Source organism: Peromyscus maniculatus, chromosome 12, assembly GCF_049852395.1.
Source record: "Peromyscus maniculatus bairdii isolate BWxNUB_F1_BW_parent chromosome 12, HU_Pman_BW_mat_3.1, whole genome shotgun sequence".
NCBI classification, from domain to species: domain Eukaryota; kingdom Metazoa; phylum Chordata; class Mammalia; order Rodentia; family Cricetidae; genus Peromyscus; species Peromyscus maniculatus.
The window spans coordinates 80,604,185-80,748,363 of NC_134863.1; the positions used below are offsets into that span (position 1 = coordinate 80,604,185).

The window sequence follows — 144,179 nt, forward strand, 5'->3', positions numbered from 1 at the left end:
ATCCCTTAAACTAAAATCTGGGGCAACTAAGCAGCTCAAGATTAACAAAGATGGAGCTGGGTGGTGGTGGCGCACACCTTTAATCCCAGCACTTGGGAGGCAGAGCCAGGCGGATCTCTGTGAGTTCAAGGCCAGCCTGGGCTACCAAGTGAGTTCCAGGAAAGGTGCAAAGCTACACAGAGAAACCCTGTCTCAGAAAACCAAAAAATAAAAAATAAAATAAAATAAAAAATAAGATTAACAAAGACGGAATCTGTGGGGAACCCCAAGGATTTAGTCTCCTCCAAAAACCAGTAATAAAGCTCGTTAAATTCTTTACTATGCCATAGTAACATTACCTAAACTATTCCAAGGCTCCTGCCTAGCTGACAAGGAGGCGCCTCAGTCCATCTGGGGTCTTGTGAGACCTTCCCTGACCCATGTGGGAATGTTCACTGGCATGGTCTCCTTCAGGTCTTGTGCAGGTAACCACAGCTGTTGAGAATTCATGGGAGCTGAGCCCCTGTCGTGGCCAGATGGAGATGCACTGTAGCATCATTACTATGATTCCTGTAATCTTTCCAATGTGTCCCTGAGCCTTGGTATAGAGGCTGTGTTCTGTGTGTCCCCTTTGGGGCTAGAAACTCCACAGTCACCTCTTCTGTGGGTTTTGAGATTCTCTACAACAGTCCATTTGCTTCAATGATAAGGGTAAGGGCCACACTTGTCCATAAGTATAAGGTCCATAAGGGTAAGAATTAAGAAGGCAGCTGGATATTATATCAGTTTAGCAAAACAGTAGTAGGAATGTTCTCCTCTAGGATGTATGACCTCTCCGACCATGGGTTTTAGCTAGGTTCAGCACCAGAAATGAATCCCCTCGTATTGAGCAGGCCTTAGGTTCACCCAGACAGCTGCTGGTTACCCACAAGACACTGGCGTCACTACTGCAGCACTGGCCTTATCTGTCCAGCTGGTCATTGTTGTAGTTAGCAGGACTGACAGCTGAGCAGAACTGTTGATAACCTTTCTTCCCCAGAAGTTTTCACAACACCTTCTAACACTATGAAAGCCAGTCATCAGGGAGGAGGCGCCCAAGTCAGCTTGATTTCTCCAAGTCCTGTGACTGAAGTGTGTGGTGTCTTCAGCAACAGCGTCTTACCCTCAAGTTCTAGCAGGCAACCTAGAGCAATAGCAATAGCCTGAATCGTTTTCAGTCCCTTAGATAAACTCTCCGCAGTGCATCTAATAACTGGAAGAGAGGGTCCTGAGCTTCTGTGTGATACTCCCTGGGTAGGAAAGAAAAATAATTTACTCTATAGTAAAATTAAAAAATGAAAGAGTTCAGTATAAAGCAGCATGCTGGTATACACTGGCATCGGTCTCACTGTAAACTGGGTTTACAGTGTCTCTTTGAGTGATCACGCACTATGTCTACACATTCATATATACAGCTATTTTTGGCATTGCCAAGGAAACATAGACTGGAGTCAACATTATTCCCCAAGTGTCTAGCACACAGAAAACCTTGTAAAATGAATGTTGTCAGGGAAAGAAATATTGCCAAGGATATTGTGCTGCTATAACCAAATACCTGAGGCTGAGCAATTTATAAACAACATAAGTTTATTTCTCATAGTTCCAGAGGCTGCACAGTCCATAATCAAGGTGCCCATACACTAGAGCTCGGTCTCTCTGCTTCCAAGATCAACACATGTCATCTGGGCAGTGGTGGTGCACACCTTTTATCCCAATACTCAGGAGGCAGAGGCAGGCGGACCTCCAAGTTTGAGGCCAGCCTTGTCTACACAGTGAGTTCCAGGACAGCCAAGAGTATACAGAGAAACCCTGTCTCAAAAAACAAAAAACAGAAAGAAAATCTCCATGCTGTATTCCATGGAGGGAAGGAAAAGTGTGTCCTTGGGTAGCAAAAGACAGAAAAACAAAGGGGGACATTCCCTGCATTAAGCTTTCAGAGGGGGTGCCTAGTCCTATCCACGAAGCTGTTCATTATTTATGGAGCCACAGCTTCCAATACTGTCACAATGAGGTGACATTTCAGTGACAAGTTCTGAAAAGACACCAACATTTAAACACAGCAGGATAGGAACATGATTTCTCTGTGGCAAGAGGAGGGACATTAAGGGACTCCATAGTGTTGGTAAAGAAGGTGCCTCATGCCAAGTATGATGGCTCACACTTTTGACTCCGGTATGAGGGGTCAGAAGCAAACAGACCTCTGAGTCTGAGGCCAGCAAGTTCCAAGCAAGCCAGGGCTACGTAGCAAGACCCTATCTCAAACGTAAATAGTAATAATGATAATAATAATTGAGTGTGTGTCACGTCCAGGCACAAAGCTAAGTGTTGCTAAAATTACAGCATTCAACTTTCACAGCAACCTGAGGACAACTTGTCTGTTGAGCCAAAATCTGTTAGGCTTGCCTGAGGGATCTGTTTCACGGCTTCATCAAATGTCCTAAGGCTCATTGTCCACTGATGGACCTGGGTCTGAGTTCTGCAGAACTCTGACACTGAATTCAAAGCTAGTACTGTCATCCCCGTTACACTGGCTGTCTCTGTGAGCTTCACATGGCAATTCTTTGTCCATGGCTTTGGATGTCACTCATGGGTTCTCCACTAGGCTCTGGGCCCTCAGATCTAGACTCACATGTCAGTCATGCTGGCCTTCTTTGTACCTTCTGGCATTTATCTGCTCTGTGCCTCCCAGCCACTACTATAGCCCTGGAGAGAAGGAAGGTGACAAGGCCACCTAGAAGGACATGTGCTGGTGAGACTGAGTGTGGTCCTATTGTGCGACCTGCCGACCAGTCTAAGCTTCAACTCCTCCAAAGTGGGACCCACTCACAGGTGATGCCTAATGCATGCCAGGGGAGGCTCTGGTACATGATCGGAGTGGTGGGCACAGAGGACTTGGTATTTCCTGCACTGGCTCTCTCATCACCTACCTGACTCGTGGTAGGATCCTTCACTGCTGATTTATGCCGTGGCTTCTGAATGTGGGTTTATGCATTTGCTCACAGGCTGTCCACCCTCCTTCTGGTTGGGCTGGGAGCTGCATGGAAGCAGGGCATTCAGTGTCACACATGAAGAGGTGTCATACTCTCAGAGCTGAGATAAGACGGTGGCCAGTGAGGCTCACAGAGACATACATGCAGAGCCACAGGGCTTCCCTTCTAGGAAAGGTTTTAGTGAAGGGGGCTGAAGGGGCCAGGCCTCTGAGGGGAAGAGAGTGGAGTCACGCTGGAGGATGTGGCTGAAGGGAGAGAGCATGAACCAAGGCTGGAGTATGCTCAGGAAGTGGCCAGGGTGCGTCTGGGTAGTTCTTCCGAGACTGGATGGGGCTGACGTGACCCGGCCTGACTGAACCATTGATATCATCAGCTGCATGCATTTAATCCCCAAGCCCTGGCAGATCCTAACTCACTAAGGCACCTGGTGGGTCACCAGCAATGACTAGCCATGTGCTTCCCTGTGAGTGGGGTTGGCCCTTGGCATTACCCCAGTGGCTAAAAGATCCTCAAAGCTTTGATTATTTTCCTTTCCTTTAAAAGACTGTGAAGTGTGGAGATTGGATTCACAACTCTGAATTGTAGAGAAGAGACACCCCACCTCCAGAGCCATGGGTCTCCTCATCCCACCTCCAGTGTCCAGGGGAGAAAGACAAACAGCAGGTCTCCAAGAACGCTCCAGAACATTGTTCAGCCAGACAGCACTGAGTTCTCCTGACTCCTTCGATGAGCAGGGGTGGGGAAAGACTGGCCTGTGTGTTTTCTCTCTCCAGAGGGAAGAAAGACATGCATTACCTTCCTCATATATTAACATAAGAAAAGTTCTCGGCACCATGTAGAAGGCGGAAGTGGACCAGCTCCCTCACCCAGGAGCCTAAACCACTGATGCAAAGTCTAGCCTCCCTTCACCAGAGGCAAGCAGCGAAAGTTAAAATAATTACCTGTGAGTGACTGTGTATGTTTCTTTCGTCTAATTAGGTAATCTGCCCAGGTGTTTAGCACCAAGGACTCGGTGCTTTAATTGGAAAAAGTTAAGGACAGAAACTAATTAGCAGCCATAATGCAAACCAGAAGTCTAATGACATTAAGCACAAGTCGTCATGGCTCTTAGGAATCTTTATCTCCACTCACTTCAGAACGGAGGAGGACAAAGTGTGTTTGACATCCAACCACCATCCCCACAGTGCCAAAGAAATGGAAAGAACCGTGATTGCAAGGCAGCGCAGAACTAGAATCGAATGGACGCTTCATCCGTGCCTCCTCCTTTTTATTCATGGCGGGGGACGGGGGGGGGGGGGGGGGGGACGACGACTAGAGGATGACCCTAAGTGTCCTTCCTCAGGAGCCCACCACTTGCTTTTTAAAACAAGGTCTCTCCCTGGCCTGGACATCACCAGGTAAGCTAGCCTGGGTAGGCAGGCAGCCCCCAAGGATTCTCTGGTCTCAGCTTGCAAGGTAAACATTTTACCAAGTGAGCCAGCATCCCCCGGTCTCTCAACAACCCATTTATCTGTCTGTCTATCTATCTATTTATTGTGAGTGCATGTATGTGTACACCCACATGCCACAGCTCCAATGTGGAGGTCAGAGAACAACTTTTAGAAATCCATCCTCTCCTTTTTTAGGCAGGGTCTCTCTTGTTCAATCTCTCCGGGCTCCAGCCTCCGGGCTAGCTGGCCTTCAAGCTTCTACCCAGTTCTCCTGTTTCTGCCTGTATCTCAGGGTAGGAGAGCTGAGGTCACAGATGTACCACTGCTTCTGGCTTTTGACTCTGGGCCCAGGGATCAAACTCCAGCTGTGAGGTGTATACAGCTGCTGACTTTACCTGAAGGGGCTACCTCCCCTACCAGGTCCCCTGATTGAGAGAGAGGATAATACTATGCAGCTCAGTCAGCCTGGTCTTAGACTCCCTACGTATCCCAGGCTGACTTCAAACTCTTGATCCTCCTGCCTCAGCCTCCGGAGAGCTGGGACCAGAGGTATGTGCCACCACACTGGGCTCAAGACATCATTAAAACCATCTTAAAATCAGGTCTCTCTCTTTTCTTAGCCACAGGAACCTGCAGCTATCATAAAAGCAAACTGACTTTTATGACCTGAAATGTTGTCTAGTATTTCCCTCAGTTCATTCCAGTTTTCCTTTCAAAGTGGGAAAAAATAGACAAAGTCCACAAGCAAAATTCCTTAATTCCAAGACGGCTGGTAAACTGTTGGGTAGCAAATCCACGAGGCTAGTGTTTTTATCAGGGGACTTTTCCGCTCGTTCCTTTGTTTCTGTTCTAGAATCTCCCATCTCTGTGGCAATTATTTCAGGAGACTGGCAGCACAAAAGCACAAATGGACACCGAGCACAGTATTGACCTGCTTGATTCTGTTGTTCATGACTATAAAACGGCATTAGCTAATGTTAGCTCCCTGGCAATCTGACATTTTAAATGACTAATTAGCTGGATGTGAAAGTAGATGGAAAGCCAGAATTAGGTTCCCGAGAAAGACAAAAAGACACTCTCCACCGAGGAGCAGAAAACTCAAACACACATCTTGTCTAATTTGTTGTAACAGTTTAACCCTTCTCTCCCCGGATAACTCCAGCTCTGTTAGTGGGGCCAGCAAATCCCTCAAGGTTAGGGCCTTAAACTCACTTAAACCCGGGCCCACTGAATAAAGGAACTTGGTCTGTTAGTGTGAGCTCTGATCCACTTCTGACTTTCTATTCCTAATTCTCCACTTTCACTGTTTCTCACCAAAAATAAAGCAAACGACAACAACAAAATATGTTTAAGCAAAACTCTTCAAAGGGGGGCGGGGAAAGGATCCATTTGCATCAACCAGTACCTTTCCTCAGGAAAAAAAAAATAATAATAACTGGAGAAAAAAATCGTTTTATTCCCTCTCCTTCTAGAATGTAAATGGCCTCGGCCTCATGAGGACATACCTGTGCCCAGCACTGGCCCCCGAGAGGCTGTGACTTAGAAACCGGAGCATGTAAATAAACCCTGTGTGTGTACAATGCTCCCACAGCCACTTCCAGAGAGTCTGGTTTGTTTACGTTTTTTTTTCCCACCGTACTCTCTTTGTTTGGCACTAGGCTTTTCCTAGCCAGCTATCAAACATTGCTCATGTTCAAGGGTTAAAATAATGGGGTCATTATGGGCCTATTCCGGAGACACAGGCCGAAGGGACCCACGGCGGACTCACTGCAGCTGTCGGGAGCCGCGGCCCGCCACTGGGGAATTTGCTTATTTCTCTATCACACTCTCCCACCTTGATACCACGGACAAAAACACACCTCCTGCATTCGGGCCCTGTGCTAAGAATAATTGTCACCAATATTGATTGGCCCTTGGGGACTCGGCTGAATTTAAAAATTGCAGACTGTTAAATCCCAGTTGGGGCAGCCTCCCTGAGACCGAGGCTTATTTGTGACATGTTCCTATGTTTAAACTTATCTGTGAAAACTGTGAAATTAATAACCTCACGTTGGGTGCAATATGGTAACACCGCCCCGCTGCAGCACACAGCTATTTCTGTTCCTATTGCTTTCAGGCTGGCTCCAGTCTCCCCCTGGAAACTCTGAAAATGAAGCCTGCGTGTATTGGTTACCTGGCATCTCACCTTCCCGTGGTTTTCAGAGATTGCCTCTCGCCTCCTTTTGCTGGACATTGGCTTTCAAGCTGGTTTGGGACCTAAGCCAGCTCCTGCGTGGCCTCAGGCTTGGGGGTTCAATGACTTGAGCTGTCAGCAGCTCCGTCTGCCCTCTGAGGAGGGTTCAGGCTTACCAGTTCGCATTTGGACTGGAGTCCCAGGGAGGGAAATGTGCTGATGGGGGCTGCCGAGTTCACATGTGCCGGAGATAAAAATTCCACACGCGTGCTGAGATCAATCACAGCTGACAGAGAGAAGCTAAGGCCACTCAGTCTCAAGTCACTAGGAAGGGTGTTTCTAAGTCACACACACACACACACACACACACACACACACACACACACACGCACATGCATGCATGCACGCATGCACGCACGCACGCACGCACAAATAAATACAAATATGTGTCCCTCTGTTGATGAGGCTTCCAGGGAATCCTGGGCTGTTTCCTGGGCATGATTAAAAGCCACTGAAGACAATTTCCAGTCTGCTTCTTGTGTGCCCAGAAGTTCTTTGTGGGGGGCATTGGTGTCACAGTCCTTGCGAAAGCTCTTCTTCCTTCCTCTCAACTCTGGTCCCCCAGTGATAATTAAGATAAAGGAAACTACGTGATATATTTTTTTTACAGATATATAAGAAAAAAAGCTGGCAAGGTAGAGAGCACACAGCCAACTGTTTGCAGCCTAATTTTTTATTTTCTCTGGCTTATCTCCATGTCATAAGTCTGCGGGGGTGTACACAGTTGAGTTTGGTAACAAGAATTGCAATCAGGTTTTTTTCCCCCTAATACAGCTGCTAAAAATAAATGGCACAACTTCTATCCCTCACATGTAAATTATATACATAATTCCCCTTGTATCTTAAAGTGAAAACTCAATAAGCAAACAAAAATAATGTCACCATTAACATTCACCTTTACATTTTGTGTTTAAAGAATTCACTTTCCTGTCCAGTTTTTGCAAGTTCATCCTAAAGCCTCCCAGAGGTGGGGTGGGGGTGGAGAGATATCCAAATTTGGCTCCTCTAGTTTCTTGCTAGTTTGCACTTTGAAAGGAGGAGTTATTATTATAATCATTATTATTATCATTGTTGAGCATTTAACTGTATTATCATCTGAGGTGTCTAAGACAGAGCGTCAACAACATAAATATGAACCATAGCTAATAAACAAGGGCACATGTCAGATGTAAAAAATGCAAATGCAATGCACACTATAATTTGTCTCATTACCCAAATTTTCAAAATAGTTCTTAAAATTTCAACCCAGCCAGTAGGGCAAACATGCCTCTATTGGACCAGAACAGAGCAGAAAGACCCCCCAAAGTGTCTGCACTGATTCTCAGGGAAGTCTGTGTGTGAGCCACACTTTAATTTTCATAGCAAGTTAATGTGTTTTCTTGCTTTTTACTGAAAATAAGGCCCAAGGAACAAGGATAAAGTGTGTGGTTAATTCCCTGGGAATAAAAGTGTCAGTGGCAGGGACATTTTAGGATCAATGTATTTGGGACTGTTTTGTCTTAGTGCGCAGCATGGCTGGATCAATAACAGTGTGCTCCATCTTGAAGTTTGTTAAGAAAGTGTGTCTGAGGTGACCGCACAAAAAATCTCATACACAGAACAACGATAACACATGAAATGATGTATTTGTTCATTGGACTGATAGTGCACCATTTTACAATGTATATATATATATATATATATATATATATATATATATATATATATGTATCAACACACTTTCAGAGCCTGAAGGGTATGTATTTTTTGTCAATTGTCAAAAATTTGATAGAGAGGAAGATTTTTTTTAATAATGAAAAGTAACGAGTTTCATTAAAACGAGGGTGTGGCTCGGGTTGTGTTGTTGTTGTTCGTTAGTTTTGTTTTGTGTGTTAGACGAGATCTCACACTGTAGATCAGGCTGGCCTGGAGCAGGCTAGTAGCCTCGGTTAGCATGGACGTCACCACACGCCTCCCATTTAGCCCGGCCAGTGCTGGGATCACGGGTATGAGCCACCACCTCAGGCAGAAGGAAAACAATCGGAAGCTATGGCCACTGTGGGATTGGGCTTGCGACTTTTTTTTTTTTTTTTTCTGCAGAAGTTATTTTCTTATTTGGTCCACTCCAGTACTACCCTAAAAAATGGGCCACACTTTTACCGCAGGAACTACAGATATTACAGCAGGCTGGAGGTCTCTGCTGCTGCTGCCACTGCCACATAGAGAGGTCCCCAGACATCCAAGAGGACACTGGATCCCTAAAGCCAGCTGTGACCTCCCACTGTCGTTAGTAAATGCAGTCCCCGATGTTTTATAATGCATCATCACAGAAGGGAAGAGGGCGGACTTACCTCCAAGGCGACCTTGGCTAAGTCCAGGGCTGCGAAGATCATTAGATTAGATCAGAGATCATTTCTCTAATCAAAAAACACTTTGTGTTCTAGAGCATTCTGTTGAGCTCGGGGGTCACAAGAGGCGATTCCCCAAAATGAGCAGGGCCCGTGTTGTCTCTGTCATCCCGACCTCGCCTTTCGGTGTGGTTGAAAAGGGAAAGATAGTAAAGGGGGGCTGTGAACACAGCTCAGAGGGGCAGCTCTGGCCTGGCAGTGTGAGGCCCTGGGTTTGATCTTCACAATCACCAAGTAATACTAAATAATAATCAATCACAGGAGAGGAGCAGGGCCTTCTCTCCTTTGGGAGGGGAAAGGCTTGACCCTGGGCACAGTGTGCAGACATCACTGTAGGTCCCATCGGGAGAGGAGGAAGCCGCTCCACATGGAAACAGACAGGCGGCTTCCAAAATCACTCTGAGGTTCTCTTAAGCACACAGTGCTTGCTACCTTGATCCCCCGCCCCGCTGTGCACCCCTGGGGGCCTCCTCGGTGTGTTTTATTGACTAGAAACAGCTTTCCGTGGTTGTTTGTGTAGATGTCTATCAAGTACAGAGGGGTGGGTACACAGCAGCAGGGTCCAGGCATCTCCAGGCCGCAGGTGGCCCCTGGCTCTGAGCCCCTCCCTCTTGTGGCCAAGAAGGGAAAGAAATGGTTTTCCCTCTGAGAACATTTCCTTTGCAGTGGCCTAGTCTGGAAGCCCTGGTCCCACCGGAGTTCACCAGATAGAGGAGAGGACACCTCTCTAAGTTTAATTCCAGACAAACAGTGGCTCCCTTGGTATAAATATACCCCAAATGCTGCAATGGACGTACTGAAAAACATATTTCAGAAACCATCCGTTCTCACAAATCTCCCTTAGCTCTGAAGGAAAACGACAGAAGAACAGTGGAAGCCACTTCTGTGGGGTGAACAGAGGGCTAGGATGATGTCTGCTGTGTGGCCTGTATCTCCAGAAAGGCTTTCAGAACAGTGCAGGTGCAAACCTGTACTCCGGTGAGTTGAGAGTCTCTAAGACACACTGAGTGCATTCCAACTCCACCAAGAGGAAGTGGGGCCCATTCCTAACTCCACAGCGCCCACCATCTCCTGAAGCAAAGAAAAACCGCTTGTTCTGGAAGTCCTCATGGGCTTTCTGTAGATGTGACGAAACGCCGTGACCAAAAGCAGCTCAGAGAGGAAAGAATACAGTTAACTCACACATCACCTTCGCAGTCCATCACTGAGGCAGGAGCTGATGCAGAGGCCACAGAGGGGTGCTGCTGACTGGCTTGCTCCCCATGGCTTGCTCAGCCTGCTTTCCTATAGATCCCAGGACCACCATGCCAGGGATGGCACCACCCACCATGGCCTGGTCCCTCACATCCAACATTAATCAAGAAAACGCCCCCAGAAGCTTGCCACAGGCCAATGTGGTGGGGGCATTCTCTCAACTGGGGTCCACTCTTCCCAGAGGACTCTGGCTTGTGTCTAGTTGACAAGAAACCATGAGGACACCAGAATAGAAAGCTCCTAAAAGATGAATTCGGATTCTGCTTTCTACAGCTGTCCTGGCTCTGCCCATTCCTAGCCGGCTTCCCTCTGTGAAGAGCAGAGGCAGAAGATGGCTGCCACAGGGCGGGTTCTGTTACCTGTGAGACCCTTCCAAAGTCATCTGTATTACACAGAATTTTAAAGTATTTTAACTTTACTTGCATTTCAAGGAAGACAATACAGTGTTTAATGCCATCCATAATGATTTTTTTCTTCATTTAAATGTGTGAAAATATGAGTAGAGTATTAAATCACCAATATGTTAAAATCACTTGTCATAAATTGCACCTTGAGCTGGGCTTATAATTGAAAATAATAGACATTTGAATAGAAAAGGAATTCAACAACTTAGTTTTTTTGAAATATCACAGGTGTAGGTATCAAATGGATCACTCTGTTTTCAAGTTATTTGGTTGGTGTGGTGGTGGTGATGTATTTGTGTGTTTGTGTGTCTGTCTCTACGTGTGGTGTGTCTCTGTGTATCTGGTGTATGTATCTCTGTGTGTGTGTGTGTGTCTGCCTGCTTGGGTGTGTGTGTGTGTGTGTGTGTGTGTGTGTGTGTGTGTGTGTGTGTGTGTGTGTGTGTGTGTGTGTGTGTGTGTGTGTGTATGAGAGAGAGACAGAGGCAGATACAGAGAAGACCGTTTAGGATCAGAATAAACCCTTACTGTTGGGAAAATTGCTGAAAAAGGAACGGGGACTCCCGTGTCTAGCTTTGCCTCTGTTAGGAATCTGTAGTGTGACTTCGTGCAAGAGAACTTGGTTTGCGCTTGCCTTCTTGATCGCCGGTCTCCGTGTCTTGCCAGTAAAAGAAGGAGTTGATGGGCATCATCACCGTCCGCTGCGGTCATTTACTCACAGCCGCTTTGCGGGCTCCCACCTCTTTCCTTGAGAAACAGCGCCACCTTCTGGTTATAGTGGCCACAACAGCTGTCAGTGGAAAAGTTTGACTAATACACTAGTTAGATTTTGTCAACTTGACACAAGGTAGATTCATTGGGAGGAATTGCTCACATCAGATTAGCCTGTGGGTAAGCCTGTGGGGGCATTTTCTTAACCGATGATTGATGTGGGAGGGTCCAGACCAGCACGAGTGATACCTTCCCTGAGCAGGCGGTCCTGGGCTGTGTAAGAAAGCAAACTGAACCCACCGTGGGGAACAAGCCAAGAAGGCACACCCCTCCACGGCTTCTGCTTCAGTGCCTGCCTCCAGGTTCCTGCCTTGAGTTCCTGCCTCTGGCATGCCCTGATGATGGGATATAATCTATAAGCTAAACAGACCTTTTCCTCACCAAGTTACTTTTGGTGGTGCGATCACGGCAACAGAAAGCGAACTCGGGAGTGGTTTGCTCTGAAGCAGCCATCGCTCCCAGAGTGCCCTTTGGTATATGCTCACACACTGGACTAGGATCAATGGTCACGGACATGGAGCCAGGCTGTCAGCTGGCGCAGGGGGACAGATGAGTCCCCCTGGCCCTGACATCACAGCTAACAAAGGCTTACCTGCAGGACAGTTCTTTAAAGGAAGCAAGGACTGCACCAAATCACTAGAGGCCGATAAACAATAAGAGAAAAACTTTTCTGTGGGCAACTCCATTTATGACAACTCTTACCTGTTCTCATTTTAATGAGATAGCTATACTCAGAGAATATGGACGTATTTTGTTCCTTGAAGCTGCTCTTTTAAAATCATTCTCCTTTTTGAGATTAATATAATTACGTCATTGACACGTCTCTCTGTTTAGCCCACTCTGCCATTAAAATTCTGGTCCTCCTACCTCCACCTCCCATCTACTGGAGCTGCAGTTGCCATGACAACTGGCTATGTATACTTTGTTATCAAGGAAGATGACTTCTGACTCTGATGTAAAGTGTCTATCCAGCCATCCTTGAGCCAGTCCAAAGTTACACAAAGTTGTTTCTATTGAATTTTCACACCACTCCTTGGGAGTGAATTTCCACACTTTTCAATAATAGGAACCTGACGCCCAGGTCCAGAGCCAGCAGAGCTGAGCCACGCTTGCACAGGCCACCTGTAGACAGTCCTCCTCCACAGACAGGACAGTAGCAGCCGGGAAGACAAGGACTTCTCTCTCGGGACAAGACTGCCATCAGCACTTCAGATGCGAAGCGGGGTGGGGAGTCCACTGACTTCTCTGAAATAAGATCTACGCGTAGAAAACAGCCCGTCTTTGCCAGCTACACCCTGAGTCACTGTCCAAAGCTGTGTGATGCAGGAGTTTGTTACTAGGTACCACTGCTTCTGAGGGATGACTCCTCCTACACACCTGACGGAGAACACTTCACATTTCCCCTCAGCAACACCCCAAATTCATAGGCTTGCTTGATTAGGAGAGGGAGAACATGGAGTCCACAGGGGTGTGTCAGATATGAAAATAACATCGTTTCCTGGTCATCCAAGAGGAGAGAAGGCAGCATCTCTTGTCCATGCTGGAGGGGCTGAGGAAATCTGTCTCATGCTTACGACCACACATACTTAGATAATCTGGGAAAGAAATTGGGTCTTCTGTTCTTTGTTTCCTATGTTCCATTTTACATAATTCTGGCACATAAATATGAAGTTAATAAATACTTACATATATAGTAGGAAAAAATATGGTGCTGGACCCTGCATGCTACAATAGAAACCTGCAAAGCCTGAAGTGCTCACTAGTGCAATGATGTCATGACTCGTATGTGGTAACCACTACGTTCTACATGGATTTAAGGCCTGTTCTACAGAAGGAAATTCCATGTCTGGTACTGTAATCCTGGTCAAAGGCCCATGGCTAGAGATGTCAGATCCTGAGGGTATGTAAACAGAGTTTCTCTGTCCTGCTCCCATTCCACAGACGCTTCCAAATAATCACTCTTAATTATATTAATTACAAATGTTTGGACGACGGCTCAGGCTTATTACTAGCTAGCACTTACATTTAAATTAACCCGTATTTCTTATCTACGCTTTGGTACATGGTTTGTGGCTTGTTACCTCATTTTCTACACATCTTGCTTCCTCTGCAGCTGGCTGGCATCTGCCCCGACTCCGCCCTTTCTTTTCCCAGAGTTCTCCTAGTCTGGCTCTCTCGTTCAATCTTTTCCTGCCCAGCTATCGGCCAATCAGCTTTATTATTAACAATAAGCATAATCCACAGCATTTCCCCATTTGTCTAATTAAAAAGTAAAAATAATAAAATTATATACAACAAAAACAGTTATCAAGTGAGAATTACAGTTACAATATCCAGTCTAGGGGCCTGGAGAGATGGCTCAGTGGTTAAGAGCACTGACTGCTCTTCCAGAGGTCCTGAGTTCAATTCCCAGGAACCACATGGTGGCTCACAACCATTTATAGTGGGATCTGATGCCCTCTTCTAGTGTACAGGTATACACGCAGAGCACTCATACATAAAATATAATTTAATTAATTAATTAAATAAATAAAAAAACAATATCTAATCTATTTGTATTTGGCAAAATTAGAGAAAATACTCTATTATCTATCTTAGTGAGTCTAAAGTTTTGTATCTAATTTACCTCTTACTATAACTAAGGAAAGCTATAATTATAACTACCTAGTCTTCAACTCCATCAAAGACCCCACGTTGGGTGCCATATGCAATCAGAAATTTCTGTCCTGCCAGCAACTCCCAAATACCCAGCAGCTGCTTCCCAAATAATTGACTTGGAGGCTTAGTATTACTTATAAACACTCAGTTTGTAGCTCAAGCTTATTACTCACTAGCTCTTACACTTAAATTAACCCATATTTCTTATCTATGATTTGCCACATGGTTTGTGGCTTGTTACCTCATTTTCTACACATCTTGCTTCCTCTGCAGCTGGCTGACATCTGCCCCGACTCCGCCCTTCCTCTTCCCAGAGTTCTCCTAGTCTGGCTCTCGTGCTCAGTCTCTTCCTGCCCAGCTATCAGCTTTATTATTGACAATGAGCCACAGAAAGGGTAGAACCTATTGTTGTTTTACGACATGTTCATGTTGTCAACTTGCCTTCTGAATACTTGTGTTTCTATCCACAGACCAGGGCTGCTCTCAACCTTGGTCAGAGAAGCTTCTTTTTCAGCAGTCAGTGGAGACCTGAATAACGGGTCAGAGTGTAGAGATACAGACTGGGTATCTAGCCCTAAATGAGATACTTAGCCCCACCACACCCTACACACGCCAATGTAACTGTGTGGTCACGACCTGGGTGTGTGGATCCACCCGGATCAGTGGGGGAAAAGACTCAGAGGCATCTTAAGAATGAATCTAGCCTTTCATGGCTGCAGGGAGAGGGGTTCACTCAAGCACTTTCCCTTCACCTAGAGCATTTTTATTTACTCTCTATTTACAGTTTAGCCAGTTAATTTCTGTACCTTCAAAGCCACCTAAAAGGAGCTCCCAGAGACCAACTGCCAAGTGCAAATTACTTGATTTATCAGGTACCACCCGGTCTCCCTTCTGGGTTTCCTGGACCAAGTTTTGCATAGGCCTTTGATCCTTGGGGGACTCTCTGATCCTTGACTCTCAGACAAGATTCTCATAGGGCAATGAGAAAAACAAAAGGTAAGAGAAACCAAAGGTGTGGCTGAACAAAGGAAGGAGTAGGGCCAGGTGCTGCTCTCTGGAGCCAGGCCAGGAGCTCAGCAGGAACGCACTCACTAGAACATCTCAAAAGGGAAGGTAGGAAGAATGTAAGATCTGGAGGGTGCTGAGGAGTGTTGTGAGATGCTGTCATCTAGACATGACTTGGCTATTGTATTCATGAGCTCACAGTAGCTGTAGTTACCTGTACGTCACCTATGTAAGCTCAAGCCAGCCAAAAATCCTGGCATAGGTGGGTGTCATGGTTACAGTTTCTATTGCAGTGATGAAACGCTGTGACCAAAAGCAACCTGGGGAAGAAAGGGTTTATTTGGCTTTCATATCCTGAATCACAGTCCACTGAAAGAAGCTAAGAAAAGAACTCAAAACAGGGTAGAAACTAGGAGGCAGGAGCTGATACAGAGGCCATGGAGGCATGCTACTCACTGGCTTGCTCCCCATAACTTGCTCAGCCTGCTTTCTGATAGAATCCAGGACCACCAGCCCAGGAGTGTTCCCATCCAAAATGGTCTGGGCCTTCCTATATCAATCACTAATTAAGAAAATTCCCCACAGGCTTGTATACAGCCCAATTTTACGGATGTATTTTTTTCAATTGCTCCTCTTGGATAACTTTAGCTCGTGTTTAAACTAGCCAGGACAGTGGGGTAGACAATCTCCAGGCCCCACCTCTTACTGAGGAGCTGATGACAGCTGATAGATGCTGGGGGGTGGGGGAGAATCGTTCTCTTTTGAGGATGTGACCACCGGTAGGTTTGCCCTGCTCTAGTGGATGACCCCACACCCATGCACATGCTAACTAGACTTGATGGGTTATAAAAAAAAAAGACATGAAATTGGGAGTGAGAATTGTTGGGGGAATAAGGTGGGAGCTGGAGATGAGGGAAGCAAATCTAATCATATTTCATTATATATCTGTATGAAATTCTCAAGCACAAAGAAAAATAAATGCATATATATAGTGCTGGATAATCTTATGTCAATTGAATGTAATTTTGGGAAACCTCAACTGAGAAAATGCCCCCACCAGACTGACCTGGAGGCAAGTCTGTGGTACATCTTCTTGACTGGTGATTTGATGTGAAAGGGCCCAACCTACTGTGGGTGGGGCCACCCGGACCAGTGGTCCCTGGGTGTATAAGAAAGACTGAGAAAACTATGAGGAGCAAGCCAGCAAACAGCACCCCTCCATGGCCTCTGCACCACCCTCCAGGTTCCTGCCCTATTTGAGTTCCTGCTCTGACTTCCTCGGTGATGGACTGTGATGCAGAACTGAAAGCTGAAATACACCCTTTCCTCCCCATGTGGCTTTTCTTCATGGTTTTAGTACAGCAATAGAAACCCTGAGGGGGGAATATACGTGTGTGTGTGTGTGTGTGTGTGTGTGTGTGTGTGTGTGTGTGTGTGTGTGTGTGTATTCTACATATATAAAACAAGAACTTCATAAATTGCAGTGTAGATATATCAGAGATGGTAACTAAGTTACTCTGGGACAAAGGCCTCTCAAGAGACTGCTCACAAGGAGGAAGTATGGGGACCTTTTGTGGAGACAGGAAAAGACCAGATTGAACAAGACACCAGAATGACTTGACGCTTTGGGGAAGGAGAAGTGAAGATATTAGATGTGAACCACAAGGCAGATGCCAGGACAAAAATACACTGCATAGGGCTGGAAATGTAGCTCAGTCTGGGTGTTTCCCTGGCACATATGAAGCCTCGCCATCAGTCCCACATAAACCAGGAGTGGTGGCACACTCCTGCAATCCCAGCACTCACTAGGTCGAGGCAGGAGGATCAGGAGTTCAAGGCCATCTTTGGCTACACGGAGACTTCCAGACCATCCCGGGCTACATGGGATCCTGTCTCAAAATGAGGATGATGAGGACAAGGATGAAGATGATGATGGTGATGACAACAATGATGGTGATGATGGTGATAATGATGATGATGATTGTAGATGTAACCAACCATCTTATTAAATAAGAAACACAGAACCAATGCAAAGTAGAAAGCCAAGAGGTCAGAGCTAAGAGCTAAAAACCTTACCCTTCCTCCTGCGGTGGTCCTATCTTTCCGAACCAGAGCTACTTCCTGTGTTAAAGTCTTTATATATAGCGTTTCTGTTCTGCCTTCTCATTGGTTGTAAACCCAACCACATGACCGCCTCGTCACGGCCTGTCTGTATAGACCTCTAGGTTTTCTATGATTGGTATTGAGATTAAAGGCAGGTGTATCCAATACTGGCTGTATCCCTGAACACACAGAGACTTACCTAGCTCTGCCTACCAAGTGCTGGGATTACAAGCATACGCCACCACTGCCCTGCTTTCCTATGGCTTGCTAATAGCTCTGACCCCCGGGCAACTTTATTTATTAACATACAAATAACATTTTAATACAAATAAAATATCACCATATTATGGTGACAATTATGACAACAATGATGATAATGATAATCATATAAAGCAATATGTGCCTTGATTGCAAGCATTTTTACACTCAGAGGAAACGGTTGCTCAAGGCCCAGTTGCTAAATTGCAACCAATACAGATCTCAGGAAGAAATTCTTGGCCATTGTTGGCCAGTTTGCACATAATCAGAGCTGGTGTGTCAGTTGCGTGGTGTCTCCGAGGCTGAGACAGGAACGAGAAGAAGGAAGGGAAAGGAGACACCCTGGTCACGCCACAGAGCAGCCACCGAGGGTGAAGCCGAGTGGGGAAGCAGAACCCATCTACAGGGCGCTGAGAGCTTCGAGCAGCGCGCCCTCCGCGGAGGCGGCAGAGCCGGCGCTGGGCAGCCGGTAGGAGCTTTTCCAAGCCCAGGAACGGTGGTCCTCAACTGGCATTGCCTGTTGTCGAAGTCACCGGTGTCTCTGCCCCACTGGCCACTCCTTTTCCTCCATGAGTCCTCACCTTCAACCACCCGGGCCTCCCCTGGCGCTGTCTAATCGCCAGGCGGCAACAGAGCGTCAGACATAATTGTCGTTGTACATAAAACGAGAGCCACACGCTGGGGCTGCTCGCTGAGTGGTTCTGTGGTGTCAAGAGCAAAGTCCGCCATGCTCTGCTCTCCGAAACTGCTCGGCCTCACTCTTGGTGGGGCGTTCTCAGGAAAGGCTCCCACACTTCAGAACATAGATTCATCCAGCTACACATTTCCGGGGAGGCTGGGGTATTTCGCTGGCTCCAAAGGATTTAAAAAATTCGTGCACGCTTTCAGCCCACCAAGACCTTAGCCATGGCCATCCCTCTGTCCTGGTGGAGCGCATAGTAGGTGCGCAAGGAAGTGCAGAGTTGAGCAGGGTCTGTGACTTCCAGTTCACTGTTGAATCCCTGCATGTGGCATGTCCCCAAGATGGCCTCCTCAAATTTGTCACAGTATCACAGTCTTGGAGCTCATGAGAAGTTCAAGCCAGCAGCCACCCGGAGCTGCCTTATTCTCCTAAAGGGATGGCGAGCACAGTGCCTCCCCTCCGAGCAGCTGGGTGAGCCAAGACATTCCTTGTATAAATGCATAAATGCAGTCCCGGCTCAGACAGACTCCTGGAGACCAAGGCTGGACAGACTAACCTCCTCATTGCTTCAGTCAGATTTCTCTTGAGCATCCAGAAGAGGGCATTCTCGGCTCTCTACAAAAATATGCCACACCTAACCCACACTGAGAGACAAAACCAGGCACTTTGTAAAGGTTGTTGGAACCGTTGAATGACATCCACATCTGGAACCCAGCTGTGAGTGTTTCCCTTTCATTTTGTTTTAGCACTGTTTAACAAACAAACCCAGAAGGCTATGTGGGCCATGCCTAGCACTAAAGAGACTAAGCCCTCCTTTTTCCACCACCAGCCTTGGGAAAATCGATTGCTTTGGTTGCTCCCTCTCACATCAGCGGCATTGAGGCTGAAGCTGGAGGACAGTTTAACACTCTAACCTACATGCACTAGAGCTTGGACTCTGGCTTTGTCAAGCCATGCTTTCAGGGGGGTGCTGGGGCCCTGAACTTGGGTCCTAAGGCTTGCACAGCAGGTGCCTTGCACTTCCCATCTCCCCAGCCCGGATTAATTTCTTTTCCAATATCTTCTGTCTGTGATTTGTTGAATTGGTCAATGCAGAATCCAAAGGAGGAGGAACAATCGTATTTTAACACCTGATTAAAGAGGAACAAACAGCTGAGTCTGGTGGTGTGTGTCTTCGGGGAGATAGCCGAGCTGGAGGCCAGCCTGGTCTATGTAGTAAGCTCCAGGCCAGCCAAGGCTACATAGTGAGACCCTGTCTCCAAAACAGAAATAAATAAAAATAATTCCATAAAATTCTGTATTGTTTATGCGTGTCCCATAAAGAGTTGTAAACAACATCTAAAGACCCTGTTCTTAATTCGCCACAGTTCCCTCATGGAAGTCATTAGTTTTGAGTCAATAACAGAAAGAGCCAGCAGAGGTCACTGCTCCCTAATAGAAAAGGAGCTATGGGACCCAAAAGATGGCCGCTGAATGATTTTCCTGGGACTGCCCTAACAAAGAGCCACAGCCTGGATGGCTCCCACGACGAAAGTATTTTTGCTCACAATCTGGAGACTGAAACTCTAGAATTAATGTGTGCACAGGGTTGTTTTCTTATCCTAGTGGATGGAATCTTCCTGAATCTTCACACGGTCCTTCTCCTGGGCATGCATCCTGATCTGGAAAGATGTCTCAGTGGTTACAAGTCTTGTAAAAGACTCTGGTTCAATTCTCAGCATCCACATAGGGGTTAAACATTCTGTAACTGGTTCTAGAGGACCCAACACCCTCTTCCAGCCTCCTTCCAGGCATGGTCATGGTACACATTAGACAGGCAGGGCACATATGCAAGTACCATTGAAAAAAAACAAATTCTCTCTCTCTCTCTCTCTCTCTCTCTCTCTCTCTCTCTCTCTCTCTCTCTCTTTTAGTCCTGTTAATTAGAGCCAAACTAATAACCTCACTTAACCTCTTTAAAGATTATATGTCCAAATGCAGTCATATTTCTAAGATCACGGTTGCAACATCAGATAACGTTGCGACATCAACATATGAATGAGGCTTGGGGCGTGACTCGACACTTACAAGCTTCTCTGTTTCCAGGGTTGTTAACTTTTTTAAAGACATGGACAGACATCCATCCCTAAGTTGCAGGGGTTTGATTCGGGATGGTCTGGCATTGCAAGAAATCAAGCCTGCGAGACTGTACTGCGGATCTTGAATCTGACTCTTTTCCTAGGCTATCAGTTCTCTCTCTGTGGTCCTGGACAGCATCAGCGACCACAGCTCCCAGTGGACCTGGTGGTCAAGAGGGGAGCCACTGAGTCGGCTGGGGGCAAAGCTGGGGTGTCCGGTGGGTGAGCTGCAGCCCACACATTTCATTGCTGCTTCCTGTATTTTCAACATAGAGTGAAATGTGCAAGAAACATCTGCATGTCAAAGTATTCTTTCGTTTTGTTTCCTTTTTGTATGGTGTGGGTGGGGGAGTGTGTGTGTGTGTGTGTGTGTGTGTGTGTGTGTGTGTGTGTGTGTGTGTGTACATGTGGGTGTGGGTGTATATGCGTGGGTGTGGGTGTGGGTGTGCGTGTGTGATGTGTGTTCGTGTAGATACTGGTTTGTGTGGAGCCCAGAGTTCAATCTTGCTTGTTGCTTTTTGGGGTTTTTTTTGTTAGTTGATTGGTTGGTTTGTTTTGAGACAGCATCTTCTACTGGCCTGAGGTTCTCTAATTAGTTTAGCCTGGTTGGGCAAGCCCAGCTCCATCTGCCCATCTCCATCCCCACAGTGCCAAGGTTATCTGTGCATATGACCACATCCAGCTTTTTCTTTTCTTTTCTTTTTTTTTTTTATGTGGGTTCTGAAGTCTGACATTGAATTCTCATGCTTGCAAAGTAAGAACTTTATAGGCTGAGTTATCACAAGCCCTGTTTTTCTAGAATTATATTATCCACATGGTTTTGAGTCTCGCAGTGATTCAATGGTGCTAAGACTTTTCCTAATGATTTTCATCGGTGTGTGTTCAGAGGGATTGGAAGTGAGATCTACCTGCTCTCCCCACCCCCCACCCCAATTGGGAGACCTTGTGAGGTGGCCTACCTAAAGATACAGAAGGGAGGCTAAACAGGACAGAAACAGGTGGCTGGCAACCCTCTGCAGAGGCCCAAAGGTTCTTGAGACACCAAACGGGGGAGCTGGAAGGTGTTAAGAACCAAATGGCATGTCACAACAGGCTTCAACAGCAGCCTCACAGAATCTCTTCCCAAGGATATCTCACACACACAGGCAGGGCAGTCCTTCAAGGTGGCTTGCATCTGCCCAAGAGATAATCGACTCGGACAGTTAAGCTGATTCCAGGAGGGAAGGGAGGAGCCAAGAATATCCCAGAGCAAATATCCCAGGGCAGAGACTGGGTCTGCAGAGATGCTGTGGGGTGTGTCTAAATAAAGAGGAGTAAGGCAGGAAGCTTGTGCGAGAGCAGGTGGCCCAGTGGTCAGTGGTCTTAGTGGGAATCACATGTTATCCTGAGCACTGTGGAGCCTGGGGAGGTTTGAGCAAGACAATTCACTTGCATAAGGAAGCTGGCCTGCCCGGTGTGTGGAAAATGGGTAAAAACACGGGGTTTCAAGGATCCCCATTCTAAGCAGAAAGAAGCTTACCCCTTGCTGTGGCTTGCATGAGGGTCGGCCCTGGCCAGTTGCCACGGTGAGGGCTCAAGGGCTCAGCCCTTAGGATGGAGCTCTTGGAGGCGGTAGAACTTTAGGGGGTGTGCCCTGTGAGAGGTTCTTTGGCCATTGGGCAAAGGGACTGCGGGATGCTAGTCCCCCCTCCCCCTTGCTTCTGGAGTGGATTTTGCTTGGCCACACACCCTTACTATGACATGCTACCCTCACCAGAGCTCCAAAGCCACTGGGTTCCAGAATCCTGAGCCCCAAAACACCTGCTCTTATGTAAGCTGCTTATCACTGCCATTTCATGCTAGTGTTGGAAAACTAACACTATATCCCTTCTTTAAGAAAAGAATACAATAAGGTAATATTCAAAAACCAAATTAGGAGGCTGGAGAGATGGCTCCACAGTTAAACACACTGGCTGCTCTTGAGGGGACCCAGGCTCCATCCCAGCACCCACATGACAGCTCACAGCCAACTACAACTCTAGCTCCAGGAAATCCAACACTCTCTTCCGGCCTCAGAGGGCACTTATACACATGTACACATATACACAGAGACATATCAATAAAAGTAAAATAAATCTTCAAGAAATATCCCAGATTAGGTACAGAGATTTACAAAGAGCGAGCTAGGATCCTGGAGCTAATGTTCCACTAGCCTCAGAGTAAGAGCCTTCTCATCACCGCACTGGAGGTAGGAACTACCTACCTCCACACACCATATCACACACACACACACACACACACACACACATACACACACACACACATATACACACACACATACACACATACACACACACACACACACATACACACACACACACACACACACACACACACATACACACACACATATACACACACACATATACACACACATACACACACACACACACACACACACACACACACACACACACACACACACACACACACACCTGTCAGCAGCCCCAGAAGACAGAGCTGTCTACTGAAGTCTGAGGTGTATCCCACTTAGGAAACTGAGATATGGCTGAGATCTTTTTTTTTTTTCTGTTTTTTTGTTTTGTTTTATATATATATTTTATTTTACAATACCATTCAGTTCTACATATCAGCCATGGGTTCCCCTATTCTCCCCGCTCCCATCCCCTCCCCTTACCCCCAGCCTACCCCCCATTCCCACCTCCTCCAGGACAAGTCCTCCCCCGAGGACTGCAATCAACCTGGTAGACTCAGTCCAGGGAGGTCCAGTCCCTTCCTCCCAGACTGAGCCAAGTGTCCCTGCATAAGCTCCAGGTTTCAAACAGCCAACTCATGCAATGAGCACAGAACTTGGTCCCACTGCCTAGTTGCCTCCCAAACTGATCAAGCCAATCAACTGTCTCACCTATTCAGAGGGCCTGATCCAGCTGGGGGCCCCTCAGCCTTTGGTTCATAGTTCATATGTTTCCATTCATTTGGCTATTTTTTTTCAATAATTGAGTAAAACTGAAATTTATTATAAGCCACAGTCGTCCTAGGGACCTCCATGCTATATATATAGCTTCTATGGTTCTATGGGTTGTGGTCTGACTGTTCTTTATTTTATATCTAGAATCCACCAATGAGTGAGTACATACCATGACTGTCTTTCTGGGTTTGAGTTACCTCACTCAGGATGATTTTTTCTAGTTCCATCCATTTGCCTGCAAATTTCATGCTTTCATTGTTTTTCTCTGCTGAGTAGTACTCCATTGTGTATATGTACCACATTTTTTTCATCCATTCTTCCGTTGATGGGCATCTAGGTTGTTTCCAGGTTCTGGCTATTACAAATAGTGCTGCTATGAACATAGCTGAGCATGTATCTTTATGGTATGAATCAGCATTCCTTGGGTATATGCCCAAGAGAGGGATGGCTGGGTCTTGAGGTAGTTCGATTCCTAATTTTCTGAGAAACCGCCATACTGATTTCCACAGTGGTTGTACAAGTTTACATTCCCACCAACAATGGAGGAGTATTCCCTTTGCTCCACATCCTCTCCAACATTGGTTGTCATTGATGTTTTTGATCGTAGCCATCCTGACAGGTGTAAGGTGGTATCTCAGAGTCGTTTTGATTTGCATTTCTCTGATGATTAAGAATGTTGAGCATTTCTTTAAATGTCTTTCAGCCATTTGTAGTTCTTGTTTTGTGAATTCTCTGTTTAGCTCTTTAGCCCATTTTTTTAATTGGACTGTTCAGTACTTTGATGTCTAGTTTTTTGAGTTCTTTATATATTGTGGAGATCAATCCTCTGTCAGATGTGGGGTTGGTGAAGATCTTTTCCCATTCTGTTGGCTGTCTTTTTGTCTTATTGACTGTGTCTTTTGCCCTGCAAAAGCTTCTCAGTTTCGAGAGGTCCCATTTATTAATTGTTGTGCTCAGGGTCTGTGCTGTTGGTATTTTATTTAGGAAATGGTCTCCGGTGCCAATGTGTTCAAGAGTGCTTCCTATTTTCTTTTCTATTAATTTTAGTGTAACTGGATTTATGTTTAGGTCTTTGATCCACTTGGACTTGAGTTTTGTGCATGGTGACAGATATGGATCTATTTGTAATCTTTTACATATTGACATCCAGTTATGCCAGCACCATTTGTTGAAGATACTTTCTTTGTTCCATTGTATAGTTTTGGCTCCTTTGTCAAAAACCAGGTGTTCATATGTGCATGGATTAATGTCAGGGTCTTCAATTCGATTCCATTGGTCCGTATGTCAGTTTTTATACCAGTACCAAGCTGTTTTTATTACTATAGCTCTATAGTAGAGTTTGAGGTAGGGATGGTGATGCCTCCAAGGGTTGCTTTATCGTATAGGATTCTTTTAGCTATCCTGGGTCTTTTGTTTTTCCATATAAAGTTGAGTATTTTTCTTTCCAAGTCTGTGAAGAATTGTGTTGGGATTTTGATGGGGATTGCATTGAATCTGTAGATTGCTTTTGGTAAGATTGCCATTTTTACTATGTTAATCCTACCTATCCATGAGCATGGGAGAGCCTTTCATTTTCTGATATCTTCTTCAATTTCTTTCTTTAGAGATTTAAAGTTCTTATCAAAAAGGTCCTTCACTTGTTTAGTTAGTGTTATCCCAAGGTATTTTATATTATTTTTGGCTATTGTAAAGGGTGATGTTTCTCTGACTTTTTTCTCAGCCCTTTTATCATTTGTGTATAGGAGGGCTACTGATTTTTTTTGAGTTGATCTTGTATCCTGCCACTTTACTGAAGGAGTTTATCAGCTGTAGGAGTTCCCTGGTAGAGTTTTTGGGGTCACTTATGTATACTATCATATCATCTGCAAATAGTGAAAGTTTGACTTCTTCCTTGCCAATTTGTATCCCTTTGATCTCCTTTTGTTATCTTATTGCTCTAGTTAGAACTTCTAGTACTATATTGAATAAATATGGGGAGAGTGGACAGCCTTGTCTTGTCCCTGAATTTAGTGGTATCGCTTTGAGTTTCTCTCCATTTAATTTGATGTTTGCTGTTGGCTTGCTATAAATTGCTTTTATTATGTTTAGAAATGTTCCTTGTATTCCTGATCTTTCTAAGACCTTTATCATGAAGGGGTGTTGGATTTTGTCAAAGGCTTTTTCAGCATCTAAGGAGATGATCATGTGGTTTTTTTCTTTCAGTTTGTTTATATGGTGTATTACATTGACTGATTTTCGTATGTTGAACCATCCTTGCATCCCTGAGATGAATCCTACTTGGTCGTGATGGATGATTGTTTTGATGTATTCTTGGATTCAGTTTGCCAATATTTTGTTGAGTATTTTTGCATCAATGTTCATGAGGGAGATTGGTCTGTAGTTCTCTTTCTTTGTTGCATCTTTGTGTGGTTTGGGTATCAGGGTAATTGTAGCCTCATAAAAAGAGTTTGGTAGTGTTCCTTCTGTTTCTATTGTGTGGAACACTTTGAAGAGGATTGGTATTAGTTCTTCTTTGAAAGTCTGGTAGAATTCTTCACTGAAACCATCTGGTCCTGGGCTTTTTTTGGTTGGGAGACTTTTGATGACTGTTTCTATTTCTTTAGGGGTTATTGGTCTATTTAAATGGTTTATCTGGTCTTGATTTAATTTTGGTATGTGGTATTTATCCAGAAAATTGTCCATTTCTTCCTGGTTTTCCATTTTTGTGGAGTACAGGTTTTTGAAGTATGATCTGATGATTCTCTGGATTTCCTCGTTGTCTGTTGTTATGTCTCCCTTTTCATTTCTGATTTTGTGAATTTGGGTGCTCTCTCTTTGCCTTTTGGTTAATTTGGCTAGGGGTTTGTCTATCTTGTTGATTTTTTCAAAGAACCAACTCTTTGTTTCATTGATTTTTTGTATTGTTCTCTTGTTTTCTATTTCGTTGATTTCAGCCCTCAATTTGATTATTTCCTGGTATCTATTTCTCCTGGGTGAGTTTGTTTCTTTTTGTTCTAGAGCTTTCAGTTGTGCTGTTAATTCATTGGTAAGGGATTGTTCCATCTTCTTTATGTGTGCATTTAGAGCTATGAATTTTCCTCTTAGCACTGCTTTCATAGTGTCCCATAAGTTTGGGTATGTTGTACTTTCATTTTCATTGAATTCTAGGAACTCTTTAATTTCTTTCTTTATTTCTTCCTTGACCCATTGATGTTTCAGGTGGGCATTATTCAGTTTCCATGAGTTTGTGGGTTTTCTATAATTTTTGCTGTTGTTGAGGTCTAACTTTAAGGCATGGTGGTCTGATAAGATACAGGAGGTTATTCCAATTTTTTTGTATCTGTTGAGATTTGTTTTGTGTCCAAGCATGTGGTCAGTTTTTGAGAAGGTTCCATGGGGTGCTGAGAAGAAGGTATATTCTTTTGTGTTAGGATGGAATATTCTGTAGATATCTATTAGGTCTATTTGAGTCATAACATCTGTTAGGTCCTTTATTTCTTCGTTAAGTTTCAGTCTGGTAGATCTATATTTTGGTGAGAGTGGTGTGTTAAAATCTCCCACTACTAATGTGTGGGGTTTGATGTGCGTTTTAAACTTTAATAGTGTTTCTTTTATGAATGTGGGTGCTTTTGTATTTGGAGCATAAATGTTTAGAATCGAGACTTCATCTTAGTGGATTTTTCCCATGATAAATATGTAATGTCCATCCTGGTCTCTTTTGATTGATTTTAGTTTGAAGTCTATTTTATTAGATATTAGGATAGCTACACCAGCTTGTTTCTTAGGTCCATTTGCTTGGAAAGCCTTTTCCCAGCCCTTTACTCGGAGGTAGTGTCTGTCTTTGAAGTTAAGGTGTGTTTCTTGTATGCAGCAAATGGATGGATCCTGTTTTCTTATCCATTCTGTTAGCCTGTGTCTTTTTATAGGTGAGTTGAGACCATTGATATTGATGGATATTAATGACCAGTGATTGTTAATTCCTGTTATTTTTTGTGGTTGTGTTGTGTTGTCCTTCTGTGGTGTATGTTGGTGTGGGATTATCTATTGCTTGATTTTTTCATGGATGTGTTTAGCTTCTTTGGGTTGAATTTTCCCTTCTAGTGCTTTCTGTAGGGCTGGGTTTGTGGACAGGTATTGATTAAGTCTGGTTTTATCCTAAAATATTTTGTTTACTCCGCCTATGGTGATTGAGAGTTTTGCTGGGTATAATAGTCTGGGTTGGCATCCGTGGTCTCTTAGTGTCTGCATGAGATTTGTCCATGATCTTCTAGCTTTCATAGTCTCTACTGAGTAGTCTGGTGTTATTCTGATGGGTTTGCCTTTATATGTGACTTGGTCTTTTTCTTTTGCGGCTCTTAATATTTTTTCTTTGTTCTGTGTGTTTAGTGTTTTGATTATTATGTGGTGAGGGGACTTTTTTTTTTTTTGGATCCAGCCTATTCGGTGTTCTGTAAGCTTCTTGTATCTTCATATGTATTTCTTTCTTTAAGTTAGGAAAGTTTTCTTCTATGATTTTGTTGAATATATTTTCTGTGCCTTTGAGTTGGTATTCTTCTCCTTCTTCTATCCCTATTATTCTTAGGTTTGGTCTTTTCATGGTGTCCCAAATTTCCTGGACGTTTTGTGTTACGACTTTTTTGTCTTTAGTGTTTTCTTTAACTGACGAATCTATTTTCTCTATTGTGTCTTCAGTGTCAGAGATTTTCTGTTCCATCTCTTGCAATCGGTTGGTTATGCTTGTTTCTGTAGTTCCTGTTCGCTTAGTCAGGATTTCTATTTCCAGCATTCCCTCAGCATGTGTTTTCTTTATTGTCTCAAATTCATTTTTCAGATCTTGGAATGTTTCTTTCATCTGTTTAATTGCTTTTTCTTGGCTTGATTTGATTTCTTCCCATTTTTTGTTCATTTTTTCTTCCATTTCTTTAAGGGAATTTTTTTATTTCCTCTTTAATGGAGTTTTTCATTTCCTCTTTAAGGGAAGTTTTCACTTGACGTGGCTATTAGGTAGCTTCAGGCTGAGATCTTTTGCCACAGAGATTAATTCCAGCATGAGTCAGTTGAAACAAAGTCAGGTTATCAAGTAGAGAAAGGGAAATAGTCTATGCTTTAGATTTAAGCAAGGATGGTGGTGTCTACATGTCTTAGTGATATTTCATGTTTTTTTTAAACTACACTCTCCCAGAAGATATTGTTCAGAAGTTAAGCTAAGTTTGAAAATTAAGTAATAAATATGAGCTGTCTTACCTTAAATAATTTCCTTTTGTAAATGAAATAGTGAGGTAGTCTCCAAAAGTTATTGCTCACGTCTAGGGACGAGAGGGGGAAACTGACGAGGTGAACATCAAAGGTCACAGACCTCCAAACTGCTCAGTCTCAGGCAAGCTTGTTTCGCGTGGTGCTTTTACTCTCCCATTGAAAACCCCTTAGAAAGGTACATGCCGGCTTTCTGCAGACAAGCTTCACAGTTTCCGAGTGTTGGTGGCATTGACGCCCTCCAGGCTCAGCCAGCAAGAAACACAAACCAGGTACGGAAGTGAGGGACTTCTGGTCCTTCCTGAGTCCCCTCGATTTTCCTGTCTACCCTGCCTTACACCCACACACTACGCTAACACTCCATATAATACTCCATAGATACATTCTCCCCACGACAAACGTATATACTACATACCACAAAACAGACAGACTCAGATCCTACATTCCACGTACACCATACACACGACACACATGCAAGGCAAGTCCACATGTGTCTAACACTATTCTGTTCTTGACCCTTCCTCTACAATTAATTTCATGATCTTGAGCAGAAGTTTGGAAAACACAGACTTTGAGGAAGACAGAGGAAATCCTCTGTGAGAGGGATCTCTGGTCTGGGGTCTGCCCTTGACCACGAACAGAGTGACTGTTCCTGGGTGGAACCCTGGCCTGAGGCGCCAGCTAAGGCTTGAAGGCTTCTTCACACTGGCAGCTGCCAAGAATGAGAGAGGCCGAGTCGGGCAGCCTGCCAGGGAGCCTGCAGGAGGGACCCTCAAAAGTATGCCCAGCTTCCTCTCTGGGAAGAACCCTCATTATTTCTGTATTATCTTTTCAGTTCACAATACCCTGTGTGTTTCCTTATTATTTCCTAAATCATTGTTTTCTACACTGCAGCTGAGTCATAAACTGTAGTCAGCTCTCTGCGTCCACAGGTTCCAAATCCTCAGACTTAACCAATCCCAGACAGCGGATATTCAGGAAAAATCACTGGGTCTGTTCTAAACATCAACAGATGTCCCTTTGCCATTGCTTCCTCCACAGGAGGGTAGAGCAAGTACTGAGGAAGCATTTCCGTGGGGTTGGGTATTAGGTGTACTCTAGAGGCGGTTTAATACACAGAAGAGGGCGGTGTTGTGTGTGAATAATCTGCCACTTTGTATCAAGAACTTGGGCATCTGTGGAGCCGGGTACAGAGACAAGAGCCCTGGAGACAGTTCTCCAGAGATTGTAGTGAATTTCAGACAGCTTTAAAAGAAAAAGAAACAAAGTAAGACAGGTGTGCTGGGCTGGGACAGAGCTGAGCAGAACAGAGCACGCAGTAAGGGTTAAGTTCTGATATCATAGGGGTAGATAGGTACTGGATTTTCAATTTTCTGCAGCTGTCAAGCAAGCTACTACAGAGACGAAGAGTATATACAAGGTCGTGTTCATGATTCAGACACAGAAGTACAGAATGGAGCAACCCCGCAAGTTACCAGTTGAAAAAGGGAAAAAGGACGTCAGGCGCCCACAGCCAATGGCTGACCCTGCCGAGCCAAGGAATTTAATCATCTCGATCATTGTTTTTCCTGGCTAGTAGTGTCCAGCCAGATGACCATCCTTCCTGTTGCAAACAAGTCGGCTTCTTGGCATAGAGCTGGGCCACGTGGTTTTCTCTCTTAAGGGACTTGGTTCATGTCCCTGTCCGGATGGGAAGTCACGGCTTTGCGGGCTGGAGAGCCAGGGTAAACAGCAGCAGCAGCTGGAGTCTGAAGGCAGCTGGAGGCAGAATTCCCACACCCACTACAGAACACAGTCTGCTTTACTCAAGGATTACTGGCATACGTGTTCACTCATCTTAACATTATCTCCACAACAACATCTAGACTGGTGCTTGTCCAAGTGCGTCCTAGCCAAGCTGACAGGTGAAATGACCCATCATTCACGCTACCTTAGTTTCGTTCCTAGGGCTGTGAGGAAATAGACCAACAAAAAGCAACACAGGGAGGAATCATTTGACTCCCAACTTCATCATTTCAGAGACGTCAAGGCAGGAACTCAAGCGACCAGTCCTATCACACCCACAGTCAAGAGCAGAGAGAGAAGGATGCACCCACACTCTACTTTTTTTTTGCTTGCTAGCTTTCTTCATTCTAACACAGGTCAGGGCCCCAGCCTAGGGAATGGTGCTACCCACAGTGGGCCAGATTCTCCTACGTCAATTAACAATCTAGACAACTGCCCCAGACATGCCCACAGACCACCCTGAACTCGATAATTCCTCGTTAAGATTCTCATCCCAGGTGATTCAATAGTTGAAGCTAACCAGCACACCACCTTAGGAAATCGTATCACCATCTAACTTGACATCTTACCTGTTATCAGTAGACACCTAACTCGGGGTGCTGGGACTTAAGTTCATTTCCTCACGTTGGAACCTTGCTGCATGGCCACCTAGCACAGCATTCTAGAAATCATGGGCCTACCCATGTCTAGCCCATCTGTACTACTACTACTATCGTCCTGGATGGGCAGAGGGTCTGCCTAGGAGCCGTCCTTCCCAGGGGACATTGTAGAAAGTTAGAAGGGCAACACTGGTCACATGATGATGGGGTGAGGGCTACCAGCATTTGATGGGCAGAGGCCAAGGAGGATGACCACTGTGCAGTCTCACAGCCATCTTCCATGATGAATCCACGGCTGGGTCTATGAAGGGGAATCCCTGTTTGTAATCATTCAAGCTCAGAACCTACTTCTGTTTTACATTTAACTATGTATATTGGTGCTTGATTATATGGTCATTTACCAATGTAGACAATGTATAGATATATCCAAATTCACATGTCTCTTTATCAACACTGAATGTGATTTTCCCTAAGGAGAACTCTGTTCTGAAGTTCACACTCCACCACTGGACTTCCTTCCATGTCAAAATTCAACACTAACTGATGACAGACACCCCCTACCCCACCCCAGTCACCTCACAACACTAACTGATGACAGACACCCCCTGCCCCCCACCCCAGTCACCTCACAACACTAACTGATGACAGACACCCCCTGCCCCACCCCAGTCACCTCACAACACTAACTGATGACAGACACCCCCTGCCCCCCACCCCAGTCACCTCACAACACTAACTGATGACAGACACCCCCTGCCCCACCCCAGTCACCTCACAACACTAACTGATGACAGATACCCCCCACCCCACCCCAGTCACCTCACAACACTAACTGATGACAGACACCCCCCACCCCACCCCAGTCACCTACCTCATTGCCCTGGCCAAGAGACTCCCTCCCATGTTGTTACATCAAGTCCACCACAGCCATTTTATCCTGAACCCCGCTCCACAAAAGCCAACGTTCTTACAGACACCCGTTCTTCTTCTAGCTTTAATATCTCATCGTTTCTCTCCTTCCTACCTCCCAGCCCCAGTGGAAAGTCCTTCTCACTCCCTGATCAATTAATCAGGACACTGAACACCCCAAAACGGATTGTTGGCAAACAAACGTCATCCTCACTTTTCCCAGCCACACTGCTCAAGAGAGAGACAGGAAGGAGCTAGACAACAAAATAACCCTGGAGATTATCCTGGGTGCTGCCCTCCTACTCAGAAAAATGACTGGGAGCGCGGAGCTAGGTTCTTTCTTTGCTCTATTGCAGTGCCTTTGGGTCCAGAGCCAGAGCTCGAGCTTTACAGTTTTGCAGGAATTCCCCCAAGGCCTTCTTCTTCTGCAGGTTCTGAATCCACAGACTCAACCAGCCTTATATTTAAAATACTCAGAGGTGACTGGGGAGACAGGCCAGTGGATAACGCATTTGCTAGGCAAGCATTAGGACCCGCATTGGCTCCCCAGATCACCAGGGATGGGCCTTCAAACGCCTTCAAAGTGATCAAGCTCTCTGCTCCATGGCTCCTTCCAGGTAAGGACGCTCCACGAGACGCCCCTGCCGCACTAACACTGCCGTGTCTACCCCACCATCCGGAACGGAAATCTCTCTGAGCATCTTGATGTCTTTCTTTGGACTTTAGAATACTGTTCTGAGGAGAAGGCTCCATCAGTCCAGCGCCTGCCTTGCAAACATAAAGACCCGAGTGAAATCCTAGAGCCCAGGTAAAATGTGGCTGTGGTGGTGCACGCACTTAGTCCCACCCAACACGGGGAAGTAGACAGAGGAGGATCCCTGGGGCCGCTGGCCAGCCATTCTAGCCTAGTTGGTGACTGCCAGGCCAATGAGAGACCTTGTCTCAGAGGACGTGGGTGGCAGAGGATGACACTCAGGCTTCTCCTCTGGCCTCCACTCACATGTTCACATACATATACACATGTGTGCATTCACACATACACAAATAAACAAGTAGATAACTTTAAGAGAATCTAGAGTGCTGTGTAAAAGGTGGGGTGTAGCCGATTAGAGGAGAAGAGGAAGGAGAAGTGTCTCCCAGGGGAACTGAGCCATTGTCCTTCTGGAAAGACACTGTTTAGATGTAGTCTCTAAACATGGGGACGACACCGTAAGCTTGCATGTCGATCTGCTCAGCTAGAGGAGCACTGTCTCAGTGACAAGCAGGTGCCTGGCAGGTGAGGATCAGACCTCAGAGAATGGAGCTGACCTTGAAAAACAGCTCAAGAAGGAAATGAGTCATTTTAAGACTCTGAGGTGGGGAAAGGTCATGTGCATTGTAGCCGAGGACTCGGGTTGAGGTTGGGGCAGTGGTGGCAGCTGCCTCTTAACCTGTCAGGCAAGGCGGAGCGTCCTGCTCACCACAGTCTCAACAACACCCTGTGAGCACAAGATCGCTGCAGCTCCAGCTCCACTTCCTCCATCTGCTGGGCTGAGGCCGCACGTGGCCAAGTGGGGTTTGGGATTCTCAGCCTCTATGGTTCTCACCCGCCTCACACGTGCAGGTTTAGGGAAGTTCATGGCCCGCCAAGGGGCACAACCATCTGGCACGTCAGCTAGGACCTGCCAAGAGAATACTAGAGTCCAGATTTTGGCTTCAGATGTGAACTTGACCCAAGGTGCGTTCACACTAGACTCAGGACCGGCTCCGGTTCTCCAGCACGTTGTTTGGGGTCCTCTCTCTGCCCTGGAAGAACAGGAGATTGCTGGGTACGAAGTTCTAGGAACAGAAGCACCAGACCTTCATTGCTGCAGCTCAGAGAATTCACGAATTCTCTCCTTCCGTGAAAGCTCTGACATGCACGTGCATTCTAGAATCTTCTTTCTCCACAAATCTCTTTCACGGCTCTTGCTACAGGCCTTCCTCTGTGCAAGAAAACACTGCCACACACTTCCTGTAAAAAGCAGAAGTTGTCACTGGGAACTCTGACCTTCTTCCTCCAACTACACATATAGTCTGCCTTCACTTCCTCCATTCCAAAGGATGCCAACCAAAGGCCTGCTTCTATGGAGAGTCAGCCCTCTGTGTCCCTGGACTCTCTCATCCCAGCTCAGCCAGTCCAGTCTCGTCTTTCTCTCGTTTATCAATGTGTCCCTCTCTCTAGGGTCATCCTCAATAGACCATGATCACGCCCAACAACTCTCCACCTTCAAAACACCACTTCAGACAATGGCACACCTTTTTGAAGGGCTGCTGTGTGACAGGCTTTTCCTGGGGAGACGCAACACGCATGTTCACTCATGACAGAGCAAAGTAGAAATACCACCAAAGCCCAGCTTGGTGAACCAGTGAGTTTTATTGGGGTCACTTACAGGAGAGTGGGTGGAGGGTCACTTACAGGAGTGTGGGTGAGGGGTCAGTTACAGGAGTGTGGGTGAGGGGTCACTTACAGGAGAGTAGGTGAGGGGTCACTTACAGGAGAGAGGGTGAGGGGTCATTACAGGATCCTGGGTGAGGGATCACTTACAGGATCCTGGGTGAGGGGTCACTTACAGGATCCTGGGTGAGGGGTCACTTACAGGAGTGTGGGTGAGGGGTCACTTACAGGATCCTGGGTGAGGGGTCACTTACAGGAGTGTGGGTGAGGGGTCACTTACAGGATCCTGGGTGAGGGGTCACTTACAGGATCCTGGGTGAGGGGTCACTTACAGGATCCTGGGTGAGGGGTCACTTTCAGGAGCAGCAGTGACTAACACAACACCAAAGCCCACGCCAGCATGGTGACAGTTCCCCAAAGCTGGGAACCTGGAGCACACTGCACAGCCTGCAGGCAGCTCAGCAGGTTGGAGAGTGTCCTTTCCAGGTGGCTCAGTTGGTCAAAGCCTCTTTTAGGAGGCTTGACTAGTTTCTGCTTCTTCCAGGCTGCTCAGCTGGTCTCAGAGTTTCTTGCATTTTGGCTCACCTGAGAGCAATTCTCAGCGGTCTTTACTGTTTACTCTTGGGAGGGAGGAGCCTAGTGAATCTTGTCAGCTTCAGGAACTTCCTGAAAGATTTTAGGTTGTTCACTTTCGGTCCTAAGGAGCCTCCCTGAAGGATGGAGTGTTTCAGTCTAGGACACTGCCACACAACAATGGCTAAGATCTGACGCCGATAACAAGGGCTGGCAAGGCTCTGGGAGAACAGGAACTTTCATTCACTGCTGGTGGGAATACAAAACAACACAGCCTCTGTAGGAGACAGCTTGGTAGTTTCCTATAAAACTGACTATGTCTTGCCATATGATCTTTCAAGTGCGCTTAAATGAATTAAAAACTCGTATCCAGAGGCTTGAGGATGGGCTCAGTGGTTACGAGCACTTAGTGCTCTGGGGAGGACCTAGCTTGGGGTCCTAGAACCCACGTGGTGGCTCAGAATCCTCCCTAACTCTGGTTCCAGAGGACCTAACACTCTCTTCTGGCTTCTGTTATTTCTCACAGGTGGTGTGCACACATGCACGCAGGCAAAATACACTGACAAGATAGAGTAAGTAAATCTAAAAACAATCAAGTAGATGTTTTTCACTTGAAAGTCCATGTTTTTTTTCCTTCAAGTATCATAGTGTTGGTGTGTCTAGTAAGTCTTTACCAAACACAAGGTCATCTAGACTTTCTCTGACATTATCTAGTAATGACATTATCCCTTGAAGGTTTGCGTTTTACTCGGGGGCCTATCCTCTACTTTCGAGTCAGTTTTTGTAAAAAGTGTAAAATCTGTGTCTAGTGTCACATTTTGCTTATTTAGTTATGTCGGGCAGCTTTCTGCTACTGTGCCAGGCAGCTTTCTGCTACTGCAACAAATATCCCAGGTAGTCAATTTAATGACATGCAAATATGACATGAATATTCATCACCTCCCTGGTTTCCACCCCCTCCTCCCTTCAGACCTCTTCCTCCACTCTCATAGACTTCTTTCTCTTTCCATCACCTATATATTATGATTTGCATATTTACATATATTTAAATCTACATTCCATAGATGAGGGAAATATATTATTGCTCTGAGTTTGGTTTATTTTGCTGAATAGAATGGTCTCCAGTCTCACCCTTTTTCTGAAATATTTCTATTTTTAATGCACGAATTATATTTTTAATGCACAAATGGGGGCATGCAGCACACAGTTTTGTATCAGCTTTACCCCACTGGCTGGGGCTATTTCTGCAACTTCTTTGACACTGTGGCTGAAAATATTGTCAATGCCAAATGTCTTTTGCTGAGAACCAGGATCCCAGATAAGAGCCTTCCGAATTTACGGGACTGGTGGGAATTCTGCCCAGGGTAGCATCAGAGGTCAGGCTGTGACACCTCTTCATCATCAGCCCACGAAGAGGGGCTCCACAAACGTCAGACTTCCCGGATGAAAATGTTCCTTTAAGCTGCCTGTGGTGGCTCTCTGAAGTCACGCCAGCACTTGGTGGGCGGGGCAGGGAGAGCCCAAGTTTCCGGCCAGTTGGACACAGATGGGGGGAAAAATCCCTGCACAAAAACCATGAACTACCCACATCCCCGTCTCTCTCCTCAAGAGACCTGAAAGTGAGATTCAATGCTCAAAATAGGCCGAGTATAGTCAGCCCTCCTCACACCTGGTCTTATAGATTTCCCTTAACATTTCCACATTGGTAACATTCATGTTTCGACTACTCACCCACTACTGAAAGCTGCCCCACGTGTCATTTTGGAGGACAAAGAATGTCAGTGCCTGAGTAGTTGAGAAAGGATTGTTCTCCTTGCTCTAAAATATCTTTCTCTTGGGGGGTGGGGGTGAGGAAATATTAAGCAAAGACCCAAGGAGAAGCAGTGGGTGGGTTATGGTATTTATAATTGTTGTTTATACCCTGAGTGAAAAATTATGATCTTATGAGCAAGTAAGCAGGAGACCCAGCAGAGAGAGAGTCCATTCGTCCGGGCCTTCGCTGATGGGGCCTAGGGCCTAGCCATGATCAGCAAGCGCTCTGACACTCAGTCACACGCCCAGCCCCTTTTTCCTTTGTATTTTGAGACAGGCTCTCCTTATATTGACCAGGCTGGCCTTGATTTTGCTCTGTATCCCAGGTGGCCACTGAATTCCAGATCCTGTCGTCTTGGCCTTGTTAGGACCTGGGAGCACACCCTCGCGCCTCCACGTCTGGCACCCAACACATTTGTATCGAGTTAGCTCTAGGTACCAGGCGCTGACCTCGCCCTCTGAGGAGGCCAAGATAACAAAACAGCCCCCCCCCCCAATCCGTTATCTCTGGCTCCCTAGACAGTACTCGAAGTGGGTGGGGTTGCGGCACCCTAATGGTTAAGAAAGTGCCCAATCTAGTGGCCTTGTCCCGGCCTCTCTCCGCCCCCGGCTCCGCCTCGCGTCTCTGGTCTCCTTCCCAGATCGCCGCTGACCAAGCGGCTGGGAACCTGAGGTGTCCTAGATCAACCCTGGTCTAACTCCAGACCCGGGGGAGCCTTGCGGCTAGCCGAGACTGTGCAGGTTGCCGAGCACCGGCCACCACCCCGCGGTCCCTCCGGCTTTCGGCTTGGGTCGGCTCCCGTGCCGTGCGCATCAGCGCCTGGTGCCCAGAGCAGCTCCGAGGTGGCCCCAGGGACATCTCCGCGGGGATCTGCGAGACGCAGCGGTCCAGGTACTGCGGGGTCCGCGGGAACGTGGGTGGGGACCTGCGGCATCGCCGACGGGAAGGCAAAGGCCGCCTCCCCGCTGCCAGTTCCCGGAATCCCCTTTCCATTTCTCCTCGGGACTCCGCCTCTTCCTGCCTTTCTCCCCTGGAGGTTCTGGGGACTCTGGCTCCTACGACCCCGCAACCCACGGGCTGAGACCCGGGGTCCCCCGCGGGCCCTGTGTTGTCGGGGCGGGGGGGGCGGTCTCCACGCAGCGGCTCGCCCTGTACGGGCGCCTTCCTTTTGTCGCTCCTGCAGTGAACCCCGGGTTTTTTTGGGCTCCCCATCTGCCTTCGCCCAACCCGCGTCGCCTCCCGGAGAGTGCATGGGAATCCTCAGCACTAGCCACAACCAGATCCTAGAGGGTCGGCGTTCCTCAGGATCCACTCTGCCTTGCCAGGCTCGGTTACCCTCCCAGACTCTGGGTCCAGGTCTGCGGCCTGACCCCGAGCCCTGCATCGGAAGCCCCAGAATCGTTTATTCAGCAGCCCACGAGGCCAAGGCAGCAGGCCTTGGAGTGTCCTGCATCCTGACTGAGGCAGGCACTCCTAGGAAAGTGAGGGTCGGGGACGAGGGGTCACGGCCACAGAGGCAGAAGGTGGACAGGGATGGGACATTGGAAAGGCACTGGGTGAAGAATACTGGGGTTATTGGTAGCTTGCATTTCGATTCCAAACAGGCCAATAGCTGCATGCGGTAAGCAGTCGGCTCCATTGACCCATTTATTTGGTTAACAGGTCTTTATTGGAAAACTTCTGATAAGCTATGAACTTTTGCGTTTTGGTGTTTGTTTGATGTCCTTGTTTGGTTTGACAAGAGGTCTTAGGAAATGTCCTGAGTGTGGTCTAGGAAGGGTGCTGGGCTAGCACCAGAAGCTGAGTCTGTCCCGTTGTCCCCGCCCCTTGCCCATCAGTCCTTCTGTGTAGCCTCAGGAGGCTACAGAGGTGGGGGTGGGGGTGGGGGGTTAACAGAGGTCACACCAAAAATGTCTTCATCGAATTCACCAACACACTAGAGATCTGGGCACATCTGATGAGGCCATGCGTTTGTCTCCGGAAATGGCTGCTGTTTCACAAGTGGTTTTTCAGTTTTCAGTCATAAAAAGAAAAACCCGGATATGACTTTAAAGTCTGTTTTTTTTTTCCTGTATTTATTTAAACATTAAAAAGGAGCTGAAGGTTTAATAATAGAGTTCTTTCCTTGTGTTCTTGAAAGCCCTGGCCTGGATTCCCAGGGCTGCACATTTGAATGAATGAATGAATGAATGAATGAATGAATGAATGAATGAATGTTGAGTTAAAGAAGAGCTCTCTGGGGTTTGGTTTGGGTGACTTAACAAAGTGTGATAACCTGGCTGATAGGAAACCAGAAGAGGTGCTGTTTTCGACATGAAACTACTTTTTCTTTTTTTTCCTTTTTTTAAATTTTTTGTTGGTTTGTTGGTTTGTTAGGTGGTAGTGGGGACTGAAACCATGTTAGATCAATGATAGGCTCTCTAGTGCTGAACTACAGCCCCAGCCCAGAAATAAAACACACATACACACACACACACATCTGTACACACACACACACACACACACACACACACACACACACCCCTACACCTACATCTACACACACACACACACACACACCTACACCTACACCTACATCTACACACACACACCTACACCTACACACACACACACACACCCCTACACCTACACCTACATCTACACACACACACATACACACACACACATCTGTACACACACACACACACACACACACCTACATCTACACACACACACACACACACACACACACACACACACACACACACACATTTCAGTAGCCAGGCATGGTAGTTCAACCATGTAATCATGTAATCTCACTCAAAACTCAAGAGGCTAAGGCAAAAAGATTTTGTATTAGAGACCAGTGTAGGCTGTATGGTGAGATCTTAGCTCCAAGAGAGAGAGAAGGGGGTGGGGATTGTCACTTCCTCCTGCCCACACAAAGCCTCACTGGACTCATCGTCCTGCTACATCTTGAGACCTTCAAACCATTGAAGAGTCAGTGATACAAATATATTCTTTGATTATTGGTCTTCATATGTTATCTACCCTACCACCCAAATTAAAATGCCATTGATTTTAAGAAGCACCTTAGAGGTATGTAACTAAGAAGAGTCATTCATACTGCCATGCCTCATTCCAGAAATATCAAAAGTGTTCTGTCATTCATGAAATCAGCAGTGTGGTGACATAGCCTGTGTTTATCAGCCCTAGCTGTCCTGGAACTCGCTCTGTAGACCAGGCTGAACTCACAGAAATCCTCCTGCCTCTGCCTCCTGAGTGCTGGGATTAAAGGCATGCGCCACCACTGCCTGGCTATGGTCAGCCCTTCTATCATGGCTGCAGGTTGAGCCAGGTCCATACTCATGTGTGACCTGTCTCCATGTCATTATCCCTTGCACAAAACAGTGTGTGGTGGTTTGAATGAGACTGGCCTGTATATTTTCATGCTTAGTCCCCAGTTGATAAACCGCCAGAGAAGGGTTAGGAGGTGTGGCATTGTTGGAGGAAGTGTGTCACTGGGGAGGATGGGCTTGGAGGTTTCAGAAGCCCACTCCAGACCCGGAGCCTCTCTCTCTCTCTCTTTCTCTCTCTCTCTCTCTCTCTCTCTCTCTCTCTCTCTCTCTCTCTCTCTCCCTCTCTCTCTCTCTCTCTCTCTCTCTCTCTCTCTCTCTCTCTCTCTCTCTCTCCCTCTCTCGACTCTCTGCCTGTGGATGGTGATGTAGCTCTCAGCTCCTGTCCCGGTACCTGCCTGCATGCTGCTACGCTCCCCGTCATAATAATAATGAACTGTATAGTAACCTTTCAGAGATAGTAACCTCCGAAACTGTAAGCCAGCCCCCAATTAAATGCTTCCTCTTATAAGAGTTGCCTTGGTCACGGTGTCTTTTCACAGCAATAGAACACTGACCAAGACACAGTACATCAGCAAGTTGCATTGTGTGAGGTACCCTAAGCAATATAGTGATGATGTGCTGATGTATACGGGAGGATGTATGTTCTGTGCAGATACTATGGAATTTATATAAAGGACTTGAGGGCCCTTGATTCTGGGGGTGGGGCTCCTGGCACCAACCCCCAAGGGATATTCGGTGACCACTGTCCATTTCCCTGAGGTATCCTTCTTTTGAGTCCTAAAAGACGAAACTAGCGGAGTTGGGGAGATAGCTCAGTGAGTAGGGCCTTTGTTGTGGAAGCAGGAGAACCTGAGTTTGAATTCCCAGCACGCACACAAAAAAAAAAAAAGCCATAGCCATGCATGCCTGTAACCCTAGCACTGGAGAATGAAAACAGGTGGACCCCAGAAACTTCCTGGCTAGCTAGCCTAACCTTAACAGTAAGCTTCGGGCTCAGTGAGAGACCTTGTCTCCAGAAAGGATGAAGAGTGGTAGAGGAAGTGATAATGTCTCCCGCCGTCTGGCCTCAGCTTTCTTGTGCATAGGGGGACACACACCCAAACACACACCCACACTCACACACATACACAGAAAGAATGAAACTAGAAAACACTGGGTATAGTCATTCTCAAAGAATTACGCTCTTAATTCCTGTATTCAGGTACCTGAGAAAAGGGGATTTATATGAGTTCAAGGCCAACCTGGGCTATCTAGTGAGTCCCATGCCATCCTGGGCTACATAGTAAGAAGCTAGCTATCTCAAAAGAAAAAAAAAAGAAAAAAAGAAAAAGAATTAAACTACTGGTGTGCAATCCAGGAAAGAATAAATGAAAAGCATTTACTTATGAGAGGCGGTTGACTGACTTAAGAACAGTGGGAGGCAGAGAAAAGAAGTAAACTGATCAAGGGTGGGGATGGGGGTGCAGGGAAGGGGTGGAAGTCACTAGAAATTTTTTCTGGAGCCAACAGGAAGATGAACACACTAGTTAGCCTAGAAGCCAGTTTATAAACTGGACATCCCTAAACTTTATCTTAGTTTTCATCTGTTCATTTTTATTTCTGAGGTTCTTAAAAAACGCCTTTAAAATTTAACTGTGCTCCAAGAACTAGAAACTGTTCTACAAGTCAACAAAAATCTTGAACATCTCTTTTATAATCATCAGGAAAGAAGCAAGTGGCCAAGCGTGGCTTTTTTCTTTTTCCTCAAAGGGGAGCAGCAGGCTTTGTGTGAGCGGAGACCAGCTAGAGAGGGGTCTAGCTGCCCCGGTTGGAGGACAACCCGGGATGAATGGTTGACCAGCTAGAGAGGGGTCTAGCTGCCCCGGTTGGAGGACAACCCAGGATGAATGGTTGACCCGGCTTGCCTCTCTCTCCCTTACTGGCAGCCAGCAGCCAGACACCAGAGTCTCTGTGGAGAAAGCAAGCCCAGAGTTCTGGGGCAGACTGTGCTCTCTTGTGTGCCTTCTCCCCCAACGCCAGTCGGAGCTCCTCCTTCAGGGACTAGAAGCTCTCCTGTCAAAGCGGAATGAGACTGAGGTATAGGAAAAGATGGCGTGCACTACCGCGCAGTCGCGGAGGTGGAAGCCGTCCAAGTGCAGCGGAGAGGGGCGGGAGGAAGGACAGAAGGCTCGCCAGGAGTCTTACTTTAAAATATCTTTGCAGTGGATGCCTGTGTGAGCCCGTGCCCTGAAGCACCGTCCCCCATCAGGCAGCTGTAGCTGTTACACCTGCCTGCGGAGGTACCCGCCCCTGGGCGTGGCCACCAGGGACCCTTAAGACCTGGGATGCACACACACCCTCTATCTTGGCTACCTCGCGGTTTTGGATGCTGAGATCTTGGACCAAGCCGTTTGGCGTGAGACATAGCTCAGCTTTCCCAGACCCTACGGTAAATCTCCAGTGGTTTACCCCCAGATAAATTACTTTGACCATTAAATAAACTCCATGGATTAATCTCACTATGTCTATATGGGGCTGGGCTGTAGCTCCCTTAGGAGAGTGCTGGCCTAGTATGCATGGGGCCTGCTAGGTTTGAGCCCACATACCTGGTGGCACACGCCTATCACCCCAGCATCCTGGGAGGTGGAAGCGGAAAGATCAGAAACTCAGGGTCATCCTTGTCCATATCATGGCATTTGAGACCTTATCTCAAGTAAATATGCATAGGTTTCATGTTTATATACTATATATAAGATAGCTTTTGGCTGATATATATTTATATCTTGGAGCCAAAGAATTTCCTTATACCCTGCAGGTTGATAAAATGGAATTCAGGCTGGAACAGTGACTAGCCTGGTCTTGTGTAGACAACCACATTGAGCTCTTGAGTGCAGCAGGCCTGTGCTGTGCAGAAGACAGTGTTTTCCCTGGTCCTCCTGACCTCTGGCTGTCTTTCCCCCTCTGTTCCATGCTATTCCCTGAGCCTTGGAAGGAGTAAGCATGATCTAAATGTCCCACTCATGAGCGAGCACTCCACAGACTCTTGTTGACCAGCTGTGAGTGTCTATCAGCTGTCATCATCCACTCCAGCCCACTGCACAGAGATGCTCCCCGATGAGGACGGAGGCCGCGCTCATCTGTGGGTAGAGAGAAGGTTCGACACTGTGCCCACTTAGCAGAATGATAGTGGTCGTTTCATCCCTGCTAGGGAAGAGACCGTTTTCTTCATGGGAGTGGTCTCAGGTAGGTTGGCCGTGCTCCAGTAGACGGCCCCACAGCCATTCTTGTATGGGGAACACAAACTGGACCCAGTAAGTTATTTTAAAAAAAAAAAAAGAAAAGGAAAAGTTATGAGATTAATAGAGGTCTGAGAGATCAGTTCCATATTAATCAAAATGCATTATATGCTTATATGAAGTTTTTAATAAAAATACTATGTCAACATTTTAAATCACTAAAACAAACTCAAAGGTGAGAAAGTGGACATGATAAGAGAGACTGGATATAAGAGAATATGGAAATGAAAGAACACAAGATCCAGTCACAGAGGCCATGAGTTAAAGGGAAGAATGGGTACAAAACAGTGACAAAATAAATGTGCATATTTAATTTTTAATTAGATTTATTCATTTTACTTTCTGTGTTTTTTTTTTTGTTTTGTTTTTATGAGACTTTATTTTTTTATTATTATTATTATTATTATTATTATTATTATTATTATTATTTTATAACACCATTCAGTTCAACATAATAGCCACAGAATCCCCTGTTCTCCCCCTCTCGCCCACCCCTCCCCCCAGCCCACCCCCCATTCCCACCTCCTCCAGATCAAGGTCTCCCCCGAGGACCGGGGTTGACCTGGTAGACTCAGTCCAGGCAGGTCCATTCCCCCCTCCCAGACCGAGCCAAGTGTCCCTGCATAAGTCCCAGGATTCAAACAGCCAACTCATGCAACGAGCCCAGGACCTGGCACCAATGCACAGCTGCCTCCCAAACAGATCAAGCCAAATGACTGTCTCACCCGTTCAGGTGGCCTGATCCAGTTGGGGGCCCCTCAGCCTTTGGTTCATAGATCCTGTGCTTCCATTCATTTGGTTATTTGTCCCGGTGCTTTATCCAACCTTGGCTTCAACAATTCTCGCTCATATAAATCCTCTTCTTACTCACTAATTAGACTCCCAGTGCTCCACCAGGGGCCCAGCCGTGGATGTCTGCCTTCAGATTCCTCAGTCCTTGGATGGGGTTTATGGCACCACTATTTGGGTGTCTGGCCATCCCATCACCAGAGTAGGTCAGTTCCTGCCGTCTCGCGACCATTGCCAGCAGTCTTTTGAGGGGGTATCTTTGTGAATCTCCGTGGGCCTCCCTAGCTCTCTGCTTCCTCCCCTTCTCACCTTCTCATGTGGCTGGAGAGATGGCCTAGTGGTTAAGAGCATTGACTGTTCTTCCAGAGGACCGGGGTTCAGTTCCCAGCACCCACATGGCAGCTCACAACTGTCTGTAACTCCAGTTCCAGGGAACTGACACCCTTACACAGGCAAAACACCAATGTACTTTCTGTGTTTTATGTCTACATGCATGCATTGCTCTGTTTGCATGGTTAATGCCCACAGAGGTCAGAAGGGGGCATCAGATCCCCTAGAACTGGAGTTACAGGTGGTTGTGAGCTGCCATGTGGGCACTGGGATTAGAACCCGGGTCCTCTGCAAGAACAACAAGGCCTCTCAACCACCGAGCCATCTCTCCAGCCCCCAAATAAAAATATTTTAACAGCAGAAAGGCTTGATTTAAGCCCAAGCAAAAGCAGAGGAAAGAGGCAAAGAGTAAATGGATTAGAAGAATCTCCTAGAAGGCAAAGTACAGTCGAGTGTTTAGCATAGTTGGAATCCTTCGTGTACCAAAAGCGACAAGTACGACAGAAAATGTATGCCGAAACAGGACAAAAGAAATACACAAGCAAACAAACCAACCAAAGAACGGAGCTGCCCCCAGACTTGCGGGAACCAGTGATCCCGAAGGACACACAAGAGGGAGCTTTGTCTGCCCAGCTTGCCGTTCAAGTTGAAAGTCATTCAGACTTTCTCAAACATGAAAGGGGGGGGGCGGGGGGGGGCGGTGTTAGAGGACCTGGACAATGAAACCCTGGAAACAGCAGATTATCATAAACAAGGTTAGAATGGAAGCCTGGGCAGCTTCAACTCGGTGCAGAACACATGGGTTAGAAGCCAGGTGAGTGCTTTACGTGGCCAAGGGTCACTGAGGCTTTTGTGGCCAAGCATGGAGGTGGGGGATGGTAGGCAGGATCAGGTCTGGCAGTTGGAAGGTGACACAAACCCAGATGGTCCTCAGCCAGAGTGTTCAGGTCAGAAAGCAAAAGTTCGGGCTGGGAGGCGGTTCCGGGTAAAGAGCTCACGGTGTAGTCAGGAGGTCCGGTGTTCAGTCCCCGAGAGCACGCACGCCTGTAATCCCAGCTCTGCCATGAACGGTACAGGAGGATCCCTGCATGGCTGGGCAGCCAGTCCAGTCCAATCTGTGGGTTCCAGGGTCTCAGTAAGAGACTCTGCCTCCAAAAATAAGGTGAGGCTGCCCTTGGGCATTGTAGCTGAAGGAGCCCGCGGCTCCTGTGGAGTGTATCTGTGTCTTTAAATAAAGCTTCTGGCTGCTTTGCCAAAAATAACCAAATGAGGTGGAAGAGTGGTGGAGAGAGACACCCTACATCGACCGCTGGCTTCTGCACGCCTGCCTGCGCACACAAACCAGATCACACCTGCACTCAAACCAAAACACCAGGGGGAAGGGGAGCAAAAACCAGTCCTTCCAGTATTTCTCAGACCTTAAAAGGTATCATTAGACTCCTGAAAACGGCTTGTTGGGAAGATTAAGTTACTGACCTCCTACTCTCTGGCCCCGAGCAGCCACTTACCTCTGTGGGATAAATCTCCAAGGTTCAGAAAAGGATGTGTGGTCTCTTTGTGACCATGTTTGTAGCCACTTTTTTTTTTCCCCCGATATCAAAGGGTTCAAAGAGGATCCTGGGAAGTGCAGATGCCCACAGGTGTAAAGTGTGTGCTCTGCCTTGGTGAGGACTCTTGGCACGAATAAATGGAAGGCTGACACACTGATCTCCATCTCCTGTTAGCTCCTCATCCCCTTTTCTAAGGACGCATCATCCTGTAGCCAACTGGCCGTATCGAGGCGTCTGCAGACCTCTGTTGTAAGTCTGCTAGTGTCTGGGGGATTTACCGACTTGTTCCCACCCCAACTCCAGCCAGTTTCCCATTAGTAAAAGAACCAGTGGTCCCAGTCCATGTCTGGGCTGGAGCGCCCTGATGTCCCAGCGCCTGCACCAGGAAGGCTTCGGTGGAACCGTGGGGTTCTGCTGGTGTGACCCAGTTGGTACCCAACCATGGAGCAATATCTTTCCTGAGTCCTGGTTAGCCCATCCTGCTGGAAGAGAGAGTAGCTCAAATACGAACTGGGGCTTTGAGCCCAGAACGCCCCATCGTAGGGTGCTAAAGCAACAGAGTCAAAGATAACTTAGGAATCTTAAGACAGGAGAACGTGAAAACAAGTGTGGGTCCTTCTAGAAACAAGCCCCCGAGGCTGAGAGGGCTAGCGCCAGAGTGAGACAGGAAGAGCTCTGTTTTAGGAAGACCGAGCTGTTTGGGGTCAGGGAGAGCTCTAAGGGACTTTGTTAAGAATTCAGGCAGGACTCCAAGACTGGAAACTAGAGTCAGCTAACAAGAATTCAGTTAGAAGACATCTGGTATGAAATGGAGCCTGGTTTGCCCTGAACAAGGCAAGGAGAGAAGATATTTCTTGGCCCAGAGGGAGAAGAAGGGTGTGTGTGTGTGTGTGTGTGTGTGTGTGTGTGTGTGTGTGTGTGTGTGTGTGTGTGTGCAGTGTGTGTGTGTGCAGTGTGTGTGTGTGTGCAGTGTGTGTGTGTGTGTGTGTGTGTGTGTGTGTGTGCTCTCACTACTGAAGCAACTGAGTCTTTCTTCATATACCTCATGAAAACAAAGATCCATCACCATCAGAAAGAAAGCAGAGGACCACAGGTAGAGGCAGGTGTTCAGATGCAAGTGAGTCATCTCAGATAAGATCACACAAGCATGCTCTGCATCCAGGAATGTTCCCGGCCATGCATCCTCTCCTCCATTAATTGTGGTGGGAGGTGATGACTCATCACAAGGAAAGCAGGGTTATGACATAAATTGTGGGGAGGGTGATTGGATAGCTCTGCAGAAGGAATGTGAATTTTAACCCGGAATCTCCTAAATTTCTCTAGAAGATGCGGTGGGTAAGACCTACCCCCAAGGGAACTTTTAAAATTGAGTTGTTTGGAGTTTCAGCCAAGTCAGCCATTTTGTGCTTTTTTTTTTTCCTTTTGATTTCAGTCTCAAAAAGTTTTATCTGGGGGTGGGGGACCAAAGAATCTCTCTGTGACCTCTAAGAGCTCAGTGAAAGAGAAGGAATAAGATCAAATGGGGCTCCTGTAAACACTTAAGAATGCCTATCTCACCTCGGAGTGGGGCATGCTTTCTAAGACTCAAACCCAGAAGCTGAGAAAATAAATGTAGTCATTCCTTGATAACCTCAGGAGTCAATTCCAAAGATGCTCAAACCCCTGTATAAGACACAGTGGCACACACCTTTAATCCCAACACTCGGGAGGCAGAGCCAGGAGGATCTCTGTGAGTTCAAGGCCAGCCTGGTCTACAGAGCAAGATCCAGGACAGGCTCCAAAACTACACAGAGAACCCCTGTTTAAAAAAAAAAAAAAAAAAAAAAAAAAAAAAGATGCTGTCACCTATCCTCACTGGGCACGGTGGTGTGAGCTGTAATCCAAGCATTCAGGAAGTAGGAAGACAAGAGGGTCATTCTAAATTCAAAGCCAGCCTAATTTACATGGTGAGATCTTGTCTCAGAAGACTAAAAATTAAAAATGTGAAGACAAGGGCTGGTGATGTGGTGTGGATTGATAGAAAGCCTGTCTAGCGTACTTGGGTGTGGATTGCATCCCAGCACCATGTGTGATGGCAAATCCTTATAATCTCAACATATATGAAGCAAAAGGAGGAAAACCAAAACTTCAAGGTCATTCTCTGTTACAAAGCAAATTCAAGGTCGGCGTAGAATACCCGAGACCCTGTGCCAAAAATAAATAAATAAATAGATAGATAAGAATTGTCACCCAATTTATACATGTCCAGTTGCAAACTTAAATCATGTCTAAATTGCACAGAATATCTAGTGCAATGCAAATGATATGTGAACAGTTACATTGTATTGTTTAGGGAATAATGAAAAGAAAAGCAATTACCCATACCAATTCAATACAGATACAACTCTTTTTCTGGTATTTTTGATCCACACCTGGTCAAATCCACTGATGCTGCATCCACAGATAAGCAGGGACAATTGTACCTTTCCATATGAAAGCATAAAAATCAGAAACTTGCAAATGGTTTACACACACACACACACACACACACACACACACACACACACGCACGCGAACACAAGCCATCAAAAGGCAGGCAGAGAGCTTTCTAGAGAAGTTTAAAAAAAGAATGTGACTCACATCACGAGGGACCAGGTTCTCATACTTAGAGTCCCTGCCAAAAACAGGAAAAGAACCCTAGAGGTGGAACAAAATGCTGACAGAAGAAGAATTAGACTTAGGCGGGCAGTGGTGGTGCACGCCTTTAATCCCAGCACTCAGGAAGCAGAGGCAGGTGGATCTCTGTGAGTTCAAGGCCAGCCTGGTCTACAGAGTGAGATCCAGGACAGGCTCCAAAACTACACAGAGAAACCCTGTCTTGAAAAACCAAAAAAAAAAAAAAAAAAAAAATTAGTCATAACCATCGAATGTGTGGAAAGATACTCAACTCCCACCCAGAATAAGAGAGAGAAATTAATATTAGAAAAGAATTTTTTATTCATAAATTTGATTTTTTAAAAAAGCGTCGAATGATTCGGAGAGGGTGTGGAGGGGAAACACCTCTGTGAATTGGTACAGCCGGAAAGGCTGGCAGCGAGACTGAGTCTATCCAAGTTAGATGTTTAACCCCCTCGCCAAGGCTCTACTGTCTGTCCCTCCAGACCCACCTTCACCGTCTTCTCCGAGGCTCCTGTCTTCCAGGCACACACCACCACCCTAGTAGAGTTTGGACATAATGAACTATGGACATAATGAGAGCTATGGATGTGTCCTTTGTTCCCACCCCGAAGCCACGGTGGCCTGGAAGTGCCACTTAGTTTCCCTTCCTAACTCTTCACATAAGATTTTCTCCTTACAAACTCGTGTTGGCTTCTGTTGTTTCTCTTCGAGGCCAGAGTAGTGATGCCACCTCTGTTGCTAGCAGGAGATGCTGAACGTCCCCTGCTGGTGGACACACATCTTATTCACATGTTTAAAGCTAGACCTTATTCAAGCCTTCCTCAAAATGTGCTAACTGGCCTGTGCTGTGCGCTGTAATAACCTGATAGCCGTATACACACTGTCTTTACTCATTTTGTGCTACAATAATAGAACAGCACAGATTGGGTAATTTTGAATAGACAGAGATTTATTTGGCTTACAGTTCTGGACACTAGGAAATCCAAGATCACAACCACAGCAGGAATGACTGGACCAAAGCAAGACTCAATCCCAACACCAAATCCTACAGTTCCATATATCCCATCCGTGGTGATATCGTCGGAGCTCTAACCATCTTGGGCAGCCCTGCCCCTCTGGTTCTGCCTGTGGTGCATATGGCCTTCTCCTTGGACCAGCTCCAACTCGCCACCTGCAGCTTTCCTTGGTGAACATCCCACATTCTTGACATCTCTGGTAACCTAGGGTCTCCATTGCAACATGGGCTTAACCTGAACAGCTTCACACCTTCACAGGAGATGCATGCAAGAAGTACATGCTACGCCTCCCTCAGGAACTTTCTGAAACATTGGTGTAAGAGTCCGTTAATCTACTCACTCTTGGATCTTGCACTCCTACAAAAAAAAACAGCACCACACAGAACACCAACATCTGCGGCCACCTTGAGATGTAGGCTGGCCTCCCTGGACCACAGCCGCTGTCCAGCAGCAGCTTTCCAGTAGGGAAGGGGATAACAATGTATTCTACCTATGTCTTCAGATGCTTTCTTTTCACGTGAAACGCATTGTTATAGCCTGGAGCTCTCAATGGGTGCCATCTTGCCTTCAAGATAACTTTCTTCGGATTCTCATCGAGTGCGAACTCCCTAGTGTCTCTTTAGTGGCGCTGACATCTTTAAAGTCGCCAGTGTGTCATCCACACCCACCTTGCCTGCAACTTTAAACATTCCCTTCCTTGCCAGACTGCATGAGTTTCTGTGCATTTCGGCCTCACCCGTTGCTCCCTTTCACCATACAGATGGCTAAGAGTGATGAGCAGTAACCATGACAGCCTGCATCAGCATCCTGTCTTTAATTAAGATGTCCTCCTCCAACAAATCAGTCCATTACTTCCAACTCAGCCTGCTCAGGTTCTCAGGACACAGGCAGATCCTTTGCCAGACTACACCACAAATGACCTTTAGCCAACTTCCCTATAGAGTCCTTGTTCCTCTCTGAAACCATCTGGGTACAGTCTTTCCTGCTTGTATGTCTGAGAGCATTTTGGTCTTCCATATTCCTACTTAAAGCTTGAAGCACTTTTTAGGCACTTAAAATGGCTGCAAAATCTTCCGCATTCCTCCAGAAAAACCATTCCAAAATGCTTAGGAACCACATGGTCAAGGTTGTAACAGCAATGGCTACACTTGTTACCAGTATTCTGTATTAGTTACTTTTCCCACCTCTGTAAACAATACCTGAACCCAAGCAACTCAAAGGAAGTTGTGTTGGCTCACGTCTTGAGAGGGTCTAATCCACCAAAGCAGGGAGGACATGGCAGAGTCGGTGGTGGGTGGAGCAATTTCATGGGACAGTGTGTCCATAGGGGCGTACTGTGCAACTATATTAAAAAACAAGAGCATTTTCTCAAATTTATTTTTTATTTTATTTTTTTTTAAGATTTATTTATTTATTATGTATACAACATGTATGACTGCAGGCCAGAAGAGGGCACCAGATCTTAATACAGACGGTTGGGAGCCACCATGTGGTTGCTGGGAATTGAACTCAGGGCCTCTGTGAGAGCAGTCAGTGCTCTTAACCTCTGAGCCATCATCTCTCCAGCCCTCAAATTAATTTTTAGGAGAAAATGTTCTACCTCTTGTCTGAAAGAAAGGGAAATACATTTGGCCAGGATGGTGGTGCCTGTCTGTAATCCTAGCACTTGGGAGGCTGAGGCAGGAGGCTTGCTCAAGTTCAAGCCAGCCTGTGTCACATAATAATAATATAGGTGCTGGAGAGATGGCTCAGCAGTTAAGGGTGTACACAAGATTCACATTCTGGCTGGGCGGCGGTGACGCATGCTTTTAATCCCTGCACTCAGGAGATAGAGGCAGGCAGATCTTTGTGAGTTCAAGGCCAACCTGGTCTACAGAGTGAGATCCAGGAAAGATGCAAAGCTACACAGAAAAACCCTGTCTTGAAACCCCCCCCCCAAAAAAAAAAAAAAAACCCAGAAGATTCACATATTCACATTCAATCCTCAGAACCCATGAAGGGTGGCTCATAACTGCCGGTAACTCTTCCAACGACTTAGGCCTCCACAGGCACCCCTGCTCACATACACATACCCACACACGGATACATGGTTAGATATTTATATATTTATTTTAATAATTAAAAATAAATTAACCAAACGCCTATTTCCTGTTCAAGCATTTAAACTTTTAAAAAGTCTCCTTAACTAGGGATTGGTACCACAAGCTGGACGAAGAACCGAGCAAATCAATGGTCCAATCCCAAGGAACTAGGAAAGATGAAACCAAGCATTCGGCTGCCTTTTTGTCCATGCTGGCTTCAAACTCCCAATGTAGCTGAGGGTGACCTTGAACTTCTGATCCTCTCCTACCTCTCTGAGTGCTTAGATGGCAGATGTGCACCACCACGCTGAGTTTATGGAGACCAGTCCAGGGCTACCAACAGAACCACATCTGCAGCTTGAATTCAGCAATTCTTCCTCACCCTTTATTATCATATTCGTGTGTGTGTGTGTGTGTGTGTGTGTGTGTGTGTGTGTGTGTGTGTGTGTGTGTATCGTATATATACATATATATTACAATTTAATCGGGTACTTCTGAGTTTTGATCACCTCAATATTCATTTCTTTCAGATGTGAGAGCAAGGAAAGGACTTCCAAACTCACCAGGATGCTTTCAAACCGCGCCTTCTCCGCCCTCAGTGTGCTTAACCTGTGTCTTGTGGGTAGGTGCTACTTTTCATCACAGCTGTTAGAGGAGCAAGCCTGCGTGTCATTACACACAGCCCTGTATTTAAGCCAGAGAAATGTAAGGCACACTGTATTAGGAAAATGCCCTTGTTCTTTATAATCGAAGGGTGATTGCTCTCCATACCCTTAAGCCTAATCCACGGTGGAGTTTGGAAGAGAACAACCCCCTCATCTCTTTCCAGGGACACACACTGAAAACCCAGCCCTGAGCCTGGCTTTATGCATTTTATTTATTTTCTTAGTCCTTTTCTTCTCTACAGTTCTATTTTCTCACACCCTTTCTCTTCTTTCCTCTTCACTGTTTCACCTGACAGATGACCACAGTGTCGCGTGTCCCATCATTTGTCCTTAGGGAATCCAAGAGTGTGACAATTGTCTCAGTGTAGGCATCCATGGATAATGTGTAGCACCCATGATCTCCACCCTCTGTAAAATGCCAGGAACCACACTCCCCTTAAGTCACTGCAAGATCTGGAAATAGACGCTCCCCCTTACCTGTACCCACTCCAGGAGGCCAACACTCACTAATTCCCATCACCAATACCCTCTCATCTTCTGTCACCCTTGGTAAATATCTTTACCTTTATAGTGTTTTTTTTAATGTATTTATTTATTTTATTTTATTTTATTGGTTTTTTTGAGACAGAGTTTCTCTGTGTAGCTTTGTGCCTTTCCTGGAACTCACTCTGTAGCCCAGGCTGGCCTCGAACTCACAGAGATCCACCTGGCTCTGCCTCCCAAGTGCTGGGATCAAAGGCATGAGCCACTACCGCCCAGCCCTTTAAAGTGTATTAATTGCCAGCATGCTTATTTATATTCTGAGATATTTTTCATATAGACAGCTGCTCCTCAGACACTCCCTCTTCCTACCCAACCCTTTCTATTATGTCCAATCCCAGAGACCTCCCTTTACATCTGCCCCGAACGCCATCCTCAGATCATACAAGTGTCAGTGGTACCAACGTTGGCCAGGGACATCTCTGTTCTCCACAAGCACATCTCAGTGTTAATTGGTGCATGTATGTCAAAGACTCTGAAATTTACAGTGATGCTGATAATCTGAGCCCAGAATAAACCCCATTGTAACTTGTTTTTCTTCCTAGTGTATGTGAGCCTACAGCTTACTTCATCATCTGCTTTTGAGGGTAAGAATTATCCTGAATTTGACTAAATTTAATGCAAGGGTCAAAGTGTGGGGCTTACAGACAGAGAAAAGAGAAGTTTGATCTCAAATATGCTGACAAGTTTATTGGAATCCTTTGTCCCTACGAGGAGCTAAGATTGTCTAACTGCAGTTTTCATTATTTGTCTCCTAAAACTAACATAAGAGAAAAAAAAAACACTAGAGGTCATTAAGAAGACCTCTTACAGGGACACTGAAGCTTTTAATCTCTCGTGATTAAAAGAATGAAGAAACGAAATATAATCCAGACATAATTTCTCTTTAATTTAGAATCTTCTACATATTGGTTTCAGATAAAGGAAAATAAGTTTTTTAAATTAAAATTCCTCCTCTTTTTTTTTTTTGTGACCAGGAGAATAAAAGTTCAATGGGGAATTGAGTTGGGGAAAGGGAGGGATGGAGAGAGACAGAAAGATAGAGAGAGGGAGAGGATGAAGTGGGTGGAGAGGAGAGGACAGGGAGGGAGTGTGGAAGTCCACCCTTGGTCCAGAATGAACTTGGTTATTTCGAATCCACAGACTGTACAATTGATGAACTGGAGAAGCCCTTTGTCCCAGTCTGTTTAGAGGCTGCTGAGTTCCTGTTTGTGAACTCTCCTGTTCTGACAACGTCGTCACCAATCAACTGAATTGCTTCATTTCCCACGTCCAGTAGACTTCCTGCACTTTCCAGATGCCAGGAGGTTTCCCCTGGGGCTTCTCTGTGGGACTCTAGGTCTGAGCTCCTGAGCTGGAGAGCAATCCTGAGTTCCAAATTTCATTTTTTTTTTTCTTTTCACCTCCTCTTCCCTCCAGCGTCTCCAAATGAATCCTGCACTCTAAATCTGACATTACGAAACTTCCGGCTAGTTTTATCATGGGAATTAAAAAACAAATCCATCCCACCAACTCACTATACCTTTTGGTACACAATCATGAGGTTGGTTGACATTTCATTTTCGTCTCTTCCTGAACATATGTTCTCTTTCTTTCTATTATGTGATTTCTCCCCTGCATATACATACTTTCTATCTCAGATTTTTCTTAAGTTGATTTGTATGTGTGTGGGGGTGTGTGTGCATGTGGTTGCCGAGGGCAGAGGTTGATGTTAGCTTTCTGCCTCACTCATTCTCTTCCTTGGTTTGTGAGACAGCCTCTGTCACTGGGCTTGAAGATTCTGCTAGGTTGGCTGGCCAGCAAGTCCCGAGGACTTGACTCTGTCTCCACGGGCCTAGGATTACAGGTGCTGCCTCCATGCCCTTCTTTCCGTGTGATGCTGGGGATTGAACTCAGGTCCTCAAGCTTGCCAGACAAACACTTTACTGACTCAGCCATCTTCCCAACTCTCTGTCTTGGATTTTTTTTTTTTTTAATTCAGGACCTTAAAAGGCCAGATTCAAAACGCTGGCCTTTTCTTAATTAATTTGAATTCTTTAATAACCCAAAGCTATCTGGGGACAAAGCTTGTGTTCATAACCAAAGCCAGACTCTTGCAGTTTACGGTTTCCACAGTGATCCCCCTTCAGTCTCTCTGACGTTGAAAGGTCTAGCTTCCCATGGGGCTCAAAGGTCTGTTGACCATATTGATGGTTAACGTCCATGTTTCTTTACTCATGGAGACAAGTTAGACTCCAGAAAGCCCTGGTGGACAAGCTTGGGTCCAAAGTCATTTGGTCGCTGACCAGCTAAATATTTGGCCCAGAGTTTTTGTCTCTGCTTAAAGGTGGCTGCAAGGGGAAAAGATGGAATTGATGGAGACTACCATGGCCCTCTTGTTCCCACATTCAGCGGCCGCTTTCTACATCCTTGCTTTGACCAAGTAGCTCTTTGGAGAGAGAGCGTGTGCATGTGTAAGCACTGTCTCCTGGCCCAACATGTCCTCTTCCTGAGTATGTATCTGCCTTCCAGCTGTTAAACTGGCCAGGGGAGAGCAAGGGTCTCTTGTGAATTTCCCTTTCTCCTGCCACGTCTTGGTTTTTATCTGCTTGATGATCACACATGTCGTAACCCACCCATTCTAGTTTCATTTCTGTTCCTGTGATAAAATACCCTGGCCGAAAGGAACTTGGGGAAGAAAGGGGTTTATTTGGATTACAATTCCAGGTTACAGTCCATTGCTGAGGGAAGTCAAGGCAGGGATTCAAGTATCTCATCGCCGTCCTGAGCAGACAGAGAACAGATGCATGGGTCCTTGCTTGCTCGTTTACTCCAATCCCCCAGCTAGCTTGCTCTGTGAGCTCTGCTCACGCAGTTCAGCACCCAGCCCAGGAAGCAGGGCCACCCACCTTCAGGGTGGGGCTTCCAGCCTCAATTCACAATCAAGACAGTCACCTACAGACATGTCCATAGGCTAACTCCATCCAGATAATTCTTCAACCCTAGGTTCTCTCCCCTACCCAGTGTTAACATTGGCAGTCAAAGCTACCCGGCTCTTTCTCTTTCTTCCTCAAGCTTGGTGGATCAGATGTCCATGTTGTCCCTGAACTAACACAGTTCTGACTTAAGACTGAGCTATAATATGACCTTCAGGCACAGAGAGAGAGGTCTCTGGAAAGCAGGCATACTTACCCTAGATTGTGAGGGAGGTCTGAGGTGTGGCCAGGAAAGCCCAAGCCCGAAGTTTATTCATTCATTCATTCATTCATTCATGCATGCATACATGCATGCATGCATGCAGTAGATTGCATCCATGGAACAAAAACCCTTCCCTCTAGGCCCAGGTCTTCAGAAAGAAGCTGGGAACATCACTAAACAAAAAAAGCTATAATGTAGCAATGGAAATGAACCCTTAGGGGGAAAAATCCAGAAGAGATTAAAAGTGTGGAGACAGGAGAGTTTAACATGGTCAGCTTTAAAATAAAGTAAGCGTGGGACATGTGGGCAGAGCCCTAAAGGAAAAAAATGAGGTGCACAAAATGGACTCTCGGACCACACATGCTCAGCTTTCCTTTTTCATGCCCCTCCCCAAAAGCAAACTAGAAGCTCCGAAGGTTTTGGAGAACTGCACAAACATCACGGAATCATCTTGTGACGTGACTGATGAGTGGAGTGACATGAACGAGAACTATGTTCCCATCATTGAGATTTACAGAAGAGACTCTATGAAGAGCCATTGTGGAGACTCCATCTTAGCCACAGACAGTGAGTGGGTCTCTGTGTCTCTCAGCGTCATCAGTGGTTTGACACAAAAGAGGAAGTTTGGCAAAGGGGTTTGGCGTGAGAGCGGGGCTGACTTCTGGCCCTACCTTGTGCGGTCATTTGATTGCTCAGAGCCTCAGCTTTGCGATCTGAAAAGTGGGTCCATAACCTGGACTTCTCACATTATCATGCAGAACCTGTATAAGGCAGGTTTTCAGTAATTGCCACTGTTTTCTGGTTCTCTTTACATCCTGACAGGAAGTGGGGAGGAGCCTGACAGGAAGTGGGGAGGAGCCTGACGGGAAGTGGGGAGGAAGGTTTGCATGGTCCTTCCTTAGCTGTCACATCAGTTTAGGCCAGTGTCTTCCTGACTACCACAACCTGTCTGAGACCCACTAAAACTGCATGTGTGAACACCTTGGGCCCTCAGCTCACAGGTGAGTGGGGTCAGGAGTCGGGTGACCCCTTTCTCTCTTTCCCTGTGTCTGAAGGCCACTCCCTGGGCACTTGTGTTCGTGGCTCCAGTTCCATTACCTTGTCAATTTCTAGATTTACAACAGGTTTCCAAGGTAATGATTTGGTTTAAGCATTGCTGTTACAGACCGAGTAGGTGTGTTGTACCCGTTTCGAGAAACCCCTGAGACCACCAAGGAGCCGGTTTCCTATGCAAGCACATAAGGGTCCTTTTGTTGTCAGGTCCAACCAGGGACACCACCAAGCAAATGAAAAGAAATGCGGCGGCGGCCACAGGCCCAGGTGTGGAGGGTTTTTATAGAGAAAGACTGCAAGCTGGGAATTGGCATCTTGGGATTGGGCAGAAGGGATATGGGGCAAGGTGATTTTTTGAAACTATTGGTCTAGACTTTTGGCGAGAAACCACATTTGCAACCATTGGGTTGTACTTTTGGCGGGGAACCACAACTTGCTCGGCAGGATTATCTGGACTGCTCAGCAGGATTATCTGGACATCTTCAAGGGCCGTAAACCACAGGCAGAATGTCTGCAGGAGCATACTGCCCCGTGCCTGTTCGAGTTGTCATGGTACTTTCCTGAGGTCCTTCCTGGAACTGAGTACAGCAGGTGGTCTAAGATGGTGGCCCTAGCCTAAAGTGGGGTTTGTATTGCCTTCACAGGTGTGTGCACGCACACATACTTGGCAAAGTAATAACAGTGGCTGAACCATGACCCGTGGTTCAGATCTTATGAGGTCACTGCAGTGGTATGCAGTCTTTGGATCAATGTTCCTATCTGTGCATACACTCACAGAAAAGAAATTGAAGAACAATTTATAGATCATGATAAGGAATATATATTAAAGTAATGGGTGTTTTTCTTGATCAAAACGATAAATACGAAAAAGATACTAAAAACTAAGATCACCAGGTGTGGTGGTGCACACACCCCTGTAATCCCAGCACTGGTGAGCCTGAGACAGGAGGATTACTGCAGGTTTGAGGTCAGCCAGGGCTACATAGTAAGACCCTTTGTCAAACAAACAAACAAAACAAAACGCCCAGGATTAGAAAAACAACACAGACACCATGTTTGGACACCATTCTTCTGAACATGTATATATATTTAAAAAAAGTGACATAAGCCAGCAAGATGGCTCCGTGAGAAAAGGCACTTGTCACCGACCTGTTCAATCTCTGGAGCCCACATGGTAGAGAGCAAGCTGATTCCCAAAGTTGTCCTCTGACCTCCACACATGTGCTGTGATACATGTGCCCACACACAAATAAAATAAAAACTTAAAAAAAAAAAAACACCTTAAAACAGTAGATGTATTTATATCAAATATGGAGAGAATAAATAGAATAAAAAGCCTTAACATGTGACCACTCTAACCAAGAATTCCCACTTAATCATTTGTTATAAAGGAATGACCGAGAGGACTGGAGTGAAGACTCTTCAGTTAAGAGTACAACAGTGTTCTGCACAGCTGCTGACTTCAGTTCCCAGCATCCACAGGGTGGCTCACAACCACCTCTAACTCCAGCTTCAGGGATCTGCTGCCCTCTTCCGGCCTCTGCAGGCAACTGCACTTGTGTGCACCTTCCCCACAAACATGCACACATACACATCATTTAAAATTCAAACAAACAACAAGAAAACCCCCAAACGTTTAAAAGGAAAAAGAGCCAGGCAGTGGTGGTACACATCTGTAATCCCATCACTCAGGAAGCAGAGGCAGGTGGATCTCTGTGAATTGAGGCCAGCCTGGTCTACCAAGTGAGTTTCAAGACAGCCAGAGCTGTTACACAGAGAAACCCTGTCTCAGAAAAACCTGAGAGAGAGAAATGACTAAGGACAAATGTGAAGATTTAGCTCCAAGAGCACTGAATAACACATTGATTCTTTTCATAAATATTAAGGATAATCCGTTTGTTTAAAATAGTGAATCAGCCAGGGTCTAGAACACAAGGATTTACATTCAACCTGGAAAGTTTTGAGGTGAGCTGGGGGTCAGTGATGCCCCATAAAGGCCAGAGAAGAAAACTTTGGACTTTGCGGTCCACATACAGTCTCTGCCTTGGGTTGTTCTTCGTGTTTTCCTTTAAGATCCCTAAAAAACAAGCAAAATCATCCAAGAAAAAAATCTGAGATTGCAGGTTGTGTCAAAGGTCTAACCCATGAGACATGGATTTCTAACCCTTGGGGTAGATAAATAGGTATTAAATGTGTATGAAATATAATTAGGTGAGCCGGCATGGTGGCTCATGCTTGCAATCTCAGTACTGAAGAACCAGAGGTAGGAAATTGTGAGTTCAAGGCCAGCCTGGGCTGTGTAGGAAAAATCTGGGTTGTTTTTGTTTGTTTGTTTTAAGTAAAGTGAAATTATAAAAAAAAAAAATTGTGGGTTAGAAGGACTTAATTTCAGTGTGTGTGTTTGTAAGCATACATGTGCATGTATAGCCATTTATTTATACCCCAGTTAATACTTGTGAATACATATATATTTATATACATACATTGTAGAAAAATTGATTATACTCAAAGAAAATTCCCACCTGTATTTTCTATAATTGTATGTTATTATTATGTTCATGTTGAATTATGAAGACAAATCATTTTAAATTTTGTATCTAGAATACAGCTTGAGAACTGGGACACTGTTGCCCTCCACCTCAAATCTGTCTACAATGTGCCATGGGGATGCTAATGAATCACTTTTTCATTCTGTTTTTCACGAGTAAATCCAAGCAATGCTCTACAGCCAGGGTTAGAAGCTCATTTAGACAGAATTAGCCTGTCTTTTTTTTTTTGGGGGGGGGGGCGTTCCGAGACAGGGTTTCTCTGTGTAGCTTTGCACCTTTCCTGGAACTCACCTGGTAGCCCAGGCTGGCCTCAAACTCACAGAGATCCACCTGCCTCTGCCTCCCAAGTGCTGGGATTAAAGGCGTGCGCCACCACCGCCCAGCCATTAGCCTGTCTTTAGAAGAAAGAGTATTGTGTCCAATGACATGAGGAGCTATTGTTGCATATCTGAGCACTGACTCGTACTCATTTCTCATTCTGTTTCCCACACAGTTACCGTTGAGCCACCGGAGTTTGAGGTTGTTGGCTTCACGGATCACATAAATGTGATAATGAAACTTCCACCTGTCACTCCGAAGATATACGGGGAGAGCATATGGAAGACACTAGGTTACACACCATTTGTCATCAAGGAGCAGGCGGGGAGAAGCATTAAGATGGTAAGTGGATCCCAGTGCTCAGATCAAAGCACACCCCGAGCTGGCTGTGTCCATCTTTTCAAGAACTGTGTAAAGTCAGGGAAGGGCTGCCTTAGAGGAGGTAGCCCAGTGTCTTCTGTCATGTCCAACACTCAGCATGGGGGGAGGGGATAAGAAAAGGGGAGAGAAGTTGTATCATCTACTGTCACATGTCAGCCACGCTCCTTCACGTTCGAACCACGAATTGCAGCATTTTAGACTATTTCAGAAATGAGGTGTGTTTACTAGGATAATAACAACACTGTAGGATGAAAGCCTTAGACAGCAGGCCTTTAAATCAAATTCAGGCGTGAGATAAAAAAAAAAAAAAAAAGGCCGTGGGTGTAACCCAGGCAACAGGTGGGAGTAGCCTGGACCAGTTGTTGGTGATGTCATCTTCCAGTGCTATATGTGTTTTATAAATGGACTCCACAGTGTGGAGTTGCCATTAGCTGAAATACGAGGACCCTGGACAAAGCTCAGGTAGGATGTGTTAAGTGTGAGATGTCAATATGGTGTTCAGAAGGGGACGGTGGCAGGCATTGCAGGCCCTGTGTCTGGAGATAAAGGGAGCATCCTGTGATAAGAGCGCCTTTGGTGAGTCAGTCGTGGGGCAGAGCCTGGATGGAATGGGCTCCAGGAGAGCCTTGCAGGTCTTGGTCTCCCCTGAGCCTTTCTTTCAAAGGGGAGGAATGATCTGCAGCAGCAGCTGTAGCGGGCGAGCCTGAGAGGAGAGTTTCTAAGTGGGAGGCGTGACGGCGGCATGTCCACATGCAGCTGGAATGTCCTAGAGAAGGTGATAGTGGAATCTCCGTGGGATATCCTAGAGAGTTAGTGGAATGTTCGGAGCAAAGTAAAGAGTGCCTGTGGCCGGGAACAGGGACCGTGGGGCACACAGCACAGACGCAGAAAGAAGGAAGAGCGCGGCTCAGTCCGTTTTCTGTTCCCGTAAAGAAATACCTGTGGCTCTATGCTTGATCGAGAAGGAGGTTTATTTTGACTCTTGCTTTTGGAGTTAAGGTTGAGAGACGATGTTTGATGATGGCCCTCCCACTAACAGACTACCGCCTGAAGAGAACGGGGAGTATGCATGGGTGTGTTCAGGGGTACTTTTCTTTTGGAGCCACCAGGTTTTAGTCATGGGGCTCCCTCCACTCAAATGACCCAAACTAATCCTCATCACATCCCAAAGGCCGCACCTCTGAACGCTATTGTCAGTTAGGGTTCAGCCCCCAGTGAGGATTCTGTTTCAACATAGGAACCTCTGGAGGGCACACTCAACCGTGTCCAAACAGAAACAGAGGTCACCTGCTTGGCGGGAGCCTGTGCCCGGTGAGACCGCCAGCTACCGTCCATCCAAGGCATGCTCAGGCCCCTGGGAGCCGACTTCACACCCTTCCTCTGGGAGGTGCCAGGCTTGCTGCTGCCCAGTCTCCACCCCTGTCCCACTTCCCTTCTCCGTTACTTCCCTCCATGCTTGAGCTTGTGGTTCGTTGAGCTGTCTGCCTGATTAATGACAAAGAGAAGCTGGTAGACACGGTCTTACCGAAGGCTTGCACGGCTAGAAGTCCCGACGTCAGGAATTGCTGCAGAGAATGCACTTGAGATACTGTAAAATAAGACGTTTTACAGAGCTGTTGTGTAGGGTCGAGATGGGGCTAAGGAAACACGATGATGTAGCAGAAATGATGTCATGGAAACCTTCATCCCCTTCAGGACTTTTTCTTCTCATCCATAAAATGGAGCCGATAGGCCAGATGTCATGGTTTTAAAACATGTGCATATGTATAAACATGTGGTTTGGCGATAAATTGCTTGCTTCTAGAGATAGCTATCCCTTTTCAGTAGTTAGTCCTATGATGTTTTTAAACCTGTTTATGATTTGAAAATGGAGCCGTTGGGCCTCACTTCTCACCAAGGTCTCAACTGATCTCTCTCTCCTCCCTCCCTCTCTGTATGTGTGTGTGTCTGTGTCTGTGTGTGTCTGTCTATGTGTGTCTATGTTTCTTTTTACAGCACAAGCCCAAAATGAATAACGCCACTGGGAACTTCACCTACGTCCTTCGGGACTTACTTCCAAACACAAACTACTGTGTATCTGTTTATTTTGAAGCTGAGACTTCCAGTAAAAACCTGGAAGCCCCTCCAACGTCTCCCCTTAAATGCACCCTCCTTCAGCCTGACCAGGAATCAGGTATGGCTAGGTTTTTAAAATTTGCACTTTTATTTTGATGGAAAATCTGCTGAATGAAAGAAAAAAACCCTCAAGTTCTAGTGTGCTACTTCTTCCAATAAATGCATGTCACGGAGCTGTTCCTACTGGTCCGTCTCTAATGTCTGTCCTGCCGTAAGAATAACCAAATATCTGCCTGAGAAGGTCAGATCCCTGTGGCACTTTCGTTTAGGAAATCTGGGTTCAATTAAGCACTGTGTGCCCTTTGGCCATCGTTTGTGCCTAGTGCTAGAAGACTCGAAGTTGCTTGAAGTCCTGGCATTAAAAGCCTGGGAAGGTGCAGGATGGGAACTGGGGTCTTGGGTGTGGGGCCTAAGAACTTGGCTATGCATGTAGAGGGCAGGAGCCTTCTGAGCAGAGAGGAGACAGCCCCTGGCGAAGTCAGGACGCCTTTCCACGGTTCTCACAGACTGTGGAACACCCCAACCTTTCTTTATCTGAGAAGCCGAGTGGCCAGAACAGGGGAGCTCCGGCAGGGAGCGTAGGTGTGGTGGAGCACGCCTGTACTCTGGCCTTCGGGGAGGTGAGGCAGGATGATAAGTGTGAGGCCACCCTGTGCTGCGTAGCCAGTTTCAAGCCAGCCTGGGTTATATAGCAAGAGCCTGTCTCAAAAAAAAAAAAAAAAGACATGGAAAGAAGCGGTTGAGTTTAGGTGCCCTCTCTCCAGGGACCTCACTAAAAGAAAAAGGGTCTGAAAAGCCCCCTCAGAGACAGCTTTCTAAATTCCTCAGCCCCAAAGACAGCCTCCTAAACATTGTCATGCATCAGAGTGGAGATTGTATTTGCAAGGGAATGGAGAGATGTTTGAATCGCAAATGTCCCCCACAGATGGGCACATAATTGGCGCTCTTGACCTCCAGCTGATGGCACCATTTTGGGTCTTTCTGGAAGCTTTGGGGGGTTGGATCTAACCTTGGAAGGCCATGCCCACCCCTGGTTCCTGCTGTGTGGCGCGTTCTCTGCTTCCCATCCCCCACTTGAACAGCTTCTGGTGCACACTCCTGCCATCAAGCCGGGCTCCTCGGACCTCCTTCCCTGCCAGGAAGGACAAACTCTCTGAAACCATGAGCCAAAGCAAATCTTGTCATTTCTGCTCTCGGGCAGACTGCCATAATGTTGCCAAAGTAACGATTACAACCGACTTAGCCACTTGGGGGAATCCAGCAAGCTGCATGGCCTGGCACCAGAGTGGTCTGAGAGCCGTGAGACTTCACGGCCTCACTGATCTCCTCCAAGCCAAAGGAGACACAGACTGGTACTAAAGGCAAAAGGCCAGCCTTTACCTTAAGTTGTGTTCCAGCATATTCATGTCTGACCCCAGGCCTCTTAACTCCACCATAGCCAACACTTCAGCCCACTTCTGACCCATTACCCAGTCAGAGCAGAGCAGGCGGGATAAGGACCTATTTCCACACATCCCCCACTTCAGATGCTAGCCACAAGTTCAAGGTCTCCAGACCACATGGACTCCTGTCCAAAATTCCTCTCAGATCCAATAATTGGATGATGTGCCTCCCAGAACGTATGTGGCTATTCGGGATAAAGGTCCTACATGAGTCTAGTGAAGAACTGCATGGGACAAGGGATGGAGGGCCTGGACACAAGGCTTCTTCTGTGCAGTCAGCCGCCCTGAACGTCAGTATGTTCACTGACCCAGAAGAACACCAAGTCCCATGTTCAGGGATTTAGCTGGGTCTAAGTCACTGGCCACAACATGAGACTTAATCTCCTAAAGGAGGGCCGGACTAGAAGGGATTGCACCTCCTGGTCATACCGGTTACTTTCTCTACCGATCAGCCCTCATCCTGAAGCTGTCTCGCTCCCTCCAGGGGTCACGTCATTAGCATAAACTTAGATGTAGTTGCTACCTTAGTCTTTTTTCTGTTGCTATAATGAAATAACCCAAGTGGATAACTTTATAAAGAAGGGACATTAAGGGAGTGGAGAGATAGCTTAGTAGCTAAAAGCACTGGCTGCTCTTCCAGAGGTCCTGAGTTCAATTCCCAGCAACCACACGGCGGCTCATAACTATCTATAGTGGGATCTGATGCCCTCTTCTGGCATAAACTCCTACATGCAGATAGAACGCTTGTATACATAAAATAAATAAATAAATCTGAGAGAGAGAGAGAGAGAGAGAGAGAGAGAGAGAGAGAGAGAGAGAGAGAGAGAGAGATTTCTCCTAGTATTATGGGCTGGGAACTCCAAACTGTGAAGGCTTCCTTTCTGAGTCATAGCATTGTAGGAGATGTCACATGCCATGGAGGGGAAGTAGCAAGCTTAGGCCAAAGTCACATCGGCAGCCTCTCAGTCATTCCCATAATGACTCCGTCCATGAGGGCAGAGCCTGGTGACCGAAGCGCTTCCTAAACACCCCACCTCCCTGTACCTTCTCAGTGGACACTGACTGCACAGGAGGCTTTGCAGCCATAGCAGAGCCCAAGTGGTGGCTGTGAAAACAGCAGCTTTCACTAAGGGACTCTCACTCAGGAGGTCAGGAGGGAGAGAGAGAGGTGTATTTGAGCATATGCATATGTATGTATACTTGTACGTAAAACATCATGATCTTATATACAGATAAAAACTCTCACAAGCAATCATAATTCAAGTCAGGGTCGATGAAATGGCTCAGTAGGTAAAGGTGCTTGCTGCCACGTCTGATCCCCAGAGCACACACAGTGGGAGAAAAGAATGAACTCCGGAAGGTTGTCTTGTAACCTCCAGAAGCACACTGTGGCATGTGCACGCGCGCACACACACACACACACACACACACACACACACACACACACACACTGAAAAATAAATTCACGCTAGCAGAACTGCAGAGGAAGGTTGACTGTGACGAGCTGCTGGCCCAGCAGCTGCCCGCTCTCTGGAGGCTGACCTACCCTCCCTCCCCGCCCTGAGCTCCGCCTGCTAAGACATGGGCTTGCAATAGCATGGTGGGGAGCCATCCCACCATCGTCCGGTGTGAGGACATCGTTTTATGTGTCTTCGGCCTCCCTTCCGTCATTAACTGAGACAGTCAAGGGGCAAGGAAGCACAACTATCCAAACAGCTGTGCTTTCTTGTCTGGCCCTCAGCAGTCACACAGATTCAGATAATATGACCCCCTCCCACTGACCAGCTGCCGTCTGAGCTATTCTCAACCAGCAAAACCAGTGGTCCAGCGGGCGCAACTTGATGGACGGCTGAGACCAGGGCGTACTCTTAGGGTAACAGCCACAGGAGGATTCTAGCCCAGAGATGTGGTGAGACATCAACCCCTTGTTGATTCCTAAACTCAGCCGTGGTCTCTTAGCAAACCCCGAGGATCTATTCACTTGACAAACACATCAGTGGCAGAAATCGCAATCTCCGATGTTGTGGGACTCCCATCGCAGTAGGAGACAAAAATCTTGAGATTAAAAGATAGAAATAAAATGACAGGAAGGACCATCGGGGATGGGGAGGGGGGCAGGGGGGGCTGGGAGAAAGCAAGACAGCAGGTGAAGGCGTGTCTGAGGAGGGGTGGGCAGCCACTATTTTAAATATGGCCTTCTTGGCGCACATCCCCTTCAATTCCTGTTCAACTGTGGTTTGTGTGGAGGTGGGCGAACCTCAGAAGGGGATGAGAGAGCAAGTGTAGACCAGCAAGAACTAGTGGGTGTCCTCAGCATGGGTGCCCTTGGCTCAGCAGCCCAATGCCGGGGGGGGCTTCTCGGGAACTTGTCACACCCTCCGTCACTGGGGTGGTTAGTCATCCTGGGTGGTGTGATCGGCAGGGTGGTGTGATCGGCAGGGTGGTGTGATCGGCAGGGTGGTGTGATCGGCAGGGTGGTGTGATCGGCAGGGTGGTGTGATCGGCAGGTGGGAGCAACCTTGCCTTGGCCGAGTCAAGTCCTTGGGAAGCAGCTCACACTTAGCTGTTGGCACGCACCGAAGCATCCATGGCCCGCTGATGGGTAAAGGGGTGTGGGTGGGACACCGACGGCATCCGCCACCGATGGCCAAAGGGAGTGCTTCCTGGATGAGGGCCCAAGGGAGGTGTGGTGGGCAGAGGAACGGCCACATAAAGATATCTGTGTCTTGACTCTAGATATGTCAACATGCTTCCTGCTGTGGCCAAAGAGGCTTGGTGGTTCCTAATAAATTCAGAATGGAGATAGATTGTCCCAGGCCACCCAGGTGGGCCTCCTGGGAGCACAGAGGACCTTACAAGGAAAGGAGACAGAGGACAGTGAGACTGGGAGTCACCTGTCAGCTGGCTCTGAGGATGAAGGAGGCGCTCTCCAAAGCGGAAAAAGGCACAGAATGGATCTCTGATGATGATCCCGCAAACACCCTGACCTTGACTCCCGTGAAACTCATTTTGGATGTCTAGCATCGAATTGTAAGCCAATCTGAGTTGAGCTGGGCTTTGCCACCTTGCTTCTGTAGGCAAGACCATAGGAGCAAAGCAAATGTGTCTCAGAGACATAGCAAGGAGGGAATTTCCGTACAATGGGTCCAGCGAGTGCTAAGCGCCTGAAGCAGCGTTGACTTGCACTGGAGTGGGCAAAGGAGGAACAGTACCTGGTCTGGGTCAGAGAGGGTGGGAGAATCCAGATGCTGTAGGTCTTGACAAGTCATTAGATGGGGACCCCAGGGGGATCTAATGGGGATGTAGGGGAACAATGGTATACCACCAAGGGGGATCCAGGCAGCTCCCTGGCAGTCACTGCAATAATCCGAGTGGTTCTCATCCAGAGAGACCAGCGGGGAAGAGCTCCGAGAAGCATTAGCCATCATCAGTCCACTGCAGAGAAGAGCAGTCTTTTTTTTTTTTTTTTTTTTTTTTTTTTTTTTTTTTAAGACAGGGTTTCTCTGTGTAGCTTTGTGCCTTTCCTGGGACTCACTTGGTAGTCCAGGCTGGCCTCAAACTCACAGAGATCTGCCTGCCTCTGCCTCCCGAGTGCTGGGATTAAAGGCGTGCGCCACCACCGCCTGGCTGAGAAGAGCAGTCTTAAATCACTGTCCTTGTGGAAAGACAAGACACATCCAAGGCCAAGATTTGAAGATACAAATCTGGCCTCTGCTTCCCAGAATGAGCTGATCCAACCCTCTCTTAGGAAGCTGATCTACAACGATACCCAAGTAACCGGCCACAACCCGGGAGAGCTTTATTTTACGTTACCACTAAGCTAAAAACAAACACAAAATCTTCGAGTGACGAAGACGTCTGAGACAGATGACAAACCGCCCTGTGAGGAGAAGCATTGCTCTGACTTGCTGCGGACTGCTGTTTGCACAACGTGCTTTGCAGGGTGTCCTCTGAGCTGACTGCACTGCTCTCCCCTAGACTCTTTAGAAAGCGGGGTAGACCTGTGAATCATCTGTGAGTCAGAATCCTCACATCATGCCAAGGCCTCGCCCCTGGGGGTTATTCGGGTTTATCTCTCCCTTCTTAGGAAGTGTGTAAAGATGTGGTGTGTGTCTGAAAGCTGTGCCTCTGAGCCTAGGCCTGGGAATGCTCCACATTCGCTCTCCACGGGCCGAGACTGGGTTCGGAAGTCGGTGTTAACCACCAGGGTCTCGTTAATTCGCCGTTTAGAAGGCTTGAAGCGTGCGATCCATTTTCAGTCCCTTCCTCTATGTCTGTTTTTCCCTGAAGCTCTGGATACAGGGTTCCTGCTAATTTGGGTCCTTTCTGGAATTTAAGAGAACTGTGAGTGAGGCGACCCACTGCGCCTCAGGCCACTCATTTTTACTAAAGGGAAACATCTGCTTTCAACTCGGAGGTAGAAATCTTCCAAAAGGAAGCAGGCCAAGGAGTTAAGAGAAGCTCTTCATAGGCAAAGCAAGCACGGCGTTTGGGTTCCTGCTGTGGCCGAGCCTCCAAGCCTCCCAATGGCCCAGTTGGTTTTCCAGGCTGATGTTCCATCCCCCAACTCTTCCACCAGGGGCCATAGGGATGAGCATCACAGGCATTTGAGATGTGAGAGAGAACACGGGTTTCTAGTTCTGCCCAATTGTTTTGTTTTGTTTCGTTTCGTTTCTTTTTCGAGACAGGGTTTCTCTGTGTAGTGTTGGTGCCTGTCCTGGATCTCACTCTGTAGACCAGGCTGGCCTCGAACTCAGAGAGATCCACCTGGCTCTGCCTCTGAGTGCTGGGATTAAAGGCGTGCGCCCCCACTGCCCGTCTGTTTCTGCCCAGTTTTGATCTTCAGAGTTTAAAGAGCCACAGACAGCTAGCAGCTACTCTATTGCAGCTATAGAATGTAAACTATTTTTTTAATTTTTCCTTTGAAAATCTAAATATATTTTGTTTAAAATATATGCACTTAGGTTAGCTTCCATTCTTTGGTATTTAGCAATATAATTTTTTTCAAACTTTTGCTTCCCCTGCATTAACTTCTGACACCAGACCAATGTGACCATGCATTGAATTTCTTTTGAATAAAGTCATGTATCTTTTCATCAACAGGATCGTCAGACTTTGCCATAGGAATGATTATTGGGTGTTCGTTAATGGTGGTCTTCTTAATCACCATCATGCTGAAACGGACTGGTTATATATGCTTAAAAAACACTTTCCCCAAAGTCTTGGTATGTAGTTTTTCTATCTTTTTTTCTTATTTTAACTTAATAATTTTTATTATAGATGTAACATGCTTGCAAGAAAGAGTCTCATTTTCCAAAAACATCAGTCATCTTGGTCAATCTAGATTCTTTGTTATCCCTGCAAGTCTCAAATGCGTTTGGGCATTTTCTGTTTTCTGTAGTTTCTACCTATTCTCTCTCCCTCTCCATCTCTCTGGACCTCCTATGTTTCCACTCAACTGCCTTTCCCGACCACTTATCATTTCTCCTACCATATTGCCCCCCCCCCATTTCACATTTTTTTGTACCATTCCAAATAGAAACGCCTTGTTTTCTCCTGGCGCAGCTCATCTGCCTTACTCCGCTCTCCCGGCAGCCGCTGTCCCCCCACAGCTCGCAGCTCTAGTCCCTTTGTGCTGGCGTTTCCTTGGGTCTGTCTGCTACCGCTCTCCATTAAGCAAACCCTCTGGAAAGAGGAAAATATGACACTCCAGGCCGAGCGTGTTTGCAGATGCATGGTTACCAGAAAGTTCAATGTGGAGGGATCAAGCTCAGAGTCTTGAACATGCCAGTAAACATTTTAAATGGTTACTGTTTCGAATCTGACAAATCCTTGTTGACTCTCTACTGAATATGTATTCCCAGTGTCGGTGTGTGGAACAAGGCAAATGAAAGCCCCGCCCACGGGCCTTAGTTTGAAGTGTAGGGCAGACAGTGATCATTTATAAATGAGACGATTAAGCTCAAAAGTTCACATTACTCCGAAGCTAAATTTGTACGTCAGTAATCTGCCCGACATCGTGAGCACTGGTCCAGCAAAGCTAGACAGGAGACTGTCCCAAAGAAAAAAATCAAAAGTTTTGGCAAAGCCACTGTGTACTTAAACTGACTGTGTTTAATCAGAGAATAAGAATGAAGCTGTTTCCAGCCTCAGAGAAATTAAGTGCTCACACCACTGTGTAAAGCCACTGAATTTTCTCCCACACAAACAACCATGTATCTTATGCCCAGATCAAGAAAATGGGCACACACACACACACACACACACACACACACACGCGCGCACGCACACGCACACAGCCAGCTCACCCTGAATTCTCGCTTGCCACCTTCCAAAGCACTAATGCTCACCAAGATTAGTCCAGATTTCTAGTGGCATAGGTTATTTGCCTGGTTTTTATATTTATAGGAATGGATTTTCATTAGCCCCAAAATCCATACAATTACAGAAGCCGCGAATTACTTTTTTAATTTAAGGAGTGAATCTAATAACATGCACGCCCATCACATAGGAAAGGATCCAGTCTTACTGAAAAGGGTAACTGTCAAAGCAGAAGCCCAGAAACTCGGGTCCAGGCATAGACGCCTGATGTGTAACAGTGACCCTGCAATCTGGTGGAGTGATCATGGCTGGTGACGGGGCTGTCTGTACTAGAGGGATTACATGGGATCCCTCTCTACCTCACGCCACACACAGCTAAATGCATAAGAAGTCTAGAGGCTGGGTGTGGAATCCCGTAGCATGGAGTATGCGTAGCAGGCAAAGGGCCCTGAATTTAATTCCCAGCCAGCACACACACACACAGACACACACACACACACACACAGAGAGAGAGAGAGAGAGAGAGAGAGAGAGAGAGAGAGAGAGAGAGAGAGAGAGCTTCATGCAGCCACAGACAAGGCATCTAACTGCATCTGAGTGAACTCTTCCTTGGCAGTAGTGTCTGAGCGATGCAGTGTTCCATTCAGGCAGCATTTGTGTTGTACCTGAGTTCTGTAAACAATCTAGAAGGATCGAAAGTGTGCCTGAGGGAGTGCAGAGGTGGCATGCAAATGCTGTGACATTTTATGTGGAGGACCTTAGCACCCTTGGCTTTGGAGATACAGGAGCAGTGCCCGGCAGCTGGCAAGTGCCGCACAACCGTCTGTTTCTCATGTGAGCACATCCACATCGCCTCACGGGGAATGATAAGTTTTATGTTAAAGAGCCAATATGAGTGAAAGACTTTCTCTCTCTCCCTCCCTCCCTCCTTCTGTCCTCCCTCCCTCTCTCCCTCTTTCTCTCCCTAGAACTTCCATAACTTTTTATCGTGGATATATTCTGAACTGCCACCCTCAGAGGCAATCAACAAGGTGGAGGTCATTCCTACGAACAAAAAGAAGAAAGTGTGGAATTACGATTATGGAGACGAAAGTGACAGCGATGACGAAGTCCCCAAAGCAAGTGCCACTGGTTACACCATGCATGGACTGATGGGCAAGCTTCTGAACCAGGCCTCTGACTCCTCAGCCAGCCCCCGGGAGTCCCGCCTAGAGGAAGACTCCGCTGCTGAGGAATCTGATGCAGCTGCAGCAGAGGCTGCGGCCGAGCCAGAGCTCGGCCCAGAGGCTGCGGTGGGATCAGGCTTCAGGCCTTCAGAAGACCCGAGTGGCCCCTACGAGAGGAGAGAGAGTGAGCTCCAGGACTCCTTCCCCGGGGATGACAGCAGCTCCGTGAATGGGCCGGAGGACAAAGTTATCTTCAACGTGAACCTAAACTCTGTGTTTTTGAGAGCTCTCCATGATGACTCCGAAGAAGCCTCAGAGGTGCTATCTCTTGCAGAAGACACGGTCCACCTAGACGAGGGTCCCCACAGGACAGAGTCAGGCCTCCTGATGGCCGGTGGGGACGGGACACAACTGACCCATCCCGGCTTCTCTTCCCAGAGTCTGTGGACTGAGGACGAGTCATCTGAAAAAACAGACACGTCAGACTCTGATGCTGACGCAGGGGATGGCTACATTATGAGATGACTCCAGAAGCCAGTCATTAGCTCGAGCTGAGCACCTACAGGGCTCTCTCTTCACAGCCTGACTCGATACCTGGTGGCCTGCAGGTGTCTGTGAGGGACGGACCAGGGAACTGTAGCGCCCTCACGGTTCTTGCTGACGGCCTTCTCTCTGCACATTCCCAGTTTGGGAAATCCATTTTGTTTACGTGGGTTATGAGCATGCGCCGCTCATCCCCTTTCCACTAATGCACTAAGGGTGTTATGTTTCCCAGGGAACAGTGTTCAGCGGGGCTTTCAGAGGCAGCCACGTCCTCTGGTTATTTCTAGGAAATGATTAAGTGGAAGAAGAGAAAAGGACAGAAAAGCTGGTCAAGCAGTGTTTAGAAGGGCTCAGGGAATGAGCCTGAAAGCAGGCAAAAGCATGCCGTACAGGGAGGGAAGGGCATGCCGTACAGGGGTAGGAAGGAGGTGCACGCACAAATCAGGTGCCTCAGACCATTTCCTCCACTCGGAGACGTTCATTCTCGCCCATCCATAAAACCCTCCACAGTAAAGTGGGGGTAGGAGAAGCCATATGAGTAATTCTAGGATCCGACAGGCGGCTCAGAGAGAGAGGACACTGGTGTGGTGGAGGGTGACGGGGCAAAATCTCAGTGCCTACCGTATTTTGATGTTTTGCTTTTTGTTTTTAAAGAGCAAAAGCGAGCATTTCAAGGTCTTCAGAATAAAGAGGGGGTACGAGCCTTCCAGTCCCACTTCAAGATTTTTAAAACGCTCTTTGTACAGATTTGGATCACGGTCGCTGTGAGTCTGGGAGAGGAAAGTTCTCAGGTGTCACAGAGGGGGAGCCGAACATCTGACGGTTAACGGGTGACTTTGGGGTTCTTGTGCAGTTTTTATTTATTGATATGCGATGACCCTTCCATCTTCCACGTCTCTAGCACTGTGATTACAGGACTGCATTGTCATAAGATTGGACCCAGGGCTTCAGGGGTGCCAGGCGAGCACTGCGCCAGCCCCCCCCACCCCGGTATTTTCTCACCTCTTTGAGCTTCAGTTGCCTCGTTTATGAAATAAAGGGAGTGGGTTGAGTCATCTGCACCACCCTAGAGGCCTGGGACCAATGCTAGAAAGGGAGATAAAGACCCAAGTTGGAGGTGCTGAGCCCCAGAGGCACCCGGGATGGATGGAGGGTATAGGACCGTCCCATCTTGCCAGTTTCTCACACCTTTCTTCTATTCAGAAAGGGAAAGCCACATGGGTCCTGGCTCAAAGATTTCTGGTGGGTTCCTCATGTCACTCCTCCAGAGCAATCCAGAAGGCCTCCGAGGAAGAGACCTAATAAAACCCCACAGGAAAGAGACCCTACACAAACCATCTCTCAGCCCTCCGAATACATCGATCATCTATCTATCCAGGCTCATTCACTGTTTCTTTTAAGTTTTGCATAATTGCTAGAAAATAGTTTTTAACGCTTGCAATTATTTTTTTTAATTTTGTATGTTTGAAGGTTGTCAGAGGATAATACAAAAATACTTTTTCATACAAGCCTGTGGTCTTTTGAGTCATTTCTCAATAGAATGTTTCTCACTAGAATGTATTTCTTTAGCATATTTGTGGTTCTGCTCGCATTTCAAGACTGTACCTACCTTCTTTGTCTAAATCTGCAGAGTGGCCTGCTGGGTTTCCCCGCCTCCCCCACTCACGTGCGTATTTTATTTTAGACATGTAGTCAGCCGGACTACTATGGATTTTCCCACCTCACCACCTGATCCGTTTAAGAAGAGGAAATTAAAGCTTTATCAGCAGTCTTGAGCAAGAAGCAAGTTACCTCGAAGTGAACAAATCGGCCTTGTGCCATAGCCTTGGGGTGGGGAGGGGCACTAAAATTTTCGAAACTATGCTGAGGGGGCGCTCTGAGTCACCTTTTGTTTGGGGAACAGGACTTTGCAGAAGTAATGCTTCAGTGGAGGAAAAAACAGAGAGCACTAAGCGATACTGAGAAAAGGAACTGCCCAGCGCCGGGGAAGCTGAGGCAGAGGAGGATCGCTTCGAATTCCGGGCCAGTCTGGGCTCCATAGAAAGACACTGCCTCAACATCCACCCCCCTAGGAAAAGAGAAAGAAACTCAGAGAAAGAGAGAAGCAGGATGAAGGCGGCGGGGGGCGGGGAGGGGGGTGTTAAGGGGACGACACTGTGACCCAGGACTGGCTTTTCAGTGCATTTAGCTGGAGGCCGCCCTCGCAGCCCCGGTCCCCGCGGGCTGCGGGCGGAGGGAGCCCGAGGGAGCCGGAGGGGAGTGGCCTGCGGCCCGACGGAGGTTCCCGGAAGGGCGCCGGCGGCTGCGGGGCCGCGGCGGGCGGGCGGACGGGCGCGGGGCCATGGCCTGGGCGCGGAGCGTGGCGACGGGCTGGCTGGGCGGCTTCCTGCTGCTGCCAGGTGAGCTCGGCGGCGGGCAGGGGCCCGGGGCGGGCGGCCTTCCAGGCCTGGGAACTCGGAGGCGGGGCGTCCCCAAGTCTCGGTCCCGGGGGGGGGGGGTGCCCCGAAAGGGGCCGTGTGCGAGCACCGGACCGGGAACCTGTCGCCACGGTGGGTGGGCTGCTCACAGGCGGCGGCGCGCTGCCTGGATCCTGGCTGGACGGACCACCACCCTCCCAGCCCCAGCCCGCGGCGGGGTTACAGGTTGTCTAGACGGTAAACTGAAGCGGGGTGCGGGGACAGCTGCGGACAGGAACCCCCAGGAGTTCTAACAGAAGCCAGCGTTTCTGAAAGACCCGGACACCCCGCGGTGGCTGTCCCGACCCTCGGGGACACGCGCCGAGTGCTCCCCCAGCCGCAGCTCCCTTCCTCTGCCCGCTCCTCTGTAGGGCCGGCTCCCCTTCCTTCCCCACGCCTTCCTCTTCACACGTCCACACCCTGAAATCTGAATTGGGCTCCTCAGCGCCCCAAATAGCTTCGGGAGACTCTCAGCAGCAGCGGGGACTCTGGGCATCATGTGCCCCCTGTGCTGAGCTCACGGGATTCCCCATCTCTCAGATGAGTTCTGCTTGAGATCCTTTCCTCTCTCCGTTCTTATCATGGGACTTTGAGAGAGTCCCAGGCAGCCTGGTGTTGAATAATTATTGCCACACGTCGTCTCTGTTGGCTCCAGGTTAGGTGGTTTAAAATTTTCTACGTAAAAACTTTAAAAAAAAAATATTTCTGTCCATAGCCCAAGGCTGCCCTCTTTGCAACCTCAGACCCACTCCCTGATAACCCTTCTTGAGTCTCCATGGAAGATCCAGTCAGGTGCAGCTGATTTGAGACTCCTGGGTTCCCAGCCCCCACCCCACCCCCACCCCCAGCTCCAACCAGGGCTCCCTGGTCTTCAGCCAGAAGTGGTCCTTAACCCTGACCGGTCTCCATCAGGTCTCTATGGAGTGTAGAATTTATAAAAATTGGTCTGGAATCCCCCTGACCCCATATCCATCTCTACCGCTCAAATTCCAGTCACCTTCATCTGTCCCCAACTATTGTCCACCCCCAAATTTCTTTTCATTGTTTCTTCAAACAAAACCTAGCCTCCTCAACGTAGCTAATACCCCCACCCCCAACACACAACCTTTGAAGATGTGGATCCCGGAGACCCATATTGAATGTAGTCGTTTTCTTGGTCTTCTTTTTGGGGAAAACATTTCAGTCTTTCCCCCTGCCCCTTATTTTTTTTTCAGCTCTAGGAATGATTCCACCTCCTAAGAATGTTAAGATGAACTCGGTTAATTTCAAGAACGTTCTACAGTGGGAGTTACCTGCTTTCCCCACAGAGAATCTGACGTTCACAGCCCAGTACCAAAGGTAGGTCTGATGGCCGTTTGCAGGAAGGTGCCAGAGAATGGTGGCCCTGGGCTGGACCTCAGGCGGGACAGAGTCTAACCACGTCCACCTGTGGGACTGTGACAGGTGGCTCCCGGGGAGCCATCCTGCTCGCCCTCTCCTTTCTCTAAAGGAAAATAATGTAGTGGGCACTCTCTTCAGGCCCCTCCAGGGCCGTCCCTCTGTCTCCAGGCCTTGCTCTGCTTGCCTGGAGTCCAGGGTAGTGTAGATGTCACTATGTAGCCCAGGCTGTCCGCAAACTGATGTATCTGAAGAGGAAAACAAATGCTGTCCTTTCCAGTTACTCAGCCAGCATTGTGAAAAGTCAGCAGTGTACAAGTGGATGCTGCGTGAACATCCCAGGTGTGCAGAAGAGCCAGGGAGACCCTTGCTCCCTACCACCACCCTCCTCCTAGAACATTCTAGCATCAGCCTCCACCACTGCAGGGGCCTCTGTCCTGCCTGTCTGCAAGTCCCTGCACCTGGTGAGGGAAGTGCAGGCCAGCCTTCCCCCGACAGCCTGTCACCATTGGCCACAGGCTGGATGGCGGGCCACCAATGGCCGCAGGAGGCCCAAGGCCATCAGCCAACACCTGTGACTCAGAGCCATAGGCAGACAGACAGACAGACAGGCCCTTCAGCCAGACAGGAGAGCATTCCCTTCCAGATCTCGGTGGCCCTCCCCTCTTTTCCATGCAGCTGCCATTTTACACACACACACACACACACACACACACACACACACACACACACTCAGGGGTGACAAAGTTCAAGAAGGAATAGAAAGTAGAATAAAGTGACCCTTGCCTACGTGCTGGGTATTTAATGTTTTTTCTTAGTTTGAGATAATTTCATACAAACCGAACATTTCAACGTTTTAAGAATAGTAATAAAAGCTAGAGCATCTACATTGAGATTTGCCAGTTTTTAGTATTAACTCTGTTTTTTCCTCCCTGGACTCTCTGCCTTGCTGTATTAATTTCTTCTCTCATTGCTATGACAACATCTGACAAAGCGACGTGAGTGAGGAAAGGTTTTGGGGGGAGGCTTGGTTTGAGGGTACAGCCCATCACTGTGGGGAGCCTGTCATACACGGGCATCCAGTCAGGAAGCAGAGAGGAAGCTGCTTCTCGGCTCCCTCCCTCCTTTTTAAAGTCAGTCTGAGGCCTCAGTTCCTAAGAAAGTGCCGCTCACATCCAGGCATCCGGGATTTGTCAAACCTTCCTGGACACACTCTGGTAGACAGACTCGGCGGAGGGTGTTTACATCAGGCTGACGGTGAAAAGCCACCATCACGCGCGCGCATACGTTTCAGTGTGCGTCACATAAAAACAGGACGCTCTTTTACACCTCAACTCAGCTATCTGTAGACCAGAGTCCGTGGGTGACAAAGGGTCGTTCTGCAGCATCTCTAGTGAGGCAGATTTTGACGTTTCGTCTCCATGTTTTCTCCACTTGGTCTGGAAAGACATAGAGCAATTTCACTGTGGAAAATCAACTTCTTTTTATATCAGTTGGAGTTGTTGCTGCCGTAATGATTACCTGAGGCCGGGCCACAGGTATCTAACTATTGACGGCCTTGATGGCCGAGTCACAAAACAGTGCTGGGAGGGTGTCACAGGTGAGTGACAGAAAGCACGCATGTATATGCTGGTACTGCTTTTTTTTTTAATAAAGCCACCAGCATTTAATCATATTATGTATTTACCAGCAAAAGTACTCATCAGTGAAAAACAGGAAAGAGGAGTGGCTACGAAATGGCTTTTGAAATACATGTGTCAGCCACCTGATGTATTAAGTGAACGGAGTGGCCGAGTAAGAGAAAACCCCTTCATGAAATGACCCCTGGACTTGGCAATAGTAAAATGCAAGGTTGCCAGCCATGAAGAGCTGGTGGTTGCCAAACTGTTTGTGTATGTTAAGTGGGAAAGGCAGGTTGCAGAACACTGTGATCTCAGTCGTCCCTACCTACTTTTTACAAAGCATCAATCATGACACAGTGAGCCCCGATGTGGTCCCTAGAACCCTAACGTCAGCAGAACTGAATGTATGGAGGGCGCTTGCTGATCTTGCAGAGGACCAGAGTTCAGTTCCCCCTTGCCTGTGGGGTAGCTCCCGGGCACCCCACTCTAGCTCCAGGGGATTCAATGTCCTTTTCTGGCCTCCAAGAATATATGCACACACGCATACACCTAACTAAAAATGAAAGTGAGCCAAACGCTCACACACGTGTGTTCTCTGCTCACTTCTAACCATGTGCTTCAGGCTTCGGATGCCTTGACCGCCTTGCTGTGATGGGCTGAATTCTGGATCTGTGAGCTAAGATAAACTTCCTGCTTTAAATTGATGTTGTCAGAGTATCTTAGCATAGCAACAGGAAGAGAAATCAAAACAGACAGTAAGAGTGGCCCAGTTGGCTCTCACACCCAGACAGGAAGGTGTGGTGGGAACCAGTCAGGCAGCTCGGCACAGCCAGGAAGGGAGCTCATGTTTTCCTAGGTTGGGGGCAGCGAATTACCCCTCCTCAGGCTGAGTGGCACTTGCCACGTCTGCCACCCTCCCGCTGTGGCTGCTGTTGTTTCTATGTTCTGAGGATGGATGGGTTGTTTTATAATCTTTTCAGAAGCATGGCCATGTGAATCACACTTGGGACATTATTCAAAGTTATCTGATTATTTCCTAGTTAGCCTGCCTGTGTCAGCCTCTCACAAATCATAGCCCAATGCTTTCGGAAAGGCACAATCCGGGAAGGAAGCTTTCTCGGTCAAGTGTGTTGAATACTCAGCCTGGGGAGTGGAGCCATAAATGCTTATTGGGAAGCTGAAACCTCTCCTGCCAAGATACCAATTTTTGTTTAACTCGATTTTCCCGCAAATGTCTTGGCTATCGGACTGTTTTTAAATGCCTTGTGATTCCTCAGGGATCGTTGAGATCTCAGGAAACACACAGTTTGAAAAGTATTAATTTCCTTGGGCATACCATTTATCCAAGTTAGTGATTAAGAAGTTTCCAGGCATGGTGGTGCACGCCTGAAACCCTGGTATTTGGGGTGTTGAGGCAGGAGGATTGTAAGTTAGAGAGGCCAGCCTGGGCAACAGAAGGAGAGTCTCTAAAAATACGAAGCAAAACCCAACAAAGACTTCTTTTGCCTTCATCATCCTACATTTGACTTCGGTATCACAGGGGATAACACAACCGTCAGCCCAGAGACTAAACTCTCCTGCATCTCTCTCTCTGGTTCTATAGTTACGTACATTTCCAAGATCAATGCAAGAACACTGCCTCTACCCAGTGTGACTTCTCAAATCTTTCTAAGTACGGCGACCACACCGTGAGAGTCAGGGCTGAGTTTGCAGAGGAACATTCCGAGTGGGTGAGCGTCACCTTCTGCCCTGTGGAAGACAGTAAGCCATTTATTTTTTCACTTTGTTATATGCAGCCATCTTGCCTGGCTTTTGTCCACATCGGTGATCTGTCCGTAGGAACCGTTAGCATGCCTACCTATGAATGTCCTAGGCCCAGGAAAATTAACACAGCACAGAAGCCGGGACCTCAAAGAAATTCATAGGTGAAGCAGGAGAAAGTATACATGTCATCAATAAAATAAATGAATATAAACTAGTTGGCTTCGCTACCTCACAGATAAGAAGGAGTAAGGGCCAGCCCTGCTATTGAGAGGAAATAGGAAGCTGTGACAGTTTTCTGGATGGAAGTCAATGTGGAAGTATGAGTTAAACTAAGAACTACGGGCCTGGAAAGGTGACTCGGTGGCTATGAGCACTGGCTGCTCTTTCAGAGAGCTCAGGTTCGATTCCCAGCACCCACATGTCAGCTCAGAACAGTGTGAAATTCTAGTCCCATGGGATCCAACAGCAGTTCTGGCCTCTTGGGCACCTGGTCCACAGAGCATACATACAGGCTAAACACTGTACACACAAAATTAAAATCAAATAAAAAATCATCTTTAAAGTGTGGCAGAAGACAAGAGGATAGAGGTAGCTGTGGAGCGAGAAGGGCCCAGCTCGGAGAGAGCTCTTGCCTGGAGAAGGGTGCAAGATGGCGGAGGCAGGCTGCTACGCCTCAGAAAGAATATGCCCCGTTGGAAGTGGAGGGCTGTGGGGATGAACATGTTTAGAGTATCGGGAACTGAAAATGAATTAAATCACCAGACAGCAACCAGGAGAATAGAGCAGATCAGAGGTCACGAGAATGTCAGGAACAAGGCTCACATGAGGCCCTCACTGGCTCATCAGAGGGAAGAACCCTGTCTGTGCGGTTGTCTGTAAGCAGGTCCTTACAAGTGGGCTCCACAGCTTCCACAGTTAGATTCTCCCTCAGACAGAAAGAGACTCAAGTCCAGTCTCTTCCAGTTCTATCCAAGCACAAAACTCATATTTCTGCAGCCGGAAATGCTCAGAGTTCATTTTCTTTTCTAAGTGCTCCTTTCTAAAAACAAAGAAAGGAGACAAACGATAAAGAGTAGAGTCCATTGGTCATCAGGCCCCAAAGCTAAACTCTCTTCACTGCTGTTAGGTTCCTGCCAACCCATCAAAAGCTGAAGATGTCATAAATCAAACATGCTTTTGACAAGCCTCACCTACTACACCCTAGCTCGGCAACACGGCCCACGGTGGAGGGCTGCTTCTCCCTCCTGATGCCAGGACTGACAGGGAGGTGGTGGCTCGCAGCAGCCCTCGGCCTGCATTGTGAAGGGAAGGGAACCACAGGTCCTCAGCTTGAGGGCTGCTACGATTCGGAGGTTGGAGCGCCACCTCTTTTTTATATCAGTCCCTTTCAAACCGTAAGCCAAGCCAATGTACGCTGGGGACCATTTGATACACAGGCTTCTGCGCTGAAGATTTTTAGTTGGGAATGGCTGGTTCTAAATCCTACACTAAGTTGCCTCAAGGTCAGTCCCCCGTAGACACAGGTCCCAAAAAAGTGGTCAGAGAGAGGAGCACGGGACATAACTCAGTGCTCTCCCGGAGTCTTCGGTTATTCCTTCAGTGGTTATTTTTGCGCACCTACTGTGTGCTAGGCATGTTCTCAGCATTAAAGCTACAGCAACAAACAAGGACAAAGCTTTGTCCTCGTGGAGTATAATAGACGATAGGAAGACTGACATGTAGATATTTCGTGACACAGAGTGACTATGGCCCTCAAAGTGGAAAGTCTCAGGAAGAGAGGGATGCCACGCTTGTCCATGGGGCCACAATGTTCAGGCTCCCCGAGGAGAGAAGTTTGGATGGCAATCCAGATGGAGTGAAGAACCTGGCTACATGAATAGCTGGTCAAAGAAAAGCTGTAAATAGATAGATAGATAGATAGATAGATAGATAGATAGATAGATAGATAGATAGATAGATAAAAAGATAGATAGATAGATAGATAGATAGATAGATAGATAGATAGATAGATAGATAGATAGATAGATAGACAGATAGATATAGATATAGTTATAGTTATAGATGATAAATATTATGAGTAATCTCTACAGGTAATAGAAACCTCATTTGTAGCCTTAAGACCAGAAAACAAAAGAAAATGCAAGCCAGTACAAGGTAGAAAACAAAGAGAAAGAGAAGAAGCTAATAAAAGTAAAAATTTTTAAATAGGCTTTTTGTCAAGTGTGGTGGTACAAGCCCTGTAACAGAACCCACTGGGCTTAGGCAGGAGGAGCACACGTTTGAGCTAATGTGAGCTATGTACAGGGGCCCACCCCACCCCCAAGCCGTTTCTACAAACAATACAAGCAATATGGTTGAAAAATCCTAAATATATTAGGTATCACTGTGAACATAAATGGTTAAATTTGATTAATAAAGACAAAGGTTATTGGATCTTTTTAAATAGGCCAAAAAAAAATCCATCCATCTTCCTTATCAACATCATTCAATGTTGTAACAGTGGTCTGTAAGGGATCAGCGTTATCCTCTAATAGATTGTCACACATATATATGAAGAATTCGTGTTCGAGTGACGTGTTTAAAATGTGATTTTTTTTTAATTGTCATTTTATTGTGTTCTTACTCTTAGCCATTATCGGACCTCCTGAGATGCAGATAGAATCTCTTGCGGATTCTTTGCATATGCGTTTCTTGGCCCCCAAAATTGAGAATGAACCTGAGACATGGACCATGAACAACCTTTATAGCTCATGGGCTTATAGGGTTCAATACTGGAAAAATGGGACTAATGAGAAGGTAAGCTTGGCTGTCACGTGCATTCCAGATGTAGGTACCCACATTCCACTCAGTTTGGTAGGCCGTGATAATAAAGAGGGAAGGCCATCAGGGACTGGGGTGAGGGCTCAGTGGGTAGCGTGCTCGCTGTGCAGACAGGAGCACCAGAACTTGGATCCCCAGTGCCCACGTGAAAAGCCAGGCATGACAGTGCACAGCTGTGATCACACTGTTGAGAGACGCAGACAGGAAATCCTGGGAACTCACTGGCCTGCTGCTTTAGTCCATTGGTGAGCTCCAGATTTAAGGGGGAGATCCTGTCTCAAAAATAAGGTGGGCAGTGACAGAGGAAGACGCCTGATGCCAACCTCTGGCTTCCATACACACACACATACTGGTGTGTGCACACATCTATGCACGCGCACAGACACGTGACCAGGTAGAGTCTTGCAAAGTGGCAGCACCTAGTAGTGTCCGAAGAGTCTAACGCGTGGTCCTCGACAAGCTCCAAGCTTCTGGACTCTGTCAAGGAGCACACGTGGGCCAGACTCTCGGGATGACGTCCACACAACAGACTTGCCTTCCCTTCCCTGGAGAGGAAGTTGCAGGAGAAACAGGGTGTAGTCAGCATTTGCCTGGGGGAAGTGGGAGTCGGCTACCATGTGGTCAACTAAATGACCAGCTTCCCACCCCTAACCCCCCACATACCACACACCAGTCACTTCATGGTTAGAACACCTCCCAACGCGTTTAAGAAGAGTGTCATTTTTAACCCTTCCTACCCAGTGTCTCCCCACTGCTCTCTTCTTTAGGGAGCACTCTTTTAAAAGGAATATTATTATATGTATTCCTTCGTGCTGAAGGGCATGCCCGAGTCCTGGGGATCAAGTCATCAGCCTTCACGGGCTGAGTCATTTCACCAGCTCAGGTGGCAGTTCTTTCCAAATAGAGGTTGAAGCCCAGAAGTCTGGTTGGAACATTGCCTCTGCCACCATGTTGCTCTGGTCACACTCGTGACCTCAGCTTCCCCAGTTCTCAGAATGGACATGGTAACCCACTTCACTCACAAAGCAGGAAGAAAAGCCCTCTTCCTAGAACTGTAGGATTTGCTGACAAAAGCCCAGCTTTCCCCACTGTCTGCCACGGGAGGAGGCTCTCTTCTCTTCATGTAGACACATTTGTTCCTTGCTGGTCAAACTCAGTGCTTCTGAGCTAAATGCCATTTGCGGTCCTAAACAGACATATGTGCTGTGCAAATTAATTACATTAAATGTTCATCAGTTTCTTCCCAAGAGTCTGAGAGTCTTAGGATGATAGAATTAAACACACACACACACACACACACACACACGAGCCAAACATAAATCTCAAGTTAATTTTTTCACCCAAAATATCTTCCACGGACTAGAGCTGTGCTGTAGTTGGTCTGTTCCTGCTGAATGAAGCTGTGTTGTGGTCTATTCCTGCTGCTATAACAAAGTGGGTAGTTTATGAATGATAGTTCTAGAGGCAGAGGAGTTCAAGGTCAAGACACAGTGGCTGACCTTGTTCACTTTGACACAGACTAGCTCACTTTGTTCCCAAAGGATTGCTCGATGCTGCGTCCTTTGATGACTAAGGTGGAGGACAGAGCAGTGAACATCTCCCTGGCACCTCTTTCGTAAGATTGTTAATGGTATTCACAGGGGCTCCTGCGCGAGCGTGTGGACATGAAGAGGTCAGAGGACACTGTGTAGGAGTTGGTTCTCTCCTTACACTATGTAGGTCCCAGGGTGAAGTCAGGTCATCAGGCTTGGTGGCAGATACCTTTACCCAATAAGCCATCCCAACAGCCTGGCCTTCCCTTTTAATACCACCACATTGGTGTTTCAGTTTCATGATAAGATGCATGTATTTAAACCACAGCATGTGGGACACCTGCCTTTGCAAGAGATGGTTTTGCTCACAGTCAAGACTCCAGGAAGTGCATGCCTCCAAATATCTAGAGTCATAATCACTCATCAATGTAATATCTCTGCTAAGCCCTGCAACCCAAAAAGAAGACCCATTCACTGCACTCCAGGGATCACTGGTGTCCTCTAATTAAGGACCCGGTCCCGTACTCACCATGGCCGAGTGCCTCCCTCACCAAGCATGACATGCAAAGCCCTCCTTTTTGCTTCTTATGGAGAATACGCCCACAGAACTGGCATCTGGCTGCACGTCCGTCCTCTAGCTACACTTTGTGCTGTGAATGCTGCAAAGTCCGGTGCTCCCTCCTCGTGCTCCACCATTGTATAACGTTCCCTTTTAAAGTGCCAGCCTCCCTCGGATGCTGCCAGATCAGCTCCCTAGACTAAATAGCAAGAAGAGCTTTTGGAAGTTCCATCATCTTGATGGGAAAAGGAGGATGTAACCAGAACAGCCCAGAAATAAAAGGATAAGAGAAAGCCCCAAAGGAAATTGACCCTTCACCTACCGATGCCTGTGCTTCAAAAAATCACGTGACCAGGTTTCGAGGCATTGAACTACTAGAAGGAAAATCTAGCATGTGTTATGTTTTCTTTTGAGTCTTCTGTTAGTGGTGGTGGGGGTGCTTTGTCTATTGTGGGGAGCTGTGACCGTCTCTTCTTGGATTCAATAACTACAATCCAGTCCCTGCAATCAATACTAACAAGCCGGCAACAGCCCCACCCCCATGGGGAAAGATCCAGTTATGAAAAATAAGGAAGGCTCTATCCCCCCTTAGTATGCTCTTTTATTTCCCCTTGATTTTGCTGAGGAACTACTTTGGTTTCTCAAACTCAGAAGCATATCATTACTTGTGATGTTCTTATATTTGAATTCAAATGGCATTAGTCAAGGACTCCAGGAAGAATGCAGCAGTATTCTGAAGAGGACAAGAGCCTGGGAGTCAAAGCCGACCCAGGCACATATGTGGGGAACCCAAACAGCAAGGATCACAAACATGCTATGAACCTGGGGGGCAGGGTGGGACGCACGTTGAGTCTCACCATGCATGGCTTCTCTTAGCTAAGTTAGTAGCTTCAATCACAGAAATGTATTGCCTAACATTTCTGGAGTCTGAGAGTTGAAGATCAACATGTCTCCAGGACCACTCTCCTGAAGATGTGGGGTTCTCTCCATACCTCTCCCCAACTCCTGCAGGCTTGCTGGCAATCATTTGGTTCTCTATGGCTTCAAAGAGCATTTTCAGCTCTTGGCCATTTCTTTACATGGCTTTATCCCTGGATGCCTATATATTTCTATTCTTTTAAAAATGCCAAATTTCTATTTTTTTAAAAATATAGTTTTTAAAGGTTAATTTTAGTGTGTGTGTGTGTGTGTGTGTGTGTGTGTGTGTGTGTGTGTGTGTGTGTGTTGGGATTAAAGGCATACACCACCATGCCTAACAATAAATTTAAATTTTAAAAGAGTCTACATCCAAATAAGGTCACATTTACAGATACAAATACATGAAATTTTATGGGATGCAGTTCAACCCATTAAATGTGACTTATCTTTTTTTTTATTTTAACCGAATGTATTAATTAGTGAACAGCACTATGGAAACCCTCATGAGGGCATGGCTTGCCACTTGTCCAGAGGACCACAATTGGGGAACATTTAACCCATAGCCATCAGGATGAGCTGCTGCTCTGCAATTTATCTGCATTCAACTTGGCAAAACCCCACTTTTTTGAGATGTGGGACTCAAACTTGGTCCTACAGAGAGTCTCAGCCACATGTGTCTTCTTCTGCAGCATATGACATGCTGGCCAGTGTGAATCCTGGCCAGTGTGCATGGGGGCATCCCAAAGGCACCTCACATACCTGTCTGGAGCCTAGAGTAGAGATAGCATGAGAGCAAGGGTTTGAATCTCTACCAGGAAATTCTCCAAGGTCCCTTAGAGCGGTCTATACAAGCCGCAGGTTGCACATACTCCCAAGGAGACTGCTGTTTTGGCGTCACACACTGGGCCCCCATGAGGAAAGAAACCAGGTTGCCTTAATTGGCTGCAGTGTTTTTTTAAGGGAAGTGTGATGGTTTAGATGCCACATAAGCTACAGAATTGAGGCAATGAGGTGGTTTGCTGGCCTCCCAGTCAGTCTTGTCACATTCTTTAGGATGCAGCATGTGTCAGGAGCTGGAAAGAGTTCCAGGAGGGGGCTCTTTCTAATAAGCCTGAAGCCCAGTTTATAGCGCATGAGAAAGGGAAATGAAAGAGAGATGATTCCCTTCACTGTCTCCCTTATATGTGTCTCCCTTATAGTTTCAAGTCACTTCTCCATATGACTCCGAGGTCATCAGAAACCTGGAGCCGTGGACAACTTACTGCTTTCAAGTTCAAGTATTTCTTCCTGATCAGAACAGAATTGGAGAATGGAGCGAACCTGTCTGTGAGCAGACAACCAATGATGGTGAGTGAGCACATGCACAGCCTGGAACTGCCTCCTCGGGGCTACATGGACCCCACCCATGGGTCCTAGACACCACGGCAGGCAGTCGGCTCACACTCCACCACAGGTCAGAGATCAGCCTCCCCATCATCTGCATGGTCCCCAGACCCTGATGCCTCTGCTTCGTGCTATAAACGAGATGCCCCATTATGTGGAACCTGGCTGTCTCTCGCCAGGCCGGTGGGCTGAGGTCTGCCTCAATGAATCCACCTTTACTACGCTCTGTGGTCCTTTCTGCGCTCTGTGGTCCTCATATAACCACCCAGCAGAGACTGCGCCCTGCCACACCTTGCCTTGCCTTGCCTTTCCCGCATCTCTGGCTTTGGGGACATATAATGACTGGGAAGGGGAACTTGGAACACATACCAGTGTCTCAGCTAGTGCCATTATGTATTGAGGCCCCCTGTAAAATATGGAGCCAGGGTACAGTGGCATCTAGCAGGGTGCTCTCCACACTGTTTATTAATAGAGCAATGAGGTGGGGGCGGGTGTTCAGTGATAAAGGTCTCATCTAGCATGTGTGGTCCTGGATTCTACCCCAGCACCAAAGCACACACATATGTGCTGGCCAGGGGTGGGAGGAGGAAAGGAGAGGAAAGGAGAGGAGGGGAGGGGAGGGGAGGGGAGGGGAGGGGAGGGGAGGGGAGGGGAGGGGAGGGGAGGGGAGAGGAGAGGAGAGGAGAGGAGAGGAGAGGAGAGGAGAGGAGAGGAGAGGAGAGGAGAGGAGAGGAGAGGAGAGGAGAGGATTGAAACCAAACAGACAGAGAGAGGAAGTAGGGGAAGAGGATGTGCTGCCTATCCGTGGCTGGCGCTGCCTACACACAGATACATGGTGACTGCAGCCCAGTGAGAATGTACGGCCCAGCCTCTGTAGCAGCCAAAGACTTGTCAGTAATCCCACAGCATGAGAGGCGGGACACCTGTGGAGCTACTGGTGTCGTGAAATCTGATGGGAGGGTCACAGTTTGATCTAACAGAAAAGTGGTGTGGTGGCCCAAGGCTGTAATTCCAATGCTTAAGAAGCTGAGACATAAGGAGTCACCGTGAGGCCTGGTTGGACTGTGTAGTGAGTTGCAGGCCAACCTAGGCCACAGAATAAGACTTTGTCTCCTGGCAGGATCCAAACTTTTTTTTAAAGAGAAATAGGAAACCTGTTTGGCAAATATCCATTTTACAGGGTTTTTTGTTTTTTGTTTTTGTTTTGTTTTGTTTTTTTCTCATTTAAATGCTATAGAAGGTTTTCAGTGTGAGCATCTTAGAAAAGGAGGCTCCCAGGTTCCTTCTGTTACCCAGAGTCACTCAGCTAGTGAAGGACAAAGACAGAGCAGAGCACAGGCCCTGCATAAACCCAGACTGCATTCTCTTTAACTCACTGCCTACAGACTAATTCCAAAGGTAGACTGAGGCAACCTGACCCTTAAAATAAAACCGAGAAACATGGTCTGCCAAGAGTGTAGTCAGATAGATCTGCAGCCAGGGAAGAACCGGCCAAGAGTGCACCTAGGTAAGTTGCCCTGCAGTTCACACCCTTTAGACATCAGCCCCTCCCACCCTCAACCTCTGACTCTTCCTGAGAAATAACATAAATGTCACCATCGGCCAGGCGTGTCCTTATCTAAAATACCAGGAACCCAGCTGTTACCATCCACCACCCCACCTGAGGGAGCTTGGCAGCTCTGACTCACTGGGCTGGAAGCCTGCGTGGATGAGTGAGTAGAGCCTGAAACTTTCTCAGCAAAGTGTCTGAGATGGGATGACCTCACATTGTCCGAGTCCTCCGAGGGACCACTCCAGCTAGCTCTCTGGACCCTCCCTTTATCAGGACAAGGTCAAGCAGGACAGGGGCTGTGCAGTGTGAAACAAGACCCTGGCACTGGGATATAGTCCTTCCAATCTGGCAAGGTGTGAGGTGGGACGGGACAGTCAGGGGGTTGGTGTGTGTGGAAACGCAAGGGGCCAAGGGAGGGAGGGAGGGGGGCAGAAGATGTGAAAGTTTCCTCCCAGCCTCTCACCCATACAAATGCTCCATCCACCCATCGGTCTGTCTGTCCATCTGTCCATCCTTCTGTCCATCCATCCATTATCCATCCATCTCTTTACCCATGGACATTTCAAGAGCAGTTTGCTCAAACACCAGCAGATGCCTAGAGTCAATGGAATACCAGGACCATCACACTGGCCAGAGTTCTCTGGTCTTCTGTGTCTAAGTGGCACTTGGCATTCTCCCCACAGTCCCTTTCAAGTGACTTGCTCTTCCCAGGCGGGGTTTGTTCTCTCAGCCCACTAGGTACCAGATGCACATGGCCTTGTTCATGAAGATGGTACTGGTTGGCAAGGGTTGGGTAGGAGGAAGCCAGTTGGCCAGGTCAGCTGGAGAAGGGACTGGTGTGAGGGAGTGAGCTGGCACCACAGTTGACCAGGGTGACCTCCTGGATGCTGACACATAAACCAGGCAGGATTGGTTGAAGCAGGAACGCTAGATTTTATTCAGTGACTACTAACTACAATAGGGGGAGGAGCTGAGCTTCGCCTGTGCAGAGAAGTGCCCAAAAGTGAGAAAGTAGGGGGAGGGAGCCAGACAAGCAGAGGAGACAAGTAAAAAAATGACTGAACTGAGTTTAGTGCCATTACCATTCTCTACCTGGGTCTGCCAACTGGCATTTATCAAAACCTGCTGATCTTATAGAGACATCCTTCCTGTTGGCGTCACGGAAGTGGTTATCAGCCACTCAGGAAGATGCTGCTGGGTCATAGCACCATGATTATGTTCCAGATAGGCAGAGAAGGTCTCAGGTAGGAAGGCCTTTCTAGAAAAGCTCACTGCAAGTAGTCAGAGGCATGTGGTCATGTGCTGACAATAACACGCACGTGATGTGTAGGCTCTGGTCAGGAACTCCGGGAAGAATGGATGGCCCCAGGGACAAGGTGTGGTCACTCGGGTTTGTGTGTGTTCCTCTGTGTAAAGCCGTTTTCTCCTCTCAATACCAAGCATGGGGGGGCCTCTGCCTCCCTCAGGCCCTGTGTGGGGGTCAGAGCAGAATACCCAGAGCAGGTGGGCTCCTAGCCTCTCTACAAACAGGAAAGTAGACCAGGATCCTTGCTTATTGTTCTATGTGCCATCAATCAGACCAGAAACCGCACTGTGAAGAGGGGTTCAGGAAAGAGGTGAAACTCAAGAAAAACACCAAGATCCTCCAGCCAACTGTGTAGCTAGAGTTTTCCTGCCTGGCCCACAGTCAGGACAAATCTCTGTCACCCGCCAGTCCCACAGCCGCTCAGACCCAACCAAGTAAACACAGAGACTTATATTGCATACAAACTGTATGGCCGTGGCAGGCTTCTTGCTAACTGTTCTTATAGCTTAAATTAATCCATTTCCATAAATCTATACCTTGCCACATGGCTCGTGGCTTACCGGCATCTTCACATGCTGCTTGTCATGGCGGCGGCTGGCATTGACTCCCTCTGCCTTCCTGTTCTTTCTTTCCTCCTCTCTGTTAGTCCTGCCTATACTTCCTGCCTAGCCACTGGCCAATCAGTGTTTTATTTATTGACCAATCAGAGTAATTTGACATACAGACCATCCCACAGCACCACTGCCACGTTTCTGGGCCATTATGACCAGATGGGCCTGTTTTGTTTGTTTGTTTGTTTGTTTTGTTTTGTTTTTCTGGTTTTTCAAGACAGGGTTTCTCTGTGTAACCTTGGCTGTTCTGGAACTTGCTCTGTAGACCAGAGTGGCCTCGAACTTAGAGATCCGCCTGCCTCTGACTCCCAAATGCTGGGATTAAAGGCGTGTGCCAACACCGCCCAGCCAGATGGGCCTGTTTTGAGGGAATGTTTTGGATCATAAGGCTTGGAATGGGTGTGTAATCCCCGTGACTCAACCTGTCCATGTGCCAAGAGTCTAACCAGCTCCTCTGTCCCCAACAGAAACGACCCCTTCCTGGATAGTGGCCATCCTCCTGGTGTCCTCCGTCTTTGTGGTCTTCCTCCTCCTCCTCGGCTGCTTTGCCTTGCTGTGGTTCATTTACAAGAAGGCCAAGTACACCTTCCGCTCTAGAACATCTATTCCACAGCACCTGAAGGAGGTAGGTGGGAAGGAATGAGGGGCACTTCTCTAAGGAGTGCTTCCTTCGGTATGGGATGGACAGGCTGTCATTCGCCTTCTTGGGTGTACCTTTTCTATGGGGCTCCTCAAACTTGTCTGATGTACCAGGTCTCCAGTGCTTCCTAAGAAGATCCCCCACTCAGCCCAGCTTTAACGATGCCCCGTGTACTGCTGGTCCCTTAATGTACTGTGGTAACCTTTGTTCACACACCAAAAATTGATGTGAATAAGTGCCGAGGAGGACACAGGGCTCATGCTTATGGGTGCTGCTCCCAGAAAGGGACCCAGCTCTGAGCAATTCCAGCTGCCAGAGTCCCTAGACACCGGGGACATGATAAAGGGACGGTGGGCACCACAGGACAGCACCCATGGCTAGGAAGCAAGACCTGGGACCATAGAGTTTCCCAGCAGAGAGAATTCTCTGAAAGCAGTGTGGGCAAGTCCCGCAGCACCACAGTTGAGAATCTCTGGGACGAACTGGTATAAAGCTAGTGAGAGCAAGAGCAAAGAAGGGCAGACCTGGGCTCTGCGTAGAAGATGTTTCATTCCCTGAGAACCAGGAAGGAGCTAATCTTCCCCTGGTATTGTTACTGCCTGGCTTCGCCATCACAAAGACACTGGTCAGATGGGGGGAAAAAAAAAGAGATGGGTGGATCAAAGCTAGGCAAGTGCATTCCAGGGACCAGTCGACTGGTCCTCCAAGGCCAGCAGGCCTCACAGTAGCTGTGAAGGAAGTGGGAGTGTGGAAAAGAGCTAGACAGCGAAGGCAAAGGAAACTGCAGAGAACTAACATCCCCCACGTCGCCGCTCTCTAGTTCACCTCAGGATGCACAGTGCATGTTAACCTAGCGTGTTCACGTTCAGGGAGATGGAACCGGGGAAGCTGGATGGAGGCCTCCCAAGAGGCACTGCCAGATCCACAGCTGTTTCTGTAGTGCAGTGTTTTATGACACATGAGAAATCTAAAATAGTATCATTTCAATTCAACCAATACGTTTTTAAGTTATTAAAATATTTTACATTTTTTTATACAAAATCTTCAACATCTCATGTCTGTTTCACACTCACACACCTCGGTTCAAGCCAGGCACCTGTCAAGTGGCTAGTAACCACCTGTGGTTCTCAGCTACTGTACTGGACATTACCGGGTTAAAGGTCAAAACGGAGTGGCACCGAGGACCCTGGTGAACTTGGCCCAAGACACACGAGATACGCCGTGTGCCCATCCATGACACATTTATCCATGGCCTGTATACCTTCTACTCCCTGCCCTCACCCCCAACACCCTGCTTGCTCACAGCCTCGGGATCAGGCTCAGAGGCCACCTTGTTTTCCAGGAAAAACTGTCAGAGAGTGTCAAGTGAGCGTCCTGTGGACACGCTGCCAGTTCTCGCCCCGCCTCTTAACTGTGCTAACACACAGGCAGCATCCCCACCTTAATCCCATCTCAGAAGGGAGCTCTGTGGCCTGAGGCCGCCACCGCCACCAAGCACACCCCCAGAGCCCTTCGCACATGCGTGGCGGAAGCTCATCCTGCTAAACACGCCCGGGCGCTCCTTCCTGTCAGCCACCATTCTAACATCTGTCTCTGTAGATCCCTCTCCAGATCCCTCACATAAGTGCAACCACACAGACTCGTTAGCTGCCTGTCTTTCTTTTTTTTAAAAGACAGGGTCTCATGTAGCCCAGGCTGACCTCAAACTCACGATGCAGCCAGGAATGACTTTGAACTTCGGATCCCCCTGTGCCCACCTCCCAAGTGCTGGCTGGGATCATGGATGTGCACCATCCATGTCCAGTTGTCTGCTGTGCTGGGCAGTCACTCTGCTGGCTGAGCCGCATTTAGCCTAGGCTAGAGGACAACTTCCAGGCGTTGGTTCTCTTTTCCTGCCATGGAGTGGGGGGATCACACTCAGGTCACGGGTGTGCATGGGAAACCCCCTTTCCTGCCGAGCGATCTCACGGCCCAGAAGCTCCTCTTTTTAAAAAGAGAATAATGGTCCACTGAAGGACCAGCGCAGCATCTGTGTGCTCATCCCTGGGGGATGCCTGCCTTTGTCCTGCTGTGGGGTAGCTGTCAGCCGTTAAATGGGTCTCTTCAGCTTTCATTTCCCTTGAGAACATACCCGTGAGTAGAACTGCTGGGTGGTGTGATAAGGGAGCCACCACAATGTTACTGTTGCATTTTAAAGTTGCATCTTTCTAGCCCTAAAGTTTTGCATAAAACCCTGCTTGTCAGCCCAGAAAAAGGAAGAAAAACGGGGTAGGGTGGGGTGGGGTAGGGGAGTGATTTGATTCTTAAGTAACAGCCTTTAAGAGTGGGGGCGGGGAGGATTTGGTTCTTCAGTAATGGCTTTAACTTCCCTGCAGTTTCTGGGCCACCCCCACCCCAGCACCTTTCTGCTGCTCTCCTTGCCTGTCTCTGACAAGACCGAGGTATTCGACAAGCTGAGCATCGTCACCCAAGAGTCAAGAGGCAGCAAGCAGAATCTCAGCGACAGCTGTGCCCTGGGGACCCCGTGCGAGCCGGAACCTCAAGAGCTGGGGTCCAAGGACGAAACCCCCTCACCGGCACATTGTGACCCCTTCCTTCTCACATCTGCCTCAGAACTGTGATCAGCAGGGCCAGTGGAGAAAAGTCCAACTCTAGAACTTTCTGATGCTGGACTTGTACAGACTACCGAAGAGCCAGGTCCAGCGACAAAAAAAACACTCCATGTGTTTGGAGTTTACAGCTTTATAAAGAGTTCAGTAGTTAGGGCTGAGAGTGTAGCTTGGCTGATAGAATGCTTACCCAACACACAGGAAGTCTTAGCTTCAATCCCCGACACCAGACAAGCCAGGAACAGCAGTGTCTGCCTGTAAGCACAACCCTTGGGAGGTGGAGGAGGAGAAGCAGGATTTCAAGGCCAAGCTGGACCGAGACCCTGTCTAAAAAAGAGAGAGAGACTTTAATGATTATTTTTTAATGACCACTGAATGTAATGTGAGCCCTTGGTGCTCACTAAAGTGGGACCACATTGAAACTGTGAGAAACAGAAATGAGGGACGGAAGTGGAAACTCTATCAAGTCCTAAGGATGTCTGCAGACCGCCCTCGTCTCAGAAGTGGTCGGCCCCATGCTGGGCAGACATGGATGTTTTGGATTCTCAAGAATCAGAGAGATTTCCTTTCCTACCTGTATGTTTTGTATGTTGCTGGTGTTCTGTAAATAGTCTATATTTGTATATTATTTGTGTTTCCTAGCTTTCCGCTGCTGTAACAAAATACGTGACGTAAACCGTTTAAAGGGCAGAAAGGTGTTTTTTTTAATGTGGTGTCATAGCCTCAGAGGCTGCTGTTCATGGTCTCTGCGCCCCTTTATTTTGGGGCTGCACTGGCACATTACATCTCGGGGGAGTGCATGCTCGACACCGTTCATCTCATGGTAGCCAGGAGAAGAAAAGGTATGGGGAGGGTCAGGGTCCTAGGATCCCTCTTTAAGGGCACTCTTCCAATGACCTAACTTCCTCCTCCTAGGTTCTACATCTTAAAGATTGTGCCACCTCCAAACGGTACCACAAGCTGGCCACCATTGTCCCCAGATCTCATTATTTAGCATATGGGATCTGGGGAGACTGAAGATCTGAGCCACAGGGGAATTAATGAGACCACATCGTGTAATTGTTAAACTGTGTCCCTGTCCCAACAGCAAGCACGCCTTCAGGCTGAGCTCCTGATCTTATCCAGTAGCTCTATTTGGGATGCCTCCAAAAACAGAAAAGCCCTGGGCTTTGTCCCCCTGGCTTGCTCAGTTTGCTGTTTCATAGACACCAGCACCTCCTGCAGTGAGCTAGAACCTCCCACATCAATCAAGAAAATGCCCAATAGGTTGTCCACAGGCCAGTGTGACAATGGGTTTTCTCAATGAGGTTCTCTTTTTCTCAGACGACTCTAGTTAGCATCAAGTTGACAAAAAGCTAACACACACACACACACACACACACACACACACACACACAAACACACCACACACACACCATACACACATATACACAAACACACCACACACACATACACATACACCACACACACACACCACACACCCATATACACACACCACACACCACATACACACATACACACACACCACATACCACACACACATACACTTCATACCACACACCACACACACATACACACACACACATACACCACACACACACACACCACACACCACATACACACACCACACACCACACACACACACACCACACACTACACACACACACATACACCACACACACACACACACCACATACCACATACACACACCACACACCACACACACACACACCACACACTACACACACACACACACACACACACACACACACACACACACCATTTTAAAAACAAAAATAGAAAGAGAACATGGTTTATGAACCAAACACTCCCTCACGAACCAGTCAGTTCCAGTTCTTGACTGGAACAACCTCACTCTGCTGATTTGCCGGCGGACAGTCTGCCTCTTGCTCTCTCTTCCAAGAAGCCAAAGCTGTAAGGGAGTCCACACAAAACCACAACATTCAACTCAAAGGGTATAAAAGAATTTATTCTGGAGCTAAAATATGCGTGACCAGGGCTCAGAACATAGAGTTGGGTTCCCCTCAAATATGATGTTCCAACGTAGGAGTGGTTTTGTGGAGATTTTAATGGAACAGAACAAAGAAAGTTATTAATCAGAGAACTTGGAACGTATAAGGGGATCTCAACTGTGAGCCACAGATGCTATCTGATATTATTCCTAGCCCTTCGGTTGGTGGAGGATAGGGTTTTGTTAAGACGCTGCATTACTGCTCATCGGGACTTTAGGTCTATACACATGTGGACAAGGAGGCTATCCCAGGCTAAAATAGCCGGAGAGAAGTTGTAATTAGACTCTCAGCCTTGAAGATGCCACAGTCATTGAAGCTTTAATCAGCCTTTGTAGGGAGCTTCCTTTCAGGAACTCTCATCCACTACGGCAAGGGTGGGGGTCAGCAGCCCTGTCCAAGCTCACCTACAGCCCTAAAGGCTGTGGATGTAACACTTGGCCAAGTTCCTGACTTTGCCTGAGAGACATTTTCATTTTCAGAAAGGTCCAGTGGGGAGCTGGGAATGGTATTTCGTGCCTGTGATCCCAGCACTTGAGAGACAGAGGCAGGAAAATTGGCAAGCCTGGGCTACATAGAGAGACTTTGCCTCAAACAAATACACAAAACGAAAGCCCCAGAAATGTCCGATGGGCATAGTGGCACATGTCTGTAATCCCAGCACTGGGAAGGTAGAAGTGAAGGTCAGGTTCAAGGCCAGCCTGGGCTACACATCAGGTGTTCAAGGCCAGCGTGGGCTACATGAGACACTGTCAAGAAGAAGAGGACTGGGCCTCACAGGTAGTGCTGGCACCAGGTCTTAAAAGTTGGTCATTAAGGTCACAGGGGCATTATGAGAAGCGAGGCCCATGCTGGATTTTTTTTTTTCTTTTTTTTTTTTTTTTTTTTTTTTTTCCCCGAGACAGGGTTTCTCTGTGTAGCTTTGCGCCTTTCCTGGAACTCACTTGGTAGCCCAGGCTGGCCTCGAACTCACAGAGATCCGCCTGGCTCTGCCTCCCGAGTGCTGGGATTAAAGGCGTGCGCCACCACCGCCCGGCTGCTGGATTATTTTTGACCAGCATAGCCAAATATTTTTCCAGCCCTTACAGAAATGAATACTTTAACAAGACATCACATCCATGACCCCCAACGTTCTGGGGGTGGGAGTTCCCACATGATGACTCAACGCTTTTGCAAATCTCACATAGAGCTCAGGCGTAGTTTCCTCTGACCTTAGCTTACCTGGCTGTATCTTGGCGCAGTTAATTTGTGGGGATAACTTTGGTATCACAGCACGCGGGCAGTTTCCTAACTCATGACAGGCATTTTTAGCATCAGTATCCACTTTATTAACACCCTCCAGGGTTGCAACGAACAAGAGAAGCCAAATATAGATTTAGACGCTTCAGGATTTTCAAGAGACAAAGTCTGAACCCTAGCAAATTAATAAACCGAATGTTGCGAAAGCAACCAACCCCAACTGAACAGTCAGAAACCTACATTCTAAGGCAAACCAACAAAACTGGTACCTTAAACCAAACACTTCAAAATCAAAACAATAAACAAAGCAAATGAAGAACACTTTCAAAATAGAATAAACCAATGTAGCACAAACCAAATCTGAAGGGTGGGGAGGTAAATCTGAGAAAGAACTCACCAGCATCCGGGCGTGATGAGGAAGTGCAGGATGATGTTGTGCAGGACAATGCTGGCACCCAGTCCTAATCCAGCTGATTCTGACAATGAGAAGCTGATTGTCTTTTAGGGGGGCCTCACATTTGGTGGCCAAAGACTGCAGGTATAAAAACACAGTTCTTACATCAAAGGAAATAAACAGATGGTTTATTCTGGAGCCAAATATGACCTGACCAATCAGAATCAGTTTTGCACCGGAACTGTGTTCCAATGTGGCAGCACCCTGATAAAGGTTGTTGTATCATGACAGTGTTGTGGAAAAATTCGAATTGGCAAGAATTCAGCCACGTACTCAGAGGCAGGAGAAACTACGTCATGTGTGGGCTTGAAACCAAGATGATACTTTGAAAGGTCCAGCGGGCCCTACAATTTCTCACAGCCTTTCAGAGGTCGGGCAATGTCATACTCGTTTGTGTGATCATCTTGGAGAGGCCTCTGAGTCCCTTAGTCCCTTAGGTATAGCTGTGGGAACAAACAGTTTTGTAGGTAGATACTTTCCAGGCAGCAATTCCAATGTGCAAACACGTGGTGGACACCAATATACAGGCATTTGAAAATAACAATAAACCTTTGGCAGGTACAAGGACTTGTTCTTAGCAAATGGAAACAGGGTTTGCAGCAGGATGTCTGGACAGCTGTCTTAGTTAGGGTTTTATTGCTGTGAAGAGACACCATGACCACGGCAACTCTTACAAAGGAAAACATTTAATTGGGGTGGCTATGATGGGAAGCAGGGCAGCATGCAGGCAGACATGGTGCTAGAGAAGGGACGGACGTGTTAACGTGGAAAGGGGAGAGCTTCACAGAGCCCTAGACAAAGAACTACGGGTAAATAATGACTGTGGGGAGGAAGAGCATTAGACCCTCCCAGGGAGGAGCCCCCTTATTGGCTATCCAACGAAGAGTGGCCAGCCCTGAAGCCATACACACACACACACACCAAAGCGAACTGACTCAGCAGGTTGTGTTGTATGTTTGTGTACATGCAAATACACACAACAATAATAATCAAAGAAGAAGACTTGAGAATGAGGATGGGAGGGTTGCAGGAAGGAAGTGATGTGACATAATTCTATTTCAGTTTTAAAATGTGTTTTTCAGGGGCTGGAGAGGGAGCTCAGAGGTCCAGAACACTTGTTGCTCTTACAAAGGACCAGGGTTCAGTTCTCAGCACCCACACAGTAGACCACAGCCATCTGTTACTCCAGTTCCAGGAGATCCGTGGACCTCTTCTGACCTCAGAGGGCACTAGGCACACACATGGTGCACACACATACAGGCAGGCAAAATACTCATATACATAAAACAAAATAAATACATCTAAAAAACATATTTTAAAAAAATAAAATATTCAAAGAGAAAGAATGAGCCAGCTATTGGGGAAAGTTATAAAGGCCACTCCACGTAGTTAAAAGGAAGATTTATTTAGTGGATGACTTACAAATGAAAGAATGGATAGGTCGCGGGGGTCTGGGGAAGGCGTCTAGCAATCCAGCGGTGTTCTCTGGAGCTCTGCACAATCAATCTCCACCATCCAGGGTCCAGGCGCAGAGAGCGCGCCCCGAGCGAGCGCTTGCCCATCCAGCTCTCAGGTTTCCAGCACCTCCCCTCGCCCCGCCTCGTAGGCGTGACAGTTGCCAGAGTCTCAATGGGGGTTGGAGCTTCCAGATCCAGGCTGGAATGGCTACCCACTACAGCCAGCAGCTCAGCCCTGCAGGCTTTAGAGACAACGGAGATCCCACAGTGAGTGAGTCATCCTGAGAGTCTGAGGGGACAGGCTGCTAACCTCCTCAGGGAACACTTTCCCTGAGGACCACAGCAGAGAAGTCTCTGCCACCTTCAGAATCTACCCTCAGAATGCACCAGTGCTTCTGACCACCTCCCCGTGGTGTTGGGCAAAGACGTAGAAGGAAGGGGTATTTCCTCTGAGGAAGGAAACGCTCACTCTCTGCCCTGTCCTATGCAGGAGCTTCGGCAGTACTTACTCAGGACGGGATCTGAACTGTGACTTAAATCCAGATTCTAATCTAGCCCTCCCTAAGACCATGTGTGTTCACCATGGGATTTCCAATAAGCCCTGGAGAACTCTGTAGCCATATGAGGTCCTCAAGGGCATTGTAGCCATGGAGCTACAAACATGAACGTCCACACCACATCAGGCTGCACATTTGTCTGAAGTTATATACCTCCCGGAGAGGTACCCGACTGATGGTCTTCCAGAAAAGGCCCTCGATGACCCTAAGCCCCCAATGGCTCTCCTAAGAAAGCCTCTGATAGAGAAGGCCAGTTGTAGGACATGATCAAAGATCTTCTAAAAGGCGTGGCCCAGATTTAGCATGGGTCTCCCTACCTCAAATGATTCAGATTTAGGGCGGATGGTCCCACCTCAACCACTCTAAGAAAATCCCTCACAGGTGTTCCTAGCTGCTTGGGTTTTAGTTGATTTCAGATGAAGTCAAATTGACAACCAAGATTAGCCATCACACCTCCTTGTCAACAAACAGAACAAGGAAAATGAAAGCATACTTTTCAAACACATTGTTGGAAAGGTCAGGTAGGCATTGGCAGAAAAGCTGGGAAGTTTGTTACAGGCCGCAGATGCTGTTGGCATTCCTGACTTTAGGATTTGTAGAAGCTAGAGGTCTGTTCTTACTTTCCAAAGGATTGATCTGCTAGTCAGAAGGATGCTGAGGTGAGCAATAACTGGCTGTAGAAGGACCCGTAACTTCCTAACCTCTCCACATCACTGAAATTCTAGTCAGTCAGCCTTTGAGGTCACGGTTTCCCCACACTTTTGTCCCCAGCCCCCATCACAGTTGAAGAGAGGAACACCACTTCCCTTGGTCCTGGGTGTGGGTCTGGGGGCAGAGGCCTTTCCTTCCTCCCTCTTGCCCAGACTCCCAGTGACAATGGACTCCCAGGATGAATAGAGGGACAGACAGCTCTGGAGAGCAGGAGGGCACTCATTTGGATCACAAAGTCTTTACGGTCTGAGGGGCTCAAGGCAATGGCTCCAGTGAGGTCACTAAAACCCGAATCCCATGAGAGGTGGCCAGTTCTTGTTGATGGGATTTTCATCTTGTCCAGACCTACATACAGCTCCTGGGTGCTATCCCTTAGTGTCTCCAGGTAAAAAGCTGTATTAGTTAGGGTTCTCCAGAGGAACAGAACTTATATAATGAATAGATAAACATAAAGAGGGGGTGGATCTTCCCACCTCAAAAGATCTGGATTAAGGGTGCGACTTCCCACTTCAAATGATTTCATTAAGAAAAAGTATCTCACAGGTGTACCTAGCCACTTGGATTTTAGTTAACTCCAGATGCAAAATAATGGGGTGCAAACTACAGTCTAAAACCAGAAGCAAAACTTTATTCCAAATAAATTTTTGGAATAAAGTTTTGCTTGGGGCACAAAAAGCTTATCAGCTAGCTGAGACCACAGTCAGAGTTGAGATTCTGAAGCTGTGGCCCCTGGGGGTGGGTCATGAGCCCCTTTTATAGTAAGAGGCAAGCATGAGGCATGAACGAAGGAATTTTAATAATTTCAAAGTTAAGCTGTTTTAGAGACATATTGCATTTGGGGATTTACAGTTTCCTGCTAACAAGGTTTGAGAGGATTCCAGCTAACTGATCTCTGTATAACCCAGCCGTCCTTCCTGATGTGATTCACAGTAGTCTGTCAAGGCTTCTTGACACATCTGGTTCCCCACAGCAGGAACAATGCAAAACAGGTTGTCACATAGAACTCTTTAAGGTTAACTTTGATCTATGGCGGTTGTAAGTGGTAGGGGGTTATCAGAATAGCTGACCCCAAACTGCAGAGAGCCATTGTATAAATAAATAAATAAATAAATAAATAAATAAATAAATAAATAAATAAATAAATAAATAAATAAATAAATAAATAAATAGCATTTGGGTTGCTGACAGAGCTGCCCATCATAAAACGAAGATAGGCCTAGTTAAAGGTTAATCCCTTTTTGCTGGCACAGCTCATAGCTCTCAGTTCCCATCTCTTAAGCAATAACCTTATATTCCTATATTCTTCCTATTTCTATCTTATTCCCGTATTCTTATCTTATTCCTATATTCTTATCTTATTCCTATATTCCCCGGGCCCTTCATAGTCAAGTTGACAACCAAGAGCAGCCCTCACAGAAGCCATACAGATCTCCACACGGCCTCACTGATCACTTCCCCATTCCTGTCCAGCAGGGAGACATTTCTCACTCCCATCTGCCTCTTAGAGACTAAAATAATGCCTCGTGGGGAGTGGAGAGCAGGGAGTCAGAATTTATTGGACTTTCTCATCTTTATTAGACTGGTGGGTTTTTTAAAAACGATTTTGTGAGTGACCGTGTGGTGTGTGCCAAAGAGGGGCAGCTCATTCTTGTGAGCCCACGTGGAGGCCAGAGGGGGATGGATGTCTACACTCCTACTCTGTCACTCTCTGCCGTATTCCCTCGGGACAGAATCGCTCACTGAACCTGCAGCCGGGCTTGCAGCCATCAAGGCCTGTGATCCTCCTGTCTCCACCCCCACAGCGTTGAGGATACATGCCCGTGCAGCCATGCATGGGTTTCTTTATGTGGGTACGGGGAATGCGACCATAGGGCCTCATGCTTCTGCAGACAGCGCTCTTACTCATCCAGCGCTCTCCCCAGAGCCAGGTTAGTATTGGTGAAATTATTAAGGCCACTCCACGTCATTAAAAGGGAGGTTTATTTAGTGGCGTAACTTACAAATGAAGGGATAGGTAGGTTGCAGGGTCTGGGGAAGACGTAGCGCAATCCGGCGGTGTTCTCTGGAGAACTCTGCTCGGTCTACCTCCAGCGTCCACGGTCCAGGAACCAAGAGAGATGGTGCATCCAGATCTCGGGTCTTCAGGGTCCTCTCTCGGCCCCGCCTTGTAGGCGTGACAGTTACCCAAGCCTCAATGGGGGTTGGAACTTCCAGACCAAAGCTGGAATGGCTGCCCACTACAGGTTAGTATTTTTAAGTTATCTTCAACCAAACTGAGAAGGATCAGTCACGGCTTTTAGTTTCCAGTGCTCGGTATGTTTTGAGTGTGAAATGTCCCCAAGCCTCATGTGTTTCAACACTTGGGTCCCCAGATGGCAGTGCACTTTGGGAGGCTGGAGAACTGGAAGACATGAGCCTAGCTGTCAGAGGTAGATCGTTAGGAGTGAGCCCTAACTGACCTTGAAGTGTCTGCCTGCTGATCTCTGCCATTTGAGGACCTGCTGTGGACAAAAATACTCCTGATGCCTGGCTTCTCCCCCTTGGTAGACTGAAACTCCCTTAAAACCATGATCCAAAATAAACCTCCTTCCAATAAGTACTTTCTACTGGGTATTTGGTCACTGCAATAAACATTAGTATTGCATCACCCTCAAGGGCTCCCTGCAGCTGGGGCTAGGCTAAGAACAGAAGAAAATCATTTTCTTTCTTGTTAGTCTCCTCCGGCCTGCGTGTGGGGCTGCCCAGAACTTTCTCCAGCTGTATCCACTCAGGAAGCATGCAGTCTGAGAAAAGAGAGAGAGAGAACCCTCTCCTGTGTGTGGAGGCTCCCTCCCCCAAATGCAGGCGTGAGAGCTTGAGTAGCCTGGAAAGCCACATGCTCATTTTCCCAGCCCCTTGGCTGCCAGGCTGTAGGCCCATGCCCAGGCTCCGTTCCAGCTCTGAGGAGGAAAAGGAAGCCGCCAGGGAACTCAGCAACTGCGTCAGAACTGACCATCCAGAAATACTTTTGACACCCCAGATTATTTCTCCAACCCATCCAGAGCCTCTGGGAGTACCCCGCCATCAAATTAACCTGCTTCAGGGCCTGGAGAGAGGGCTCAGCTGTTAGGAGTACTTGTTCTTGAAGATAACCCAGGTTTGGTTCCCAGCACCCACATGACAGTTCACGGCCGAAACTCAGTTCCAGAGGGAACCTGACGCCCTCTTCTGGCCTCTATCTGTATTACATGCACGTTGTATGCAGGCAAAAATAGCCATACACTAAAAATAGAAATAATACTTGTTTGTTTGTTTGTTTTTGTTTTTTGAGACAGGGTTTCTCTATGTAGCTTTGGGCCTGTCCTGGATCTCCCTCTGTAGACCAGGCTGGCCTGGAACTCAGAGATCTGCCTGGCTCTGCCTCCCGAGTGTTGGGATCAAAGGCGTGCGCCACCACCGCCCGGCAAAATGCATTTTAAAATAAGAATCTGAGCATTTGCTTCTAGCAGCTAAAGCTGGTTTCTGTGTTTGCAGCCGAGACAGTCTCAGAGGAAGTCTAGAGAGGGGTATGTTTTTCCCATCCCTAAAACTCCATCCAGCCTAGTGCAAGAGTTCACCAGGTATGAGCATCTTCCTTTCACTGGGGGGCGGGGTGGGGGTGGGTATGGAAAGGCCTAGGAAATGGGTTAGCTTAGGCTAGGAACAAACAGCCTCCCCATCGAGAATAGGAGACATGATGGTGGGGAGGAGGAGGATGTGAGTAAAATGTGAGCTGCCCACACAGAGGCAGCCTGGTCCATCTCCGTTCACCTCTGGTCTGCTTATACACCCACCTCCCATCATGGATGGACCTGTGCATAGTGCTGGAAACATATGTTCACCATCTGTCTTAATGTACCCTATCTTGCTATAACAAAATGCTCAAGGCTGCTGGGGTCAGAGAACAGCCAGCTACTAAATACAAAGGCTAGAAAATGGTGGCACTCATACCTTTAATCCTAGCATTCCAGAGACAGAAATCCCTCTGGATCTCTGTGAGTTCAAGGCCACATTGGAAACAGCCAGGCATGGTGACATATGCCTTTAATCCAAGAAAGCGAGCCTTTAATCCCAGGGAGTAGTGGTAGAAAGCAGAAAGGTATATAAGGCGTGAGGACCAGAAACTAGAAGCATTTGGCTAGTTAGGCATTTGGCCTGGTTAAGCATTCAGGCTTCCAGCACAGTTCAGCTGAGACCTGATGTGGGATGGTCTGTATGTCAAATTGCTCTGATTGGTCAATAAATAAAACACTGATTGGCCAGTGGCTAGGCAGGAAGTAGGTGGGACAAGGAGAGAGGAGAATTCTGGGAAGCAGAAGGCTGAGGCAGAGAGACACTGCCAGATGCCGCCATGACCAGCAGCATGTGAAGACGCCGGTAAGCCACCAGCCACGTGGCAAGGTATAGATTTATGGAAATGGATTAATTTAAGCTATAAGAACAGTTAGCAAGAAGCCTGCCACGGCCATACAGTTTGTAAGCAATATAAGTCTCTGTGTTTACTTGGTTGGGTCTGAGCAGCTGTGGGACTGGCGAGTGACAAAGATTTGTCCAGACTGTGGGCAAGACAGGAAAACTCTAGCAACAGAGACCCATTCTGGATGAAGACTCAGAGGCCTCCAGTCTGAGGAAACAAGACAAGCTGAGGATCCAGCGAGGTAAGGTAGCTGTGGCTTGTTCTGGCTCTCTGATCTTCCAGTGTTCCGCCCAATAACTGGCCTCAGGTTTGATTTTATTAATAAGAACTTCTAAGATTCCTGCTACAGCTGGGCACTTCACAAGGAAAGAAGTTTATTTAGCCTGACGTTCTGAAATCATGGTTCCCTCATCTTCTTGGCTCTGATGAGGATGCAGGTGGAGTCAAAATGTCTGGGGGAAGGCAGAAGAGAGACTTGGGAAAGGATTTAAACAACCCACCCTAGTGTAATCTAGTCCCCCCAAAGTTTGACCCATTTGCAGAAAACATTAATCAATTTATAAGAAGAGTGGAGTCCCGGTGACCTAACTTGCTTCCACTAGACAACCCCCCCCCCCTTCTTAAAGGTTCCCCCACTCCAATGCCATACTGGGGCCCAAGCTCATCCAAGCCATAGCAGCCAGCTTCTGCACCAGCCCGAGAATCCGCCCATTCACAGTGTGGTGAGGGGTAAGAGGATACTGGGATCATGTGGCCTACAAGATTCCAGTAACGTAACAACAGAAATGCACAGACTTCCATTTCCCTGAGATATGAATGACCGGGTTACTCCCTGGCTGGCACATGAAAGCCACTAAAAGTCTGACGTAATGTTTAAAAACACTCATTTGTGTATCTGTGTGCACACAAGTATACTTGTGTGGGTGTGAGGGGAGGCATGTGGTGTGTACATGCACGCAGAAGCCAAATGTCAACCTAGGGCATCATTCTTTAGGCTCTATTCACCGTGTGTGTGTGTGTGTGTGTGTGTGTGTGTGTGTGTGAGAGAGAGAGAGAGAGAGAGAGAGACAGACAGACAGACAGACAGACAGACAGACAGACAGACAGACAGATGGCAGAGTCTCAGTGGCCCGGAGCTGGCCAAGCAGGCTAGCCAATGAGCCCCAGGGCTCCTAGCTCTACCTCCTCAGTGGTGGGATTGCAAGCATACACCACCACACCAGCATTTTTATGTAGGCCCCGGGCACTCAGGTCCCTTGTGTGAGCAAGGCAAACAATTTCCCAACAAAGCTACCTCCCCAGCCCCACAAACACCTTTCTAAAATGTTTCTTAGCAAGAGTAGAAAGAAAACTCAGAAGCCAGCAAAACCCCAAGAAGTTGTTTATGCCACCTTCCACCTCAAAGGCATTTCAGGCTTTAGCCTCTCATAAAAGCTCTCAGGCAAGCCCCAGATCACCTGGAGGGAGCCTAAAGGAGACCCCAAAGATTGAGACCCTCTGTAAAGGGTGAACTGGGGGTGAATGAGTTCTTTTCCCTGTGCCAGTTTCCTGTGACTTGTGGAATAAATGTCTACATTCTCGGTAGTCTAAGACGGCAGAATTGATTTTCTGAGTTTGAGACTCCAGCATCACGGGGATGAAATCGAAGTGTCTGAGGGGCCTTGGTGGCCACAACTGTCCTCCCCCTGCCTCCACAACTGCCTCTCCTCTTCCCTCTCTATCTCCTATCATTTATCCTTCTAAGGGCTTCATTACTACTGAAGTCTGGCTTTCGTAATCCAAGACAATCCCCCATTTCAATATTCTTAGTCACATTTGCAAAGAGCACCCCGCCAACAGTCACAAGTACCAAGTACAAGGGTCTGATGACCTTTGGGATCATTACTCAGGGTCATTACATCCCTGCCTTAACTGCAAGGAAACCATTTTGGTTTGCTTTGGGGTTTGGCTTGGTTTCTGAGTGACGACACCAAACTCTATCTTTCCTGAGAAGTTCTAACCTCACAGTGGTCCTCGTGGTGGGTCAAAGTCCCAAATCACCCTATCTAGGTGCTCAAACAAGGCTTCAGGGTCAACCCCTAGAGATCACCCAAAAGGGGGTCTGCAACTAACTACAGCCAGCTGGAGCAAAGACCAGCTGCTAAGCCGGACACGCACGAAGCAAGGTGCCGAGGGTGAGCAGTTCTCCAAGAACTGGGCGATGCGGGTGTTGGGTTCGGTCCCCTGGAAGAAGGCATGGGCAGTGTGAGGGGAGCCCAGGAGATGAATCACTCATAGACCCCAAAACCAGGCAATACTCCAATATCGAGCACCTCACTGCCTCCCACCCTCTCCCACTAATCCCTTCTACTATGGGACCTTGAACTACCCCGGGAGTGACTAATCCCTTAAATAAACCTGCCTTTTACTTTTTAACTCAGCTCAACTGGATTTATTGCTGTGGCATGGGAGAAAACATTTAATACTACCTCCAATGTATCAGATTGGCCCATCACATTCTAGGGGGTAAACTTCTCTACCCAGATCCCCTGGTTTTAATCCCACCTAAAAAATACTTTTGCAGTATCAGAGACCAGCATTTCCTAAACTGTATGTTTAGAGAAATGCAGTTGTCCTAAAATTGTACCTCAAGAACCTTGTTTAGCATTATTGTAGAATACTGAGAATGCTCTAGGCCAAAAAGGACCTTGAATGTAGAAGCAGCATCTTGCTCTTAAGACAAATGGTTTTCCCGAGCAGTAGAGAAGAAAAACGAAAGGATGAAAAGTACGGGCAGTTTCAGTACAATAACGGGAGAGAGAAGGGTTCTGTTAAATGTGTAACCAGAGTCTGGGAAGGAGAAGAGAGAGAGAGAATCCAGCAAAGGCAGGATCTGAATGTCTAAAAAGAAAATGTCCAATAAAAGACTCTCATCTACAAGTTAGAAATCTCAAACTCCAGTTTGTTCGAGATCCAAAAATGGAGAAACCTCGTGAGAGTGAAACTGTAGGGCACGCAGAACAGAGACGGCAGATTTTCTGGAAACATAATCTCCCAGGTGCCAGGAGGGTGGGATGCCTTCTGAGCGCATCAAAACCTAGTCTACCTGGGCTTGTTTACGCTGATACATATTTCTGTTTCTGGAAAATTACTGCACAAATATCAGGAAGAGAGATACAATGAAGACTCAGATGAACAAAAGCATCAGAGTTTGTTATCAAAAGACCTTTATTAAAGATCTTAGGGATTATTTTAGGAAGAAGGAAACGGTTTTTAAATGGTTTTTAAATGTTGGTAAAGTTTTAAACCAACCGTTTCCTTCTTCCTAAAAATAATCCCTAAGATCTTTAATAAAGGGAGTGGCACTATTTTTAAATGAAGAAAGGCGGGGGAAGTATACTGGTTAATCAAAACAAATACTGATTTATTATCTCAAACAGCAGCAGTTCACACCGGCACTCTGTAATACGCGGCAATGGAGTGAGAACCGATTGGTTCCCATGGGAACCTATGGAACCTGAGTTAACAGAAAGTAAATTTCAAATTATCTCAGCATTAAAAAAAAAATCTTGTCTATGGGCTAACACGTTAATTAGGTTAGCCATTTCACAGTGCATACATATTTCGGCATGTCATGTTTTCCACAATGGAGACAAGTTTTGCAACTAAATACAAATAAAAGCCAGGCATGGTGGCTCACACCTATTCCCACCCAGGAGACACTCAGGAAGATGAGACAAGTTTGAGATCAACCTGAGCTACACAGTGAGCTTGAAGCCAGCCTGGGCTACATAATGATACCTGTCTAATAATAATAATAATAATAATAAAAGTTTGTTTTTAAAAAGTTTAAACAACTGTAGACTTAAAAGTAACTAAAGCAGGAAATTTTTTTTACATATTGCATCATTTCTTTTTTCTTTTGTTTTTGAGATTATATAATTACATCATTCTCCCTTCCCTTTCCTGTCTCTAACTCTCCTTGCTCTCTTTCAAACTTATGGTCTCTTTTTCAAAAAGAAAACATTGTTACATGTATATATCTGTATATACATAGGCTCCTAAATACAACCTGCTCAGTCTGTATAAAGTTACTTGTGATGTGCGTTTTCAGGGCTGACCATTGGTATTGGATAATCAGTTGGTGTGCTCTTCCCTGGGGAAGACTATGTCTCCAACTCTCAACATTCTGTGGTTGCCTCTAGTTCTTTGTGTAGGGTTGAGGGAGGCCTCCAGGGCTTGTTCAGAAGGGGAATTTGAAATCCAAGTATCTCTTGTGTTCTTGTTGTTTGGGAGGAAAGGAGGAATTTCAGTGATCTCTCTACAGTGAAACACACATGAGTTAAATATGCTAAAATTTCTAGAGTAATCTCACTGCCAGAGAAGTGCTTCTCAATGGGAGGAGGCTTTGTCCCCCAGGGGACATCTGGCAACACCTAGAAACATATTTGACTGTCTCCGCTGAATAGACTATTACTGGCACCTAATGAATAAAGCTGGTGACGTTACTAAGTTCCCAGAATTGTACAAGCAGCCCCCACACATGTAACCAAATTATACCAGCAGCTCCCCGACACAAGGTATCAGATTATACAGGCAGCATCCCTACAAGTCACCACACTATACAAGAAACCACACACTCACGTTACCAAATTATACAAGCAGCCCTCCCCCCCACCCCCCGCACCCCCCCACACACACATATGTTACCAGGTCCAAGATGGCCATCGTGTAGAGGTTGAAACTCTGTTCTAGAGGGGAAAGTGGACTAAAAGTAATTATTCAGTGAAGAGACCACTCCAACAAGAGAGAAAAAGAAAACTTTTTTTTCTTAAAAAGGCAGGACAAAGGAAAACACAAACAATGTAAATAAATCCAAAGATAAAAGGGCTATGAGCCAACAAGAGAGAAAATTGTCAGACCACATCTGTTTGTCTCAGTGTGCTGGGGTTTTGCCTGCATCTGTGTCTGCACACTAGTTTCATGCATGGTCCTTACAGATGCCTCCAAAGAGAGCGTCCACCATGTGGGTGCTAGAATTGAAGCCAGGTCCTCTCCAAGAGCAACCAGTGCTCTTAACCACTGATCTCTCCAGCCCAGAGACCATGGCTTTTACTTTTATTTTATTTATTTATGTTTCATATTTCAAGACAGGATTTCTTTGTGTAGCCCACGCTGTCCTGGAACTAGCTCTGTAGACCAGGATGACCTTGGACTCACAGAGATCCACCTACCTCTACCTCCTGAGTGTTGGGATTAAAGGCATGTGCCACCAATGCGAGACCATGATTTTTAAATGTTGGTAAAGTTTTAACTATTTTCAAAAGACCCATGCAATACAAAAAGATACAGAAAGATTGAAAGTAAAAGGGGGGATAAAAGATTATAAGAAAAAAATAAATTGCTGTGCCAATAATAACTGAAACTTGTGTGGCACTAACAGTGAGCTTAGCCCTATTCTGGCACATTAGCACTCTGTTGTCTGCCGAATAAAAGATACCAATTATAAAATAGGCTACTAGTGTCGACCGCTGGGTGAGAAGAAAGTGCTGTCACTAAGAAATTCCTCACTGTCAACAGGGAAACACATCTAAATGTCAGAGACGTTTAAGTGGTGTGTGTGTGTGTGTGTGTGTGTGTGTGTGTGTGTGTGTGTGTGTGTACATGCAACCCTAATGTGAGAATAGAGAGAAAGCAAATATGTCAGAGAAATATGCCAATGTTGATCTAGATAGTCTCCTTTTAAAAAATTAATTTTTTTCAAAATGAAAGTTGAGATTTTTAAAAATGTAATTAAAACACGATGTTTGCCGAATCATCATCCCAACATGTGTTTGATTCCTACATGGATTCCCAAATCCAAATTCCAAAAATGCAAGTACGTTTTTTGTTATTTGTTTTTGTTTGGTTTTGGAGTGTGTGTGTGTGTGTGTGTGTGTGTGTGTGTGTGTGTGTGTGTGATAATGATTGTCTTAGATAAAAATTTGATATTTGGGGCTGGAGAGATGGCTCAGCAGTTAGGAGCACATTGCCACTTTTGCAGAGGACTTGGGCTCAGTTCCCAGCACCCACACGGTGGCTCACAACTGCCATAACTCCAGTTTCCCAGGGATCCGGCACCCTCTTTTGAGTTCCTTGGGCACCAGGCTTGCATGTGGTGTTCATACATACCTTCAGACAAACACTCATAAAATACAGATAAATGTTTAGTCTTTCCCAATTGGTGCTGTTTGGTCTGAGCAATCTCTTCATGTCGGTATTTTTCTGATGGGGAACATTTCCAGTCCAGATTGACAGGAAGGGTGCCATCAGGTGGGCAAGGGGGTCACCGCCTGTGCTGAGAGGCAGCTCCCGAACAGCTGGGAATATGTACAATGCTGATGGGGTGGCCTGAACCCACAGTCCCTGATGGGCCTCCACGGGGCCCACAGGGAGAGACTCGGGAGAAAAAGTGAGCCAATGGGGTCACACAGAACCAGGGAGATGAAGAGGGTTCTGAGCCGGAGCGGACTCTTTGGAGCTGGCCCTGTACATGGACACCTTTGCTTGGATTTTGTTGACTCTGCTCAGGTTTTCCAAGACGCCTTCTCTCCCCCAGGAAGGTTCAGATCTCTTTCCACACCAAGAGGCTCCCTAAGGCCTGGGGAATGAAGACAGCAGTTGTCTTCCTCACAGGTGTGTTTGGATCTTTTTCTTCCTTCTCTTTCCTTTTAAGGCAGAATATTGCCACGTAGCACAGGTTGGCTTGAACTCATGGCTTCCTGCCTCAGCCTCCCAAGAGCTGGAATAAAAGGCCTGCACCATCACACCCTAATACTTTTTAATGATAGATAAAAAAGCGCCTATACTAAAGGCTTGCTATTTGCCAGGCCTTAGGGTAAATATGCTCCATATATTATCTCATTTATTTTTCTACAAGAGTTGCCCACATATCATGGCAATCAGCCGAGGGGGGGCTTGAAGCCGCACAGAGTCTGTGATGGTGTGGTACAGGCTGTGCTAAGAGGATGTGGACAAACAGGAGTCAAACTGGTAATTGCGTACAGGAAGTGAAGGGAGGAAGAACCCCACCAGCAAAGGACAGTCTGAACATCCTAGGGCCTGGGGAGCTTCAGCAGGTGTCTTCCAGGACACCAGTAAGACGTCCAAAATCACGCGTCCTGTTCACAGAAGGCCCCTGAGATACCCCCCACACACACCTCCTTTGCTGACTCTTCCTGCCAGCCCAGGCCTGACAGGCTCTCGCGAGGCTTCCTCACAGGCCCCCTGCTCCTATGGCTGGATAACTTCAAAGCATCTGTTGTTCTGCAACTATGGGTCTCAGCCTTGCAGCCACGGGGGCCGGGTGTGGAACTTCCCTGCCTTACCATGACCAGTTCACTCTGGTCTCTGAGGTGGGAGTGTAGCATCACTATTCTGTTTTGTTCCATTACTGGTGGTGGTGGTGGTGGTGGTGTGTGTGTGTGTGTGTGTAGTATGTGTGTTGTGTATGTTTGCTTGATGTATGCACTGAAGTGTGTGTGTGTGTGTGTGTGTGTGTGTGTGTGTGTGTGTGTGTGTGTGTATGCACGTGTGGTCTGTATGTATGTGTGACGTATGCGCTGGAGTGTGTGCATATGTGTACCTGTGCACACCTGTGTGAAGGCTGGATGCTGGAGGTCATCTTCTGTCGCTCTTTGCCTTCCTGCTTCCAGAAAGGGTGTCTCACCTAACCAGAAGCTTGCCCTTTTGGCTAGGTCAGCTGGTCAGTGAGCTCTTGGGATCTGCCTGTCTCTGCCTCCCAGGGCTGGTACCACAGGCTTGCCCAGCCATTCCTGGCTCTTTATATGGGCAGTGGGGATTCTAACTCAGCTCGCAATGTTTGCACACAGTCTCACCCACTGGATCATCTCCCTGGCCCCTTTGTGTGTGTGTGTGTGTGTGTGTGTGTGTGTGTGTGTGTGTGTGTGTGTGTGTGTGTGTTTTGTTTTGTTTTGTTTTGTTTTTAACTGTTGGTGGTTTGTTTGTTGAAACAGGATCTAATAGAGCCGAGGCTGCCCTTGAATTCCTGATTCTCCTGCCTCTGCCTCCCCAGGCCTGTGCCACCACAGCTGGCTTCCATTTCAACATCAGGATTTTCTAAAGTTCCCTAGGTGATTCTAATAGGTGACCAACATGGAGACCCATAGCTGTACCCAACAGATATGGTGGTCCATGGAGACTTCAGTGTGACCTGTATTGTTTAGCCTTTGAGGGATCTACAGAAGTTTGATCTGACCGCAGCCATCTTGAGTCAATTCCAGCATGACCACATCAGAGTAACCTCAAGCCAATTTTCCTTGCATGGTTCCCCAAGAAGCCACAAATAAGACCATGGGAGCATAGGCAGAGCTTTACAACCAACTGACCCTGGTTTAAGATAAACCATGCACATTCTGGTTTAGATCAAGTCGGTTCTGGCCACCCCAAAAATCCAAAATTGAGGATCAGCTGGTCTTGTTGTCACCCCCAATAAACTGTACTGGATACGACCCCCACCACTGCCTCTGTCTTTCATTCCACGGCTCCCAGGCTGGTGCCTGCACCCTTGGGCAGGCGTTTCCTGGGAAATGGTTACTTTTGCTTTTGGTTCTCAGCTAGCTAGAGTCAGGAACTCAGAAGTGAACTGTTTCATTTCAGGGGTTTATGATCACCTCTGAGCAATGTCCTTCTGCCCCGCCAGCTTTTTCCTGGGAATCAATTCTCTGTGTTGCAACTTGTCCCTGCGTGCTAGCCCCTGGCATGGTACAGTGTATACGGTTAGTACTCAGCCTGACAACCGATGAGTCCATTTGTTTTTGTAAACTGGAGTCTTCTTGTCACAACAAGCAGACATGCAGAGTGTGTCTATCTGGGCAGGTTATCTTGATGCAATGGTCTCAGGGTTGCTGTACCTTCAAAGAGTGTGTGTTGAAATCCTGTCCCGGTGTGGTGAGGGGTGGTTACCTGTGGTTAAGTCAACAGGGATGGAGCCCTAGAGCTGGGATCAGTCTCTCTAACAGAGGGGACTGTTTCTTCCAACCCTCCAAGGACAGGTCCTCATCAGATACCCAATCTGTTTGCACCTCCATCTTGGACAACCCCAGCCTGCAGAACTGAGATCGATACGTTTCTGTCGTTTAAAAATGACCCAGCCTATGGTATTTTGTTATACTAGCCTGGACATATGGACCCCTGACCTTTTAAAGCTGACTTAAAGCTGGTCAATTGGGTGCATCAAGTCACCCAGAATTTTACAGCGTCAATGTGAAATATAGCATGTGAAGATACAAAAAAAATTTTATTACTTTTCACATTGCTAAAATATAGTCCTTGTTTTAGTTAGCAGAATAGTTTAAAAATCACACCCTTAGTGGCAAACCTTTTTTGATCCTTAAAAGCTATCTTGGAGCTTCACAACAAATAAACTTTAAAAGCTTAGCACTTGGGCTCTCCAGATTACTCCAGACTCATCCTAGATTCAGTGTCCAGATGCAGGAATGAAGGGGAATGTAACTTGTAGCTAGAGTTTTCCTGCCTGGCCCACAGTCAGGACAAATCTCTGTCACCAGCCAGTCCCACAGCCGCTCAGACCCAACCAAGTAAACACAGAGACTTATATTGCTTACAAACTGTATGGCCGTGGCAGGCTTCTTGCTAACTGTTCTTATAGCTTAAATTAATCCATTTCCGTAAATCTATACCTTGTCACGTGGCTCGTGGCTTGCCGGTGTCTTCACATGCGGCTTATCATGGCGGCGGCTGGCAGTGTCTCTGACTCAGCCTCCCACTTCCCAGAATCCTCCTCTCTCCTTGTCCCGCCTATAGTAGCTCAGGTGGCAGAGTCTGAGGCCCTGGGTTTGATCCCTAGCAGCCCATACTCTGGGCACAGTGGTGCATGCCGAAAATCCCAGGTAGAGGTAGAGAGATCAGAGGTTCGGGGCCATCATCAACTATGTAGACCTACACTTCTTGAGACCACATCTTCCAAAATTAAGGAGTTCCTGTGTACATAACTGTGATTTTTGCTCAAAGATCGGTTTTCAGAGCTCTTGCAAAGACCGTGTTCTGAGGCTGAGTCACAACGGGTAGATTAAACCATACAGAAGATCGTGTGTTTTTAAAAACCAGCCCGTTCCTTCTTCTTCCAGATCCACAGAACTCCTAGCTGGAAAACATCATTTAAAATAACGATAACAAGGCTGGGCGGTGGTGGCACACGCCTTTAATCCCAGCACTCAGGAGGCAGAGCCAGGTGGATCTCTGTGAGTTCGAGGCCAGCCTGGGCTACCAAGTGAGCTCCAGGAAAGGCGCAAAGCTACACAGAGAAACCCTGTCTCGAAAAACAAAACAAAACAAAACAAATAAAATAAAATAAAATAAAATAAAATAAAATAAAATAACGACAACAAATTGCTCTTGTTACACCGAGTGAGGGGACCCTCAACCTTGAGTAGTTCCTGACTTAAACCAGACCCAGCCTTGAAGCTGAGCACAGTGTCACATCCTGCATGCTCTGCACATGACAGACATCACCGCCTCCAGGAGCCTGCCCAAAGAACCGAGGTGACAAGACCGTGAACACAGGAAGCTCACGAACAAACCCGCAAGCTACATTAGTTACCCTCCTCAGACCTGCCCGTGCAGCCTGGGACAAACACAGTTTCTTATTTTATTTTTATTTTTTATTTGTTTGTTTGTTTGGTTTGGTTTTTCTAGACAGCGTTTCTCTGTGTAGTTTTGGAGCCTTTCCTGGATCTCACTCTGTAGACCAGGCTGGCCTCAAACTCACAGAGATCCACCTGCCTCTGCCTCCTGAGTGCTGGGATTAAAGGCGTGCGCCACCACCGCCCGGCGCAGTTTTTTATTTTTTAAAAATAAAAAAAAAAAACACTGTTTTACTGGGAAAGCATTTAAAAGCCTTATGTCTCAGCCATGCAAAATTCTTCATCTAGTTAGTAAGTTTGGACTTCACCGCTGCAATAGCCCATTGCCGAGCTTTCCCACCCCAGGAAGAAGCCCCTGGCTGTTACCAACCTCTCTATCCACCCTACCCAACCCTTCTCCACTCCAGCAACCCCAAGCTGCTTCCTGCATCCATGATTTTGCTTCTTCTGGAAAGTTCACACAAGGGGAGCATAGGAGAACGTGCTCCTTTATGTCTGGCTTTTGTGACGCTTGGCGCTGTCATGTGTCTCAAGTGTTTTGTCTTGATCGCTGCACACCATTACAGTTTGCAGATGAACCTCGTTTTGTTCATCGACTGACTAGTAGATGGACGTTGGTTAAGGTCCTGATGAGCTGGGGAAGAACCTCGGGGGTCTCAGTCCATGCTAGGCAAGTGCTGTACCACTGAACTACACCCCCAGCATGCCATGTCTAGATCTGTGTGCAGATAGGTTTTCATTTCTCTTGAGGATGTATCCAGGAGTGAAACGTAGGACTCGTGATGACTGAGCAGTTATGGCAGTTATGCCCGTCAAACACTTTTTGAAGTCCCTCACCCCCACGGTTATTTCTCATGGCAGTCAGCTCACAAGGCAGTCAGCTCACAAGGCAGTCTTGCCCAGGTCTCCTTGAACTTGAAACAACGGTGGTGATATCTTTGCTGAGACTGATTCCATTTCAAGTTCCTCATTCTTCCTTAGTCTACTTGTCATTTGGATGCTCACTGGAAAGTAGAGGAACATTTCTTGTCAAGACCTGAGAAACTGATAGTCCTGCCCAAGCCCAGCTCTTACCATGTCTTTAGTGAGCCACCCAGACTAACAGTCCTTTGGCTGTCAAGAGTCCGCTGCCTGGGTCTGCGTCTTCACCTGCAGAGCCGTGGGAGATGGGGGTTAAAAAATAGTTTTCAGGGACTGTACAAGTGCCTGGGACAGTTAACATGAAAGAGAAAGCTGGCTTACAGTTCTGAGGAGTTCAGTTCCTCCAGTCCATGATAATTAATCACAATGCTTTTGGGTCCATTGCAAGCAGAGCATCATGGTGGAAACGGACAGTGGACCAAGACGTTCACCTCATGTCTGGGGTGAGTGGGAGGTGAAAATGTAGAGACTTGATCCATTTTGAGAGCAACTCACTGTGACTCAAAGCCTGTCGCTACATCCCACCATTCCTGAAAGTGGCAAGCTAGAACCTGGCCTTTGGCACGTGGGTCTTTGAGAAATCCAGATCCGAACTCAGCGTATCTGTGTCCAGACTTCCTCCGGGAAATAGGAGAGAAGAGAGGTCAGGAAGGGAATTGCCAAGATTTGAACTCAGCAGATTCAAGAGCTAGATACTTCTACAGCTGAGTGTGGTGAGTCACGCCTGTTACCCCAGCACTTGGGAGTGTATCTGAGTGTGTGTGTGTGTGAGAGAGAGAGACAGACAGACAGACAGACAGACAGACAGACAGACAGACTGAGGGGCTGATTTTCCATAGAAAAGAGTGGCGTGTTAGAATCGTCCAACTGTGAAATGCTTAATAAAGTTCTCGGCAGCTTTTTCAACCCAAATCTCCCTCTCCCACCAACACCTCTAATTTAAAATTATTCTCTGGGTTGTGGTTAATACAGTTGAGACCTCAAGAGTCAAGCTAGATGTGGTGATGAGATAGGCTGCCCTCTTCTGGCCCTCCTGGCTCTTCAGCGGTCTGCAGCCCTTACTTCTCAGGTCTTACCAGGTCTTCTGGCCCAGGCAGGGGCGGCTTTGAGTTCCCCACCAGCCACCTTCTCTTATGCCTAGGCTTTGAGTTCCCCACCAGCATGGTTATTCTCCATGACTGTTCTATCTGAAATAGTCTTTTAAAGAGGTAGCCAGAGGCAAAAACAGCAGGTCAAGAGTTTCCTCTCGGCTCCCAGTTCTCAAAATACCTCCATGAAGGAGGACTGGGAGAAGGACTCAACCTTGTACACATGGATGGCTCTCCTCTCTAGCATCAGCGTGAACCCGGCTTAACAACTTGCTCTGGTCTAACGCAAACCTGACTTCAGGTGGTTATTTAAGGCTCAGGGCCACCACAGGATGCTCCATCTTCCTCCTTTAACTTATATGCTATAAGAGCCGGGTGTTTTGTGACTAGGATTATCTCTTATGTTTCTTTAGGCCATGCTTCATTTTTTAAAAATGGGGGGTAGAGGGGGAGGCAAGGAAGCATATGCCTGTAATACCCAACATTTGAGATGCAGAGGCGGAAGGATCAGGGGTTCAAAGCCAGTCTCAGCTACCTGACAAGTTTGAACACCAACCTGGACTACAAAACACTCTGAAAAATAAGAAGTCATCTCTTGTGGTGTAAAGCCCCATGTGATGTAAAGGCCATATCAGCAGCCATGGCAAGCAGACATGCGTGGCCACAGGGACTTCATCTAAAGTGTGGTTGTGATCTTAGCTTTTGCCACAGAAATGAATTTTAGGACACATCTGTGGGAAGAAAAGCTGCATTACTAAGAGAGAGAAAAAGAAAGTGAATAAGTGTAGATCTAGGCGTGGCTGGGGAGGGAGAGAGAGGAGGGAGGGAGGGAGGGAGGGGGAGGGAGAAGGGGCGTGAGAAAGCGTTCTAAGCACCTCAACCACAGCTGTGGCTTTTGAAGCTACCTGGGCCAAAGGATGTGGTGATTCCCGCACAGGCGCAGAGGGGCTGAGGTGAGAGTCCCCGAGGGGCAGAGCCAGGCTTGTGCACTCAGCTCACCCAGCGCAATGTGCAGCCTCGTCGGGAATAATTTGTTTTTAAAGCAGGTCGTGACATGGGTGATGGTGTGAGTGTCGTTCAGTTTCAGGGACAAGAGACAGAGCCCGTGAGATCAAGCTGAAAGGTCCTGGGTGTCTGCGCCTTGCGAGGTCCGAGGTCCGCAGCTGCTGACTCGTGTCTGAATCATCGCCCAGAAAGCCTCCGTGCAGGCCAAGTCTTCCCCATGGTTTTGATCTTGCCAGATGTGCCGGTTCCTGGGCCGAGCAGGCCCCTTTTCTGCCCATTTTCCCTTAATTTCCCCTTTTTATTTTTCCTCATCCCCCCCCCCCCCCCCCCCCCCCCCGCTCTAATCAAATTCAAGTTGACTCATCTTCCAGCTGGCTGTCTTGAGGAAACGCTTTAACATATCAAGAGACTTCGGGCCCTATCGAAAAATGCCCAGCTCACATCACAGTGATGTTAAAAATGTAAACCACACATACAATGATACAGGGAGAGCAACAGACGAGGGATGTCAGCACACGTGCAGGTTCTGAAAATCAGCCCTGGAGTAGAGAGGCCTGAAAAGTGTCTAAGGAGGAGCCGGCTGGGAGAGCCTGGGATCCCCAGAAAGGCTCTGGGGAGGGAATGAGCCTCCTACCCCAGGCAGGAGTCCAAGGGACAAAGTGAAATAAAGCTTCCTCTTCCGTGACACAGTGGGGGAATTGAAGGGAGTGGAATTATCAAGATATCTGAATAGTCATTCATCTTTCCCAGCAAAAGAAGGGAGTGTAACATTCCATAAACAGCGACACTCGGGCTCCACAGATAGAGGATCTCAGCTGGAGAGTGACGGGGCGGGGGGGGGGGGGGGGGGGGGGGATGGATGATCCCCGCCAGACACAAGAACCCAGCTCCCAGCTGAGGGCAGCGCCACAGAGGGGCCAGTTCACCTTGCCTCGCCTGTGCCCTTTCCTGCCGGATCACTCAGCACCAAGACAAATTTCTTCCAAGAAGGAGGGAGGCTGAAGACATTGCCATGCCCGAACGGTCTCCGTTATCACTTCAGAGAATTACAAAGAGCACCTGGAGTCCTCACAGGCCTCACACTTGGGAGCTGCCCAGAGCCCCCAGGTGACCCGCCTCGGAGTTGAAGCCCACGTTGACCCTCTGGGATCTAAGCCACGATGGCTCCGTGCCATCCTGAAACCAGGCGCATTGCTAGAATTTGTCCTGCCTCGGGGGCTGGTACCGCACAGTGGTTTTCTTTTCTGGAGACTCCGCAGTTATTCCACCATGTTCATTATAGGTGCCAGCTGCTCAGAGCTCAAGTCCAGCAGGAAGAAGGGGACCCCAGACTCTGCCAGTATGGCCTCCTAACCTTCAGCAGATACACACAGCAGAGACGCTGACACACAGCATCCCGGACACGTCCATGTGTATCTGCAGCCAGCCCAACAGCTAGCCCGAAGTCACTGCCTCCCACCCAGTGAAACCATCACACATCTGGCCGGACCACAATGCCCACCACACTCAAATAGACCGAACAGCCTGCAAAACGGGCAACCCGCCCTCCTCTTTGGAGAGCTTGCTGAATGGCCAGCCTTGCCATTCACTCCTTTACCAAGTCCAACGGTCAGCCAGGTGGCAGCTCAGTACCCTTTGTGAGCCCACTGCTGAGCCATGCCGTCCACAGCACCCAGGCACACCCAGCAAGCCCAGCCCAAGAGCAAGGCAGAATGACCCACCCACCACGGAGCCTGCAGTACAGCCAGGAGCTGACGGTACCCACAGGCACCTGTGCTGGCCCAACTGCCAGGCACCCGGTGGCCCAACCCCCAGAAAACCATACCACATTACCACAATTACAAATAGAGTCAACCCAGGCCACTGACGCAGCTGCGTCCATTCAAAGCCAAGGTTGAGACCCACTGTGTTCTGTACAGTCCAGAGAAGAATCTAATAGCCATACTTGGAGTTTTGAACAACTGAGATTATTAAGTAGACAACAAGACAAAGTGAAAGAATGAATAACAAGAGCCGAGTGTGATGGCACGTGCTCTTAATCCCAGTACTCAGGAGGCAGAGGCAGGCGGGTCTCTGAGTTCAAGGCCAGCTTGGTCTACAGAGTGAGTTCCAGGACAGCCAGGGCTACACAGGGAAACCCTGTCTCGAAAAATAAACAAAAACCCAAAAAACCCAGCAGGAAGGTAATGTGATCATGCTGGGGGCTTAGAAGACATCCTTCAGAAGCCACCTGAAGAAGCCCAGTTAAGACAGCCAGCACCTCAGGCAGAGCAAGGTGTCTCCTCAGGCGAGAACAGCTAACCACCAACGGCTACCAAATCAGGCTCCGGCAACATCCAGCACAAACTGGCTGAGGCTATTGAGGCAGCCAGCTGGAGTTCTCAGGGGAGCTTCCTCTCCGTGGCTGAACTCCTGGTCTCTCTCCCGGCAGACATTTTGTGTTACAGGACAAACAATAGTGACCTCTGTTGGAAATGGTTTGCCTTCTAGCTGTTGTCAAGGGCACACGATTTCATCGGTTTGTTTCTGTCTTCCCCCTTCTCTTTGCTCACCCTCAAGGAGGGGTGGGAAGGCTAGGTGCCCCCCTCCACACAAGGGGCCTTGAAGGACACATGGAGACAAACGAGATCCGGTCTGAAATGGGGGAGGGGCAGCTCACTACCAAAGCCACCTTCTCTGTGAACTCAAATAGCACATGACAATTTACCAGCATAATGTAAATTACACACTGCTAGTACACCTTGCCCTGAGAGCCATATACTCAAATTTGGTGTGTGTGCATTGCTTTCATATTGACTCTGTGTGTGTGTGTGTGTGTGTCTTGCTTTCATATGACTGTATGTATGTATGTGTGTGTATGTATGTGGCTTTCATATGACTGTGTATGTATGTGCGTGTTGCTTTCATATGAGTGTGGGTGTGCGGGTATACATGTGTGCATGTGTGTGTGTGTTGCTTTCATATGGCTGTGTGGGTGTGTGTACCCAGGCACCTACAGGAGGAGGCCAGAACAGGACATGAGATGCACTGGCTAGTTTTGTGTGTCAACTTGACATAAGCTAGAATCATCATCGAGAAAGGAGCCTCAATTGAGAAAAGGCCTCCATAAGATCCAGCTGCAAGGCATTTTCTCAATTAGTGATTGACAGAGGAGGTCCCAGCCTATTGTGGGTGGAGGGGTGCCATCCCTGGGCAGGGTGAGAAAAGCCGTGAGGAGAAAGTCGTAAGCAGCGCCCCTCCATGGCCTCTGCATCAGCTCCCGCCTCCAGGTTCCTGCCCTGCTTGAGTTCCTGTCTTGACTTCCTTCGGTGATGAACAGCAATGTGGAAATGTAAGCTGGATAAACCCTTTCCTCCCTGTCTTAGTTAGGGTTTCTATTGCTGTGAACAGACACCAGGACCATGGCAACTCTTATACAGGAGAAGATTTAATTGAGATGGTGACTTATAGTTCAGAGGTTCAGTCCATTATCATCATGGCGGGGAGCATGGCAGCATGCAGGCAGACGTGGTTCTGGATAAGGAGCTGAGAGTCCTATATCTTGTAGGCAACAGGAAGTGGTTTCCAACACTGGGTGGTATCTTAAGCATATGAGACCTAAAAGTCCGCCTCCACAGTGACACACTTCCTCCAACAAACCACACCTACTCTAACAATTATGTCCTAATTATGCCACACCCTTTAGGGGCTATTTTCTTTCACACCACCATATTCCCCAACTTGCTTTTGGTCAGTCTTTGATTGCAGCAATAGAAGCCCTGACTAAGACATCGAGTGTCCTCCTCTTCCGTCTTACTGTCTTGAGTCACAATCTTTAACTGACCAAGAAGCTGACTGGGCCAGTGATCTGTCTTGGGATCTGTCTGTATCCGCTCCCCAGTGCTGGGGTTACAGCCATACACAGCTATGCTTAGCTTTCCATGTGGGTTCTGATTCAAACTCATGCCAGGGAGAGCCACTCAGGGTCCCATGAGAACTACTGTAGGGGAATCTAATAGAGTCATTGTATCTAGGGTAGCATTAGAATGAAATAGTTGTTGTTCTCTGTATCCAGGGTAACATTAGAATGCAATAGTTGTTTGTTGGAGGTACTTAGACCTTGAAGAAATCCTTGTAGAGAACAGTGATTGTTTTCTATGATGTATTATAGATTTGGCTTTTTTTTTTCTGAAGGAGTTTCACATCCTTTGCATGACTTTGGTCACAAGACTATCCTGGCGTACCTGGAGTGTCTTGCATTACTGGATACTGCAAACAGCACACAATGAGGCCTGAAGTTGCAGGGTGTCACGATGTCCTTCATGGAATGTATAGATCAAAGGGCTTTATTGAGGATCTTGTGTAACAATAAATACACCTTTGCAAGGTTTCCGGGGTTCAGTCCATTGAGGTTGGACCTCCCTGCTGCCACAAGCCTAACTTCATCTTGGAGTGACCCTCCTTCTTTGATTGTGCCACAGAACACAGAACACTGACAAACTAATCTCTTTTGAGGACAGAGCCTTCAGTGATATAGGGACCTCTCAATAGGCACCACCTCTTAAAGGTCCCATACCACACTAAGGGCAAAGTCTCCAACACATGAACTTTGGGAGCACAAACCACATCTCAGCCATAAGAACAGCACTAAAGCATCCCCATGAGAGTCAAAGCCTTGCAGGTTTTTTATAGCTCTGCACTGTATTTGCCATGCACTTGGATACATCGAGTGTTTTTATTCTGAGAAGAATGGAATGGCTGTTTCTGCTTATAATGAAGAAAGTTAATTATTTTATGACTAGGTAAAGAAGTTGCTCATGTCAGCCAGAGCTACACAGAGAAACTCTGTCTCGAAAAACGAAAAAAGAAAAAAAAAAGTTGCTCATGTGACAGCCATTGGTTAGGTTACCTAATTAGGAAGAAAATTCTAAATCTCCTACCAGCACTAATAAGAATTATATATACATATACATATATATACATGTGTGTATGCATGTATATATTTTTTGTGTATAAGTGGTTTGCCTAATGTGTATATGTGTACCATGTGTGTGCATGGTGCATGGAGGTCAGAAGAGGACATTGGATTCCCTGGAACTGGACTTACAGATGGTTGTGAGCTACCATGTGGGTGCTGGGAACTGAACTCCAGCCCCCACTAATGAGAAAGTTTGACAGTCTACAAGTTACAATGTAACAACAAGCAAGACTTATGTGTGTCACATGGGAAGAATATAAGAAAGGAATAGTGACTTGAAGAGTTACAGCTGGGTGGGCCAAGGAGACGGCTCAGTCTGTAAAGGGCTGGCTGTACAAGTATGAGGGTCTCAGCTCCATCTCCAGAACACATGCGAATAAATAAATAAATAAATAAATAAATAAATAAATAAATAAATAAATAAATAAATAAAATAAAATAAAAGGTCAGGTGAGGCAGCACTTGTTTGAAACCTCAGCTCTGGCAAGTGGAGACAGGCAGAGTTCTCTGGCTTACAGGATGACCAGCCTACCCTTCCTCACAAGCCCTAGGCCAATGAGAGTCCCTGTCTCAAAAATAAGGCAGACTGCTGTGGAATAATCCTTCTGTACATGTGAAAATGTGTTGCTCTCATTGTTAATAAAAAGCTGATTGGCCAAAAGTTAGGCAGGATTTTGGGGGCAGAGAAGGGCAGTGTCAGAGGGTCAAGAGAGATGCAGAGAAAGCAAGAGATAAACATGCCATGATGAAAGAAGGTACTGCCACATGGCAGAGGGTAGATAAGAAATAGAGATTAATTTAAAATGTAAGAGTTAGCTAGTAACAAGCCTGAGCTATCAGCCGAGCATTTATAATTAATATTAAGTGGTTATTTGGGATCCAGCTGATGGGACAGAGTTGGCTGGCAGTCCCAATGAAAAACTCTGCCTGTAGCAGACATTGCCTCATGCGAAATGGCTCTTGAGGTTATCTTCTAGTCTCCAAACACACACGCAAATGTGCAGGTGCATCCACACACACTTATGCACCAATTATGTATACACACTTGCACACACACACACACACACACCTGCATACACAAACACATACACGCTGTAATTGCTTAAGCTAGTGACAAAAAGATCAGAATTCCTTAAACTAATATTTTTCATAGTGTGTTCCTTGGTCCCAGGAAGTCAGTACCATCAGAAATGTATAAGAAATGCTCTGTTTGGCTCCATCTCCGACCTACTGGCTTAAAGACCCTGGGTCTGTGTTTTAGTCTGCGTTTTAACAGGTATGGATGAGTCTGGGGCACATTAAATTAGGAGAACCACTGCCTTGGTGAATGCAGAAGTCACTGAGCACAGACGTATGTCCTGACACTGTGGCTATAAAAATGTCCTGTTGTGGTGGAGATAAGCAGATGTGAAACCACTGGCAGAAGCAGTTATGTCGATTGGAACATGTGTGTGTTCCACCTGCTCTCGCAGGTTTAGGGTCCGAGGTCTTCGAGACAGACCTGCCACATCCTACATCTCCGGTGCTACCCAGATTCTGAGCAGGATAAAGCACCTTACAGAAAATGCAGGAGAGGAAGTGTGTGTCTTCTCACCAGATTCCCTTTCTTGGACCTTTAAAGGAGGAAAGAGGAGCTTTTTGTGAGGAAGCAACGGTGAGGCCATCACTTTTGGTCCACACACCATTTATCTTAATATGACACACACGCCTTCCAGAAACCTCCTGAGGATTGAATGCCGCTGGGTTTCCCCAGAAGAAGGGACAGCAACAGAGCAGAGAGGAAGTGACCCAGGGAGTTCCTCCAGTGAGCCTGCTCTTGAACCTGGAAGCTCATAAGCCTGTGGAGAAGATTGTGCAATTGTTCTGGCCAATGGAAGGAGCCGGAGCATTTCTCGCCCTCCATTCACTAGTCACCACTTACAAGATGGTCTAAGGTAACACCAGTCCCAAGAACTTTTGGCCTGCACCTAACAAAGGGTATTATAAACTACAGCCAGGGGGCTCAGTGCTTTAATCCCAGCACTCAGGAGGCAGAGCCAGGCGGATCTCTGTGAGTTTGAGGCCAGCCTGGTCTACAAAGTGAGTTCCAGGAAAGGCGCAAAAATACAGAGAAAGCCTGTCTTGAAAAACCAAAAAAAAAAAAAAAAAAAAAAAGAACACTGACTGTTCTTCCACATGGCAGCTAACACCTGTCTGAAACTCCAAAATCTGACACCCTCACACAGACATACATGCAGACAAAACACCAATGCACATAAAATTAAAAGTACAAAAATTAATAAATAAAAAGTAAACCACAGCCAGATGCACACGGACACAATGGGTACCAAATGGGTCACGGACAGCTCTCCAGTCACACTGGTGCACTCAAAGGCGGATAACTGTCTAGTCCTGAACCTCAGATTGGCAAACGCAGACTCAGGCCCTGCTCAGCACAGTTTATTTTGGTTTATTCCGGAAGCAGCAAAGAAGTTCTTCAGATGTGATTAAAACGGTAAAAGACAAGTGTGTACACATGACCCTGCACACCCGCCATGACTCAGGGCCTCCATTCCATGGTCTCAGCAGTTGCGCAAAGAGCCTGCTGTGGTGGGTCCATTGTTTTCTCCACGCAGAAATGACTTGTTCAACTGAAGAGGACACTGGTTATGATACCCGTCATCCGAAGCACCTTTTGAACTAATGAAAAAACAACAGTGCATTTGACCTACACAAATGAACACAGGTCATCTTCTTCAAACCCAAGGTCAAAACCATATTCCTTCAGTTTTTTGTTGGTTTGGTTTGGTTTTTTTTTTGAGACAGGGTTTCACTGTGTAGCCCTGGCTGTCTTGGAACTCACTCTGTAGACCAGGCTGGCTTTGAACTCAGAGATCTACCTGCCCCTGTCTCCTGAGTGCTGGGATTAAAGCCATGAGCCATCGCTGCCAGGCATATCCCTTCAGTGCTACACTTTGCTAAATATTGCTCATGCATTGCTTGTGTGCGCTTTCTGTACCCCACTAATCATCCACAGGTAGTGGGGGCAGGTCTAAGACCTTCAAATGAGTTGCCACCTCTACTGTACGCTCTGCTGTCATCGAGCCCTGCCTGTCAGTGTCGCAGTAGACTTCGGGAGGTGGAATGTACGTTACGGTGGAACTGCCAGGTGCAGGTCCCTGAGAAGGCTGGCCCTCAGCAAATGCCTCTCCTTTCATCCAAGCACGTTTAGCTGGAAGTGCCTCCCAAAGCCCCTTGCCCAGAGATGGAATGGTCCCCCTAACTTTGTGACAGAGGGGAAGAAACAACAAACAGCCCATGAGTGAAAACACTGTGCCCTTGAAAGCAGCTAGAAAGTGAACCATTTCCAGCAGGGCAGTGGTGGCGCACGCCTTTAATCCCAGCACTCGGGAGGCAGAGCCAGCGGATCTCTGTGAGTTCGAGGCCAGCCTGGGCTACCAAGTGAGTCCCAGGAAAGGCGCAAAGCTACACAGAGAAACCCTGACTCGAAAAACAAAACAACAACAACAAAAAAAGTGAACCATTTCCAGCTGCGGTTACTATTGTTTATCCTGCAATACAAAAATACCTATGGTGGAAAGAGGAGCCGGAAGTTCAGCCGTGGGATGCTCATTCACAGAGAATGCTCACGTGAGAATTTCAGATGACTGCCTCAACTCCCCAGTTTCTGTTGGATGTTGTGGATCCACCTGATTGGATGATGTCATCTCTACCTGTTAGTACTGGTTCTTTTCATTGGAAGCCTTACCCATGAGGACACTCTGCTCCACCTGGGATTCTATCTAGAACTCCAGCCTTCAAGGGACTTCCCAAATTGATTTCTAGCAGATGTTTTCAACGCTGAGAAGATGATGTTTTGCTATTTATCTGTGTATGTATATATGCACGTGTATATCTACCTACCTACCTACACACACACACACACACACACACACACACACACACACACACACACCTATCTACCTACCTATCTTCCTCCCTTCCTCTTACTATCCATTCTTTTATTTTGGCTTTCTTAACAAACTCATTCATTCAAAACCACAAGTATGACTGTCATGTATCATTCTCAGGACCATACAAAACATGGGGGAATAATGCTGTTGACTGAACCATATCCCTCTCAAATTCTTATACTGAACCCTAATTCCAAACATGACTGCACTTGGAAACAGGAATGGTGCAAAGTGAGGTTAAATGAGGTGGTCAAGGTGATACCCTTGGAAGCAGAGATTCCAAGAGGGTATTCCCTCCACCCTGTGAGTATGAGCAAGAGGATGGCCATGTGAAAGCCAGGAAGAAGAGCCTCACAGGGAACCTGGTAATCCATTGCCTTCATCTTGGACCAGATCAATTTTTAAAAACTAAATTCCTTTGTTTCGTCGGCTGTGGCATTCTGTCATAGCAACAACCCAAGGGAAGAAGGAAAGCGCAAGGTTGGATTGGTGTTGAGGGAGAGTTGAGAGCTGCAGTTAGTCCAGGAGGGCTAGATAGGTTACCCAGGGCCCAGCCCTAGAGAGAAATGAGCGATACACTAAGAGAAGGTGCTGGAGAGCTGGAAAAGGCCTTCAAAACTAACTCATACCACATTAGCTACATACAAATCAGGGAATGAGGGGATCCATCCCCAGAGCCCATACAGGGCTAAGCCTGAGTAGAGAACCCAGAACTCACCGATCATCAGGTATGGTGCTGAAGAGGAGTTACCCCAAGAGTGGGGCAGTTTGCCTTCCATTAAACACTTCTCTAATCCCACCCAATGAAAGTGAGCCTTGAAATGACTAAGCCATGTAACTGAACTGCACCCTAAAACAAAACTCAAGCTGTTTTTAGGGATACAGTAATCCTAGCACTCAACAAAGCAGATTTTACAATGTTTGGGATTCAGTTAATAATTACCAGACATTCCAAGAGACAGAAAATGAAACCTATGAGAGGAGAAAAGTCAGCAGATTACTAGACTGGGACATTGGAATAGTTACTAAAGGCTGGACAGGTAGCTTCATGGGTAGACCTCTTGCTATGCAAATAGGAGGACCAGAGTTCAGATCTCCAGGACACACACACACACACACACACACACACACACACACACTAAATGCTGGGCAGGCGTGGCGGCCTCCTAGAATGCCAGGACTTGGGATGGAGAGATAGGATTCCTGTAGTACGCTGGCTAGCTAGACTAGCCAGAATTGGTGAACTCTGGGTTAAGTAAGAGATCCTACCTCTACAAACAGAGATTGATGGAAGACGACACCTGCCATCAACTCTGGCCTTACATACGTGCAGCTGAACCATACCACACAATATGCTCACACACTGAAACACATGTACACATATGCATGCATAGGACACACACATAAAAGAAGGTACCAAAAGCTACCATAAAAGGAACAACCGATGGTTTTCTAAACTTGTAGAAATTGTAAACCCACAGATCCAAGCTCAAGAAGCTGTACCAGGCCTTTTCTTTCTGGGCCACTAACCAGCTCCCAAATCACGATACAGAGACTTTTTAGTGGTTTTGAATCCTTGGCCTTAGCTTAGGTCGTTTCTAGCTAATTCTTTTAACCTAAATTAACCTGTTTGTCTTTATGTACATTTTGCCTAGGGACTTTTTACCTTTTCTTACTTTCTTGCTCTCTCTCTCTGTCTGGCTGGTGGCTGCCTGGCTTCTGGCTCTGGGCATCTCCCTTATCCTCTCCTCTCCTCTCCTTTCTTCCATTCTTCTTTTCTCTGGCACCCAGAGTTCTCCTATTTATTCTCTCTGGCCGCCAGCCCCGCCTATTCTTTCTCCTGCCTAGCTACTGGCCGTTCAGCTTTTTATTAGACCAATCAGGTGCCTTAGGCAGGCAAGGTGAAACAGCAACACATCTTTACATAGTTAAACAAATGCAGCATACACAAATGTAATACACATTTACACAGTTCAAGTAATATTCCACAACAAGAAGCCCTGTACACAGAATTAATACGAGATCATTTGCTCTACTACTTCAAATAGAAAGGGCCCGCTGTGGGGCTGTCTCTGACCCTTTTGCCTGTTTTGGGACCCTTTTCCTCCATGTTTGGTTGATATCCCTGGGAGTCCTGCCCTTTTCTGAAGAGAAAGGAGAAGGAGTGAATCTGGGGGAGAGGAAATATGGGGGAGGAGACTGGGAGGAGAGGAGTGATGGGGACACTATGGTCAGGATGTAATATATGAAATAAAAAAATTTAAAAGAAAGAACGGGCCCTCCGGATGCCAGCCAGGCGTCCACTCAATAATCAGGACAGTCAGCCAAACTGCAGCACCAACCACACCTTCCTTCACCATGGCAACTCAGGCAGGAAGCAAAGGGAGGCAGTCGCTCTTCCCCACAGATCAGCTCAGCGGAAGGCAGGGTGCGGGCAGGGGGAACAGGTGGAGGAGAACACCAACTTCTGTGAGCTGTCCTGTGCCGCACTAAATGTAATTTTTTTTTTCAAGTTTAAGACAACACTGTGAAGAATCTAGTGGGACTAAATACTAGAAATTGGCTGGTAATCTTGCCCATAACAAAGTAAGCAAATGGTAGGGACAGAAAGACAGACTTACAGGGCTGTAATTTACAGGACTAAATGGGGCCCAGAAAATAAAGACAGCGGGTCTGGAGGGATGGCTCAGTGTTTAATAGCACTTGTTTCCCTCGTAGAGGATCTGGGTTCCTAGAACCCACACAGCAGCCACAGACATCTGCAACTCCAGTTTCAGAGGATCTGACAACCTCTTCTGACCTCCCTGGGCACCAGGTACATGTGTGGTGCACACACATACATGCAGACAAAACATTCACACACATAAATCTTTAAAAGAGGAAAAGAAAGATAGTTTTGGACAATTGTAACTCATTTGCTTATGAATAGTGGAAAGGTCGGCTTCTGGAAGGAATGGAGAAGATGCCTCCCTCTAAGTTGACCTGTTGGTGAGAGGGAGCAAAATGGAGAGGACCTGATGGGGGACGGGGGCAGTAAGCATTGGGGAAACGCCCCTTTGAGGAAGGAGTCTCCCCACTAGACGATGGAAGGACAGATACCTGTGAACTTGAGTTTTAGTGATAAGGAGCCGAGATCTGATCTGTGACTTAGGTTTTTCAAGAAAGTAGGCAGGAGAACGTCTGTTGGGAATGAGAGCAGAAGTGATGGGCAGGTTTGGTGTGAGTACAGGTCGTTAATTCCAGCCATCTGAGGTTGGAGACTGAAGTTTGTCTCACAGGCATCTGATATCCTACAGGTTTTCTCTAACAGAACCAGGTCTCGCCTGTGCCCTTCCAAACAGAAGGACTATAGTCATGGCGGCCAGGGTGGCAATAACCAGGGTTTACTGAGGACTGAGGACTGCACTAAGCTCTTGGATACATTAATTTAAACCTTCTCACACTGTGACAGCGGCACTGCTGGGTTCTCATAAATAACACTAAATAATTTGCCCATGGGCTTACAGGGCTGAACTGCCCACCAACCCAAGTTGACTTCAGAACACACATTCTTAACCAGCAGGCCTGGTGTCTGTTTCAGGGATCCATGGTTACCTGCTGGGAAGGGGTACAGCTGTCCACACTTGAAAACAACCCTTTTTTTAAACTGCTTTATTGTACTCAGTACTCGGCCAGCTGCAATCTCTCTTCAAGGTACACCAAAAGCAGGCCTTCCCATCATGCTGTTCACAGCGCTCGGAACAGTGGCCTCCTCTCTCCCCATTCTATACTCAGTCTCCACTTTAAGACCTCTTATCCCAGGTCCCCTTTGACATCCACCCGGGTGTCAAAGTAACAATGTTTCTGCTTCTCCATGATCACCTTTAGCGGTCAGTCACACCCCACTGCCTACTGGGATGAAGAAAGAGCACCATGGGAAATGGAACTCTGCAGGTTTCAGAGTAGATCTGCTGAGATGACCCTCTTATCAGCCCGGAGCTAGTGCTGACACCGAAAGAAGTGAACTCATAGCCGGGCGGTGGTGGTGCACCCCTTTAATCCCAGCACTCGGGAGGCAGAGGCAGGCGGATCTCTGTGAGTTTCGAGGCCAGCCTGGTCTCCAAAGCGAGTTCCAGGAAAGGCACAGAGCTACACAGGGAAAACCTGTCTCGAAAGACCAAAAAAAAAAAAAAAAGTGAGCTCATTCATTCATTCATTCATTCACTTATGGAAGGTTATAGAAAGATGGCTTCTAACTGGGGTACACACCTGCTGGAATTTTTGTTGAAATAAAGGGTTCACTTGAGTGCGATGAAATTTGTCTTGCATCGTTAAGACATATATATTAAGCCTTACTAATGTTTGATGCATGGCCTACCACTTACACTTCCACTCAGTTCCAAATGTCAAGAGGTTTCAAGTCACCAAGTATCACATTCAGTGTGTGAGACACACCCATGGGAAGGAAAGCTCTCTGGGTGGAACTGTACAATGACTTTCTGCTTGCTTCCCGTTAGAGTCTGTTCCCATGTAAAGTCTGCCCATCTACTTGGGCCCATTGCTTTCTCTGAGTTTGTTATTTGTAACTAATCTAATGCTCATGCAATAGACAAATTTCTGCAAATGAACTGAAAACTAAAGATGATACCGTTAATGGCAGAACTGACCCTCCTACTGTGTTATATGAACACAATGTAAAAACAGTGGGAATCTGATCAGACCTTCAAGTCAGAAAAAAAAAAATCACCACAAAGACTACGTGGGAAATGTATCAACCTTTCATTGACCTTTCACCTCCTGTTTCATTCTTTCATGTTTTCATTGACCTTTCACCTCCTCCTGATTGCAATTAACCTTGGCATATTAGCTGATCACAGTAGGAAGCCATTATATTAGGATGACATCTTCCTTAAAAAGAAACATCTACAATTTTTTACAGAAGTATGTTGAGTCACTAATACTCATTCATGTGGTTCTTTTACAAAATTTCACAACTGCTGACAATATTTAGAAGTTGCTTTGTAAAATCTTAAAAGGATAAAATTTTAAAAAACCCCACATGACACTGGTTTTCCTTGCTTCAGTGTAAACTAAAACATATTCCTTAGTCAGCAGTTATTAGATGGTATTAAGAAATATGAAGACTAAAAGGGTCACATTCACAGCAATTACTTTCCTGTTCAATGTCCATGTGCTGTGCCACACAGCCGTTCCCAATGTGTCCTTTTCAAAAGTGAAATACAGAAGGAATCACGGAGGTCATACACTCAATAATAACTCAGTAATAAAATAAAAAGTTCTAGTCCCCAGATCTTGGGGTTTCTAAATCATTCCAACAAAAAGGAGCAGGTGGCCCTGGAGAAGGGGCTAATTTCCAGACTGGGCAGGAACAGTTTAAGGCACACTGAAACAGCCTGTGACCAAATCAGAAAGTGTTCAAGGACTGGGATGTGCAGTTATGAAAGCTCTACCTGTCCCAAAAGAAAGTGGAAACAGGCAGCGTGTTCACAAATCCTTCAAATGAAATGTTTCAGACCTTTTGAGCTCATGGTTCTCACAATAAAAATTCAACCTATTCCAACTAGTTTCTTCTTTAATTGGAAAACTTTTACCCAATATACTTTGGTTATGTTTTCCCTCTCCCCATCCCTCCCAGATTCTCCCCTACCTCCCCAACTCCATGTTCTTTCTCTCTTTAACGAACAAACAAAAACAAGAAACACAACAACAGAAATCAAGATATACATGGGGGGGGACGACAAAAAACAAAAAATGGCAAGATTAAAAAATGCCCAAACACAGTGGGACAAAAAAAAATCTACAAAAATACCAATGAGTTTGTTTTGTGTTTGTTTTGTGTGTTGGTCAACTACTTCTGGGCACAAGGCCTACTCTGAAGTGTGGTTAATACACCCAATGAGGCTGGGTGGTGGTGGTGCATGCCTTTAATCCCAGTACTTGGGAGGCAGAGACAGAAGGATCTCTGTGAGTTCGAAGCCAGCCTGGTCTACAAAGTAAGTTCTAGGACAGCCAGGGCTGTTACACAAGAGAAACCCAGTAAGACTCCATTGGCAATATATATATATAAAATAATTTTTCCTTTGTCAATAGGTATCAATTGCAGATAGCTTCTTGGTTAGGAGTTATTGTCCTTTAGGTCTTGAACCCAAGACAAACTGTTGATATGCCTAGCACCAGGTTTTCCCAGCATCCCTCAGTCCCTACCTGTTACTGGGTCCCCCTGGCTGGCATACCCTGTCCCCCTACACTAAATTCCTCCAGCTCAGGAACTAAGCTGAGCTACCAGCTGCTCGCTCTTATATAACCCGGCCATTTTGGCTGCACTGGCCCTTTTTTGGGCCTCTTGGCCAATGCTCCAGGTTCCCCTCCCTTCCTCTCCCCTCCTTGCTCTCCTCACATGGCTGGTTCAGTTTGCTGGTTATGTCTACTCTGGATTCTCTCTACCTCTGTCTCTGTTCTCCCTCATTATCTATAACAAAAACCTCAACCTCTTGGGAGCAGTCCTGTGCTCTTTTCATTTCCACTTTATTCATTGTCCACTTCATGCTGTCAGTATTAGGACCCCATGTGGCTTGACCATGTGCGGGCCTCCGACTTGGTGCCACAGTTTCTGAGTTCATAGTCTATCAGTATCTGGAAGACACTGTTCCTTGGAGTCATCCGTCACCTCGGACTCTTGCAATCTCCAGTCGCCTCTTTGGCATAGACTCTTGAGCCTTGAGGGGAGGGGTGTGGTGAAGACATTCCACTCGGGACTGCGCATTCCCAAGTCTCTCACTTTCTCCACACTGTCCAGCTGTTGCTCTCTGTGTTCATTATCCCAACCCAGTGGTTCTCAACCTTCCTGATGCTGCGACCCTTTAATACAGTTCCTCAGGTTGTAGTGGTGATGCCAACCATAACATTATTTTCACCACTACTTCATAACTGTAATTTTGCTCGTTATGAGTCATAATGTAAATATCTGTTTTCCCATGGTCTTAGGCAACCCCGTCAAAGGGCCGTTTGTTCCAACTAGTCTGTAAGAACTCTTGGACAGTGAGAAGTGGAAATTTTAAAGACAACCTTAAGTATGTGTCACTGGGAAGGTTTTTGAGTGAATATGATTGAGTAGCCACTACCAAAAATTTTCTTCCTTTTGGATCCACAGATCTTCTTAGGTTTATTTTTTTTTTCTAGCTATGACAACCATTGTTAAAACAAGATAATGACACTCAAACCCCAGATCGTCGAATCATGAAATAAACGAATCAGAACCCCAAGATTATTGACTCATGAAATGAAATCTAAAGTGCTTAAGAACAACTCCTTACAATCAGAGTTACTAAAATTATTGTTCACTTAAAATACATGATTTCAAGGTAGACAGATTACACCCAAGACCTTAAAAAGGAAATAGGTACAACCACTTTACATTTTTTTTTTTTTTAAAAAAAAGAGGTTCTCTGGTATTCCCAATATATTAGGGGCCCTCTGCTAACCAAGTGCTGCGATTACAAGCATGTGCCTGGTTCAATTATTTTATTTTTGCCGCTACATGGTGTTGAATGTAGGACCTCACGCAGGCTTGTCAAGCATTGTACCAGTGACCTACATCCCAGCAGCTGACACCGTCTTCTTTAAACTTCATTTTGTATATTTGTATATTTTGTATATTTGTATATTTCATAGCGTGGTCTTGAGCTATGTAGGTAAATAACCGTCTGAAAGGCGGGCTCAAACTGTTTACTGATACGCGTCGTGGATCCATAATCTGAGAGGCCGGCGCCCGGAGAACGCGTGCTCCACGCCCCAGCCTCGCTGGTGCCTTACTGGTCCCAGCAACACAGGTTCCAAACCCAAGTCAGCAACTCCTGGGCTAACAGCTCGCAGCCTCAGCACAAGAAAAGCTCTATGCATAAACAACAACAACAACAACAACAAAAAAACCCTCCAGTGGGGAACTCTACGCAAGCGCACAGGGCCGGAACTTAAGAGAGCAAGGCAGCGACTGTCCAATTCAGCCGCGCCTGCCTACTCCGCGTAGGGGGCGGGGCGTTGGCGGAGGGGCGGGGCGGGACGGAGGGGAGGGACAAGTCGGAACGGAAGGGGAGGAGCTTTCACGGAGGGAGCCTAGTGGGAAGGAAGGGCGGGGCGGAGGAAAGGGGCGGAGGCGGAGGAAAGGGGCGGGGCAGAGGGGCGGTGTTCTGGGATGGCTACCCTGCACGACGGCTCTTTTTGGCGCGCCACTTGAAGTGACAGAGAACTTTACTAGTAGGCTGACATCCCGAGAGGATGCTCGAAGCTCGCTGTCCTGGGCCCGACCCTCCGGGCGGATGGCGGGTGGGAGACCAGACAGCCGCAGAAAGGCGCTTCCCCAGCCTGGCGCAGTTAGTTTGTCCCGGCCTCGCCGCGGAGAGAGAAGAGAGTCGCCTTAACGCGCCCACGTCGGAGCAGGCTAACAAAACAATAACAAGCGAGCCAGGAAACCACCCGGCTCGGTTGTTACTCAGGAGAACGGCGACTACTGTAAGTGATAGAGCGATCTTATCATAGCGGTGTAAGGAACCCGAAGAACACAGCCCAGCATGCCCCCAGGTCTCCTGGAGGTCTGTGGGGTCGCGAGTAAGTTCCGATTGCCCTTAGAAATCGGTACACCTGGGAGGTACGGATACCCCAAGTCTCACCTGCGGATAGCACCCGGTACTGGAAACTCAGGCAAGTGCCCTGATACATACAGCCCGTGGTGATGGTTTTGAAGCCTTTGTTCTTGGAAAGCTTTATGTTTGTGTTTACTTAAGTATAAAAGGGAACTCCTCCCTATTTTCGTGTAAAACTGACATTCGAGCAGGATGTACATGAAGAAATTCATTTTCAGGAACTGGAGAGATGGCCAACTGGCTAAAGGAGCTACTGGGTCTTGTAGAGTTCTGGTGTTGGAGTCCCAGCTCCCATGACTGGTAGCCAACTCTAGAGCAGTGGTTCTCAACCTTCCTTTCTAATGCTGTGACCCTCATGTCGTGGTGACCCCCGACTATAAAATTATTTCGTTGCTACTTCATAACTGTAATTTTGCTGCTGTTGTGAATAGTTATGTAAATATCTGACATGAGACCCCCAAAGGAGTCTCGACCCACTGGTCGAGAACTACTGTTCTGGAGGCCCTCTTACTTAGCTCCAGCTCCAGGGAGATCTGATCATCTGGCCTCTGCACAGACTCGCACAGACACACATAGTTAAAAATAAAAATGAACCTTACTGCATCCTCTCAAATGTGGTGACACCCAGCATTCAGCTTGCTGGGGCAGCAGCCTCAGGAGCACCGGGCCCCACACTGGGTAATGAGAGCTTGTCTCAAAACAAACAAGACTGTGAGCTACGTTAAAGATGCGGAAGTGGCTTGTTACATGCATTTGTTAGCCTCTCGATTATTAAGTGTATAAACTAATTTACTCTCAACCAGTAACAATTATGCCAGCCGTTAAAAGTGTAAACTAATTTAACTTTTAGCACTCCGTACAACTACTGTCACCATTTTACAAACGAGGAAGTTGAGGCATTGAAAGATTAAGTAGCTCCCCAACACTACACACCCAGGTTCTGGTGCAGCTGAAAATCCATACCTTTAGAGTCAGACCTGAGGTGAGAGCCTTGTATGGCTGGGCTGGACTATTGTTTTGGTTTTGTGCCCAAGTGCAGAAGTGTGTGTGTGTGTGTGTGTGTGTGTGTGTGTGTGTGTGTGTGTGTGTTGCACACGCATTCGGAGGCCAGCAGTCACTGTCAGGTGTCTTCCTCCATTGTCCTCCACTTTCCTTGTTCTGAAATAGAGTTCAGTTCCGTAACGGAACCTGGAGCTCACTAACCCTCACCCTTCTGCAGCAAACACTTTGTCAGCTGAGCCGTTTCCCCAGACTGCTTGTGCTGGTGTGTAAGACAAGGTCCCATTTGGTAGCCCAGGTGGCCTTGAACTTGCCATGTCCTTCTCTGCCCCCTGAGTGCTGAGATTGCCGTCATGTGCTCCTGCACCTAGTTGGGGACATTTTCTTAAAGGAAAACATTTAGCGTGAAAATCCGTGGTTATCCAGTGATATAGGGTAAGGGCCTACTTAACAGTTATCTTCTGATTAATGCTTTTGTTTCCCTCAAAGAGATAGTAATGTTCCAAACTAAATGAAATGCTGATCTATACTTGAAGTGTTAGTGATGGTCTATAATTCAAACTGCAAAAGGGTAGTCATATTTTAACCAAATTAGGGACTAAGACCATAGATCAAGAAAATTATCCAACATATAGGAGGACATTTTAGTGCATGATTGCATGGATGTGTGTCTTTGCATTTACATCAGACATCAAATGCCCCACTAACCATCAAGATAGCACCAAATGTAGTCAGACTTTCTTCAGACCACCAGCCCCCAAATGACACAGAGACTCCCAACTAGCACTTACAACTTAACCTGTTTCTATTCATCTGTGTTCTGCCACATGGCTTTTTACCTCTCCTCCATTCTGTACGTCCAACTTGCTCCATGTCTCACTGGCGTCTCCCCACGCCTGGATTCAACCCCGAGTTCCTCTCTCTGCCTGGAAGTCCCACCTAACCTCTCCTGCCCTGGCTATTGGCTGTTCAGGTTTTATGAAGCCAATCACAGTGACACATCTTCACACAGCTTGAGAGAATATTCTGCAACATTTGAAAGCAACCAAAAGTATAAAAAATTCCCCTTTATAAGTATTACTTGCTAAGAAGGGAAAGAAAGTATTATTAAAAGAGGTTCCTGTTGCAGACACAGCGAAATCTGTGAAAACTAACACCGTACTAACTCTCATTACCAAAGCCCCGTTCACTTTTCAGTTATTTGTTGGTCACCCAAGTTCCAAAACACTTCTAACTTCGGGCACCCCCCCTTTTTTTTTTAGCAATAGAAAGGTGTGTGTCCCTGAGGCTGTCCCTGGCTGTACATCATCAGATTTCCATTTCCTTTCTCAGGTTCACAATCACTGGAGTTAGAATAATATGAACAGTATATTGTGAGACATGATAGTCTGTGAGACATGACTGTCAGTAAGACATGATTATCTCTAAGACATAATTGTCTCTTAGATGTAATTGTTTTAAACTATACCTTTTAAAAGCTAGAACCAGAAATAAAGTCAAAAGTTGATCTTTAAAAATTATTGTTAGGGGCCTGGAGAGATGGCTCAGTGGTTAAGAGTACTGGCTGCTCTTCCAGAGGACCCGGGTTCAATTCCCAGCTCCCATATGGCAGCTCAAGACTGTCTGTAACTCCAGGTCCAGGGGATCTAACACCTTCATACCAATGCACATAAAAATAATTATTGTCAGGACTGGAGATGTAGCTCAGTGGCAAAGTTCTTGTCTATACCATGCAAGGCCCTGGGATCAATCATTAGCACCACAGGGAGTTTGTATGTGCGCACATGTATGTTATATGGATGTGTATATGTATGTATGCACATATATACACCTCTCTGTGTGTCAGCAAATTAATAAACAGAAACTTGTAATATTTAAAAAGTTCTTCTCAATCAAACACACTGAGCACTCTGAAAAAGAAAAGAAATAGGAGACTGGTTAGGAAGATTTGCAGTCTGGCTTGAGATATGCACTACACACAGAAGCAGGCTGTGGTTGGCATGTTTTACTGTGATTTTGTTTTTTATTTTTTGAAGACTTGGTCTTGCTATGCAGCCCAAGCTGGCCTCCAGCTACTGTCCTTCTGCCTCAACCTCCCAAATGCTAAGATTACAATCATGCCCCACTGTGCCCAGGAAAGAGCAAGTTTTAGGTGTTTTGTTGCAATTATTGTTTTGGTTTGTTTTTTAAGTTTTTATTTAAATTTTTTCATATATTATGATCATATTCTTAACCCTCCCCCAGAGCTTCCCTCGCCATCCAACTTCATTTCTCTTTTTTGTTTTCTGAAAAAAAAAAAAAGGAAAAGCAAACAAACTAAAAAAAATAATAATAAGACAAAAAGTACCAAAACAAAAAATCATAGAGTCTGTTTTGCGGAGCCTGCTCTGAAATGTGCTTAATATACCCAGTGATGCCACTAGAAAAAAAAAAAAAAAAGAAGAAACAACTGATTTTTTTTTTTCTTTCTCCTAGCTGGTACCAATTGCAGAAAGCTTCTTGGTTAGGGATGGGGTTTTCTGTCCCCTCTCTTTCTCAGTGCTGGGATTTTGTCTAAAGACACGTTATTAAAACATGTCTTTTTTTGCAGGGCAGTGGTGGAGCACGCCTTTAATCCCAGCACTCAGGAGGTAGAGGCAGGTGGATCTTTGTAAGTTCGAGGCCAGCCTGGGCTATGGAGCAAGATCCAGGAAAGGCACAAAGCTGCACAGAGAAACCCTGTCTCAAAAAACCAAAAAAAAAAATGTCTTTTTAAGGCTTCTAGAAATATGACTGGAGTAGGCAGCATGCATCAGTGTCTCCACCTAGACAGCACTTGCACTGCTGTTTAAACGGTTTTAGAACTCTCTGGAGTGTGCCAAGGGCATGCGTCTTCAAGGGAAGATGCATCAGTCTCAGACTAAAGGACTTTAAATCGTTGACCCAAAAGAGTGACTCTGTTTTGAAGGGAAATGAAACACTTTATTCTGAAACACATGAGTAGCCAAAAGCCAGGTGTACATATTCAAGGACTACATGGTTTTGGTTTTTGTTTGTTTTCTGTATCCACAGCGCAAACAAGTTCTAGAACATTCAGTAAATATGAGGGTGGGAAAGAGGGGCATTACATAGACAAGTTAGGGAGTGAGGGGCTCTAGCCACCAGAATGAAATGGTACCTTACTTCGTTCTTAGAAGATTGTCTACCTCAGAGGTCTACTCTTGTACCTACTTGTCCTGCAAGTGTTAGGTCAGGAGTGACGCTTGTTTCTGAAGGTTCTGGAACAGCCCTTATCCATCCTTCAAGTGCATGAGGCGGCAGACAGGCCTGTGCGTTAACTCCTTTTGGAGGAAGATGCTGTCTAAATCTGGTCCTTCTTAGAGTGGTCTGTTGTCATATAGGTTTTTTTGGAAGTTTCTAAATCACACAAGTAAGGCTATAAGAGACAAGGCATTATATATTAATAAAGGTTTACTACAGCAAGATCCAGCAATTATAAAGGTCCATACACCGCATGTATAAAGTTGAAGACTGTACCATTTGGATTATATCTTATTATACTTATTAGCATGTTAAAATTTATTATAACCTTGTACATGTAACAATTTATGTAACACAAATATTTGCAGAGAATTGGGTTCTATCCTGTTCAAGGCATACACTGGGGGATTGGACAACAGCCCCACACATCAGATGGGACTTTTAGAAACATCACTGTATTTGGATGTATTGAGTCCTGTCATCTATAATAACAATTTATAAAATATCTGTACATCATATAAATAATCAGTTTGTTGCTTGTTGGCTCTGTAGGTGGAGAAGATCTGGAACCTCCTGAAGATACAGATGTCTACATCTTAATGACAACTGTATCCTAAAGTGGAGCAGCAGAGAGTCACTGGGCAATGTGACGTTTTCAGTAGACTAATTAGGTGGCTAATTAGTCTATGGAAAGACAGGAGTAATTTTTATAATTTCATCATCATAATTTCTTACTATGTGTAGGACGCATTTGGTGTTTCCCTTCTAGGAAACTTTATGTCTGCTCATATAATATTTGTAAATTCATCTCAGTAAGAGACTGAGGAGAGAGCTGAGGGCTGGTGAGATGCCTCGGCCGGTCAAAGCACTTGCCACCAGACCTGACAGCATGCACAGGTTCCCAGGACCCAAGGAAGGAAAGAACCAACTCCTGCAAATTGTCCTCTGACCTCCACACATGCACCTTGACTGTCTGTACACACATGCACACAAAATAATTGTCATAAAAAGAGGACAACCATTCCCCAAACTTCTCTGCCTATATGTTCCATATTCCTGAAAAGTATATAGGCATCTGAGCCAAAGCCTTGAGCATGTGAAAGAACACAGAAAGGTGTAGCCTAGGCCCCAAGCCTTCTGTAGTAAGTTTTCCTATTATTTCCTCTATACGCCATATTTTCATTTTAGACACAGTTCATACTAATCGGTGTTTTGGACCCTACATTTCCATAGACTGAAAGAGGATGTTGGTACCTCTTTCAAAGCACTGACTTTCTGCTTCCTGTTTGCCATGAGGATCAGCAGAGAGCCTCAGAAGGCAGGCTCCCAGGAGGGCCAGCTCAGGAGGTGCAGCCCTCCATCTCCTGCTAGGTGTTGGGACCCCATCTGCACGCCTTTGTCCCTGTGTAGGATGGAGTGGAGGAAGGTGTCAGGACTTCACAGTCAGGACCCCAGTGCTTCCTCGGCCACTGTGCACTGTTGTTTCCACGTGTGCCACACCAACTCCAGTGTCGTCCGTGTGACATGAACAATTAGGTCAATAATAGAGGACAGGAGATACGTGTCCCACGGGACTAAGCACCCTGGAGGTCCCTGGCAGAGTGCCCGTGTTATGCCTCCTTCTGGAAGGAGACGTGCTTCATGGATCATGAGCTCCCCGGGCTATGGGTTGTGTATAACTGCTTTTATGATAATGTTCTAATTAATCTATAAAACACAACCAAAATTAATAAATGCTTGGGTTGTGAACTATGGAGGAAAGGGGAAGCTGGACATGGAACCTTATTTAGATATAGCAGAATGAGCTATTCCTTAAAGACCTCAAGCCACTAGATAATAGAAAGTATAATAGTTCAGGCACTTCTAGGGAATGAACACTCACCCACTAGTGTGGGAGCCCGTTCTGGGGTTCCTCGTGGCTTTACCCAGCAGGTCCAAATAGAGGATGATCAGAACCACGGGCCTGAGTGCAGGTGTCTGAGATAGCCTGCACTTGGCTGTGCTGGGGGAGGAGGTCTTTTGCTCCACCCCTTGGCGTCTCTATAAAAACCCTGGACCAGAGACAGTCGGGGCCCGTTGGAATAGGTTCCAGGCCCTCTCGAGGCTATCCTTTATTTTCTATCTGTTTATCTCCACAAGATTCTCCGCTATAAATCCTTCTATCTAATATTTCCTGCTGCTCGCACTCAAGAAAACTCTGGGAAGCTGTGGGGGTGGTGGGTAAATGCCCCACACACTAGGAATCCTTTAGGAATCCCAACTAAAGTGATTTATGGCAGAAAACATTATCTCATAGGAGGCAGATGGTGGGCCCCTCTGTTGAGGAAGTTCAGCATGGAAAACTTAAGGACTACAGCAGAACCCCTTCCCCTTACAGGCGTAAAAGTATAAGAGTCCATATTCCAGCAGGTTAAAAGGTTTTATATTAGAAGAGATATATGGTAAAGAACTGAAGAAAGACTTAGAGAGGATCTGCAGCATCCAAATTGGCTAAATGGGTCATGAGAACCAGAAAAGTAAAAATGAATAATAAACTAGCAAGCGGCTGAGATAAAGATAAGGACACAGCTGCAAGAACCCTACACAAGTCTAGGAACTGTACTAAGTTTAAAAAACACAGACTGCTCTTTTGGGTCATAAAATTCTTGTGGGTGAAGGAATATGTCTAGTACCGATTAATAACTGTGTGCTTGCTATTTTTTTAAAGCTGATGTAATTGAATTATTGCCAAGCTCTTGTTGTTCCTTGTATGACTTGATAGTTTTCTGTATATAAACTGCTGATTTGCAGAAGTAAAATTGCAGCAGATTCAAACCACTTCTGAGTGTGTTGTCTGTCTGTCATTCACCGAATCCTTGCCTTCCTGACTACCCAAGCTCTGGTCCCCCTACGGTTGTGGTCCCCCCGATGGGCCAGACCATGGCACACGTGTCACTGAAACAGAGAGTGACCTTACAGCTTCCTAACCATCTGTGGACACAGGCATGCTTATCTCTAGTGAGTTTCCTGTGCATTCAGTTTTGAGTATTGATACATTTTTTCTTTGTTTTAGGGTGGAATTCTTTCATCCAACAGCTAGTTTAGGTATAGTGGGGATGTTTCAAAGTTACCCCATAACAAAGAGCAGACAGCCAGAGTCTCACACAAGTACCATGCTTACCCCAGACTCAGTTCATGAACATCTTGTGCCCTCTGCTCTGGCAGGAGCATCACGTGTGCATTGCCCTTGCCCTGTGGCTCTGTAAGCAGTCCCCCTGCAGAAATGTGTGTGACGAACAGCATCAAGTGTGCATTGCCCTTGCCCTGTGTTTCTGTAAGCAGTCCCCCTGCAGAAATGTGTGTGACGAACAGCATCAGTGCAGTGTTGTGTAGACTGAGCAAATCTGCCTTGAGTCTGTCCTCCGCTGCTGTGTGTGTCTGTGGTCCCTTTTGTCAATGGAGGTGACAGGTGTGACAGGGGGTAGATTATCATCCAAATCAAGACAGCAAAGAGTGAAAGGAAACAGATTTAAATGAGCTGGGCAACAGTTTGATCGGGGACTTGCCCAGGTACGCTGATGATGATGAGTTTAACTGTAAAGATTGTTCTGAGTGATTGTTTATACAGTGCAGGAGAGATGGCCCTGTGGTTAAGAGCACACCGACTGTCCAGGAAAAATGGCCTATAGTCATATGTTTATACCCCCACACAGACACTCAGGTATTTTATGTAAGTAAAACTAAAGTAAATATTTTCAAAAATAAAAATGAAAGCCCCCGGGAAACTGACACAGTGATTTTTGAAGAGCATGCAGATGTATGGCTTATGATACTTCTCTGACACAGGCAAAGTACTGGGGATGAATGAAAAAGTCTCAGTGCGTCTAGAACATACTCTGTCTAAGCATCAGTGTCACTGGTATCGAAAATGAACATTTGCTTGGCAGAGTGGCCCACACCTATAATCCCAGCACTCAGGAGGCTGAGGTAGGAGAATAGCCACGTACAGGATCCTCTGCTATGTAGTGTGTTCTAAGCCTCTCTGGAATACAGACAGAGACACTGTCTCAAAAGAAACCAAACAGAAAGACTATGATCTAAATAATGTGTGATATTCACTCTTTATTTCACAGATATTGAAAGCCTTTTCTGCCACATACTCTCCTGAATGTTCAAATGCCTCAGTGGGCAGGAACGAGAAAAGGACATGACGTTACTTCTTGAGACCAAGCTTATGAATGAGTCTTGTATCCATTAAATAGCCATGTTTCAAACTGTATTCTGCTGTAATTATTGTATATGATAAAGAATTTTTAAAGAAAATATAAAACTAGCTCCCACTGTAAGAAGCTCCCTTGAGTGCAGTAGCCATCTAATGACAGATGAACCACATCTCCAAGAACATGAAAGGAGACAGGGATAACAAATGATGATGAGTGGAAAGGACAGCGGGGCTAATTTTATAATCATGCAGCCAGTCATTTGTGATACTGAACTCAAGCTATCACACCTGCTAGGCCAGCACTGGTCACTGAGCAACACTGCCTTGACCAGTCCACATTTCCATTGGTATAAGACCTCACTACGTAGCTAGAGTGATCTCCAACTCATTGTAGCCCACAAGGGCCTCAAGGTTTCATCCTGTGTCAGCCTCCCCAGTGTGTGGATTACATACAGCGGTCACCATTCCACAGGGATGCTCCCTTTTTAAAGACTAATAATATCAATCACATAAGCTTTTCCAGTGGGTCAGTTTCACTGGGATTTGTTTATGTTGGCATATCACAGTTTTGTTACCATGGTGTAATAGAATT

The 144,179-nt window shown here is 46.9% G+C and overlaps 2 protein-coding genes and 1 non-coding gene across 4 annotated transcripts; 2 read left to right on the forward strand and 1 right to left on the reverse strand.

Moving 5' to 3' along the window:
* Positions 1–37,134: 37,134 nt before the first annotated feature.
* Positions 37,135–73,417, forward strand: Ifnar2 (interferon alpha and beta receptor subunit 2). 2 transcript variants are annotated; one of them, XM_042259534.2, is made up of 10 exons: positions 37,135–37,493; positions 52,170–52,261; positions 53,390–53,431; positions 54,264–54,387; positions 56,419–56,588; positions 57,282–57,341; positions 60,117–60,283; positions 62,318–62,495; positions 68,983–69,104; positions 71,169–73,417. In XM_042259534.2, the coding sequence occupies exons 2-10, from the start codon at positions 52,207–52,209 to the stop codon at positions 71,889–71,891; spliced, it is 1,641 nt and encodes a 546-aa protein (XP_042115468.1). In that variant the 5' UTR covers positions 37,135–37,493; positions 52,170–52,206; the 3' UTR covers positions 71,892–73,417. The 2 variants fall into 2 exon arrangements, with proteins under 2 accessions (XP_042115468.1, XP_042115469.1); XM_042259535.2 differs by lacking the exon at positions 57,282–57,341.
* A 740-nt stretch (positions 73,418–74,157) lies between these two features.
* Positions 74,158–93,743, forward strand: Il10rb (interleukin 10 receptor subunit beta). Its single transcript, XM_076549200.1, has 7 exons — positions 74,158–74,308; positions 75,580–75,703; positions 78,968–79,125; positions 81,758–81,924; positions 86,157–86,304; positions 90,277–90,434; positions 92,825–93,743. Exons 1-7 carry the CDS (start codon positions 74,251–74,253, stop codon positions 93,068–93,070), a joined length of 1,059 nt encoding a protein of 352 aa, XP_076405315.1. The 5' UTR covers positions 74,158–74,250; the 3' UTR covers positions 93,071–93,743.
* Positions 85,773–85,905, reverse strand: LOC121821867 (small nucleolar RNA SNORA70). Its single transcript, XR_006062741.1, has one exon. It is a non-coding gene; the product is annotated as a small nucleolar RNA SNORA70 (small nucleolar RNA).
* Positions 93,744–144,179: the final 50,436 nt, after the last annotated feature.

Excerpts from the sequence above, each read along its gene's own strand:
- Ifnar2 (XM_042259534.2), top strand. The coding sequence starts at position 52,207 with ATGCTTTCAAACCGCGCCTTCTCCGCCCTCAGTGTGCTTAACCTGTGT. Across the intron at positions 54,388-56,418 it reads TTTTGGTACACAATCATGAG|CAAACTAGAAGCTCCGAAGG; the intron begins GTTGGTTGACAT and ends CCTCCCCAAAAG. Across the intron at positions 57,342-60,116 it reads GGCGGCGGCCACAGGCCCAG|TTACCGTTGAGCCACCGGAG; the intron begins GTGTGGAGGGTT and ends TTTCCCACACAG.
- Il10rb (XM_076549200.1), top strand. The coding sequence starts at position 74,251 with ATGGCCTGGGCGCGGAGCGTGGCGACGGGCTGGCTGGGCGGCTTCCTG. Across the intron at positions 75,704-78,967 it reads TTCACAGCCCAGTACCAAAG|TTACGTACATTTCCAAGATC; the intron begins GTAGGTCTGATG and ends CTGGTTCTATAG. Across the intron at positions 86,305-90,276 it reads TGAGCAGACAACCAATGATG|AAACGACCCCTTCCTGGATA; the intron begins GTGAGTGAGCAC and ends TGTCCCCAACAG.